Source organism: Muntiacus reevesi, chromosome 1 (genome assembly GCF_963930625.1).
Source record: "Muntiacus reevesi chromosome 1, mMunRee1.1, whole genome shotgun sequence".
In the NCBI taxonomy this organism is placed as follows: domain Eukaryota; kingdom Metazoa; phylum Chordata; class Mammalia; order Artiodactyla; family Cervidae; genus Muntiacus; species Muntiacus reevesi.
Genome location: NC_089249.1, coordinates 53406777 through 53545714, shown reverse-complemented (window position 1 = coordinate 53545714; position 138938 = coordinate 53406777). Strand labels below are relative to the sequence as shown.

At 51.7% G+C, this 138938-nt stretch overlaps 5 protein-coding genes, 1 long non-coding RNA gene and 1 other non-coding gene across 12 annotated transcripts in view; 5 read left to right on the top strand and 2 right to left on the bottom strand.

Annotated features, from left to right (window-relative positions):
• Positions 1-7834, bottom strand: part of MAFF (MAF bZIP transcription factor F) — a 9107-nt gene extending 1273 nt beyond the window's left edge. The window contains exons 1-3 of the mRNA XM_065943742.1: positions 7531-7834; positions 1173-1238; positions 1-567 (exon numbers count right to left, since the gene is read on the bottom strand). The exon at positions 1-567 is cut by the window's left edge and continues 1273 nt beyond it. Coding sequence (XP_065799814.1) covers positions 91-567; positions 1173-1208 — 513 coding nt within the window. The 5' untranslated portion in view covers positions 1209-1238; positions 7531-7834 and the 3' untranslated portion in view covers positions 1-90. The remainder of the gene's footprint in view (positions 568-1172; positions 1239-7530) is intronic.
• A 13634-nt stretch (positions 7835-21468) lies between these two features.
• Positions 21469-77549, top strand: PLA2G6 (phospholipase A2 group VI). 5 transcript variants are annotated; one of them, XM_065943733.1, is made up of 18 exons: positions 21482-21564; positions 33380-33413; positions 33514-33767; positions 45681-45896; positions 46915-47098; positions 48644-48831; positions 51476-51572; positions 52720-52902; positions 57361-57469; positions 58479-58637; positions 60385-60463; positions 63114-63277; positions 64308-64458; positions 74097-74233; positions 74599-74753; positions 75854-76021; positions 76549-76622; positions 76781-77549. In XM_065943733.1, the coding sequence occupies exons 3-18, from the start codon at positions 33559-33561 to the stop codon at positions 76923-76925; spliced, it is 2418 nt and encodes an 805-aa protein (XP_065799805.1). In that variant the 5' UTR covers positions 21482-21564; positions 33380-33413; positions 33514-33558; the 3' UTR covers positions 76926-77549. The 5 variants fall into 5 exon arrangements, with proteins under 5 accessions (XP_065799806.1, XP_065799805.1, XP_065799804.1 ...); XM_065943734.1 differs by lacking the exon at positions 33380-33413 and having other exon boundaries at positions 21469-21564; XM_065943732.1 differs by having other exon boundaries at positions 21532-21564; positions 33380-33767.
• Positions 77550-78359: 810 nt separating this feature from the next.
• Positions 78360-104534, top strand: BAIAP2L2 (BAR/IMD domain containing adaptor protein 2 like 2). The gene is made up of 14 exons (XM_065923748.1): positions 78360-78546; positions 79669-79744; positions 80628-80714; positions 81161-81222; positions 89408-89479; positions 89704-89820; positions 90646-90792; positions 99228-99380; positions 99681-99822; positions 99985-100207; positions 102693-102815; positions 103158-103365; positions 103836-103879; positions 104075-104534. The coding sequence occupies exons 1-14, from the start codon at positions 78496-78498 to the stop codon at positions 104148-104150; spliced, it is 1581 nt and encodes a 526-aa protein (XP_065779820.1). The 5' UTR covers positions 78360-78495; the 3' UTR covers positions 104151-104534.
• Positions 104535-107279: 2745 nt separating this feature from the next.
• SLC16A8 (solute carrier family 16 member 8) lies at positions 107280-111880 on the top strand. The gene is made up of 4 exons (XM_065937123.1): positions 107280-107493; positions 108193-108336; positions 108590-109393; positions 111573-111880. The coding sequence occupies exons 1-4, from the start codon at positions 107280-107282 to the stop codon at positions 111878-111880; spliced, it is 1470 nt and encodes a 489-aa protein (XP_065793195.1).
• Positions 111881-114237: 2357 nt separating this feature from the next.
• PICK1 (protein interacting with PRKCA 1) lies at positions 114238-131188 on the bottom strand. 2 transcript variants are annotated; one of them, XM_065943730.1, is made up of 13 exons: positions 130933-131188; positions 130681-130778; positions 129186-129297; positions 124823-124951; positions 122706-122772; positions 121409-121498; positions 118887-118940; positions 118442-118504; positions 117567-117700; positions 117110-117202; positions 116244-116294; positions 115471-115615; positions 114238-115050 (listed from the first exon to the last, which is right to left on the bottom strand). In XM_065943730.1, exons 2-13 carry the CDS (start codon positions 130719-130721, stop codon positions 114776-114778), a joined length of 1254 nt encoding a protein of 417 aa, XP_065799802.1. In that variant the 5' UTR covers positions 130722-130778; positions 130933-131188; the 3' UTR covers positions 114238-114775. The 2 variants fall into 2 exon arrangements, with proteins under 2 accessions (XP_065799802.1, XP_065799803.1); XM_065943731.1 differs by having other exon boundaries at positions 131031-131184.
• LOC136173913 (uncharacterized) lies at positions 120733-125990 on the top strand. Its single transcript, XR_010664374.1, has 3 exons — positions 120733-121508; positions 123858-123938; positions 125952-125990. It is a non-coding gene; the product is annotated as an uncharacterized lncRNA (long non-coding RNA).
• Positions 131189-132653: 1465 nt separating the features above from the next.
• On the top strand, positions 132654-132726 carry TRNAG-UCC (transfer RNA glycine (anticodon UCC)). The gene has a single exon. It is a non-coding gene; the product is annotated as a tRNA-Gly (tRNA).
• The last annotated feature ends 6212 nt before the right edge of the window (positions 132727-138938 follow it).

Sequence of the window (138938 nt, the reverse complement as noted above, 5' to 3'; positions counted from 1 at the left end):
GGCGCTTAGGCACTTAGGGGAGGCAGAAGGGGTCGGAGGGGCGTGGTTTGAGAAATGGGCGGGGGTGGAACGGGCGGGACTCGGCGAGCACTAGGAGCAGGCGGCGGGGGCGGGGCCGGGGGCGGGGCCGGGGGCGGGGCCCGGACCAGGGGCGGGGCCCGGGCCGGGGCTCGGGGCGGACTTGACGATGGTGATGACGCTGGCCGGCGCCACCAGCGCCGCCGGCCCGCGGGCGGCGGCCACCGAGCGCGCGAAGCCCTGCAGCGCTTCGCACTTGCCGCGCAGCGCGTCGAGCTCCAAGCGCATGGCGGCGTTCTCGCGCGCCAGCTTGTCCACCTCGCGCTCCAGCTCCGACTTCTGCTTCTGCAGCTCCTCCTTCTGGCACACGCGCTTCACGCGGCAGCTGGCCGCGTAGCCGCGGTTCTTGAGTGTGCGGCGCCGCTGCTTGAGCCGCGTCACCTCCTCGGCCGAGAGCCCTCGCAGGTGCCGGTTCAGCTCGCGCACAGACAGCCCCATCAGCGCCTCGTCTGACAGGTGCGGCGTGTTCTCGCTCAGCTCACGCTTGATCTGCGGGCGTGGGCGCGTGGGGAAACTGAGGTTCAGGGTCACACTCTACACTGCGGGCCCTGAGCTCTGGACCCGGCGCGCATGGACCCGGCGCGCAGCAGGTGCTGGGGTCGGCTTCCCCTCCACCGCTAGTGTTCCCCCTTCCCCGCCAGGGACACTGAGCTGGTGGTGGACTTGCTCCAAGACTCCGAAGGGGAGCAGGAATCCCCAAAGCGGAAACTGGGTGAGACCGGGATCTGGATACAAAAGGAGCCACCTTAGAGCTCAGTCTGGATTCTAACCCAGCGACTCGCCCTGGACTCAGCCAGAAAACCCAAGAAAGCACCTTTAAAGTCCAACTGCTCCGTGGACATTGTCCTCATGGGGAAGTAGGTCCAGAGAGGGAAGTGACCTGCCCTGGGGCACACAGCCTATGGCCAGAGCCCAGGCCTGCTGGTTCCCAGCCAGGCTGGGCCTGGAAAGGCCCTATGAATGGCTTCATGAATGCCTGATGTCTGCTGAGGCCCTCTTGGGGATTCTAGGAACTGAAGGGGAAGTTGGGATGGGAGCTCAGGCTGGGCAGAGAGGGAGGGGAGGCCTGGAGACAATAAGGGCTGCCTTCTCACCTTCAGCGCTTTGCTGGATAAGGGATCCACAGACATGTTTGCAGAAGGTACCCTCTGGGCTAAGACCTAGGGGAGAGAGGAGACCAAAGTCAGTTTTTCTCCCACTTGGAATGAAATCCAAACACTACTATCTTCGCATTCAAGGCCCCTGCTATCTTAGAATTCATCTCATACCACTTCCCTTGGCCCCAGTGGTCCACTTACAGTGGCCTCATTGAATGGTTCATTCCAGCCTCAGGGCCTTTGCACTTTCTTGGCTTTTTCTGGCCCTTGGGTTTTTCTTGGGTTTGCTGTTCTCTTCCTTTTTATCTTCCCAAAGTCTTTTCATCATTTAGATCTTTGCTCAGTGCTACCTCTTCAGAGAGGCTACTAAAACTGGCTAAAACACCCCTTGTACCATATCACATAACCCCATTTACTAACCCCCAGGCTCCTTTCACACTACTGCCCTCCTCTCTTCTGCCCTCCAGTCACAAGGAATTTCTTTCACTTCCTCTCACCCCATGCTTTCTTGCCTTTGGGTCACGCCAAACCTTGTGACACTTCTCCTCCCACTCCCACTTTATTTGGCAGACTCCTACTATTCAGCCTTCTGCCCTGAGCATGGACATCTCCTCCTCCAGGAAGGCCTCCCAGACTCCTAGGACTTATTCAGCACCGCCCACCCCAGCAGTTCCGCCCTATGTTGTAATGGTCGGTTTCCCTGACTCCCCACCAGACAGGGACCTCCACAGCCAAGAACCAGGCGCAGACAGCTCTGGGTGTGAGGCTGCCAGCACAGGGGCTGGCAGGGAGCAGGCACTGGTGAGGTGTGGACTGGTGGGTCTATGACACTGTTTGTCACCCAGCTTGTCAAGGTCTGAACCCTGTGCCAAGCCCAAACCCTGCTGAAGACCATCGAGAAAAAAACCTCCTGGCCCTGCCTCCAATTCTTGCTCCTTTCTATCTGCTTCTGCATGGCAGGGATGGCACACAGATACCAGGAGGATGGGGGGGAGAAGAAGGGATTCTGTCTTCATAACTGGCTCCCAGGGAGGGTATAGGAAACAAGGAAAGGAACAGTGGATTAAGGGTCAAGCCTGGTTTGAGTCCCATCTCTGTTTTCTCCAGGCTGTGTGACTGTGGGCAAGTCACTCCTCCCCTCTGGGTCTCCACTTTCCTATCTTTAGGTTGGGAACAATACCTGTCTCACAGGGTTTTGATGGAACCAAATAATGCAAACCGGAGAGGTCAGTGAGCACCATTAGAATTGCTGAGTCTGTCCAGGAGGGGTTGGGCCTGTAGCAATTCCTGGGACCTCGCTTTGACTTGGCGTCTCCTGGCTGGCCAAGGTCGCGCAGGAAAGGCTCTTAGAGACTGTCTGGCCCCTGCCTCCTCACTTCACCCAAGGGGAGGTAGAGACCAGAGAGAGGCCCCTCTTGCCTGAAGTCACACAGCAGGTGAATGGCTGCCTTCTCCTAAATCAGGAGAAATTCTGAACACGTGTAAAGGTCCCAGGACTGAATCCTGATTGCCTTCACACCATCAGTACCCCAGTTCTCCGAACAACCCTGTGAGGTAATGGCCAGAGAGGTCAATAGAGTAGTCCAGGGTCACACAGCTAATAGTGGATAAAGCCTGGGACTGAGGCCACATGGAACCACATGTCTCCTCGCCGTGAGATCCTCACAGGGCACCCTCTCTGGGCCCTGTTTCCCCATCCCTGTAAAGAGAAGGACTCGCCCGGCTCCAAGGCTACCCAGCTCTGATGTGCCAAGATCTATGCTGGGTCTGCAAGTGTCATACAGATATCCAGGCCTACTGGCTGGCTGTTTAGGGGGCTGGGGTATTACGTGATGCCCAGGCAGTCTGGGCTACTCAGAGAGCCTGATGGGAGAGGTGATCTAAGAGCCTGCTGGGTGCTGAGCAATATGTGGTGGGTGACTGATGCAGAGCTCTGGAGGTATGGCCCCTAGGACAAGGCATTTTTCCTCCCTGGACCTTGGTTTCCTCACTTACACAGTGGGGACAATCATCATGGTGTTCGTGTGTAAAAACAAGAGGGTTAGAAAGATCAGAAGTGGCAAACGGTTGGTTTATCTCCCCCACATTCCTCCCTCTACTCCTAACACGGACATCAATAATCAATTACCGCACTTTTTCTCACTGAGGTTGGACACAGCTCCAGAATCTTTCTCAACACAGCACTGTTTTACACTGAGCTTGGACATAACCTTAGACTCCTCCTCAACACAGCCCTCCAGAGTAGGCCGAAGAGATAACTGTTGGCCATCCCCTATACTAGATAATGACTGAAGGTCCCATCCTCTCTGCTGGCTGCGATTCTAGGTACTTTGGGACCCCAGGGAGGCTTTAAACCTGTTCTTGCCTCCTCTCCTCTTTCTCCTCCTGTCCTAGCCTCAGCCCCTCAAACACATGCTAGATGTCAGCTGAGGTGCCCACGTCTGCCCAGGAACATCCTAGCTCAGCAGAGTCAGGCAGTCACGAAGGGAAAGTCACAAGAAGGTCACACTGGCTGATAACCTCAGACTTTCAGCTCTCCAACTCAGACCGGGAGCTGCTGGACTGTCACCATGGGGCCGGGGTCCTCCTCCAGGCAGCCCTGGCCAGTGTGGTAGACCTTGGGCCTGAGACAGCAACTGAGCCAACCTCCTTGTTCAGTAACTGTTTGGTGCCAGTGGTGGACTGGAACCCTGGAGTCCCCAGCTCAGGGCTCTTTCTTCAAAGCCAGCCATTATACTCCCCTCTCTGAAGGATAAGAGTCGGACACGACTGAGCAACTGAACTGAATACTCCCCACGTCCGAACCCTGCTTCTTCCCTTCCTGAGGCCAGCCAGCAGCCCTGACCTCCAGGGTCTGCAGGTTCCTAACATTCCCTGGACGCATGGCTTGGGGGATTGACAGCCGCATTGCCCAGTCAGCAGCCACGGCCCCTGGCCCCCTAGTCCACTCAGAGGCATCCTGGAGACGGCCCACCCGCTGGCATGGGCTCCTCTGGCTGCTGAGCCATTTTTGCTTCCTCTGTGAGGACAGAGGGAAAAAATGTGTTTTCCTGGGCCTTGGCAGCCAGCACTGGTGGAGCCTCCTCCCTGTTCGAAGGGGAGCAGAGCTGGGAGAACCCAGCACCACAGGGAAGTAGGAGCCTGGGGGTCTACCACCCACTAACACTTGGGGTGTGACTTCAGGTACACCACTCCCTCTCTCTGGGCCCAACACGCCAAACCACCAAGCCGACGATAGCACTGACAATGTCAAAGTTTAGAGAGTTAGATTCTGGCCTGGAATGGAACTCTAAGACCACCAGCAGAGTAGAGGCCCTGGAGCAAGGGAAGGAAAATCAGGGAAGACTTCCTGGGGGCAGGGGCCTGAGAATACAAACTCCGAGAGACTATCAGCCTTGACTCTCCCTCTGCTCCATGCCTAGCCCTTAAGCATTTCCTCTTTCAGCTGCACTGTGACCAAAACCACCTGCTCTCTGGCATCCAGTCTTGCCTGCCTCCACCTCTGACCCCACCAGCTCTCCTCCCTGTCAGAGGGATCATTACTGACACAAACCTACAAACCTGACCATGTTCGGCCCATTTCAAAACCCTATGATGCAGCCTCCCGTCTAGCCCATGTGGTAGGCCCTTCTGGCCACCAGCACGTTCTCTCCCCACACTCTTCCAGGATCCCCATGCTGACAACAAACGAATGAGCAGACAACAAACTCTTACCATCCCCACACATTCCCAAAAGGGACACACGGGGTGCATGTGTATAAGAGGAGATGTCACTTGAGCCCTGCAGGATCTGCTTGCTTTGGAGAAACTGCTTCAAGAATCCTATAGCCCATGCCCAGGAGTTCTTGCTCACCTGGGGTTCCCAGGCCTTTTTCTCTAGGTGTTGTGGAGTTTTACCAGAACACTGATCCAGGGCTCATTCATTCATTCAATCAGCAAACACCCAAGAAGCACCTACCCTGTAGGTACCAGGCTTGGTGCTGCACCCTGAAGGCCCAAAGCTGAATCAAAGCCCCTGCCCTTGAGGTCTTCACAGATGATTACCACTTGATCTGACATTCTGCCTGACTGTCACCTCCTCAGGGAAGCCTTCCTTGATTGCCCTGGCTAAGTCAGAACTGTGTTATGTACTTTGTAATCACAGTGCCTTCCTCCTCATATCACCCATCTCAGCTGTGGTTTTGCATTTAGTTTAGTGGCTCTTTCCTCGACTTTGTCTTCCTTCCTTGACTGTAAGCTCCCAGAGGGCAGCTCTGGATCTGTTTTGTTCACTATCTTATCCCCAGCATCTAGTCCTTGGTGGGCTCCATGGCAATGCAGGCTAAAAGTATTAGGACTGAGGGAGGCACAGGGGCCAAGGGAGCCCTCATTGGGTCCTGGGCCCTACTGAAGGTCCAGGGTGATTCAGTGGGAGGTTAAACCTTTCCATCTATGACAGAGTCAATCAGCCACTTCCTCTTGTTCCCTGCTCCCCAGCCCTGCTCAGGGATGTTTCCTGCCCAGTTTTGAAGATCAGCCTGCCTGATTCCTGTGCTCCTGGTGGCTACCTCCCTTACATATTCCACATATTCCTGGACATCCCTGGCCTCCGCCTGGGGCTGTTGGCTCTGTTTTCTCTTGTATGGTTCCCCTGGAAATTAGGCTGTATGTGGAGGCTGTCACACCTCCCCCAGCCCACTGCCATCCTACCACCTTGGATGTTGCCTAGTTGCTGCTACAGATGGGGACACAGAAGTTACCAGCTGTGGTGGCAGCTCAGAGATTCAAAGTTAAAAGATTATCTGGTCCAGCTCAATGCCCTCCCCCACACACCCCATGATCCTGTAGTCCTGTGGGCGGGAGGAAGAGAGGGCAGAATAGGACCAAGGAAGCCCCAGGCCCCAGCCCAGCCCTCAACATCCCTCAGCAGGGCACTGATGGAGCAGGGGCAGGGTGAGGTGGTGGTGGGAGGGCCCAGCCCCCTCACAGTAACCCCTCCTGCCCCAGGACAAGTAGTCCCGCTGCCTGTTAACCAAGCCTGGCCCAGGTCCTCAACTAGCTCCTCAGGTCCAGTCATCGATAGCTCTGTCTGATTAGTCCCACTTGTGAACTGAAACCACCAGAAGGGCAGAAACCAGCTCCACCCCAACCTTGGGTTCTCACCCTTCCTGATCCAGCAGGTACAGCCTCTAGAACCCAGACCAGACAGAGGAGTAGCCACCAGAGAGAGGAAGCCTGGTATCCCTTCCTACCTCCAACCTTAACGGTGTTCCCCGCCCCCCCCCACCCCTCCCCCCGCGCCCTTCCTGTTTCTCCTGAGACCGAGGGGCTAGGCAACCTCGGGGATGATGAGAGTCCCGAGGGGAGGGTCTGTCTTCCCCAGGCAGCCAGAAAACCTGGGGACAAGGACCTGGACACCAGCCTACGTTGTTGCCAGACCCACCGGGGTGATGGAGCCAGGGGTGGCACCTTCACCTCGTCCCCCAGGGAAGCCCGGTGGGATCTTTGATATTTCGCCCCACCCCGTGGCTGAAGGCGCCGGCTCTGGGTGGGGGACAAACACCGCAGTCACGTGGCTGCGGTCCTGGGAAACTCCGGGGAGAGCAAGGGCCTGGCGGCCACCGGCTGGTGGGAAAGGGACAACCCGGGAGAGAATTCCCAGACCCTTGTGACTATGGACTGGGCCATTTCTCTCGCTTCTTCTTTTATTCCTGTGGTCACGCTCATTCGGAGGTACGGTCCGCTGGTTATACAGGCCCCGCCTGGGAGCGTTCGGACACACACACACACACACACACACACACACACACACACACACACACACACACACACACACTCCCCACACACACACACACACACACTCCCCACACACACACACACACACACTCCCCAAGGTACACGGCGCAAGCACGCAGCGGGCAGGATACCCAGGACGCTGGCCAGGGAACACACACGCACGCCCGCCCTCGGACGTAAACAAACCGCGCTCGCACGGCCTGCGGGCACCGGTCCAGGGACTGTTCTCACCGAGTCACGTACTTGCACACACCGCCCCCGGCCCCGCCTGGGCGGACGCTGACGCTCGCCAGCCCGCGCTGCCCCTTCCTGCCCGACTTCACCGCCTCTCGGCCCGCGCCCCCAAAAGGGGCCCATTAACTCCGCACCCCGCCAAGTTCGTTTCGGCCGCGTCTCAGTCCCACAGGACCTCCGCCCCACCCCCCACCCTCACCCCGACACCCTCCCAAGCCCGCAGTCCGGGCGAGGGATCCACGGTAGCACCGACTGAGTGGGGCCCGGCGCCCCGCCCCAGGCACGTTCCAGGACCGCGGAGACCCTGCCGCCCGCTGGCCCGGCGCGCTCGTCCCGCGACCCTTACCCGCCTCTCGGCTTGCTTCGCCTGGCGTCCCTGGCGCGCACCGGGTCCCGCTGCCGTCTGGGCTGTTCTCCTCGGCCCGCGCCTCGGTCAGCCTCCCCCTCCGGTCCTGACCGCGGGTCGCTCCCAGCCCGGATCGCCGGAGCGACGCGCCGAGTTTTGTTGTGGGGCGGGCAGCGCTGGGGGCCGCGCCGAGTTGTAAGGCGAGCTTCCCGGAATTACTCACTCACAGGATTCCTTTCATTCATAAAAACCCAGTCATACGGTGACGTCACCGCCCCGGCCGCCCCCCGGCCCCAGAGCGGCCTCCCGGCTCCCCAGCCCCGCCCCTGGCCATCTCCGCCCCAGATAGGCCCCGCCCAGGTCCAGGCCCCGCCCCCCGGGTTCTCAATCCCGGTTAGAGCGCTGACTGCGGGAGTTCACGCGACATCTCCCCGGAGCCGCCCGGGTGAAGGTGTCATTTGTCTCATTTTACAGTCCACAGTCGTGGGTCTCTTCTCCTTTCGACCTACACCCTCTGCCTCGATGATCTCATCTAGTCTCGTGGTTTTAAATGCCATCTGTAGGCTCAGGAGCTCCATATTTTGTATTTCCAGAGGGAACCGCTTTCTCTTTGAGTTCCAGACTGTATCCAACTGCCCATTCAGCGCCTCCACGTGGGTAGGAGATGGGGCCTCCATGCCCTGCACAGCCAAGATCCCACTCCTGAGCATCAACCCTAGCTCAGCAACATACACACCCAGTCTCTCCATCTCAGCTGTTCAAACCTCAGACCTCTCCCTTCTCCTCACTTCCTGAGTCACTGGCTCCACCTCAACACCACCCTGCATCTGACCACTTCTGGCCACCCCCAGTTCTGCCACCTGGTCCAAGGACCATCAACTCAGCTGGACCACGGCCACAGCCTCCTGATAACTTCCTCACTTTATCCCTAAAGGCTTTCTTCACACACCGGACAATATTCTCCTTGTAACAAAGATCAGCTTGTTTAACACTCTCCCACCCGTTGGTTTAACACTCTCAAAGATTTTCCTTCGCATTTAGAATATAAACTATACTCCTCCCTTTGGTCTACAGGGCCTTAAGCCACCTGGTCTCTGCCCAACTTCATCTCTGTGACTCTCCCCTTTCCCCGCTACTCTTCAGTCACACTGCTCTTTTTACTGCTCGTCTAACACACCAAGCTCATTCCTGCCACAAGTCCTTTGTACTTGCTATTTGGTCTTCTGTTCACTGCCTGGCTCTTTCTCATCTTTCAGGTCAGCTCAAATGTCACAGCCTTAGAGAGGTCTTTCCTGACACCCCTGGGTAAAGGAGCCACCATATCTGAAATTTGGTTTTTATATTAGCTTAATATCTCCATATTAATATTAGCTTAATATATGCTGACGAAGGTCCATCTAGTCAAAGCTATGGTTTTTCCAATAGTCATGTATGGATGTGAGAGTCGGACCATAAAGAAGGCTGAGCGCCAAAGAATTGATGCTTTTGAACTGTGGTGTTGGAAAAGACTCTTGAGAGCCCCTTGGAGAGCAAGGAGATCAAACCAGTCAGTCCTAAAGGAAATCAACCCTGTATTCATTGGGAGGACCGATGCTGAAGCTCCAGTACTTTGGTAACTTGATGCAGAGTTGACTCATTAGAAAAGACCCTGATGCTGAAGAAGTTTGAGGGCAGCAGGGGAAGGGGACGACAGAGGATGAGATGGTTGGATGGCACCATTGACTCAATGGACATGAGTCTGAGCAAACTCTGGGTGATAGTGAAGGACAGGGAAGCCTGTCGTGATGCAGTTCATGGGGTCACCAAGAGTTGGACATGACTTAGCGACTGAACAACAAATATCTCCATAGGGTATTATTTTGCTTACATATTTGTTTATTATAAACCGAATGTAAGTTTCATGAAGGTAGACACTTGTCTATCTTCCTGACTACTGCAGATCTTTTGCCTAGAGCAGTGCTCGGCACATAAGCAAGCCCTCAGCAAATATTTGTCGAGGAAATAAATGAGTGAAGGCTCAGAGAGGTCAAGTGACTTTCCAAAGTCACCCAGCCAGGAAGTATAAGAACTGGAGTTATAACCCAGACCTAATTCCTGGTCTAGACATTTGGGATTCAGCCCAACTGGGTGAGGCCCAGTATAAATGTGGGGGATGTATTCAGGGCCTGTATTATGTATTCAGCCACCTCAAAAGAAGTGGCTTTGGGGGCAAAATGGGGGAGTGTCCCAGTTCCTTCTTTTCTTTTGCTCATGGTGTTTCCATTGCCCGAAGTGCCTGCTGTTGCTCCAGGAGCCATTTGTTCTATGAAATGGACATCACAGCGCCTACATTATTTTACTGAGAAGGACCAGGACCTTCCCAACTAGGAGGTCTTTCTGTGGTCACCAGCAAGGCTCCCCCTTCCCTTGATCTCAAAGCTGTTGCTTTGCTTCCTCACCTATGAGCGATGGTCCACCGGGGATTGTGACAGCTATCCCTTACCTCGCAAAGGCCTGGGTTTCATATTCAAGTTGGCCCACTAGCTTCCCAAGTGACCCAATGTTGCAGCAGCTATGTCTGGCAAAGTATTCCCCTCAAAAATTGTCCCTTGCCTTATATCTACATAGCTAAGAGAGCCACTTATGCTACCTCTTGAAGTACCAAAGTTCTCAGTTTTAGAAACAGCACAATTGTGATTGTGCTTTTTCTCTACCCTCCATTTTCAATGAGTTTTCAAAAGCTGAGGCCATAGTAGGTGTTCAACTAATGAATGAACCCCCAGCGGATCTGCACAACACTCCTAGACACCATGAAACCTAAATTCTCCCATCTCCTGCCTGCCTGCATTAGGGGGTCAGAGCTTCAGGAGCCACCCAGCAGGGACTGCTCCCTGCAGATGGGGCTCCCTTTCTGGTCAAGGTCAAGGGACATGGTGCAATGTCATATTTAAAAGTGGGAGCTCTCTGGCTTGAAGCGGTTCCTAACGGCCAAATTTGGGACAATATGAGCATCAGAAGAAATAACAGTAAACATGGGTTATGACCTGCTGAATAAGAGAAGAATCCATGAGTCCATATAATGTGAATAAATAAAGAGAAGAGAAAGCTCCACTTTCAAGTAAAAAGAAAGATAGGGACTTCCCTGGTGGTCCAGTGGCTAAGACTTCACACTCTCAATGCTGGGGCCCATATTTGATCACTGGTCAGGGAATTAGAGCCTACGTACATGCTGCAACTACGAGTTCACATGCCACAGCTTAAAAACAATCCTATATGCTTCAACTAAAACCTGGTGTAGCCAAACAATTACATAAACAAAATATTAAAAAACAAAACACTGATGTGTTCAGAGGTAAGAGGCATCTGTCTGCAATTTACTCTCAAATGGAGTGGGAGGGTGGATTATAGATAAAATGTGATAAAATATTAACAACTGAGGAATCTGGGTGAAAAGCATATAGAAATTAGATATTGTTCCTGCAATTTTTGTTTTAATTAAAAAAGTAGTATTTTGCTTCTTTGCTTGTTCTAAGTAGGGGCTTTCAAGTTAGCCTACAAGCTCAAATCCTAGCCTCACCCCTCGCCCCCACCCCCACGACTGAGTGACTTAACCACTCTCTGCCTCCTTTTTAAACTGGGTTCACTGTTGATAATAGTGCCTGCTCTGTGGCTTATGAAACAATTTATTGGGTTCGCCCTGAGAAGCATTGGGTGCAGTGCCTAGTACGCAATAAGAGATCAGTAAATAAATACTGGGTTAGAGAGAGAGGAGTCCTCTGGAGTCCCCTAGGACACTCCCTCTGAGAAACCTGCTTCTCCCCCAGATGAGTGACGCAAAGCCAGTGGGGACCCCACCCTGCCCGGAGACCCCTCCTCCTGTCAACAGGGAGGAACCTTGTGGCCTGTGCCCAGGGAGGGAGCCGCCCTTTGCCAGCAAGGTCCAGCAGACCTTCAACCGGCCCAGCTAGTCTCTGCTCACCTGCCTGAGGGTCCAAAATACCAAATAGCACTGCACCAGGTCCCGGCGGGGCCCTGGCCCACAGTGGGTGCTCTGCCTAATAGCGGTTGCTGAATAACCAAGCTTGACCCAAGCCAGGGGCTGCAGCTCGGAACTCACCCCTGGCTGCCCCCAGAGTGGGGCATTCCTTCCTCCCAGCCTCAGTCTTTCCCACCTGCAGAGTAAGAGTGTAGAATCAGGTCAGTGGTTTTTCAGCAACCTCAAACCACAGTGAACTTTCTTCAAACGAAACTTGACTCTGCAGTGTGTCCTGCCTTGTAAACCATCAGAAGCCAGGCTGCCACGGAGGAGACCTGGGCTGGCTTTAAGTTTTCCCTCCTTGGGTGTTTTCTGGAGACCTTCTTGCCCTGAGATTTCATTTCCAGGCCCCCATGGGCTCCTGCCCCTGGACCCTCGGGCCTTCCCTGCCTTGATTTGCAGGGTGGCTCCATCAGTTGGGCCAGCTCCCACATTTCTCACGGATCCCTCTACCTGGTGGGAGTGATCATCAGAGGCATCCCTTTCAGCACCTTCAGGCACCTTATCTTGCCCCAGCTCCTCCACCCATCACATACACCATGCGTGCGTGTATGTATGCTCGGTCGCTCAGTTGCATCCAACTCTTTGTGACTCCATGGACTGTAGCCCACCAGGCTTCTCTGTCCATGGAATTATCCCGGCAAGAATACTGGAGTGGATTGCCATTTCTTCCTCCAGAGGGTATTCCTGACCTAGGGATCCAACCCAAGTCTCCTGCATCTCCCGCATTGGCAGGGGAATTCTTTACCACTGAGCCACCTGGGAAGCCCCTCAGATACCTTCTACCAGTTTCTCACTACTGCTTATCACTCCTTTTTCTTCTTCTTTTTTAAATATTTATTTGGCTATGCTGGGTCTTAGTTGTGGCATTTGGGATCTAGTTCTGAACTGGGAACTAGTTCCTGGACCAGGGGTCAAACCCTGGGCCCCCTTCAATGAGAGTGTGCAGTCTTAGCCACTGGACCCCCAAGGAAGTCCCATTGCTTATTACTTCTGACTCTACTTATGTCTATTATGTTTATGAAATGCTTCCTTTGAGCCAGACACTGCGCTAAATGCCTAAGACCTATTTATATAATATATATTTTCCCATAGAGTATCTCTTCTTCCGCTGCTAAACAAACCAATCATCAAAAAAATTACCTGTACTTTTATCACATTTTAGTGTCTTCATAACTTCAATGTCTCTTTCTTACAGTATCCTTCTCCAATGAGGTGGAATGTGATACAGAAATGATCAGCCCCATCCGGTTTATGGGTTCACCAAATGTCTTGGGAGTCCCCCCATTGCCGGGTATGGTGTGCCTGTTCCCCTTAACCCCCTCTCCCCATCTTAGAAGTTAGGTATTGTCATCGCTATGTTGCAGGTGAGGAAATTGAAACCCAGAGAGGTGAGGAAACTCGCCCACCATCACACAGCTAGTCCCTGGCAAGAGGAGGACTTGAACCCGGGCTGATCTGACTCAGGGGCCATGCTCTCTGCCGTTGCCCCGTCAGGAAAAACCCTGGGCTTTGCTGGAGAGAAATGAGCTGTTTCACCTGGGCCACTCCTCCTGTGGGAGGAATCCTCCCCCTCTTTTTCCCTCCTACTTTTAAATCGTAAGAAAACTGGGCGGCGGGGGGAGGCCTGACAGATGGTGTCCCTACACTGGGCTGCTGTCTGCAGGGGTCCTGGGTCTGGGCAACAGACTGCCTGTGTGTGCTTAGTCGCTCAGTCATGTCCGACCCTCTGCGACCCCATGGGCCCCCCGCCAGGCTGCTCTGTCCATGGGACTCTCCAGGCAAGAATACTGAAATGGGTTGCCATGCCCTCCTCCAGGGGTCTTCCCAACCCAGGGATCGAACCTAGGTCTCCCACACTGCAGGCGGATTCTTTACCCTCTGAGACACTGGGAAAGCCAACAAGGAGAAAAACGAATTAGAACAAATCCTATTTGTTGTCCTGTTTATGAGACGTTTCCTCTGTGAATCTTTTATCTCACAAAACTCTATGAGGTGTCTTTCTTGTCCCCACTGTGCAGACGAGCAAACTGAGGCTTAGAGAGGCAATGCCAGTTGCTCAGAACATGCCAGTGAATAAAGGCTCTCACCACCTCTGTGAACATGAGCGTTTCAATGCCACTTCACCAGCACAGGGTGGTCTCATTTTTTAAGTTCTGCTAGATATCCTGAAGTGTGAAGTCAGGTGGGCCTTAGGAAGCATTATTGCAAACAAAGCTAGTGGAGGTGATGGAATTCCTGTTGAGCTATTTCAAATCCCAGAAGATGATGATGTTAAAGTACTGCACTCAATATGCCAGCAAATTTGGAAAACTCCGCAGTGGCCACAAGACTGGAAAAGTTGTTTTCATTCCAATCCCAAAGAAAGGCAATGCCAAAGAATGTTCAAACTACTGCACAATGGCACTCTTCTCACACAGTAGCAACGTAATGCTCAGAATTCTTCAAGCAAAGCTGCAACAGTTTGTGAACCGAGAACTTCCATATATTCAAGCTAAATTTAGAAAAGGGAGAGGAACCAGAGATCAAATTGCCAACATCCTTGGATCATTGAAAAAGCAAGAGAATTCCAGAAAAACATCTACTTCTGCTTTATTGATTACGCCATAGCCTTTGACTGTGTGGTCACAACAACCTGTGGAAAATTCTTCAAGAGATGGGAATACCAGACCACCTGATCTGTCTCCTGAGAAATCTGTATGCAGGTCAAGAAGCAACAGTTAGAACCGGACATGGAACAACGGCCTGGTTCCAAATTGGAACAGGAGTACCTCAAGGCTGTATATTGTCACCCTGCTTATTTAACTTATATGTGAGTACATCATTCGAAATGCCAGGCTGGATGAAGCACAGGCTGGAATCAAGATTGCAGGGAGAAATATCAATAACCTCAGATATGCAGATGACACCACTCTTTTTTTTTTTTTTTTTTTGGATTGTAAGTGATCTTTATTATTATTATTTTTTTTTTTTTTTTACTTTACAATATTATATTGGTTTTGCCATACACTGACATGAATCCGACATGGGTGTACATGTGTTCCCCATCCTGAACCCCCCTCCCACCTCCGTCCCCATCCCATCCCTCCGGGTCATCCCAGTGCACCAGCCCCGAGCACCCTGTCTCATGCATCGAATCTGCACTGACGATTCGTTTCACATATGATAATATACACGTTTCAATGCCATTCTCCCAAATCATCCCACCCTCATCCTCTCCCACAGAGTCCAAAAGACTGTTCTATACATCTACATCTGTGTCTCTTTTGCTTGCTGTCTCGCATACAGGGTTATCATCACCATCTTTCTAAATTCCATATATATGCATTAGTATACTGTATTGGTGTTTTTCTTTCTGGCTTACTTCACTCTGTATAATAGCTCCAGTTTCATCCACCTCATTAGAACTGATTCAAATGTATTCTTTTTAATGGCTGACTAATATTCCATCGTGTATATGTACCACAGCTTTCTTATCCATTCGTCTGCTGATGGGCATCTAGGTTGCTTCCATGTCCTGACTGTTATAAATAATGCTGCGATGAACACTGGGGTACACGTGTCTCTTTCAATTCTGGTTTCCTCGGTGTGTATGCCTGAGTGGGATTGCTGGGTTATATGGCAGTTCTATTTCCAATTTTTTAAGGAATTTCCACACTGTTCTCCATAGTGGCTGTACTAGTTTGCATTCCCACCAACAGCACTCTTAAGGCAGAAAGTGAAGAGGAATTAAAGAGCCTGTTGATGAAAGTGAAAGAGGAGAATAAAAATGTTGGCTTAAAACTCAACATTTAAAAGCCAAAGATCATGGCATCCAGTCCCATCACTTCACGGCAAATAGATGGGGAAACAATGGAAAGAGTGACAGACTTTATTTTCTTGGGCTCCAAAATCACTGCAGATGGTGACTGCAGCCATGATATTAAAAGATGTTCGCTCCTTGGAAGAAAAGCTATGACTAACCTAGACAGCATATTAAAAAGCAGAGACATTACTTTGCCAACAAAAGTCTGTGTGGTCAAAGCTATGGTTTTTCCAGTAGTCATGTATGAATGTGAGAGTTGGACCATAAAGAAAGCTGAGCGCCAAAGAATTGGTGCTTTTGAACTGTGGTGTTGGAGAAGACTCTTGAGAGTCCCTTGGACTGCAAGGAGATCCTAAAGAAAATCAGTCCTGAATATTCATTGGAAGGACTGATGCTGAAGCTGAAGTTCCAATACTTTGGCCACCTCATGGGAAGAACTGACTCACTGCAAAAGATCCTGATGCTGGGAAAGATTGGAGGTGGGAGGAGAAGGGGAAAACAGAGGATGAGATGGTTGAATGGCATCAGTGACTTGGACATGAGTTTGAGCAAGCTCCCTGAGTTGGTGATGGACAGGGAAACCTGGTGTGCTGCAGTCCATGGGGGTCTCAAAGAGTTGGACACAACTGAGCAAGTGAACTGAACTGAATTTTCTATGCAAATGACATTGTCTTATTTAAATTTACATTTCTCTGGATATGAATAAGCTTGGTTACATTCTTTTAGTCATCAGTTGGGTTTCTTCTCTGTGAACTGTCTATTCATGTACTTTGCAAACTGATACTTTTGGGCCTTCTCCCTCCCTCCATCATATTTTCCCTCTAAAACCTTTTCCCTCAATAGCCTCAACATACTTGCAAATGTGCCACTAGCAGCCTGAGTCCCCTCCATGCCCAGAGCTTGTAAACCCATAACCCTGGGCACCTCCAGTTTGTCTTCTGCCCTTCTGCACCCCAGTTGCTCTGGGCTTCGGAGAGAAACAACCACCGTGAACACCCACAACAACAGTCTGCTTTAAGCTCATTCTCCAGACACAGCCAGGTGCTTGGGGGCCCTAATCATCCCTCTCCCTTCTCCAATCCCCCCTCATGCTTGCCCCCACTGAGGAGGGGCAGGACCACCCTCAAGGCCAGCCTCAGCTCCCTGCACTGTTTGTCCCTTCCCTCCCTGTCCTGGCACAAGCTGTCCCTCCTCCAGCCCGTAAGCCACCTCTTCTCCTTTCTGGAGGCTCATGCCCACCCTCTCGCTCCTGTCTTCTCTCTCAGCCCTGACCATGTGGCCGTTATCTCTAACCCCCCACCCCCTTCACTCGTCTGCCACCCCAGCCCCACCTTTGCCTTTTCTTCCCTTTTACGGCTAAAAGTGAAGTCGTGTCTGACTCTTTGCGACCCCATGGACTTGGGCCAGCCAGGATCCTCCATCCATGGGATCCTCCGTCCAGGCAAGAATACTGGAGTGGGTTGCCATTTCCTTCTCCAGGGGACCCTCCCAACCCAGGGATCAAACCCGGGTCTCTCGCATTGTAGGCAGATGCTTTACCATCTGAGTCACCAAGGAAGTCAAACCCTTATGGCCAAACCCTTGAGTTACCTTCAGTCATTCCCTCTGAGCCCTCCCTTCCCTGCCCCTCCCAACCTGAGTCCTGTCCCCACAGTCCTCTGAAGGGACCCTTGCTGAGGTCCCCACCACCTCTTTGTTGCTAAATCCCAGGGTCCATTTCCCCTCCTAATCTGTCTCGTCTTTTGGCAGCTCTGGACCTTGCTGCTTTCTCCTCTCCTCCTTTGGATACACGTTGCCTCCTGCATTCCCAGGTGTGGGTTTCCCTCCTCCTTTTTCAGTCTGCATCCCTGGTTCCTCTCAACCTCTCGGTGATCGGTGATGCCCGTGTCTCTTCTCCCAAGGGAATCTTATTCCTTTCCAAAAGTTCAGGTGGCATCTGATGCTGATGACTCCCAAATCTCTCAGGGGCTCACTTCTTGTTTCTCAGGGGCCAGATCTGCTCAAACATCTGCACAGTGGGTGTGGATTTCCCCCTGTCCTCCTCTCTCCCCGAACAGCCAACGGCCACAGTCACAACGCCAATCACTGTCCCCCTTCCATTCCAAGTGCACCCCCTGTATTTCTCAAACTGTCCAGTGATATCACCTTCCACTCAGTCACCCTAGAGAGGAACCAGGCCACCATGCCTGTCTCCTCCCCTTCCCTCCCTCCCATAGCTAACCCATCACCAGGTCCCCGTGACGTGCTCTCATCTCCATAGTGCCCCTCTGTCTTCACTCTCTCCCCTCATCTGTGGCCTCAGTTCAAGTCACAGCAACTTTCTTCCTGGACGTTGGCAACAGCCTTCTGCCTGGTCTCCTTGCCTCCAGCACCTTCTAAACCTGCTACCACATGGAAGATTAAAACCTAAGTTTGGTCAGGACACTCCTATGCTCAGAAGCTTCCATGGCTCCCCACTGCCTTCAGAACAAAGTTCAGACTCTTTTCACAGATCTTCTAGGTCTGGTCTCTTGCCTTCCTTACCCGCTCAGCTCTCACCACCCTCTCTGAGCTTTTCTGTAACCCCACACTTCAGTTCTTGCAGACCCCTCAACAGGAAACTCCCTCCCCAGTTTCAGTTTGTTTTTCAATACCAGTCCACAGGTGGCTTTCTTCTTCCTCGAGCTTCCAGTATAACCCCCAGGGGGACTCAGGCTCCTGCCCTCACAGGAAGGATGGCTGCCCGCACCTCCCTCTGTGACGGCACTTCTCCAAGTTGGTGTTCTGTGTGTGGTTTTTTTTTGACTGCACCTTGTGGAATGTGGGAAACTTCTGCCTCAAGGCTTTTGCTCTTCCTCTTCCCTCCATCTAGAATATTCTCTCCTGGGTTATTACAGGGCTTGCTCCCTCATCTCCTTCAGGTTTTTTGTTGTTTCTTTTTAAACATTCATTTATTGGACATTATTTACTTGTACACGAGTTTAAACAAGCTCCGGGAATTTGTGATGGACAGGGAAGCCTGGAACACTGCAGTCCATGGGGTCACAAGGAGTCGGATACAATCAAGCAACTGAACTGAACTATGTGGCTGCACTCAGGTCTTAGTTGAGGCATGCAGGATCTAGTTCCCTGACCAGGGATCAAACCCAGGTCCCTTGCATTGGGAGCACTGAGTCTTAATCACTGGACCACCACGGAAATCCCTCCCTCAGGCTTTTATTTAAATGTTTCCTTCCTCAATCAGGCCTTCCCTGGCCACTCTTTTAAAACTCTAATGCTCCGTCTCCCCTCCTTGCTCTTACCCCATAGCATTTGTCACCCTCTAACACACTGTATCTTTTCCCAACTCTTTAATTATAAAAATGTTCGAACACACAGAAAATGGAAGGAAGAGTACAAAGGCACTCATGTACAAACCCCAGATTCAACACACTAGATTTTTGGAAAGATGCTAATATCATGACACTTCACCCAAAGACTTTGGCAAAACACTCTTATGCCTGACTTCTGTAGCCTGTCTATCTTTCCCCTGCAACTGTGCACACCGTGAGGGCAGGGATTTCAGTCTACTGTTTTCACTATGATTTCCTCAGCACCAAGAACACTGCCTGACACACAGTGGGTCCTCCTATAGTTTAGGGAAAGAAAAGTCAAGACAGGTCTTGATTCCAGATCTGCTTCTCACAGACATGTGACTCTCTAAATCATCTCCCCGCACAGAATCTTCGTTTCTCTGTCTACTAGAGATATTAGAATTATTTCTCAGGATTGTTGTGAGGATCAAACAAGTTAAAAGTGTAAAACTGCACTGCGAGCACACTAGTTAATTCCAACCTGAGGGAGGGTACTTGGTCGACCCTTTGGGCTCTGGGGTGATTTTAGCTGTAGGGCCTAGACAGCCCCTCAGAGAAGCTCTTTGACTTGAACTGCTCCAATGCAAAATCCAGCAGAAACCCAAAGGGTTCCATATTACTAGCCTCTCCGTTTCCACTGCTTGCTCACTCAGTGCTACCTACTAACTCCTTATTCTTCATCTCTTGCTAAATCCACTCATTTAACAGTTTTCACCAAAAATACCTTATGGGAGGGGCACTCAATTTCATCAGGCATTGAACATATTGTATCATTTTCTTCTATTTATTACTTTCTTTTGACTCTATTTTATTAATTTCTTTAGTGGATCTTAGAGTGTTTCTGAAGATTGATCCACGTGACTGATCTCTCTCCCTTTGCCTTTTCTGCATTTCAGATTCAGCTGTGTGTGTGTGTTGCCAAACCTGCCTTGTAGACTCACCTTGAGTACAGGAGTGTATTTGCTGAAGAATGGGACCCATCCTGTTGAACCTATGAGGTTTCTCAGGTCAGATTGCTCAGCAGTAGGTGGAACACCCAACCTTTTGCAAGCTCCCTGATAACCATCATTTTAACGTCAATTGTTTGAGGTGTGGAGGGCAAGATATTTTTATTGAGAATTCTGAGTCTTCTTCCCATTCTCTCAACTCAAAGCTGACACTTCTTAACAAAATTTTAATCTTTCTTTAAAAGAAGTTTCTTCACCTGTGAAAGTAGGAATAAGAGTAACTATATTCTCCAGATGATAGATATGAAGTCACATTACTTTGTAACTGATAAAGCTCTGTACGAATAGTAGTTACTGTCCTTAGTCTTATTAACTGGACTGGATTCCCAGTCCAGGAACTAATATCTTGGGACAGCAGGCAGAAATATTTTTCTATTCACAGGAATGCCAAACAGCAATCACTTTTCCCAGGTCAACAGAAAGCAGTTTGGAGAATTTATCTAGATCTAGAATTGGGGAATCGTTAAGGGAAGAAAACTTGTCCAACTAAGCCTGGCAGACCGGAGAAGAGACATGATCTATTCAGTCAGAAGCAGAACTGTGACTAAACTCCAGCCTCCTCCCTTCTTTTTAAAGCATTCTCAGCATTACTAATCATAACAACTGTCATTTATTGAAATCCCAGTATTGTGCAGGCACCGGGTCTTATTTATTTCTAGTCATCATAATAACCCTGTGCTTACTTCTCAGATGAGGAGTTCACAGAGACCAAGTCATTTGCCCAGTTCAGTTCAGTCGCTCAGTCATGTCCAACTCTTTGCAACCCCATGGGTCCAACGTCAGGCTTCCCTGTCCATCACCGACTCACAGAGCTTGCTCAAGTTCATGTCCATTCGAGTTGCTGATGCCATCCAACCATCTCATCCTCTGTCATCCCCTTCTCCTATTTCAATCTTTCCCCACATTAGGGTCTTTTACACTGAGTCAGTTCTTCATATCAGGTGGCCAAAGTATTGGAGCTTCAGCTTCAGCATCAGTCCTTCCAATGAATATTCAGGGCTGATTTCCTTTAGGATTAACTGGTTTGATCTCCTTGCAGTCCAAGGGACTCTCAAGAGTCTTCTCCAACACCACAGTTCAAAAGCATCAATTCTTCCGCCCTCAGCTTTCTTTATGGTCCAACTCTCACATCCATTCATGACTACTGGAAAAACCATAGCTTTGACTAGACAGACCTTTGCTGGCAAAGTAATGTCTCTGCTTTCTAATATGCTGTTCGGGTTTATCATAGCTTTCATTTGCCCAAGTTTCTACTAAAAGCGCTGAGATATTTTCTGAGATTGTCTTGGGGTAGGGCTGTCGGGAACAACCAAGGAACAATTTTTAAAGCATAACTACACCTAGGATTTTTTGCTTATACTAAAAAAAAAAAAAATCATTTTTTGTTCAGCTGAAACCCAAATTTAATCCATTTGCTAAATTTGGCAACCTTAGCTTGTAGGAACACGGCAAAATCAAAGCAGTTTCCTGCTTGTTATGCCCTGCACATCTTTGCTGGTTTTATTTTTATCTTTACGAGCCGTAGTTTAAGTCTCGTTCAGCCTTCAGGCCTCTGATCGCTTCAGGTCGAGAACACTGAGACTCCCACTCGACACCAACATGTCTGCCCGGGAGCCGTCACGCGGACCTTTCTCCTCTCACAGCCGTGGCCACGCCCCGCCGCCGAGGATTGGCTCTAGCCCAAAGCCCGGCCTCCCTCGGCGATGGGAGCCCCTTCCATTGGGCAGTTATAAAACATGGCGGAGCCCAGCCCCCGCCTTACTCTCGCGAACGCAGGCTTCAGTGATTGGCGGAGAGCCGCGGCCGGGTTGTCACGTGGCCTGGACCCGTCTGTTTGCGGAAGTGGAAGGAAGCCGAAGTGCTGAGTCAGCCGAGGTGAGTGACGGCGCTGTGAAGGCGGGGCCAGGGCGGGGGGGGCCCTTTCCCGGAGGGGGGCCGTTTCCCAAACCTCCTCTACTCCCCGGACTCCTTGGGCTCCATCGGGACAGTCCTTCGGGCCCCCGGCTTGTTCACCGATCCTGAGGCCTGCCCTCCATTGACCCTGACTGCCCCCTTAGTGCCTCCAGCTTCCACCCTTTGATCCCCGACCGTCCCCACCTCCCATCCTGTGACCGCTTTCGTCTCATCTCTTAACCTGTGTGTTCCCTCAGGGACTCAGGTCCGACCCTGGGTACCCGCTCCTCAGCGCGTCTTCCCTGGGCGTCTCTCCTCTATCCCTCACTTCCTGCTTGAGTCAGCCCCTTCCCTTCATCCCCCGACTCTGCGTCTCTTAGTGCTCCCAGCTTTCAGTTTGGCTCCCATTCATTGTCCGCAGTTTCTTTCTGTGCCTTTCTAAGTGCTCTCGATTTGTCCGCCTCAGTGTGTTCCTACCCAATTCCCCACTTCACCTCTCTATCTGTCTCTCCGTGTTCTTCATCATGCATTCGCTTTTCTGACCTCCTGCTTCTCCCTGCTTATTGTCTCCCATGTGCCTACAGATTTCATCGCTGCCTGCTTTTCCTGCTTTCCTCCTTTCCACTAGCCTGTTACCCCAGAGTTCTCCCTGTCCCCCAAACCTGTGTCCACCCCCTGTGCCCACCGGCGACTTGGAAGCTGGTGACAGAAAGTGTGTGACCTTTGTGACCATGTGACTGCAACAGGCAGGCCAGTGGGTGTGGAACAGGGATCTGTGCCCCCCTTTTTTTTTTTTTAATGGACTACTCACATGACTCCCAAAACAAATACTTTCCCTTCCCCTAAACTTCTGAGTCTTTCCCTCACCTGCCCTCTTACCCACCCAACAGGATGTCAGGCAGGTTTGGTTTGGCAACACAGATGCTCCACCCTGGGGCTGAATGCAGTGTTTTTGTTATTGTCCCTGCCTTAAAAATTTCCTGGAGTTGGTAGGCTGTTTCCTGTCTGAGTCTCAGTTGCCTCATCTGTGACAGGGGGATTGTATTTCTTGCCCTCCTAAACCTGCCATGAGGTTAAAATTTTGAGAAAATGTCGAAAGCAAAGCTTTGTAAACAGCATGGCCCTGTACAAATGCATGGGTTTGCTGTTGTGTCATCAGCAGGAAAGGGGAAGGGATGAAATAAAAAATCAAGGAGGGAAAGACAAGTTTTTCATTTAGCATTTGGCAGATTTATTGACCATCTGCCATGAGTCGGGCTCTTTTACCATGTATTCATTCATTCCTCCTTATTTAGCAAATATTAGTGAACTGTTTACTGTGTTCTAGGCTACCTTCTAGCCAATGTTATTCCCATTTAACATAATAAGGAAGGCAGTTGAGCTGCCTGATTCACACTGACTGATGTGGTTGGAGCTGAAATCTGAATATAGTACTTTATATAACACCAGAGTCTGTGGGGTGATTGCTCTGCTCTGTAAGGGTCCGTACTGTTGTCTCGGTGCCCAGGGCACTTTTTCTCCCTTCTGTGGGCTACTTTCTTGTTAAATGACAGTCACCTCCAAAGGGAATTTCCTTCTCAGCAGAATGACATCACCAAGAGATAGAGGAAAGGGGAATTTAAATGTGTGTGTGTTTGCACATATATACTGGCTGTGTGTAGGGAGAAAGTGGGAGCTGTGGTGAAGGGGAAACCTTGTGTTATGAGCTTCACTCTTTTTTTTTTTTTTAATTTTTATTGGAGTATAGTTGATTTATGGGCTTCCCAGATGGCACTAGTGGTAAAGAACCCATCTGCCAATGCAGGAGACAGAAGAAACACGGGTTTGATCCCTGGGTCGAGAAGATTCCCTGGAGGAGGGCATGGCAACCCACTCCAGTATTCCTTCCTGGAGAGTCCTATGGCCAAAGGAGCCTGGTGGGCTATAGTCCATAGGGTCACAAAGAGTCCGACACGACTGAAGTGACTAGCATACATGCACACGTAGTTGATTAAAATGTGTTAGTTTCAAGTGTAAAGCAGAGTCAATCAGTTATAAGTACATATATTTATATATCTCTCCAGTCTTGTTTAAGAGTATTGAATAGAGTTCCCTCTGCTATGCAGTAGGTCCTTATTGTCTGTTTTATATATAGTAGTGTGTATATGTCAATGTCAATCTCCCAGCTTATCCCTCCCCCACCTTAACCCTGGTAACTGTAAGTTTGTTTTCTACATCTGCGATCCTACCTCTGTCTTGTAAATAAGTTTATTTGTACTGCTCTTTTAAAGAAAATTCCACATATAAATGATATCATATGATATTTGTCTTTCTCTGTCTAACTTACTTCACTGAGTATACAGTCTCTAGGTCCATCTGTGTTGCTGCAAATGACTTTATTTTGTTTTTTTTATGGTGGAGTAATAATATTCCATTGTATATATATGTACCACATCTTCTTTTTCTGTACCTTCGTTGATGGACATTTAGGTTGCTTCCATGACCTGGCTATTGTAAATAGTGCTGCAATGAACACTGGGGTGCGTGTATCTTTTTGAATTATAGTTTTCTCCAGGTATGTGTCTAGGAGTGGGATTGCTGATCATATGCTAATTCTGTTTTTAGTTTTTTAAGGAAACACCATACTGTTCTCCCTAGTGGCTGCACCAGTTTACACTCCATTCAACAACGTAGGAGGGTTCCCTTTTCTACATACATTTATTGTTTGTAGATTTTTTTGATGATAGCCATTCGGAATGGTGTGAGGTGGTACCTCCTTGTCATATTGATTTGCATTTCTCTAATAATTAGTGCTGTTGAGAAGAGCTTCACTTTGGCGAGTGTGCTTCTGAGAGCGTTGTAACTGTTCTGTGCCTTAAATGTTCTCTTCCCTGGTTTTGTTCATTCTCTTTTTTTTGCTGATCTCATTCAGTGGCATAGCTTTAAGTACTGTTTCTACTCTGACTCCAACTCCCCCAATTTATATCTCTAGCCCATTCCAGACATTTCCCCTAAATGATTGACACTTACATAGTTGCTCCATCAACGTCTCAAACTTAGGCCTTTCAGGTACTTGGTATTTAGCTTCAGCTATCCATCCCCTCCCTGGTAGGTCAGTCGGTAAAGAATCTGCCTACAGTACAGGAGACCCGGGTTCAATCCCCACCCAGGTCGGGAAGATCTCTTGAAGAAGGAAATGGCAACCCTCTCCAGTTTTCTTGCCTGGAAAATTCCATTGACAGAGGAGCCTGGCAGGCTACTGTCCATGGGGTCAAAAGAGTTGGACACGACTTAGTGACTAAACCACCACCACCATCCATCCCCTTTGGGCTTTCCTGGTGGGGCTCAGTGATAAATAATCTGCCTGCCTGCCAGTGCAGGAGACATGGGTTTGATCCCTGGGTCAGGAAGATCTGGAGAAGGAAATGGCAACTCACTCCAGTATTTTGCCTGGGAAATCCCATGGACAGAAGAGCCTGGCAGGCTACAGTTCATGAGGTTGCAAAAGAGTCTGACACAGCTGAGCGACTAAACAACAACAATCCATCCCCTTCATCCCGTCCCTCACCCTCCACCAAAATCTGTCCCTCTCACACACTTTCCCATCTTTGGGAAATGGCAGTATTCTTCTTTCAGTTGCTCTGCCTAAAACTGTAAGATTATCCTTACAGTTTTGTCTGTATTATCTATATTATCTCTGCACCCCACATCCAGCCAGAGTTAATGTCACTCCTTTGCTCCAAGCCCTGTAACAGCTTCTCCTTTCACTGTACCTGCCTGGCCATCTGTTACCTCTTTGATCTTACTGACTTCCTTGCTATTCCTGGAACTCACCAGGCATGGTCCAGCCCCAGGCCCTTTGCACATGCTCTTCCCTCTGCCTGGAATACTCTTCACCTATATATCCATATGACTTTTGCTCCCATTTCTTTTAAGTCTTTATTCAGAGTCAAGTTCTTGGTGAGGATTGGTTAACCCTATCTAAAGTTTTAACCCCTACCTGGATGCATCCTATCTCCCTTCTCTCATTTATTTTTCTTCTTGACATCTAATCAGTATTCTGAATTCAGTATGTCTATATTTTGCCTATTTATCTTCTTGTTCAGTTGCTGTGTTCGACTCTTTGCAACCCCTGCAGAAGACTGCAGCACACCAGGTTTCCCTGTCCATCACAATCTCTCGGAGTTTGCTCATACTCATGTCCATTGAGTCAGTGATGCCATCCAACCGTCTCGTCCTCTGCTGTCCCCCTCTCCTCTAAAAAGAAGTTCTCGGAGGGCAGGGATTGTGTCTGTTTTATTCACTAGTGTGTTCTCTGCAATTGTAACAATGCCTGCCACAGAATAGGTCCTCAGTAAATATAGGCAGACTGAATCATAAAAGGGGTCACCCTGTACCGCGCCACCAGCCCAGAGACCTCCTGAGGTCCTGGGGGGTTCCGGTGCCAGCAGCAGCTCTGGGCAGTTTGCTTCTAGCTGTTTGCTGTCCAGCTAAACAGATTAGATGAAAAAGATACCTTTTCCATTCTGGAAAGGCCGTTTTGCTCTGGGTCTTATGAATGGCAGCGCACTGTTCCGTGAGGACCCCCGCTTTTGGCGTACAGGGCTCTGCTCATCAAACCTCGCTCAGCCACGTTCCATTCAGGCTTTGTCCTGAAGGCAGCTCGAGGACTACGAGCTGGGGCTGTGGATTCCAAAGAATTGGGTTCAGATCCTGGAAAATTACATCACCTCCTTGCCTCAGCTTGCTGTGTGTGACCTGGGGAGAAGCATACCTTCTCTTATCAGTGTTTTGAGGAATGAAGATGCTCATTATCTTAAAATTTGGTGAGGTGTCTGATACTCAGCACTGGATGAAAGGGTGGGTGCTGGGTGCGAGGTGAGGGGAACCAGCCCTCCGCTGTTCATTGATGGCTTATGGAAGAGTCTGGAATGAGCTGGGGTCAGGGGGAGCATTTGGAGGGAGTTTTTAAAAAAATATATTTATATATTTATTTGACTGTGTCAGGTCTTAGCTGCAGCAGGTGGGATCTTTCTTTGCAGTGCCTGGGCTCTCTAGGGTGGTGCTCGGGCTTAGTTTGCTCTGAGGCATGTGGAATCTTCAGTTAGTCCCTGACCAGGGTTTGAACCCACATCCCTAATGTTGGAAGGTGGATTCTTCACACTGGACTGCCTGGGATGTCCTTGGAGGGACATTTTGTTTGGAGGCGGCCTCGGAGGTCCAGAGGCTCTGGTGGGAGGTGGAAATGACATTTGACCTGATGCCTATCTTCATCCCGCCTTTCCTCGTGCACTAATTGAGCTCCTGTGCACTGTGTGGGGGTCCTGAGTCCAAGGAAGAAGACGTGAGTCCAGCTGCCAGGCAGCACCTCCCATTTCCTTTCCCTGGGCCTTGTTACCTGGTATGGCCAAATGGGGATCCTGATGGCACTACCCCTGTCTCATGGGTGTTTGTGACCTCCGAGGCAGCTAACAGACGTGAAAAGCTCCTGCCAGGCATAAAGCAAGGTGGTCCCAAGAGAGTACGTACATGCCGTCGGCTGGCGTGCGGTGGTGCACTCGTGCTCTGGGAGGCACAGATGGTGAGCGCTGCAGGAAGGAACTCCGTGGGGGTCAGGGCAGGTGGGGTGCTCTGATCCGACCCCATGTTCCCATACCATCTAGCCAGAGCAGGGCATGGGGGTGACATCGGCCGCACAGGAGGCTGTCCTGTGCGAGTTGTTCCAATCATGGGACATCCTGTCATAAGCAGCCAGGACTCGCAAAGCCCAATTTCCAACTCAAGCAGTTCCGCATGTGCTTCCAGAAGCCCGCATGTGGCCAGTCCCGTGAGGTCAGCTTCCTGGCTGGGGTGCCTCTGGGCTCCTGGCACGTACCTCCCGGACTGCTGCCCTGCTTCTCTGGTCCAGCAGCAAGCTTGACGCATTTCCTTGCTTGGAGTATGAATGAGCTCAGCTTCAAACACCGAATTTTCCAGATGCAAGCCCAGCAGATGCCCTGTCAAGGTTCCCCTGGTGCCAGGGTGAGCTTCTGAAGGTTTCTATCGTGGTCAGAGTGGGTGAGGGGTGGGGTGTATGGTCTGTCACCACCGCGTGGGGAGAAGAGAGGATGGAGGGGTACCACAGAGGGACTGGGCCCCCCACCCCACCCCCGACCTCCAGGTGGTTCATTCATTTCTTCTCATTCATCCACCAAACATTCATGAAATGCCCACTGTGAGGCAGGAACAGTATGCTAGGTGCTTGGATAAACCAATATAAAGCGGGGGATGGCCCCCCAGCCCGCAGATTCTCTATCACCATCCCAGGAGAAGTGGTCACTGGACGTGTACTGGACGGGGTAGGGTGCAGAGGAAGGTACCTGGGGCTGGGAGGGAGGGAGGCACCAGGTATGTTTCTTAGAGGAGGTGGAAGGTGAAGTGAGTCTTGAAGGTCTGGAAGGGGTTTATTCACTTGTCTGACAGCCCTGTCTTGAAAGTAGGCTCTGGGGCAGGTGAAGATGGTGATGAGGGCAGTTCAGGCGGGGGTTGGGGATGTGGGTGGGAGGTAGAGATGAGGGGGTGCACGTGGGTCCCCCACACTCAGAGTGGCAGCTGCTCCCCAGCCCAGCGCCCGTCCCTGCAGCCGTACCAGAAAGAACCAGGCTCTGGGGTCAGAGGCAGTGGGGACGGGAAGAAGGGGACAGAAATGAGGCCGGCCGGTTACGATCGGTCCAGGATGTGGCCCAGGGTGTGCATTTCCTCCTTCCACCTCGTGATGACAGTGGCCACTGTCTGTGTGCCCACAGTGGCTGGTGTCCCACTTTCCCTCTGCTGTGTCATTTCATCCTCACGCCTGCCCTAGAAGACTGGAGAAGGGCCAAGTCTGTCCTTTGTGGGGCCAGGCTGCTGTCAGTGTGTGTAGGGGGGCACCCTTGCCACCGACCCTGGGACCCTGAGGACAGGGGCTCTCCTCGGGGGTGGGACATCTTCCCTCCATTAAGCTTGACCCCCACGGTGACTCCTCCTTAACCCAGGTGGGCCCTGGGTGCTGGGTGCTTCTGACTCCCCCACTCTCTTCGCCCCAGAAGTGAGCACTCCTGGTGCTTGGCCTGCCTTCTGGGAAGCTATGCAGCTGCTCTAAGCCAGGCCTGACCCCCACATTCCCTCCAGCTCCCCAGATGCAGGCTCCAGGGGCTCAGCCTATATTCCTACTTTCTTTAAAAAATAAGACTCATTTTCCATGCCATTTGGAAAATGAAGGTGGGGGGGATTGCCCATAAACCTAATACTCTCAGCTGCCCTTAGTATTTTGGTATGTTTTCTATCAATTTTGTTTCTTTGTTCTGCATAATTTTTACTCAGTTAAGTTATATCTTAACAAATTTTCTCTGGGCTGAGTCTTGTGTTACAGTTGAGTGTATAGAAGTGAAAAGACCCAGTCCCTGCCCTTAAGAAACTCAGTCTCCAGAGCCTGCCCAGCTGGGCTTCCCTCCTCCACCTACAAGCTGTGTGACTTTGGGCCCGTTACTTTACCTCGCTGTTTCTTGCTTGTCTCATGTGTAAAATGAGGATAACAATGGTAGCAATTTCATAGGTGCTGGTGCAGATGAAAATGATTAGTATATGCAGAGGTCCTGGAATGGGGCCAGAGGACGGAACGAGGCACACTTGTGCTTGATGTGGTTTGTGTTATGAAGTGTTCCAGCTAGAAATGAAGACAAAAGATATTCTAGATAGACTAAACAGTGCAGACAGGGGAGATGGTGTGAAACAACACTGTTTTCTGGAATCATGTACAGTCTGGAGCCAACAACGGGGACTGACAGGGAGAGGCTGCAGGGGGGAGGCAGGGGCTTCGCAGGCCGAGCTTGCAGCCCTGAAGAGCACAGTGGGGTGGACGGAGCCTGTGACAACACCACGTGCTTTTCCTGAGTTGTTATGACCTTCACAGTAGCAACTTTTACTGACCACATGGTGTCTCTAGGGTAGATGTGTCATAATTTACAATTCCCCTAGTGCTGGATACTGAAATTGCTTCCATTTCTGTGTCAAAACAAAGATTGTTATAATGCACTTTGACGTGTGTGCTGTGTATTCCGTTTTGGGGGATTCTTTTTTTGGAATCCAGTCCCCTTGGGTGACTTTAGTGTCCCGCCCCGCTCCCCTGGCTGTAGGTACCCCAGCTCCTCTGTCCTTTCAACTCCCAAGTGTGGAAGAAAGAAGGATCTTGACATAGGATAGGTCTAAGCATTCTCATGAGATGCTCATTTAATCCTTTCAACATAGGAGAGGGGAGTGTTGTCCTTGTGTTAAAGGAGAAGAAACTGACTCAGAGTCTGCTCACATATCTTAAAAGGAAAGACATTACAAAACTTTACAGTCCTTTCAAAGTTCTTTAATCATGTTCTGTAAGCCTCAGTTTCCTTATCTGTAAAAGAGGGGTGATGGAACTAAAGAGGGCTAGTGCTGATAATATTCTATTTATCTAAAACTGGGAGCTGACTGTGGCTCAGATCATGAACTCCTTATTGCCAAATTCAGACTTAAGTTGAAGAAAGTAGGGAAAACCACTAGACCATTCAGGTATGACCTAAATCAAATCCCTTACGATTATACAGTGGAAGTGACAAATAGATTCAAAGGATTAGGTCTGATAGAGTGCCTGAAGAACTATGGACGGAGGTTCATGGCATGGTACAGGAGACAGTGATCAGAACCAACCCCAAGAAAAAGAAATACAAAAACCCAAACTGGTTGTCTGAGGAGGCCTTACAAATATCTGAGAAAAGAAGAGAAGCAAAAGGCAAAGGAGAAAAGGAAAAATATATCCATCTGAATTCACAGTTCCAAACAATAACAAGGAGAAATTAGAAAGCCTTCCTAAGTGATCAGTGCAACGAGATAGAAGAAAACAATAGGATGGAAAAGACTAGAGATCTCTTCAAGAAAATTAGAGATACCAAGGGAACATTTCATGCAAAGATGGGCATAATAAAGGACTGAAATAGTAAGGACCTAACAGAAGCTGAAGATATTAAGAAGAGGTGGCAAGAATACGTAAAAGAATTATACAAAAAAGATTTTAATGACCTAGATAACCATGATGGTGTGATCACTCACCTAGAGTCAGACATCCTGGAGTGCGAAGTCAAGTGGGTCTAAGGAAGCATCACTATGAACAAAGCTAGTGAAGGGGATGGGATTCCAGCTGAGCTATTTCAAATCCTAAAAGATGATGCTGTGAAAGTGCTGCACTTAATATGCTAGCAAATTTGAAAAACTCAGCAGTGGCCACAGGACTGGAAAAGGTCAGTTTTCATTCCAATCCCAAAGAAAGTCAATGCCAAAGAATGTTCAAAGTACTGCACAATTGCACTCATCTCACATGCTAGCAAAGTAATGCTCAAAATTCTTCAAGTGAGGCTTCAATGGTACGTGAACTGAGAATTGAGATGTTCAAGCTGGAATTAGAAAGGCAGAAGAACCAGAGATCAAATTGTCAACATCTGTTGGATCATCAAAAAGCAAGAGAGTTCCAGAAAAACATCTGCTTCATTGACTATGCTAAAGCCTCTGACTGTGTGGATCACAACAAACCAGAAAATTCTCAAGGAGATAGGAATACCAGACCACCTGACCTGCATCCTGAGAAGTTTGTATACAGGTCAAGAAGAAACAGTTAAAATCTGACATGGGACAAAGGACAGGGTCCAAATTGGGAAAGGAGTACGTCAAGGCTGTATACTGTCACCCTGTTTATTTAACTTATATGCAGAGTACATCATGCAAAATGCCGGGCTGGATGAAGCACAAGCTGGAATCGAAATTACAGAGAGAAATGTCAATAACCTCAGATATGCAGATAACACCACCCTTAATGGCAGAAAGTGAAGAGGAGCTAAAGAGCCTTTTGTTGAAAGTGAAAGAGGAGAATGAAAAAGCTGGTTTAAAGCTCAACATTCAAAATATGAAGATCATGGCATCTGGTCCTACCACTTCATGGCAAATAGATGGGGAAACAATAGAAACTGTGACAGACTATTTTCTTGAGCTCCAAAATCACTGCAGATGGTGACTGCAGCCATGAAATTAAAAGACGCTTACTCCTTGGAAGAAAAGCTATGACAAACCTAGACAGCATATTAAAAAGTAGAGACATTTCTTTCCCAACAAAGGTCTGTGTAGTCAAAGCTATGGTTTTTCCAGTAGTCATGTATGGATGTGAGAGTTAGATCATAAAGAAATTTGAGTGCCGAAGAATTGATGCTTTTGAACTGTGCTATTAGAGAAGACTCTTGAGAGTCCCTTGGACTGCAAGGAGATCCAACCAGTCCATCCTAAAGGAAATCAGTCCTGAATGTTCATTGGAATGGCTGATGTTGAAGCTGAAACTCCAATACTTTGGCCACCTGATGTGAAGAACTGACTAACTGGAAAAAACCCTGATGCTGGGAAAGATTGGAGGTGGGAGGAGAAGGGGACAACAGAGGATAAGATTGTTGGATGGCATCACTGACTCAATGGACATGAGTTTGAGCAAGCTCCGGGAGTTGGTGGTGGACAGGGAAGCCTGGTATGCTGCAGTCAATGGGGTCCCGAAGAGTTGGACACAACTGAGCAACTGAACTGAGGTTCTATTATTAGGCCTGGTTGTGGTCCACGTGTTGTGGTTGAGGAAACTGACTTAGAGAGAGGTTGAGTAACTTACCCAGGGTCAGTGGTGAGGACAGGATCTGAATGCACTTTTGCTCCAGAGTTGTATTCTGTGCCTGGGCCATCTGCCTCAGGTGGTTTGTGAGAAATAAGGGAGACCGCTAAGTGCTTACTTAGCTCAGGGCCTACTGCCTTGTAAAGGCTTAGTATCTCCTGATGTGGAGATGATCACTGACCCTGCCTCCCTGTTTTGATGATTCTTTGTAGGCCTCTTACTCTTCCTTTCATGCCTGCGGTCGGTCCTCCGTCCGTACGTAGACCAGAGTGCCCACTCTCCTCCAGGACACCCACACTGTGTCCTGCACCTCACACGCCTTTTGCCAGGTGTTGTCCTAGCACAGAGGCAGAGATTTGGTGGCACTGCCTGAGGAAGGTAGGGTGTTTTCTGGGAACGTAGGAAATAACATCTAATTCTGTCATCCAAACTGGGAGCAATTTCCATGGCAGACAGTATGACCCTGTGAGCATGAAACAGAATTTCCACCCAAACCTGTGTCACTCCTTCTGAGTCTTTGTGGTCACGCTCATTTCTGAGGAGCATGCTTTTGTGTTCTCTCAGAAGGCCAAGAGAAGCCTGAGACAGCAGGCATGGAAGGTTTTATTTTTTATTTTATTTTCTGGCCGCACCTCGTGGCATGCGGGATCTTAACTGCCCTGACCAGGGATCAAACCTGTGTCCCCTGAAGTGGAAGTGCTTAGTCGGACTGCAGGGAAGTCCCCACCGAAGATTTGAGACAGATGGCCCCGATGGAGTGTGGGGTGACCCTGGTCCCCTTGCGGCATCCAGGGGAGAGGTGACACTGGTTTTGTTTGTGGACTCGAAAGGAGCCACGCCAAGCTCTTTGAGTTCCCAAAAGTCGATTCCATACTTTGCAGAGCGAGACCCGCCCCGCCCCCCGTTGCGCAGGGCAGTGTCGCTTGTCACGTGTGTTCACGCCTGCCGCCTGCTGTGACCATGGCAGCCCTGCACCGCAGATGGGGAAACTGAGTCTCTGCTGGGGAAGCTGGGTCGGGAGGCAGGACGGCACTGTTCGCTTGTGCACAGTGGCAGCTCCGGAACTTTCCACCAGCCCCGCTTCCGTCCCGCTCAGTGCTGTTTCTCTTTCTTTCCCCCTCTTCTCTCCAGGTCCCTCCAGGCCCAGGATCCGGGGACAGCACTGGTGGGGAGCCAGCGGGGCGCCCGTGCGGGGAGCTGCCACGCATGGTGAGGTGGGCATGGCAGAGCGCGCCCGGCTGACCCGAGACTCCGTTTTCTTCCAGACGGAGGGGGAAGGTGGGGGGGCCTCCCCACCGCCCCCCCAGAGGATGCAGTTCTTCGGCCGCCTGGTCAACACCCTCAGCAGTGTCACCAACTTGTTCGTGAACCCATTCCGGGTGAAGGAGGTGGCCGTTGAGGACTACCACTCACGCCGCCGGGTCCGAGAGGAAGGGCAGCTGATTCTGTTCCAGAACTCTCCCAACCGCACGTGGGACTGCATCCTGGTCAACCCCAGGAACCCCCAGAGTGGATTCCGGTGGGTAATGGTCAGTCGCCCCCTCCCCACCCCCACTTTGCTCCCTTGACTCCTCCCAGGTCTCAGCCTGGAGGTCCCCTGACCCACAGCAGCTTCTTCCAGTCGACATCTGAGGGGTCTGTGATGGATGGGGTGGCCGCTCTTAGAAAGGAGGGAGGGACTTCTGGCTTGGATAACATCCGGCCCATCAGGGTCCTGGCAGCAGGGACTGGGGCTGGATGACTGTTTCCTGCCCTGAGACTTGACCCACATGGATGGAGGGAGGGAGGAAGGATGAGGAAGTGGAGAAAGTCACATGGGGAAAGGTCCAGGGAGCACCGGTAGCCCTGGGTCGTTAAGGCATGACTGTCCTTGTAAGGGCTGGTTGGCCGAGGTTTGTTGGGGGGAGCCTGGAAGGGGTGGACACCTGTACTTCTCAGGGTGTGCTGGACCCCCTCCGTGGGCCAGGGGAAAAGGTAGGGAGCCAGGACAGGGCTGAGGGAACCGAGCAGATGCAGAACTGGTTGAGAAAAGGGGAGAGAAAGAGGCCAAGGACCCAGAAGGCAAGGAACTTGGGGGAACTTGGCAGACTGGCATTGCGTTGGGCTGATGCTGATGACCCTTCTTCATTGGTTTCACCTGGCAGGTTGTCTTGTGATCCAGGGAGTGAGCTGGGAGGCGGGAAGTGGAGGTTAGAGGGTGGAATGCTGGAGCTGGGGTCCGAAAGAGTTGCAGAAATGGTGATGCCAAGGCCTGGGAGTGACCGGGAGTGAGGGCTGTGGCGAGGACATGCTGTGCCTGACCCTAGGCTTCTCACTGGGGGTCGTCATTGCGGTGGGGGTAGGGGTGCACCCCACTGCTCCGAACACCCTGCACTTTGTTGTGGAGAGCAGGCTTGGGGTACTACACTTCCTCTTCAAGGGGTCAAGGTTCTGTCTTTTAAGTCTCCTCCTTTCCTTGCTGGAGGGCTTTGAACAATGGCCAAAGTACTTAAATGTGTGGGATGGGGCTGTCAGGGCCCTGCTTCCAGGTGGAGGTGCTCCTATTCTTTAGCTGCAGAGCTCCGGGATGGGGGAGGGGCTTGGGGGTCTTCTGAATCCTCAGGTTTTATTTCCAGAGGCCAGGGAGTCCTGTAGCATCCCTATGGATGGAGAGCTGGATGCTGGCTGGTATAGATGCAACTCTGATAGCATTGCGTTAAATTAGTGTGTGTGAGGCATTGGTCTGACTCTCAGCTCCTTTTACCCTCATGGCCGTCCCCGAGGCAGGGCTGTCACTGACCCCTTCTTACAGAGGAGGAAACACGGCCTGGAGAATTTAAGTAACTTGCTGAAGTCACAAAGCCGCCGGATAGCAGAGCCGGGCTTCAGACCCAGTCATTCTAGCTCGAGGACCCACCTCTTCCTTTTCATCCAGGCAGGCCCCTTCGCAGTAGGATGAGCTGGGGGGTGCAGGGTGCAGCTCCCCCGGGGCCCATGCTGGGCCCCCAGCCTGGCAGATGGTCCAGGCGACGCGCTCTTCTGGGGCGAGCCCTGTGGTGGTCACCTGTAGCACCACTGTGTACATTGTGATAACGTCCACACTTCTCTTCCTGGTACGAGTTAATCATTTGCTGCTGACATTGACCTGTGACATATGGCCCTTGATGAGCCCCGCCAGCCTCCCACTGGTATCTCAGCAGAAGCAGGGCTGCACTTCCCTGGAGTCCTGGGAGGAATTGATCAAAGCACATGTGACACATGACCTTCTCTTCTCAAAAGGGGACTGAGTTTTGTTTTTTTTTTTCTTTCTAATTATTTATTTGACTGCACTGTATCTTAGTTGTGGCATTTGAACTCTTGATTGCTACATATAGGATCTAGTTTCCTGACCAGGGATTGAACCCAGAATCCCTGCATTGGGAACGTGAGGTCTTAGCCACTGGACCACCAGGGGAGAGGGTTGACTTCCCCCTAGGGGTTGGCCCCTGGGGGTTGACTTTTGAGGCCCTCTGTGCTGGGGCTTTGCCTGGACACACAGCCTGGAGTTTACCCATTCACTGTTTATCCAGCCCATAGCCTGTCTCCACTGAGGGCAGGTCTGCGCCCTCTAGGAGCTCAGGCAGTAGCTAGAAAAGGTGGGTTAGGACCCACGTTCGGTGGACTGAATGTCCTAACAGGCTTGTGTGAGACTCATGTTCCCTGCACAGACCTCATCTCGCTGTAATTTCTCTTTACCCTGGTGCTCTCCCCACACTCCTTGGCCCGCAACTCTTGGGCACTTGCTCTGTGAGCCTGTGCTTACCCTTCTCTTCTCCCTTACCACTGTCTGAATTTCTGGCTCGGACCTCCCTTGCACCATCACTGCTCCTGTCTTGACTCTTGGTGACTGTTTTCATTCACAGGATGCCACTCCTCACACCCAGGTCTCTTGGTGTCTGACCTTTTCTGGTCCACATGGCCATTGCCTGAGCCCAGTCATCACCAGTAACAGCAGCTCTTTCATAGATACAAACCCCAAGCATCCCACTTTCCGACCTCTGCCTCCTGACTGTCTCGCTCCTTCCCTCTGGTACTCTGAATGCAAAGTGCCCACCCTGCAGATGGGGCAATGACCCTGCTGCCTTTTCAACATCCCCACCCCTATTGTGAATTTCACTCCAGTTCAGTTCAGTTCAGTTGCCCAGTCGTGTCCAACTCTTTGCAACCCCATGGACTGCAGCACGTCAGGCTTCCCTGTCCATTGCCAACTCCTAGAGTTTACTCAAACTCGTGTCCATTGAGTCAGTGATGCCATCCAACCTGTCATCCTCTGTCATGCCATCCTCTGTTGTCCCCTTCTCCTCCCACCCTCAATCTTTCCCAGCGTCAGGGTATTTTCAAATGAGTCAGTTCTTCACATCAGGTGGCCAAAGTATTGGAGTTTCAGCTTCAGTGTCAGTCCTGCCAATGAACACTCAGGACTGATCTCATTTAGGATGGACTGGTTGGATCTCATTACAGTCCAAGGGACCCTCAAGAGTCTTCTCCAACACCACAGTTCAAAAGTATCAATTCTTGGGCGCTCAGCTTTCTTTATAGTCCAACTCTCACATCCGTACATGACTACTGGAAAAACCATAGCTTTGACTAGACGGACCTTTGTTGGCAAAGTAATGTCTCTACTTTTTAATATGCTGTCTAGGTTGGTCATAACTTTTCTTCCAAGGAGCAAGCATCTTTTAATTTCATGGCTGCAGTCACCATCTGCAGTGATTTTGGAGCCCCCCAAAATAAAGTCTGTCACTATTTCCCCATCTATTTGCCATGATCTTAGTTTTCTGAATGTTGAGCTTTAAGTCAACTTTTTCACTCTCCTTGATCTTAGTTTTCTGAATGTTCAATTTTAAGCCAACTTTATCACTCTCCTATTTCACTTTCATCAACAGGCTCTTTAGTTCTTCTTCGCTTTCTGCTATAAGGTTTGTGTTATCTGCATATCTGAGGTTATTGATATTTCTCCTGGCAGTCTTGATTCCAGTTTGTGCTTCATCCAGCCTAGCGTTTCTCATGATGTACTCTGCATATACGTTAAATAAGCAGGGTGACAATATACAGCCTTGACATGCTCCTTTCCCAATTTGGAACCAGTCTGTTGTTCCATGATCAGTTCTAACTGTTGCTTCCTGACCTGCAAACAAATCTCTCAAGAGGCAGGTCAGGTGGTCTGGTATTCCTATCTCTTTCAGAATTTTCCAGAGTTTGTTGTGGTCCACAGAGTCCAAGGCTTTGGCATAGTCAATAAAGCAGAAGTAGATATTTTTCCAAAACTCTCTTGCTTTTTTGTTGATCCAATGGATGTTTGCAATTTGATCTCTGGTTCCTCTGCCTTTTCTAAAACTGACTTGAGCATCTGGAAGTTCACAGTTCACATACTGTTGAAGCCTGGCTTGGAGATTTTTGAGCATTACTTTACTAGTGTGTGAGATGAGTGCAATTGTGCGGTAGTTTGAGCATTCTTTGGCATTGCCTTTCTTTGGGATTGGAATGAAAACTGACCTTTTCCAGTCCTGTGGCCACTGCTGAGTTTTCCAAATTTCACTCCTTACCTAGTGTAAACTCCACAGCACATCACTGTCTTCACACACTTGCATACACTCTGCTTTCCTGTTGTCCTATCTGTTCATCATGTTTACTTGGCAAAACCCCAACACAAGTTAATTCCAATTCTCCACCATGGCTGGAGGAACACCCCTCCACACTGACCGCTCTCACTTTCAGGTCTCAGGATGGATGGGCTGGATGCGAGCCTGTGCATTTGGCAAGCCCACATGTAGGGACTTTCCTAGTGGTCCAGTGGTTAAGAATCTGCCTTGCATTGCAGAGGACACCGGTTCCATCCCTGGTCAGGATGCCATGAGATCACTAAGCCCCCATGCCACGACTAAGACCTAGTGCCTCGAAATTAATAAAGAATCTCTCCGGTTCTCTTGGAAGGCACGTCTGGTCCTCCCTCCTCCACCTCCCTCCTCCACCTCCAGTCCCTCCTGTCCGTGCTCACTCTCCACTGAGGACCTGGCTTCTGTCTCACTGAGAAAGCAGAAACCAGGGGAAGAGAAGAAGAGCTCCCTCCACCCCGTCAACCCCAACCTGTACCCACATCCAGGCCCTTCCCCGTTGTGACTCGAGACACACCAGCCGTGCGTCTGACCGAGGCCCTTCCCGCCTCCAGGTCATCGTCCCCTCTCATCCACGTCAGGACATCAGTTTACCAGTTCTTTCCTCTCTCTCCCACATAATTCCCTCCTCTTCACTAGATATTTCCTATTGCTGTACAAATAAGCTTTAAAAAAAATCTCCTTAACTCCACTTTCCCCCTCAGGCACAGCCTGCATTCAGGCAGTTTTCCTCTGTTTGACATATTTCACCATCATTTCCTCTCCTCCTGTTTGTTCTCTTTGTTTTTTTATTTTCTGGGTTTTTTTTTTTTTTAAGTCTAGTTGATTTGCAGTTTCAGGTTTATGACATAGTGGTTCAATATATTTATAGACTATAATCCATTTAAAGTTATTACAAAACAGTGACTTTATTTGCCTGTGCTGTATAATATATCCTTGTTGCCATCTGTTTTATACGTAATTATTTTTTTGATACTTATTTATTTGGCCACACTAGGTCTTAGTTGCAGCATGGGGGCTGAGTTGCCCCGTTGCATGTGGGATCTTAGTTCCCCAACCAGGGATGAAACCTGTGTCCACTCCATTGCAAGACAGATTCTTAACCACTGGACCACTGTGGAAGTCCCTAAATGTAGTTATTTGTATCCCTTAATCCCCTTCCCCTATTTTGCCCCTCCTCTCTTCATGCTCCCCATTGGTAACCCATAGTTTGTTCTCTGCATCTGTAAATCTGTTTCTGTTTTGATACATACATTCGTTTTATTTTTTAGATTCCATAGATAAGTGATAACATCTTGTATTTGTCTTTCTCTGTCTGACTTATCTCACTAAGCATAATACTTTATAGGTCCACCCTTGTTGCAGATGGCAGGATTTCATTCTTTTTTTGTGGTTGAGTAGTATTCCATTGTTCCTCTGTTGATGCACATGTAGGTTTCTTCCATATCTTGGCGGTTGTAAATAATGCTTCCGTGAGCATTGGTGCACATGTATCTCTCTGAATTAGTGCTTTCATTTTTTTTTGGATATATACCCAGGAGTGATGGTTACTGAGGTATTTGTGACAAATCACACCACCCTTGTCAAGAAGGAGAACACTCTAGCACCCTGGAAGGCCCGCTTCCCCCCCACAAGGTGATCATTAATCTGACTTTTGTAATTGCTTTTGTGTCTGGCTACTTTGACCAGCATTTGTCTGGAGGTTTGTGTTTTGCACACTGCTGTGTCAGTCATTTTCAGTGCGGTGGAATCCCATTGTATAACTACAGCCTAACTTTATGTATGACCAACCTAGATAGCATATTAAAAAGCAGAGACATTACTTTGCCAACAAAGGTCCGTCTGGTCAAGGCTATGGTTTTTCCAGTGGTCATGTGTAGATGTGAGAGTTGGACTGTGAAGAAAGCTGAGTGCCGAAAAATTGATGCTTTTGAACTGTGGTGTTGGAAAAGACTCTTGAGAGTCCCTTGGACTGCAAGGAGATCCAACCAGTCCATCTTGAAGGAGATAAGTCCTGGGTGTTCATTGGAAGGACTGATGCTGAAGCTGAAACTTCAATACTTTGACCACCTCATGTGAAGAGTTGACTCATTGGAAAAGACCCTGATTCTGGGAGGGATTGGGGGTAGGAGAAGAAGGGTATGACAGAGGATGAGATGGCTGGATGGCATCACCGACTCGATGGACATGAGTTTGAGTAAACTCCGGGAGTTTGTGATGGACAGGGAGGCCTGGTGTGCTGCGATTCATGGGGTCGCAAAGAGCCGGACACGACTGAGCGACTGAATGGAACTAACTGAACTTTATGTATTTGTTGGTGTTATCAGATATTTGGGTTGTCTCTGGTTTTGGTGCATACATGCCTGTATTTCTGCTGGGTATCTATCCAGGAATGGAATTGGTGGGTCGATGCAGTACATATTCTCAACGTCCATGAATAATGCCCATCGCATATCCTACCAGCAGTAAGTAAGATTTCCTGTTACATCACATCCTCTGATCCATTGGATCTGTACTAGTACGTAATTATGGTTTAATTTGCCTTTTATTGATGACATGTGCAGTTGAGCCCCTTCGATCGGGCAACTACCTGCTCAGTTGTCTTGAGCATTTAAAACATAAAGTTCTTTTCCTTACAGCATTTTGGCAGGGGTATTTTGTATGTCTGTATCTCAAGATTGTGTGGATTCTTTACCACTTGTGTGGATTAAGTGGTAAAGTATCTGCCTACCAATACAGGAGATGCAGGAGGTGTGAGTTCGATCCTTGGGCTGGAAAGATTCCCTGAAGAAGGAAATGGCAACCCACTCCAGTATTCTTGTCTGGGAAATCCCATGGACACAGGAGCCTGGTGGGCTACAATCCATGGGGTCATAAGATTCGGATGTGTCTTAGTGACTAAGCAAGAGGATGAGCATGATTCCACATACACACCCTAGAAAAATTACTAGAGCTAATCTATGAATTTAGTAAAGTTGCAGGATTCAAAAGTAATACCCAGATACACACCTTTGTTGGTTCCGTGTGTGGTTCTGTTGCATCGTGAATGTTCCTTTTTATTCCCAGCTTTCTGAGAGCTTTCATTTTAATCATACAGCCTGTACTCTTATGAATCTGAATTTTTTCACTTAGCATAGTGCTTTTGCAATTCATGATTGAATGTTTTCTTATTATTCCATTTTACCCATCTCTATTAGCTTGGAAATCTATACTCTATTATTATCTTTTAATGATATCTTTTGGGAGGTAGTTCTCCATGGGCCTTTTGTGTTTTTGTACATCTTACAAGCAGAGACTGACTGCCTTTGTTCCACACTATCTTTACAAGGATGTTTGTCTCGTGAATAGCCATGGAAGATAGAGGCAGGGTCTTTTTCTAGAGCAAAGAGTAGGTTTGCTTACTCTTCTGTGTAATCAAGATAATATTTTCCTCCAGAGCAAAGCTTAGACAGATGTTCTCATTGATGATTTTTAACAGATTCAAGTTCCCTGCTCTCAGGTTTTCTCTCTTCTTAGGCAACATGAGCAGGTGTCACCTGACCCTCTTAATGTCACCCTCTGGGAAATGGGTCCCAGAGAATTGGCGCAAATGGTGATCCTCTGGCACAAATGCTACTGCTGTGAGTAATAAGTTGCCCTTTGTCTTTCATCCAGGAATCTTGTGTCTTCTGCCAGCATCCATGAAACTGTGTCAGACAGACTTGTTAGTTTGCAACTAGGGTAAAATCTGAAACCCTTCACAGTTCTTGATAGAACCCTAGAGATTGTAACATACATCCTTGACCTTCAGTTCAGTTCAGTTCAGTTCAGTTCAGTTGCTCAGTCGTGTCCGACTCTTTGCGACCCCATGGATTGCAGCATGGCAATCCTCCCTGTCCATCACCAACTCCCGGAGTTTGCTCAAACTCATGTCCATTGAGTCAGTGATGCCATCCAACCATCTCATCCTCTGTCATCCCCTTCTCCTCTCACCTTCAACCTTTCCCAGCATCAGTGTCTTTTCAAAGGAGTCAGCTCTTCGCATCAGGTGACCAAAGTATTGGAGCTTCAGTTTCAACATCAGTCCTTCCAATGAACACCCAGGACTGATTTCCTTTAGGATGGACTGGTTGGATCTCCTTGCAGTCCAAGGGACTCTCAAGAGTCTTCTCCAACAGCACAGTTCAAAAGCATCAATTCTTGTGCATTCAGCTTTCTTTATAGTCCAACTCTCATATCCATACATGACCACTGAAAAAACCATAGCCTTGACTAGACGGACCTTTGTTGGCAAAGTAATGTCTCTGCTTTTTAATATGCTGTCTAGGTTAGTCATAACTTTTCTTCCAAGGAGTAAGCGTCTTTTAATTTCAAGGCTGCAGTCACTATCTGCAGTGATTCTGGAGCCCCCCAAAATATAGTCTGCCACTGTTTCCACTGTTTCTCCATCTATTTGCCATGAAGTGATGGGACTGGATGCCATGATCTTTGTTTTCTGAATGTTGAGCTTTAAGCCAACTTTTTCATTCTCCTCTTTCACTTTCATCAAGAGGCTCTTTAGTTCTTTTTCACTTTCTGCCATAAGGGTCATCTGCATATCTGAGGTTACTGATATTTCTCCCAGCCATCTTGATTCCAGCTTGTGCTTCATCCAGTCCAGTGTTTCTCATGATGTACTCTGCATATAAGTTAAATAAAAAGGGTGACAATATACAGCCTTGACATACTCCTTTTCCTATTTGGCAGTCTGTTTTTCCACGTCCAGTTCTAACTGTTGCTTCCTGACCTGCATACAAATTTCTCAAGAGGCAGGTCAAATGGTCTGATATTCCCCTCTCTTTCATAATTTTCCAGTTTATTGTAATCCACACAGTCAAAGGCTTTGCCATAGTCAATAAAGCAGAAATAGATGTTTTTCTTTTGCTTTTTTGATGATCCTTGACCTTACAGAACTATAATTGGTACTTTGACAGCTTCCAGAACAATAAAGGGGTCTTATAACCCTTTAACTCCATTTATCGCCCTCAAGACTTCTATGCCATCTATTCTTTTTATAGTATTTTAATTTAAATCCAATAAGACATTACACTGTCAGTATTTATTTAGATTCACTCCTATATTTACCATTTTTATGGTGCTTAATTTTTTTTTCCTGCCTCTTTGACCACCCACCTAGGGTCAAGATCCTTCTACCTGAAGAGAATCCATTTATATTTCCTTTTGTTTGGGTCCACTAATGAAACAATCAGCCTGTTTCCTTTTCTCTCTCTTTTTATCCTTTGTTTGATGAAATATTTTAATTTCAAATTCATACTTGAAATTTTTTTCTGGATGTGAAATTCTTAATGCCATTTATTTTCTTTTATTTCTTTAGGATGTCATCTCATTATCTCTGACTTCCATTGTTGAGCTTGTTGTTGAGCTTCATTGTTGAGTCTGATGCTTGCCTTCTGAAGACAACTTTTTTCCTCTTTTCCTTTTTTAATGTTTTCTCTTTGCATTTTGTTTTTAGCAGCTGTAATGTGGCACATGTGTCAATTATTGCCACATTACAATATGCTGACCAATATATGTTACTCTCTGTTATTGCTATGCAACAGACTCCTCCAAAACTTAGTGGCTTAATAGTATGTTATTTAGCCCACAGATCTGTGAGTTGAGCACACCTTAGTGGGAAAGACTCAGTTTGATTCTATTGGGTTGGCCAAAAAGTACGTTTGAACCCAAATGAACTTTTTGGCCAACTCAATACATGGTATTATCTGGGGTGACTTGACTTCATGATCCAGTTCTAAGATGACTGACAACTGGCAAGTTGGTGCTGGCTGTTGACTGGGTTGGGAAGATCCCCTGGAGAAGGAAATGGCAACCCACTCCAGTACTCTTGCCTGGAGAATCCCATGGACAGAGGAGCCTGGCGGGCTACAGTCCATGGGGTCGCAAAGAGTCGGACACGACTGAGCGACTTCACTGTACTGTACTGTATTGTTGACTGGGAGTTCATTCAGGGTTAAGGTTTCAGGGCCAAGAGTCATCCCCTTAGGTGCTTCAGCTTCCCTGCAGTGTGATGGTTGAGTTCCAAGAAAAAAGAGATAGAGGCTTCCAGTCTCTTAAAGCCTTGATCCAGAAACTAGGACACCATAACTTCCACCATACTGTCTTGGTAAAACAGTTACAAAGCCAGATTAAAGGGTAAAAAGTGAAAGAAAGTTGCTCAGTTGTGTCTGACTTTTTGCAGTCCCATGTACTATAGCCCACCAGCTTCCTCTGTCCATGGAATTCCCCAGGCAAGAATACTGGAGTGGGTAACCATTCCCTTCTCCAGAAGATCTTCCTGACCCAGGGATCAAAACTGGGTCTCCTGCATTGCAGGCAGATCCTTTACCATCTGAGCCACCAGGGAAGATTAAAGAATAAAGTCATATAAATTACCACTGCTCAGTGGCCCAGTGGGAGGAGTGTAAGTGTGGATTTGGTGAGGGGGGTAGATTAGTAATTTAGGATATAGGATATTTGATATCCTATATATATAGGATATTTAACATTGATGAAATAATGCCTTCCATCAGTTTTGGAAAGTTCATAGTCATTAACTCTTCAAGTATGGTTTCTGTACAGTTCTCTTTCTTTTTTAAAAAATTAATTAACTAATTTTGGTTTTGGTTGCCCTGGGTCTCGCTGTATGCAGGCTTTCTGTCATTGCAGAGGGTGGGTGCTACCCTATAGTTGTGGTGAGTGGGCTTCTCACTGTGGTGGCTTCTCTTGTTGTGAGGCGTAGGTTCTAGTCACGGGCTCCAGTAGTTGCAGCACAGAGGCTCAGTAGTTGCAGCTCATGGGCTCTAGAGCACAGGTTCAGTAATTGTGGCACATAGGCTTAGTCGCTCCGAAGCGGGTAGAATCTTCTCAGACCAGGGATTGAACCCATGTCCCCTGCACTGACAGGCAGATTCTTATCCACTGTAGCACCAGAAAAGTCCTATGTAATTCTTATTCTATTCCATTTCTGTGGCTCCACCTATATGTGTGCTAGATCTTTTCATTATATATTCTATGTGCTTTGTCACTCAGTCATGTCCGACTTTGTGGCCCCACAGACTGCAGCCTGCCAGGCTCCTCTGGTCATGGGGATTTGTGTCTTTTATCTATTTTCCTGTATTTTCCAAGATTCTATCTCTCCTTGCTTTATTGTACTTACTCTCTTCTGACCTATCTTCCTTTTCACTAATTTTCTATTCAGCATTGTCCAATCTGCTACTCTGCCTAGCCATTGAGCTCTTAATTTTGACTATTGTATTTGTCAGTTCTTCAGTTTCCACTTGGTTGGTTCTTGTTTTTAATAGTTTAAGGTGATTTGCCAAAATTGTCTATTTTGTCCTCTTGAATATTATCACAGTTATTTTAACGTCTGTGTCAGATAGCTTCAGTGTTTGCAGCCCCACCCCCACCCCTACTTAGAGATCTGTTTCTGTTGTATATTGTTTCTGTTGGTTTTCTTTCATATTTTCTTATCTCCGCCTGGTGAGTTTTGATTACATGCTGGGCCATGGATATGCAGCAGTGCTTGTGGAAATACATGTGATGTTATTTTTTAAAAAAGAAAGAAAAGACAGGAAATCTTTTCAGATAAAAAGGAAGCACCACCTCCATGTAAGGGTGTGTGTGGGAGGAAGGAGAGTCCAGCTGGATCAGGTCAGTCCACACCTGGAAGCAGGCAGGGACCTGTTTGAGGGGGTGCAAGTCTTCGGATTCTATCAAGGGCACGGGCTGAGGGCCTCTCCTGGCTGATTTTCATGTCTTCCTCCTCTGCCCTGGCTCCTCAGACTCTTCCAGCTGGAGATAGAGGCCGACGCCCTGGTGAACTTCCAGCAGTATTCTTCCCAGTTGCCACCCTTCTACGAGAGCTCCACGCACATCCTGCAAGCTGAGGTCCTGCAGCAGCTGACCGACCTCATCCGCAGCCACCCCAGCTGGTCGGTGGCCCACCTGGCGGTGGAGTTGGGCATCCGAGAGTGCTTCCATCACAGCCGCATCATCAGGTGGGCGGGGCACCTGACCACGTGGGGTGGGAGGGCAGGACCCTGGAGACACTGGGCATGGGGATGGGGAGTTCTCAGTCCTGCCTCAGCTCCCCTCCACAACATCAGAGGTGGCCCAGAACGTGTGACTTGAAAAGTGGGCAGCACTGCCTCTGGGTTGGCGTGGAGGAGTGCTGACTGAATTAAGAGAGAGAGCACTGTAATGTTTCTGGAGTGGATACCAGGTACCAGATCCCTGGTCGCTGTTTTCGACACACCGTGAACTTGAATCCTCTCGACATGCCCATGAGGTAGTGTCATGCCAGTGAGAGGTTATGTGTCTCGTAAGGTCACTCAGCTGACAAGGCTCCAGTTCCTTGGTGTCACCTTCCAAAGGCCTGGTTGCCCTTCTAAAGCTGCAGCACTTTCATTGGTACATCCGTTCGGTCAACGCATATGTCAGTGGATAGCCCTGGTGAGGGCCCTGCGCCGACCAGAGGGTTCCAGCTCACCATCCTGCCCTGAAGTGGCAGGATGTTTTCCGCCTCAGACAGCTTGCTTCTGCTCCCAGACCCAAAGTTCAAAACCCTTCACTGTCCTTGACAGCTTAGCAGCCTGTTCCCAGACATCATGGTGTTTCATCTCACAGTAGTTCTATCTGTTTCCTAGGGCAGGCCTGGCAGGTTTTATTTTTTATAGTTTTGCAGAGAAGGTGATTGAAGCCTAAAAAAAGCTTAAGTGAATTGCCCAAGGTTGGTGAGATTTTTGCCTTCTGCGATTCTTTCTACGCCACCGCACTGCCCATTTCAGGCCGAGGTGGCCTTCAGGCACGTCCCTCACACAGGTGTGCACAGTGAACTAAAAATGGAGGAGACGAATGACATCAGATACAGTAACACGGTGACTCAGCCCTGGGTTTGAACCAGACGGCTGGAGCAGAGCACGCAGGCTTGTGGACTCCTCGCCCACCTCCCTCGAGCGTGTCCTTGGCTTTCTCAGTGCCACGCCCCTCACCCCCCCAGCCCTCCCTCTCCTACAGCTGCGCAAATAACAAGGAGAATGAGGAGGGCTGCACGCCGCTGCACCTGGCCTGCCGCAAGGGCGACACCGAGATCCTGGTGGAGCTTGTGCAGTACTGCCACGCCCACATGGACGTCACCGACAACAGCGGAGAGACCGCCTTCCACTACGCGGTCCAGAGTGACAATTCCCAGGTGCTGCAGGTGAGCAGGCGTGGGGGCAGGGCAACTGGTGCTGGCCACATCTTACTGTGCCCACGGCTGTCTTTGGGGCCCTGGGCTCAGGTGTCACTGCCCCCACCTTGATTCTAGAGGCCCGAGCTCCTCCATGGTGGGTCTACCCCCCATCCCACTCTTTCCTCTGCAAGCGTGTCATGGAGACACATCCTTGACCCCTTTGGTCCAATGACCCAGGGAAAGTCCTCCAGCCCTGCAAACTGAGCTCAAAGTCCAGACCCGCCTATCAGTTTAATTCAGTTTATCCCAAACACCCGCCATAGGCCTGACCCCTGGACTGGGTGAATGCATTTCAGCTCCTGCCTCAAGGTGCCCATGGTCCAGTAGGACCTGGGGCTTAACTTTTTACAGGAACTCAAGCAAACAAAGCTCCATTGGGCTGCTGTGGCATTTGTGCCAGAGAGACTCCTTCTGTTAAAGTTTTGATTAGCTGGGCAGAAAAATAAAAAATAAAAGTTGTGGGCGAGTAGATCAAGTGACGAAAAAGCTACCTTCTATATCAGATAGAAGAGACAGAATACTGGGCTGTATTTTATTGCCTAGAATTAGAAGATTCTTCCAAAGGTTATATCCTTCTCTCTGCTCTTGGCATTAGAATGGAACCACATTATTCCAGAAAATGTGGATTCCTGTCTTATGAATAGTGCTCAGAGGGAAGGGAATTCTGCACCCACTGTTGAACTTCACCCTTACTGAGACCCCACTGTGGGCCCAGCACAGTGCCACATGGAGCCTGGCTCCAAGCAGAGGGTGGGACACACTCTTATCAATACCTGTCCTTTATCGCTGGTCTTATATCTGGCCCTGTAGTCTAATTAATTCTCTGTGGATAGGGGCTCTTGTCCTCTCCTCACCAAGGAGACTGACGTTCAGTGAAGTTAAGAAATGTGCCCAGGGAGGCTCACAGAACTGTGAGCAGCATAACTGCCCTTGAGTCAGGCCTGGATGCCAGCATCTCAGCTTCCCTGCTGGGTCCCCAACCTGTTCTCAGACCCAGCCAATCACAAGGGTCCACAGGGGTCATAATTAACCTCAGGGAGACAACTTTCAGCCACAACCAAGGAAATAAAAGCCTTGCAGTTGTCTTATGAATACTGGTATCTTGTTTTGTTTTCTTTTAGTTAAATCATACCTACACAGAGCAAAACGATATTCAGGCAGATTAGAAGGATATGCAGTGAAAAGCGAGTCTTCCTACCACCCAAACCCCCAGTACCCATCCCAGATACAACCTGCTTTTATGTTTCCTGATTGAGAAATTTTTCATGCACACCATAGGCAGGCCAGACCAATGCCCCAGCCAACACTGGCACAGCCGGCTTCTTCCTGCCCCTGGAGCCTCCTTTCTCTGTTGCTTCTCTTAAAGTTCTTGGCTGGGTTCTCACTGAGTCCAGCTTCCCTTCCCCTGAAACCCCAGAGAGGGACGGCCACGGTGGTGGGTGTTAGGGGAGGGACAGGTCGGGGGCCTCATTGTGTCTGGCTCTCCTGCCCACCCCACGATCTTGCCATCAGCTCCTGGGGAAGAACGCGTCGGGCGGCCTGAACCAAGTGAACAAGCAGGGGCTGACCCCGCTGCACCTGGCCTGCCAGCTGGGGAAGCAGGAGATGGTCCGCGTGCTGCTGCTGTGCAACGCTCGCTGCAACATCATGGGACCCGGCGGCTACCCCATCCACACGGCCATGAAGTTCTCCCAGAAGGGGTGAGACCCCGCCCTGCCCTGCACGGTCCGCTGGGCCTCTTGTCTGCAGAGCCAGTCCTTCCACTCAGGCAAACTGTGGCCCCCTCATTAGTTGCGCGTCAGATCCTAGTGCCCAGAGCTGCCCTGGCACAAAGGAAGTATGAATATCTGATAAACGGGGAGTGGTGGTGGTGTGTGAATCTCAGTCCACCAACTCCACCATGCAGGAAGGAACTGGACTTTCAAAGTTGTTCAGTGATGCACCTAAATTTCTGAACAGGAACCTCCCTCTACCAAACTGGAGAAAAACAATTTTAAACTTTTAAGAGGGTTCCCGTTTCCTGCTTCCCCAGGTGGTGCCCAGTGCAGGAGGCCCCCCTTCCCTGACCTGGATCGTCTTTTTATCCAAGCCCTTCAGTCTGATCTGCACAGCACCTTCATGGCTGTAGGGGTCTATGGCCTTTGCGCCCAGCTGGAAGCCTAGGAATGTTTGGTATAGTGGCCCCAGGTCTCATCCACCTCATGTGTCCTTCCTTCCTGGCTGGTGGCACGGTTGAGATGCAGGTGCCAGGCCCTTGTCTTGGGCAGCTCTGGACCACTCTTTTTTTTTTTTTTTAATAGAACTTAGCTGTTTTATTTATTTATGATTGTGCCATGTGGCTTGTGGAATCTTAGTTCCCCAACCAGAGATTGAACCTGCACCCCTTGCACTGAAAGCATGGAGTCTTAGCTGCCAGGGGAGTCCCTAGACTATTCATTCGTTCCCTTCTCCCCAGCCCTAGAAAGCCCTGTCTCAAGAAAATTCTCCATTATTGGGGTGTGTGAGTCTTAGCTGCCAGGGGAGTAGACTATTCATTCGTTCCCTTCTCCCCAGCCCTAGAAAGCCCTGTCTCAACAAAATTCTCCATTATTGGGGTGTGTGTGTGTGTGTGTGTGTGTGTGTGTGTGTGTGTGTGTGGTGGATGTGGGGGGCTGGGGTAAAAGAGATGACTGTTTCAAAATCTTACCCAGCAGGTACAGTATCTAGAATAAATGAACGAGTGAATGAGTCAGATGGTCCCTCAGTCCTGGGCACTGTGCTAAGCACTGGCCTTACAGAGATGGATGAGAAAAAGCCAGGGGGACACAGAAGTCACACAGTACCTTCCAGTACCTTCCATCTACTTCAGTGCTAGATAAACATTGAGAAAGAACAGGGAGAGGCCCCCCTTGGGTGGAGGGCAGGCACTCTAACCCTCCTTCAGAGTCTTCCTTCCTCTGGGGTTTGCACCCATCTTGCTGGCCTCTGAAGGGCCTTGCTGTCCCCTCGAAGGTCTGCTCCAAGCTCAGCAAACCCTCCTTTCCTTGATTCTCAACTTGCACAGCCAAGACAAACTAGAACTTTCAGAAAGACCTGACCAAATGGTTGGAGACAATCCTAACACCCTCCCCCCGCCCCTTAGTCACCAGGTTACCAAGTTGCTGATCCAAGTGGACACATGTGATGGGTGATGCTCTCGCATACCCAAGGGCTGGCACGGTAGCCCCTCTCTGGCTTGACTTTAGCCGCCCTACTGGCCCCAGGAACCCGCTTGTTCTAGGTTACTTCCAAGATACTGTCCAGGTTGCTCCCTCCTCCAACACCTGCAGCCACATCCCAGGCCTCCCGTGTGGATCGTTGCACATAAGACAACACCAGTTGTCTCATCCCTCAGTGTGCCCTGCACGCAGGCACACACCTCTCAGGACCCCCAGGGGGCACATCCCTCTGCCACCACACGGCAGCCCCAGCAGTTGCACTCTGAGAATCACAAGTGTTAGGGTTACTGGGACTGATTCCATCCCAGCCCTAATCTGGAGGCCCCTCTGCTGTTGGCGTCAGCTCAGCTGAGCTTCATAGAGAGCTGGGTCTGTGAAGCTCCAGTTTCACTTCGCCTAACGTCTTCAAGGTTCCTTAGTGTCATCGCAGGTGTCAAATGCCCCTCCTTTTTAAAGCAGAGTAGTCCTCCGTTGTATTCCTCTATCCCACATTCCGCTTAGCCATTCGTCTGTCCTTGGGGTCTTAGGCTGTTTCCACCTTTTGGCCATTGGGAATAGTGCTGCAGTCAGCAGTGGCATACAATACCTATTGAAGCCCCTGTTTTCATTTCTTCTGCTGATCAGTCTAGGAGTGGAAAGCTGTACTCTTAACCACCCTGCCTATCGCCTCCTACAGGATACAGTCCCTGTTTGAAACACCAGGGAGGCAGGGGAGGATGGAGGGCGGCCATGTGCCAGGCCCAGGACCAGGTGCTGGAATATCTTTTATCCTTTAATCCTCCTTTATTCCTCAGCATATCCTGTTAGGACAGTTCCCATGTTGCAGACAGGTTGGGCCACTTTCCAGAGGTCACCAGCAGGAAGCTGGGACTTAACCTCAAGCCTGTCTAATGCTGCAGCCAGCACCAATGAGAGAGATCATTGCTGACTGAAGTCATCAAGGAAGGCTTCCTGGAAGAGGGGGCTGGAGCTGTGCCTTGAGGGACTCAGGATACCATTGAAATGCCACGACATGCATGCTGGTTGGTTTTGTTGCAACTCTGTTTGCAGGAGCCTTCCCTCACAAGTTGATGAAATGATGACCTCTTTCAACATCAGGTCGCCCCCGCCAGCCTTCTTCATTCCCACATGCCTTCTCTCTCCCCAGGTGTGCTGAAATGATTGTTGGCATGGACAGCAGCCAGATTCATAGCAAAGACCCTCGCTATGGAGCCAGCCCCCTCCACTGGGCCAAGAATGCAGAGGTAGGTAGTGTCTAAGGATGAGCTGGGTGGGCAGGATTGAGGGTCCTAGAGCCCTTGATTCCTTAGCTGCCAACAGGAAGGAGGTTCCTGAGAGGCCTCTGAGGATGACACTCAGGGGATTGATCTCGCAGTGGGCCCGCCAGGCAGGTAAGCCTAAGGAGAGATGACAGCCTGGCCTTGCTCGGCGAGTGTCCCCTCCGTGGTTTCCTCATGTGTGAACTGGGAGTCCATGGCTTACCTTTGGAGGTATCGTGAAGTCAGCAAAGCAGTGCATGAGATTTCTTCATAAATTGTCAAGTACCTTGCAAATCGAAGATGGTGAATGGTGGTGGTGATGGTGGTGGCTCTAACTTCTTCAGAGAGCCTGGCTGAGCATCTCCTCTGAGGCCTGTCCCTGAGCCAGACTCTGACCCCCTGGGAGGATGGAGGCCTCTGATCTCTCATCTCCAGGAAGCATAGCCCAGCAGCGCACTGGGTGCCCTCAAAGGTCATGGCCTGCTTGTAAATGTGACGGGCCAGGAGGGAGGAGCCTGCCAGCCACTGTGGGCCCCTTCATGCCAGGAGCTAGACACCAAGTCAGGCCCTCCTAAAGGACTTTTGTTCACTCTGTGAGGTGGGAACTCGCATCCCCATTTTCACAGCAGAGGAAACTGAGGTGCAGAGGGGAGCAGTGGCCTTTCCCAGCTCAGACAGTGGGGACGAAGAAAGGCTGAGCTTTGGGCTCAGGTCTGTCGGGTTCCAAAGCCCAGGCCCCCCAGGACTGTTGGTGAGCAGGGGTGCGTGTTGCCAAGGCGCAGAGAGGGGGTCCTACCTCTGCAGGGTCACGGGCAGGGTCATAGGGAGTGGGGCCGTTCTGGGGCAGGGACCAGAGGAAGCGTTGCAAGGAAGGACAGGGTCCTGTGAACTCCAGGAAAGGACCCAGAAGCCCCTGGCAAGTCACCACGTCTTCAGCATTTTGTCCCCTAGTTCCTGAGGGGTGTGGAAGGCAAGGTCTGGGGCCATCTGCCGCCCGGGCTCTTCCTGCTGCTGGAGCTTTCCAGAGGCCCAAGGCCTGAGGAAGTGACTGTGCCCAGGTGCCATCAGGTGCCACAGGCCACAGCCACTCTGGCCGCCCAGCTGACTGGGGCTGGGACTCTTGTCTCCATAGATGGCCCGCCTGCTGCTGAAACGGGGTTGCGATGTGAATGGCACCAGCTCCGCGGGGAACACAGCCCTGCACGTGGCCGTCATGCGCAACCGCTTCGACTGTGTCATGGTGCTGCTGACCCACGGGGCCAACGCCGACGCCCGAGGCGAACACGGCAACACCCCGCTGCACCTGGCCATGTCGGTGAGCCCCAGGTTGGCTGCCCATGCGACAGGGGTCAGTCCCCCTCTGAGTCCAGAATAAAAACCCCTTCCTCTGCACTCCAGGACCTCTCATTCCCATGCCTCCATGTGACATCTGGACACTGTGAGAGGGGAAAATACAGCTCTGGCTCCTGACTGTGACCCTGGGCAACTCACATCACCTCTGCCAGACTTGACTTCCTCATGTGGAGGATGGAGGTGTCGGTAACCCGCTTGGCAGAGGTGTTGAGTGGATTCAGTGGTAGACACCCTGTAACTCTACGAGGGATGTCTAAGCGGCACATGTAAGCCCCAGCACAGAGTGAGCATCCCTAGGATGTTCGTTCTCATCCCAGCATCATCAGGGCAAACTTCATCTGCATGTTACTCTTATCTCCCTGGAACGCTCCAAGCTTCTGGAAGGCAGGCCTGCTTACACATCTTCGTGGCCCATGGCAGGCACTGGTCACCTTTGTTGGTTTATCATAGAGCGCAGTTTCTGCCCTTAAAGCGCCTGCAGTCTGGTTAGAAAACTACAGCATGAACATATTAAATGCCAGGGAGGGAGTGTTATTTGTTACAGATATGTGTGTGTGTGTGTGTGTGTGTAATTGTAGCCGTAATTCATAAACCATAGATACCCATAATTCTGTTCAACTTGTCTTAGAGTCATAAACTAGGAAATCTCTCTGGGACTCTAAAAGAAGTAGATTTAGGACAAATTCAAAGACATCCTGTTTTATACCAAAGGTCATAATTGTAGAGGGGATGTTGCCCAAGAGACTGAAACTGTAAATAGAACTGTGAACATTTTTAGAACTGAATGGGCCCTTTGAATTATGTAGTTGAACAGTTCTCAAACTTTTTGGTCTGTCTGATCCTTTTATACTCTTAAAAACTATTGAGAATCTCATATACTTTGTTTATTTGAATTTTATCTATCCATATTGACCATATTAAAAATGACAAGTGAGGGATTTTCAAGATACTTATGAATTCATTTAAAAATAACAGTGATTAGGACTTCCCTGGTGGTCCAGTAGCTAAGACTGTGCTCCCAAAGCAGGTTTGACCCTTGGTCAAGGAACTAGATCCCACATGCCACAACCAAAGATTCTGTATGCTGCAACAAAGATCAAAGATCCCTCATGCCACAACTAAGACCTGGTGCAGCCAAAGAAAAGAAAGAAAAATAATTTTTTTTAATTAAAAAAAACAAGAATGATTTGCCAAGCCCATGCTATTGTAAGTAACATATTTATGGAAAATCAACTTTATTTTCCAAAACAGAAAATAATAGAAACCAGTTGGCATTGTTTCATATTTTCGTGAATCGTTTTAATGCCTGGCTTCAGAGAAGGCCTGGATTTTCCTGTCTTCTGCTGCATTTATTCTGTTGTAGTATGTTGTTGTATATGTTAAAAATATGAAGAAATCTAGCCTCACATAGATGTGTATATAGTTGGAAAATACAGGTTAACTGTACCTTTTCAGATAATTGTGGATATTCTTTGTTGTTGTTCAGTCCCTAAGTCATGTCTGATTCTTTGTGACCCCATGTACTGCAACACACCAGGCTTCCCTGTCCTTCACTATCTCCCAGAGTTTGCTCAGATTCATGGTCTGCACCAAACTTGACAAGGGGTAGTTTCTGATAAGTTGAGTGCAGTGGACACTCTGAAGCCATCTCCTTGGACTTTTCACACTTTGTTACAGTCAAATCTATTGGCATCTCTTGCACTTTGCATGGATCTTTTAACCTATGTACGATTCTGTGTCATCTTTGGAAAATACTAGTTCGCTGAGTATGCCCAGCTTCCAAATGTTGACTCATTTCATTTTACAGTCTCAACACCCCCACATTTGTAAATATCACCATGATTTCATTAGAACAGTTTCTAAATTTGGGGAAACCATCGAAGCCCATCATGGTGTGTATCAGTTTTCTAGAATTCCAGTTTTTGTTTGAAAGCTTGAGTTTTATCACTGGCACAAAATACTGCCAGCTGTTTTTCTTGAAGTGACAACTCACTGCATTCATTTTTGAGAAAATGTCTCCTAGGTACCCAAAGCTGAACAATTATAGTCTGCCTAACATTCGTTTCTCAAGTGAAAACAGTGTTTCGTGAAAAACAGCTCACGACTCAGAGAGTCACGTGGGAATTTTCCTGAGACAACCATCATACTTGGTTATGCCACAGACATGCTGTGTGCACACTCTCTATTTTATGACACTGAAAACACCAGTGTGGAAATGTAGTAAGATTAACATTTCTTAGTGCTTCATCAAGAGACTGGCTTTTTTTTTTTTTTTTTTTGGCCACACCTTGCAGCACGTGGGATCTTAGTTCCCTAACCAGGGATTGAACCTGTGTCCCCTGAATTGGGAGTGCAGAGTCTTAACAATGGACCACCAGGGAAGTCTCCTGAAGCTGGCTTTTTAATGAATGAATTTACTTTTTGCTTGAGCACGTGGCAGAGAAGAAAACCATGACAACAGTTAAGTCTGTGGACACTGCTTTGCTTCATTCTTAAGGCGCCAGGAGTTTTATCTATAGTTGTTTTTACACCATGGGTACAAAAGTCAGCCATGGGACTTCCCTGGTGGTCCACTGGCTAAGACTCCTGAGTTCCCAATAGAGGGGACCTGGGGTTTGATCCCTGGTCAAGGAACTAGATCCCACATGCTGCAAATAATAGTCTGCGTGTTGTTGTTGTTTAGTTGCTAAATTGTGTCTGACTCTTTTGCGACCCCATGGACTGTAGCCCACCAGGCTCCTTTGTCCTTGGGATTTCTCAGGGGAGAACACTGGAGTGGATTGCCCTTTCCTTCTCTGGGGGATCTTCCAAGTCTAGGGATTGAACTCACGTCTCTTGCATTAGCAGGTGGATTCTTAGCTGAGCCACCTGGGAAGCCTAAGAGTTTGCTTGTCACAACTGAAAAATCTCCCTTGCCACAACTAAGCCAAAAAGAAAACAAACAATTATATAAAAATCAGCCACTGCATAAAAGCAAACAGCATCTTGATATTTTTATGAAACAATTCTAAGCTCTGGAACCCTCTAAAGGGTCTCCATATTCATGGGGTCCACAGTTCCTACTTTGAGAAGTGCTGACATAGGCCACTGCTTCCATACTTGCATCACCTGCATTCCATCTGCGCAGTTTCTGGCAGATTCACGAACCACTTTTACAATTATGTACTTAATCATTGCTTTAAGTTGGTTTGCTTTTGCTGCTGCTGCTTAGTCACTTGGAAAGAAAGTGAAGTGAAGTCCCTCAGTCGTGTCCGACTCTTTGCGACCCCATGGACTGTAGCCTACCAGGCTCCTTGGCCCATGGGATTTTCCAGACAAGAGTACTGGGGTGGGTTGCCGTTTCCTTCTCCAGGGGATCTTCCTGACCCAGGGATCGAACCTGGGTCTCCCACATTGTAGGCAGATGCTTTACCACTGAGTTACCAGAGAAGCCCTGGCTTGCTTTCAAACTTACTTAAACCGACACTTATTGGAGAAGGAAATGACAACCCACTCCAGTATTCTTGCCTGGAGAATCCCAGGGATGGAGGAGCCTGGTGGGCTGCTGTCTATGGGGTCGCACAGAGTCAGACACGACTGAAGCGACTTAGCAGCAGCAGCACCAAACCGATACTTGAAGGATCGGTGCTATTACCACCATAGGTGGTAAACCAGGGCCGCAAATAAAAGGTGACCAAAGAAGGAATACATAACTAATAGTTAAAACATACACATTTACCTGTGTCCATATACCTTCTAATGGGGTGTGAACAGCCACTTGGAAAACAGCATTCTAGACACATCTCTTCATGTTTTAGGCAAGGGAATCCACCCCAAGAGAGAGACGTAAGCCCAGTGCTCAGGTCTCCTGGCAGCCGGCCTGTTGGTGTGTCCTGGGAACTGTGCCCAGCCAGCCCCGCTGCCCCTCCTCCTGACGTTCACTGCACATGCTCTGGGGAGGGGGCTGCCATCAGGGAAGACATGTGCTCGGTTTCCTCCTGACTCAGCCAGCCCCCCTGGACTCAATGGGGGGGCCTTTCCTTGATCATGCTTTCCTGCTGCTCTTGCAAGCAATCAGCAGTGACCCTTCAGTGTTCCCGTGTCCCTGGGGACACAAGTCATAGATGCATTGCTTCCTTTGAGAAGGAGCTGGCAGGCTGGGGGAGGGGGGTGTCATTCCAGGTTCTACCTGGGTTCTTAGAACCTCACCTATGGGGATACTCATAAGCCTATTTGTCGGGGCAATGGCCTTCCAACTGTAGACTTTGCAATATGGGATTGACTGCGAGTGGAGGTCAGAAGGGTTTCAGTGTCTCTTCCCATCCTGGTGAAAGGCCCCCCAAGGTGATGGGTTGTGGGGTGAAGAGGCTAAGGTCCTTTCTCTCCACGTGTCACTGAGCTGTTGTCTACTCCCACCCCCCCTCACTCCATCCCCCAACAGAAAGACAACATAGAGATGATCAAGGCCCTCATCGTGTTTGGTGCAGAGGTGGACACCCCGAATGACTTTGGAGAAACCCCTGCGTTCATAGCCTCCAAGATCAGCAAACGTACGTGCTCTGCACTCTGGGACCAGAGTTCGAGGGGTGTGGGAGGTTGCAGGGAGGAGGGAGTCCTAGCCATTAGGTGCCCGCATCCTGTCTACCCCCACCCCCAACTGTTCCCTGCAGGGAGCACCTAGGAGCACCTGGGAGGCCCCGAGGGGAAGCTTCCGGTTCCCAAGGACAGGGGCCCTGACCACTAGATTGAGGCCCTAGGGGGCTTGCCGAGTCAGTGTCCTCTGCCCTGTGACCCCCATGCCACCTCAGGGTGCCAAGACTTGGAGTGGGAGTGGGGAAGGCAGTGAGGGCAGCCTTCCTCCCTACTCTTGGAGAATTCACTGATGGAATCGCTTGTAAGAACAGCCTCGGGCTGGTGCATTGCTGTGTGACACGTGTGCCCGCCCCCCCCCCCCCCCCCGCTTGTACACAGGCATGTGCATGACGCGTGTGCCCCCCTTGCACACTGGCATGGTGTATGCACTGCGTGCTCACTCAGTGAGCCTTGGCTTCTGGGCTGGAAAGAGCAGATCCTCCTTACCAGCCGCCTGGAGCCCTCTGGAAGGTTCCAGGGAGCTGTGGAGGTTGCTGTGGGTGATACTTCATAGTGTGTGCCAGCGAGCGTGCATACATGCGCATGTGCGTTTTCAGTGATCCCATCCGTAGGTGGGAGTAGATACCCACTGGCTGTTCATCCCTATTGAGCTCTAAAAGCCTTGAGAATTGCTCAACATGGAGGTGGGAGTCCTGCTTTCTTGACTGGCGTAGAAGGGAAAGAGGGGGTTCCTCAAACACCAACCTTCTCATCCATGTTCCAAGTTCGAGACCCCAGAAGCTGCTTTGGGTGTAACAGACTAGAGTCCACATGCTGTGTCAGGGTGGGGTGGGCTCTAGGGCACCGCCAAGGTGCCACCCCCAGGTGGCCTGGGATAGGGGACCAGGTGCAGAAAGGTGGGACCTCTCATTTGCGTCCGGTTGGTTTCTGATCCTGTGCGATCTCCCCCTCCCCACACATGACAAGTCGTCACCAGGAAGGCGCTCCTCACTCTGCTGAGAACTGTGGGGGCCGACTACCGCTTCCCACTCACGCAAGGGTTCTCGATGGAGCAGTGCTCCGCGGCAGCTCCCTCCTTCTCCGTGGAAAGATCTCATCCCCCACCGATCAGCTTAAACAACCTAGGTAGGCCTGACCCCTCCCATGCCCCCTCCTCTCCACCTGGTTCCCAGGTCCCTGGGTCAGGCAATCCCAAGAGAAAGAAACAGCGCTCAGGGAAGAGGTTGTTAAAGGAAGCAAGGGGCAATGGGCAGCGTTTGTCAGCCTCGGGGGGCAGCCAGCAACGCATAGAGTCCGGAGGCTGGTGGGGTCCCTGGCTAATGGCCTGTGGTCCTTTTCCTCTGACAGGGTTCCTTGGACACCTATAAGGTGGGCGCTTTGTTGACCTCTCTATGCCCTGGGAGCTCAGGTGGGCAGCGAGGAGTGCTCTTTGGGGCTCAGAGCTGTTGGGGGTTCTCTGGCTTCTACCAGGAGCCTTTCTGCCATGCTGCTGCGTCTCCATCAGGCCCGGGGCCAGTGTGCTCCTCTTCCAGTCCCTTCAGTGACCTACTAGCCAGGCAATTAGCATCTGCCCCTGTGCATCCTCGGTATCCATGGAGACGGCCCCCAAGGAGGCAGAGACCTTCCCTGGGCTTCCTGTGAGCCTGGCCCACCCTGAACCCTGGATTGTTTAGGAGTGGGGGTTCCCTGAACAGGGCAGCCAGGGACCAATCCTTCGTAAGCCAGCACTATTCTTAAACTCTTGGAGAATCAGACACTAGCATCTTTAGACAGGATAGCTTTGCCAACCCTGAACTCAGGACAGGGCAGAGCAGGCAGCCATAGTTAGTCCCTCTGGCTCTGCATCTCTCCACCCTGCCCCTCTCCCCCCACCCCATCATTATCTCTCAATTTTACAGGCAATCAGTCACCCAAGCCAGGCCGGATGGTGGGCCTGGGGCGCGGCATCAGATGGGTAATGCCCTGGGCCTAGAGGAGCCGCAGGGACCGCTGTGCCCTGAGTTAGATGCAGCTCTAGTCCCCTGTTCTCCTTTGTCTCAGCCACACGTCCCGCTCCCTGGCGCTCTGTCCACCACCTCTCCCGGCCAGGCTTGCGCTTATCTCGTCCACTCTGGCCCCTTGCCCTGGTGAAGGGGAGACACATTGCCTGGCAGCCTGCTGTCCTGCTTCGCTGCTTCTAAGACTCCACGCACAGCAGTGGGACAGGCCCATCAGAATCCAGATGATGAGGCCCTGCAGGGCCAGGCTGCTTGTCAGGAGAGCAGTAATGCATTCAGTGGGCGCGGGGTGGGCCTCAGACCCAGGCGTAACATGCATGCTGCAGGTGAGGGCACCGCTCTGAGGCAGCTGAGGAAGTTTCCAGACCTGGGATCAGAACAAGAGATGTCTGGGAAGCAGTCGGGCTATCTCTGTTCCTTCAAGGAGTCAAACCCCAGGGAATGTCCCGACTCAGCCCTTTAGGCTAAACGAGCCTCATCTGTAAATCGGGGATAAGGATTCTGGAGAAGGTGGTTGTCCGCAGCACCGGCTGGCATGCATGAAGAAACGCTCTGAAGTGCTCACACAGCATGCAGGGCAAGGGTGCTTGTGCTTTGGGGCTCTGGGTGGAAAACAGGAAAATCGAGAGCTGGCTGGGCTGGGTGGGGGGCCATTCCTGGAGCAGTGGGCTCCCCTCCGCATTCCAAGCTCACTGCTCCCCAAGGGGCCAGTTATATTCTGGGATGAAGAGCCCTTGCAGAGGGTGGGAGGCAGATGCTCCCGCCAGGGACAGATGGGTGAAGGCACAGCTCCAGGTTTTTCCCCAGGACCCGTGGAGGGGGTCGGGGGACCAGCACCTGCTTGGCCCCTGCCCACCCTGCCCTGTGTCCCACAGAACTGCAGGACATCACACAGATCTCCCGGGCCCGGAAGCCAGCCTTCATCCTGAGCTCCATGAGGGACGAGAAGCGGACGTGAGTGTTGGGGATGGGGCGGGGTCGGGGGAGGCCTCTGGCGGGGCCGCCCAGCGGGCTTGGGACTGTTGTTAGTCTGCATCTGGCTCTGTGAGGTGGCTCGCGCCCTCTGCGGTTCACAGCAAAGAGACTGAGTCTTCAGAGAGCCTGGGTCTACTTCCATCAATCACCCTGCAGGCTCCCGGTCACACGATGGGGCTGGCTGTGGCCCTGTCACTTCTCTCCTCGCCCCTGTCCTGGGTCGTCAGGGGAGCTGGCCCATATCCCCTCTGGAGAGAGCCCTCAGCGGCCTCAGTGCTGAGCCTGCTTCCCTTCTGATTCCACCCGCTCCCAACCCTACCTCGCTCCAATAGCCAGTAGGGCGGGCTGGCGTCCCAAGCCCCTGCTGTCCACCCAGGCCCATTCTAGGAGGCAGCCCGGGGTGATGGGTGCAAAGAGAGGCCTGGGCCCTGTCCCCGCGGACAGTCCCTGGTGACCTCGGTTGTCAGAACCCATGCCTGCCAGCTCGGCGAGTTCCCAGAACAAACATGCCTCCTTTCGGCTGTGCTCTCTCCACCCTTCCCTTTAATAATAGAGGTGGTTTATCTGTTCTCTGTTTTTGTTTTTATTTTTTTTTACTGTCCTGTGTTCCTAACAACCTTCCTCGGGAGGCACTCATTAGTAACCTTGCTTGGCAGATACAGAACGTGAGGGGAAGTCACTTGCTCGAGGTCACAGAGTTGGTGTCAGAGCAGCCCAGGGCAGCCCGCGCCCTTTCTGCTCCCCACGGACTCTCTCCTAGCCACACCCCTGTGCCTGCCCCTGCAGAGAAAGCCCTTCCCTCCTGGAAGCAGAGGCAGCCCCGGCTCTCGGGACCCGGTGGCCATATCGGTGGTTCCGCCTCTCCTCCTCTGAAGGGTCGGCTTCCCCTCAGAGGCTGTAGCCCACTCGTTTCCTCAGCTACCCTGGAACGTGCACCCTGGGAGTGTGCCTGCTCTAGCAGCCTTCTCACGCTTCCCTCCTTGCACACCTACACACACACACCAGTGCAGGGGCCGAGGGGTTCCCGAGGGAAGACCAACAGGTCCCTTCCAGTGAGAGGAGGGACGGTGCAGGTGCTCCAGCAGGGCCAGGGGAGTCTGTCCAACCCTGAGAGCCTCCCCTTCCCCAGGGGAGGAGTGAGGAGAGTCAGGACACGCCCTGGGGCCCTCCCCGCGCAGGTCTGCGAGCCGCACAGCTTAGCCCTGCTTCTCCGGGTTGATTCCGCCGTTGCCAGCCCTACATCTTCAGAAGGGTCTCTTGCCCATTTTCTCCAGCCTCCCTGGTCAGGGTCCCCACAGGCCTCCAGCAACAGCACAGCTTGCTCTGCCACGTTCTAGGCTTGCTGCAAGGCTGGGCAGCTTGTCCAGGAAAAGACGAGGGACCCCGGAGGCGGGTGTCACAGGCTCCCACATTTACCAGCTGTGGGGGTTGGGACGGTTGTGGACGCTTTACCAGACTGTGGACGGTGCCTCCCACCTGCCTGGGATATAGGATGCGCAACGCTGCACTAAGCGGAGCTAGGCCCTGCCCTCAGCGGGAGAAGAAAGGGAGCGAACAAGTGACTTCAAAGTGATTGCTTATAGAAGGGAGAGGAACTCTGCACCTAGAAAGTGGGTGGAGCTGGAGCAGGCTGAGCAGGAGGGTCCTCATGGCATCGAGCAGAGTTTTCTCAGTTGTGACCTTTAAGCTGAGATAGAGCGAAGAGGAGGACTTCCCTGGCGGTCCAGTGTTTAAAACCCTGTGCTTCCAGTGCAGGGGGCGTGGGTTCGATCCCTGGTCAGGGAACTATGATCACATGTGCTGTGTGGCCAGCTGGAAAGTAAAAATTAAAAAAGAGGAAGAGACCAGAAGGAAGGTTCTAGGTCTGAGCACAGAAGGGAGGCCTTCTTCCCCTGGGGTGGGGGCGGGGCATGGCGGGACATGGGGAGATGGGTCAGGATGTGTTGGAGAACGTATCACCCAGGAGTCATCAGACCCGGGTCCAGTTCCACCTGCGTGACATTGGGCGACCACCTGTCCTCAGAGCGTCATGCCCTCACAGATGTGCACAGGGAGTGTTTGTGTATTGGGTTGGCCAAACAGTTGGTCTGGGTTTTTGAAGGGCTCTGGGACATTTAAGTGAGTTCACGCTGGTGGAAGCTCCCCGTGGCTCCTGACACACGAATGGCCCTTCCTCCCTGCCACCCAGTTCCTCTGCTGCTCCTGCCTGGAGGCAGGGGCCCGACCTTCCTTACCACCCATTCGGGGCAGCTGCAGGAGACCAGCCCTTCCCCCAGCCTTGTGTTATCCACGCAGAGCTGGGAGACAGACCCAGGTGTCTGTTGAGGTGGTACCTGGCCAGAAGGTCTTACCCACGCCCGCTGCCCTTACCTGCCTGGATCCTCTTCTCTCTTGCACCCCTGGTCTCCTGAAGTCCCGTCTTGACTCCTGTACTGACTGTGTTGCCCACCGCCTGCCCCCACCCCCAGGCCCCAGTACCACATGAGCTCTGCAGGGCTTGGTCTCCAGGGCTCAAGCCGCTGCCAGGCAGGCACCTCAGCAGATGCTGGGCAGATGCTCAGGGACACGGCCCCGCAAAGTGCCGGCTGTAACGGGACCCTCTTCTCTCCTGCTGCTGTTTCCACCGCAGCCATGACCACCTGCTCTGCCTGGACGGAGGGGGCGTGAAAGGCCTCATCATCATCCAGCTGCTCATCGCCATTGAGAAGGCCTCGGGTGTCGCCACCAAGGACCTCTTCGACTGGGTGGCGGGGACCAGCACCGGGGGCATCCTGGCCCTGGCCATCCTGCACAGTGAGGGCCGCCCCTGGGCCATGGGGCAGGGCGGGGTGGGGCCGAGACCGGCCCTCCGGTTTGGCTGAGTTTGTTTTCAGAGCTTTGTAGAGAAGGTCATGGGGGAGGGAGGGACCCGAAAGCCCTCTCTAGGGGTTGGGGGTGTGGAGGTTGTTGGGGTCTGAGGCTGGAAGGAGAAGGGCTGAGGATGGGCCACGGTGATGCCCTCCCAGTGCAGAGGACAGAGCTGGTTCCCCTCCCTTTCACTGTTAGGAGCCACCTTGAGTCACAGACAAGGGGTAGGCCTTGTCTCAACTCACACGATATCTCCTTCGTGGAGCTGCTGTCCGGCTGCGCGATGCTGCCTATAGGGGGCCCTCTCAGAGCCAGCTACCACCCCACGGGAATTACCTCAGTCTCCCTGCCCGGGTCGGGTTCTAGGCCCTCCAACTCGTCCTCCAGACCTGAAGGCACCAGGAGAGGACCCTCCCCCTCCTTGGCATCGGCCAGGTCTGTGATCAGTGCCAGGGGGGCAGGACGGAGCACGCCCCACCTCAGGGAGCCCCCGGTCCCGTGGGGGACGCATGGGCGTTAGGTGTTCACTGTGTGAGGAGGCTGTGGCCCGGCCGTCCAGGGTGTGGGGTGGAGCGGAGTGGGCACAGGGCCTCGCTTCTCCTCCGCAGCCCCCCGCGTGCACACCCCGGCCTGACTGAGGGGTGCTTAGCGGTTTACTTGTCCCATGAGGTGCAGCCTGCCCCTGGGACCGGGCCAGTCCTTCTATTCTGTGACAGATGGGGTGGATCTAGATTTATAAGCTTTTACATGTTCAGGGCCTGTCATTAAAGGAAAAAAACACAAATTACGAATATAAAATTAAGTTCTGGGCCGTGGGGCCGCTGAAGGGGATTTCTGCCTGGGTGGGAGGCTGCAGAGGAGGGTCCCGGGGCCTCGGCTCGGTCGGTGCCTGCTCGCACCTGCTGTTCCCGTGCCCAGGCCCCCTGTCAGGGCAGCCCTCGCGGCTTCTCCCCACCTCCGCCCTCCTCGTTCCTAGGCAAGTCCATGGCCTACATGCGTGGTGTGTACTTTCGCATGAAGGATGAGGTTTTCCGGGGCTCTCGGCCCTACGAGTCGGGGCCCCTGGAGGAGTTCCTGAAGCGGGAGTTTGGAGAGCACACCAAGATGACAGACGTCAAGAAGCCCAAGTAAGCCTCCTGGGTGGGACCTGGGGGGCTTTGGTGCCAGCCATGCACCCCTTTTGGCCCTGGGGCAGAAGGCTCCCTGCCCTGGTCTGATTAAGGCTGAGCGGGGAGGGGTGGGGGCGGTGCTGGGGAACGCAGGTGCAGAACACCCTCCACCCATGTCTGATGTTTTTCCATCCATACACCACATCCCTGGGTCAGAGCGGGTTGATTCTTGTCCATCACACACATACTTGCTGAGCACAGCTCTGCGTGTGTGTGTGTGTGTGTGTGTGTGAGTGTGAGATGTGGTGATGCAACCATCAGGTGGGAAGGTTTATGATCTGATTGGGAGAGAAGTGACCTAAAAAATTGGCAACCACGAAAAGCACCATGTGCTTAAGAGCTTCCAGAAGAACCTGCAGTACCACCACTTCTTTGTAGTATTTATTTTCCATCCTGGAATTACTTGATTTTCTGCCTCATGCCTTGTTTGCCTGCCAGACTGTGAGCTCCCTGAACTAGGAATGTGACGGTCTTGTTCTGTAGCCCCAGCATCTAGCGCAGTGGCTGCCTCAGAGCAGGCCCTGAAAAGTGTTCAGCAACTGAGTCTCTGTAGGGCCAAGAGGGGGAGAAAAGATTGTCGACAAAGTGGTCAGGGAGGGCTTCCTGGAGGAAGTGAGGTGTGAGCAAGCTCTGGAGGATTAGGAGGATTTATTTTCATAATAATGCTTTTTTTTTTTCATTTAAGAATAATACATAGTCTTTTAAGAAAATTTGGAAGACACAGAAAGTAAAAAGAAGAGGAAATATATCATCCGTGATTTATTAACTGAAAGATAATGTTTTGAAAAATGTTTTTTATTTTATTCCTAGACATTTTTTTCTTTTTTATGGTGAAATAGAACATTTGGAAAAGTACATTAAACAGTTCCATGAATAAATCTAAAGCAGACACCCATGTTTGACCACCAGCCAAGTCCAAAAGCCTTTGTGCATGTGCCCTGCCCCCATCACAGCTCCCGCTCCCCACCCCCCACGAGGGTAACCGCTATCTTGACTAGTGTGAAGTGGATTTCCCAGATTTTCTATCTAACTTCGGCACCTGAATGCAGCCCCCAGCATGGTTTCTTTTCTGCCTGTCTCTGGATTTGGATGGAATCATTTTGCGTTTTATCGTTCCTTTCCTCAATGCCACGTTGGTCAGCCTGTTGCCTGCTATTGGGTGAAGCTCTGTGCTTCATTCATTCTCGTTGCTCATGTGACTACACACACCCCCACAGCTTATTTCTCCAAACACCTTTGATGGGCACTTAGGTTCTTTCCTGTTTGGACCTCTTAAGTCTTCAGTGGACATTTTGGGCCTCGTTTTCTGACCCTGTGGAGCACATCCCTAGGAGTAGAGCTGCCAAGTCTTGGAGGAGGCATGGCCTCAACCCTTTGATTCTGCTCCGTGGTTTTTCAAAGCGTTGGTTTCTGTTTCTACTCCCCTTAGGCATGTTTGAGAGTTCCTGGTGCTCTACATGGGCTTTCCAGGTGGTGCTACTGGTAAAGAAGCTGCTTGCTGATGCAGGAAGAGACTTGAAACTTGAGACCTAAGAGACTTGGGTTCGAAATTCTGGGTTGGGAAGATCCCCTGGAGGAGGACATGGCAACCCACTCCAGTATTCCTGTTTGGAGAATACCATGGACAGAGGAGCCTGGTGGGCTATAGTTCATAGGGTCGCAGAGTCAGACACGACTGAAGCGACTTAGCATGCATGCACGGTGCTCTGCATTCTTGCTAACAATGATGATTGTCAAAGCAGTTTAACTTTTTAATGTTTATATCTTTATAAACTGGGGGAGGGATATAAGATGCTGTCTCTGTTCGTTTGAATTTTCATTTTTCTGATTAACTAGTGAGGTTGAACACCTTTTCATATGTTTAAAGGCCATCTGGATTTCTTCTTTTGTAAAGTTCCTGTTCAAGTGTTTTACTCATTTTTGGCACAGTTGAGTTGAGTGATTTGGGGGTTATGAGACTTCCTAATTATCTTTTTTATATTTTGAAACCTAGGCCTTTGATTGATACATGGATTTGAAATTTCCCATTCTAGGCTTGTCTTTTCACTCTCCTTACAATGTTTTGTTGATCAACAGATGTTCTTAATGCAGTAGAATTTATAAATATTTTACTTTTTATAACTTGTGCTTTTCCTATCCATTTAATAACCCTTTCTAACTGGAAGCAGGAAATTTGTCTCCTGTGTCCAGTCGCAAAACTCCCTCATTCTAAAAAAAAAAAAAAAAAAAAAAAAAAAACCTCCCTCATTCTGCCTTTTATCAATCAAAATCTTTTATTAACTTAGGTCTTTTAGCTACCTGGAATTGATTTTTGTATCAAGAGAGATCCAATTTCTTGTTTTTTCCACATGAACAAACAGTTTCCCCAGTCTCATTGGTGAAAAGTCTGTCTTTCCCTCCATATTGCAGGCCTTGCGTCCAAGCCAAGAGTCTGGGAACCTTCCTGGGTCTGTTTTTGAAATGGAGCCCTAATTCTACAGCAAGTTTATAGCAGGGCTTCCTACCTTGTCCTTCTTCAGGGCTATTCTTGGAGGCCCTTTAGAGAAGTGGTTAAGAGCATGGACCCTGACATTTCTTTTTCTCAAAAATGGGAATAATATACTACCTGCTTCCCAGGGCTTTCATGAGAAGTAAAAATGTTATGTTTATAAGAAAAGCACCTAGCATGTAGAAGTGCTGTGTAGGATACAGGTTACTTGTTGCTATTTGCACTTCCATAGAAACTGTATCAATGGAATCAGACTGTCAAATTCTGCAGGAAAGCAAATCCTATTGGGATTTTTACTGTGATTACATTGAATCTGTTTGATTACTTTTTTTTTATTACTTTTTTATTGAAGTATATTTGGAGCTTCCCTGGTAGCTCAGATGGTAAAGAATCTGCCTGCAATGTGGGAGATCCAGGTTCAATTCCTGGGTCGGGAAGATCCCCCTGGAGATAGGAATGGCAGCCCACTCCAGTATTCTTGCCTGGAGAATCCCACGGACAGAGAAGCCTGGCACCCAGGCTACAGTCCATGGGGTTGCAAACAGTCAGGACTGAAAGGCTACACTACTATTGCTACTAAACTTGATTTACAATGTTTCATTAGTTTCTGGTATACAGCAAAGTAATTCAGTTAACACACCCACCCACACATGTTCTTTTCCATTATGCTTTATTTCAGGATATTGAATATAGTTCCCTGTGCTATACAGTTGGATCCTGTTGCTTATTTTAGATATAATAATTTGTTGTAAACTTATTTAGGGGAGAATTGACACATTAAAACACCGAGTCTTCCAATTAGAGAATATAGGAAAACATTCCATTTGTTTTTAGTTTCTTAGTACAGTTTAAAAATTTTATCTATAGCAATCTTACATGTGTTATTCTTAGGTACCTGCATATATTTTGTGCTACTGTAAATTATGCATTTTTAAGCATTTCATTTTCTAATTGTGACTGGTGTTTAGAAATACCATTTGTTTATTTTTTAAATTTTAATTGTGGCGAGATACATATAACATAAAATTAACTCTTAATCATTTTTTCCCTTTAACCACTTTTCAGTTCAGTAGTGATAAGTATATTCACCTTGTCCTGCAGCTAATCTCCTGACCTCTTTCTTCCTGTAAAACTGAGACTCTGTACCCAATAAAGAGAAGCTCCCCACCCCTCCCCTCCCCCAGCCTCGGTCAACTACCATTCTACTTTCTGTCTGCGTGAGTTGACTGCTCTAAGTACATCATGTAAGTGGGACCATATAGTGTCTGTCTTTTTAGAACTGGCTTATTTCACTTAGCATAATGTCCTCAAGGTTCATACATATTACAGCATGTGACAAAATTTCCTTTTCTTTAAAGACTGAATAATATTTTGTTGCATTTATAGACCACATTTTGTTTATCCATTCATCTTTTGATGGACGTCTGGTTTGTTTCCATCTATTAGCTACTGTGAATAATGCTGCTGTGCGCCTGGGTGTGTGTGTGTGTGTGTGTGTGTGTGTGTGTGTGTGTGTGTGAGAAAGTTGCTCAATCGTAACCACATCTATCTCTGCTTTCACTTCCTGGTGCCTTTTACAGAGAGGATTCTTATGGGCTCAAATCACTCAAATATGCTAACTTTTAAAAAGTATATATATAATATTTATTTATTTGTTTGGCTGCACTGGATCTTAGTTGTGGCACGCAGGATCTCTTTTTTTTTTAGTTACAGCATGCGAATTCTTAGTTGCGACGTGTGGGATCTAATTCCTTGACTAGGGATCAAACCTGGGCCCCCTGCATTGGGAGAGCGAACAAGCCTTAGCCACTGGGCCACCAGGGAAATGTCCCTATGCTCATATTTTGTTAAGATTTTTGTATCCATGTTCATGAGTAAGATTGACCTGTTTATTCCCATTTTTAGATTGCAAGGTTTTGATTTTGAGGGAGTATCTCTCTCTTTTTTTTTTTTCCTGTTTTCCAGAAGAGTTCATATAACAGTGAGTTATTTCTTCCTTGACTATTTGGTATAACTTACCAGTGAAGTCATCTAGTACTGGGGTTTGCTTGGTAGGAAAATTTTTAACGATGGAATCAATTTCTTTAATGTTTATAAAACTCTTCAGGGTTTCCAAATGTCTTTTTGAGTTAGTTTTGGTTAAGTTATGTTTTTCTAGGAATATGTACATTTCATATACATCTTTAAATTTGTTGGCATAGAGTTGTTCAAAAATTCTCTTATTATCTTTAATGTCTGAAGCATGTTGCTACGGCCCTCTTCATTCCTGATGATTTATACCTCCACTTTTCATGTTATCAGTCTTGCTACTACAAGCTTTTTAATTAGATTAGTATTTCAAAAAAGTAACTTTGGGCTATTTATTGGTTCTCTATTATATATACATTTTCTGTTTTATTAATTTCTGTACATATATTTATTCCTTCTTGTACTTTTTAAAGTTTATATGGCTGTTTTGGTTTTTTTTTTTAACTTCTTGAAATAAATGTCTTGCTCATTGATTTTTTTGGCCTTTTTTTCTCTTGTACTATATAAGTATGCATATTATATGTGTGTGTGTTTGTAAATCTAAACATTTTCCTCCATAGAATTCCCTGGCGATCCAGTGGTTAGGGCTATACACTTCCATTGCAGGGGGCATGGGTTCGATCCCTGGTTGGGGAACTAAGATCCCATAAGCTGTGCTGCACAGCCAAAAAACCAAAAAAAAAAAAAGAAATAAACATTTTCCTTCTTTAATTATATCCCATAAGTGCATTTAGAATATGATTATTCAGTTCAAAATATTTTCTAATTTTTACTATTATTCTTTAACCATTGTGATTATTATTAATAAATGGCATTTCTCAGCTTCTAAACTTAGAAATTAACAACTTATCTTTTTATTATTAATTTCTTTGTAGTCAGAGGACATGCTCTTTAAGATTGCTGAGACTTGATTTGTGGCCTTCTACAGTCAGCTATTATAGATGTACCATGAATAATTTAAAAGAATATGGATTCTTCATTTGTTGAATGCCAGTATCTATACATGTTGATTAAGTCATGCTGGCTAGGAACATTTATTTAAAAGTTTCAAATCTTCTGTATCTATACTAATGTTTCTATCCACTTCTTCTGTCAGCTACTGAGAAAGATAAAATCTTCCAGTCTGGGAATTTGTCTTTTGACTTCTCTGTCAATTTTTACATTAATATTTTGATACTGTGTGATTAAGTACATATAAATTTAAACTTTTAGGAATCTTTCTGGTGATTGGAAGCAGCTTTCTTTATCTCTAAGAATGTTTTTTGCCTTAAAGTTTATTTTGCCTGATATTAATATAGTTATACTAGCTTTCATGGTTATATTTGCATGGTATGTCTTTGCTCATGCTTTAATTCAACCTTCTTGATCCATATGTTTTAGATGTCTTTCTTGAAAATAGCCTATATAGTTGGATTTGTTCTTTATCTTATCTGTGCGTTGTCTATTTATAGATTTTATTGCATAGTAATATATTTAAGTTATCTAATTAGTTGTCTGATTTAGCTGTTTGGTTTGACTATCAAAACCTTCATATAGTTAATCTAACAGTTTATATGGTTGATCCATTTATATTGACATAATTACTCATATTTTGGGGATGACATATGCCATCCTATTTTGTTCTGTGTTTCTTGCCTTCTTTTGGATTTACTGAATAGTTGTAATCATTACACTGTACCCCAACCCCAATAGTTTGAAATTTATGCACTCATTTCTGTTTTTTTTTTTTAGTGTGTAGTGTAAAAGTCTAAATTTAATTGATACCATTACCCACACCCTCAGATAATCAAGGATTTTTAAATGTTTTAATTCTATTTTCTTTCCCCTATCTTATTTATAATGACTTTTCTGTATTTTAAATCTATCTTTTTTTTTAAAATTTCACAATATACTGTTTTTTGAAGTTGATGTTTATATTTATCTAGCGGTGCACTGGTAAACTTGATCTCTTAGCAGGGGAAAAACCCTGGTTTGTATTGTTTGCCAATTCCCATGGTGAAAATACTCCCACTATGGCTGAATTCAAGCTACCAACATTTTAACAACCAGCCCATGAGATTTAGCAATAGGCTCTCACAAGCCAGTATGAGCTGGCCTCAGCACACCATTGGGTATGTATGTGTGTATGTATATGAGTATGCATATATGTGTGTATATATGTGTATCACATCTTTGCTTTACAGTCTTTCCTGCAACCACCTTCCTTCTGCATAAAGTACATTCTTTTGTTTTTCCCATAGAGATGGTCTGCTGGTAGTGAATTCTCCACTAGCAGAGTTGTTTGAAAATAGGTTTTTTTCATCCTTATCATTTAAAACAAATTTTATTTCACCCTCATCAATTGAACATTCTTTCCTTTCTCTCTTATTCTTGTTGAGTATAGAATTCTAGGCTGGTGATTTTCTTGAAGAACATGAAAGATAGCTTTCTATATCTTTTAGCATCTATTGTTGCAATTTCAGTTTAACTCTCACTCCTTTGAAAGTAAGTAGTCTTTTTCCTTTGGGTGCTTTTATTTATGTGTTTATTTGTTTTTGGTGCTCTACAGTTGTACTATGCTGTATCTAGATATGAATTTCTTCTAATTTATCCTGCATTGGATTTCTTGGCCTTCTTAAATCTTTGGATTGCTGTCTTTCTTCAGTTCTGGAAGCCTGAGTCATTATCTGTTCAACCTTGCCTCTGCCTAAATTTCTCTTGCCTCTCCTTCTGGAATTCCAATTAAAAATGTTAGAGCTTTTCTGTCTTTCATGTCTTTTGACTTCTCCTATATATTCTTTCATTTTATCTGTGTTGGATTCTGGTTAATTTCTTCTTACCTATTTTCCAATTCACTAAGTCTCTCTTTAACATTATCTGATTTTCCATTTAAATCATTCAAGTATTTATTTATTTATTTAAATTTCTAGAAGTACTCTTTGGTTTATCTTCAAATCTTCTAGGTCATTACTTGTAGTTTTCTATTCTCTGAAAATATTATCAAGCTTGTCTTTGATGTCTTTCAACATTATAAGCATAGCTGATTTATAATCTTGTCTCAGGATTCAAATAACTGCTGTCTATATAAGTATGTTTTTCTGTCTGTGTTGGTTTATGCTTATTCTCATCCATGGCATTTTATTTCATGATGTTACCCCTCTTCATCATTTTTGAAACTGTGTGGTATTCCTTAATGTTGAGATATAATATGTGCAGATTCTATGGAGCTTAGAATGAGGGTATCTTCTCTCATGTTATATCTTCCAGGTACCCATGTACAGTACCATCTAAGGTCACTGTAACTAAATCCTTGGCATGAAGGTTTTGGAACTCCCCCCTCCCCCAGGTGGTGTGAATTTAGTCTACAGATCTGCAGAAGGATTAGTTTATGGTTATACATTTTCAGGGATTTTTTTTCCTCCTTCCTTTGTTCAATGCCAGGCAGCTTTACTCACAGCTTCCAGGAGTGGGAAGGAGGCAGGTTTATATTTGGTTTACCCTTATCCAAAGGTAAAGTGGGTAGTCCTTTGGGGTTACAATCTAATATGGGGAGGATCTTCCATTACATCCCTAACCTTGGTGAACTCTGGATTTTGACTTCTGTTCATCTGGCCCAGTGAGACTATCAGCAGTTCAATTGAAGTTCAGATTGACAGTTTGGTGTCTGCCTTCAGGTCAAAGCTGGGTTTGTGCTCCTTTTACCTCTCTGGGTCCTTGCTTATCCTTAGTTTACCCTGGTCTTTCCTTTCTATTTTGTCAGATCATCTATGCTTTTAAGATTTGTTTATTTTTTTATTTTTCCAACATTAGTTTTTTGTTCAGTGGGAGAAATGTTCGAATAACCTTTCCCCAAGATTCTTCAAAGTGGAAAACTAATCTTATTTTCCTATGCAGAGAGTTTTTTTGTCCCCTTTTCTTTATATTTTTCAATGTAACAAATACATTTCAGTATTAGACTAAACTCCTTGGTAGCCATTTGAAACGGCTGCAAAACATTCCATTGTTTAGACACTCCCTCCTATTGTTTCCATGTAGACCGTTCATTTTTCACTGTAATAAATTACACTGCATGAATAGCCTTAAACAAAAAGCTTTCATTGTAACTAAGATTATTCTTTTAGGCTAAATTTTCCAGAATGGAATTCCCAGATCAAAGAGCCAGGACATTTGTAAGGGTCTGAATACATCCTAGTTTCCAGGGGGATTGTGTCAGTCTACACTCCCCTCAGTATTTAAGAATGTCTGTCTCTTGAGACAGTTAGGAGTCTTCTTTAATAGATTGTAGACTCACATGGCAGAACATTGATAAAGTATCAGAGATGACACTCTGAAAATTCTCCCCTGACCCCAGTCTGGGAGTTTCAGCCCCCAGGCAGTCCCGTGCCCCAGAGGCAGCTCACTGTTACATGGGTTCTTCCAGAGTTACTGTCTGACCCTCTAGAGGTGGGAAGGGAGCAAATAGGTACATGGAGTCTTTGGGGGTTTGTTTTTAAACAAATAGTGGCATATTACACATGGGCTTCCCAGGTGGTGCTAGTGGTAAAGAACCCGCCTGCCAGTGCAGGAGATGTGGGTTCGATCCCTGGGTTGGGAAGGTCCCCTGGAGAAGGACATGGCAACCCACTCCAGTATTCTTGCCTGGAGAATCCCAGGGACAGGGGAGCCTGGCGGGCTGTAGTCCATGGGGATACAAAGGGTCGGACACAACTGAAGCCACTTAGCACACATGCACACATATACACAGGCTGTCCTAAACCTTGCTTTTTCCACTTAAACAGAAATACTTGGTGCTGACCACCCATTAGTACATGAAGCAGTACCTCACCTATTCTCCATCAGCAGAGACCCACTGAACCTCGGTGTACTGAACCCTTCTGCTGATGGACATTTAGTTGTTTCCAGTCATTTGCTTTAAGGTCATTAATAGCCTAGTGTGTGCCCATCTCCCACAAGTGTGGGAGCATCTTAGGATGGGTTCCCAGAAGTTGGAATACTGGGTTTAAGGATTAGTGCATGGGCAGTTTGGATAAGGATAGCCAAGGGTGGATTGTCAAGGATGGGTGGGTCAGTGACTTCAGCATCCTGCTTCTTGTTTCTCCAGGGTGATGCTCACAGGGACGCTGTCCGACCGGCAGCCAGCTGAACTCCATCTCTTCCGAAATTACGAGGCTCCAGAATGTGTTCGGGAGCCTCGATTCAGCCAGAACATTAATCTCAAGCCTCCAACGCATCCCTCAGGTGAAAACCATGTTTGATGCATCTGTGGGAAGTGATTGGCCTGAGAAGCTGCAGGGTGGTGGGTGGGAGTCGCAGCCTGGCTGCCAGGCGCCCCCAGCCCACCACCATCCCACCCATTGCCCTGGTTTGCCCTCCTGAGTGTATCAGCTGAGGGCAGGCAGAGCTGGGGAGCCATCAGGCTTCAGGCAGGCTGCACCCCACCTTCCACCAAGCATGGCTTGTCCATCCTGTTTCTAAAGAGTCCCCAGCCTCTCCATCTTCACACAGCATCATGTGTACACACACACACACACACACACACACACCCTGAGATCTGAAATGCAACATCTCTTGTGCCACTGAACCCCCTCCTCCCCCACCCCCAGAGCAGCTGGTGTGGCGGGCAGCCCGGAGCAGTGGGGCAGCCCCCACCTACTTCCGGCCCAACGGGCGCTTCCTGGACGGTGGGCTGCTGGCCAACAACCCCACGCTGGACGCCATGACCGAGATCCATGAGTACAACCAGGACTTGATCCGCAAGGTGAGAGCCACTGCAGGCTGGGGGAGCTGGATGTGACCGCCCTTGGCAGTTTGTTTCTGCAAATCTTACTAAGGACTGACTCCTGGGAGAGCAAGTATCTTTTATTCATGCGATCATTCATCCGTGCCCTTGATGGCAATTTTATCTCACTCTTGAACCTGCTTGGTGTCTGCCCAAAGCACTGTGCTAAGAGGGATTCTGAGGTGCAGTCCAGACCAGGTGGTGAAGGGTGTTACTGATCAGTTAACAGCATCTGCTGTTTGTGGGGAGGACAGCATGCAGACTGGTCTGTGCCAGTCACAGGCCTAGCCACACTGCCCGCCCTGGAGACACACGCTTGCCCGTGGGACACTCATATTTAGGGAAGACAGTCCCTAAACAAGCACACGTCCATCCAAGTGTTTCAGATGCTTGTGACAGAATGGTGCAGGGCCCAGGAGCATCCCCCGCCCCCAGAGGCCTGGGGGCTCAGAAAGGGCTCACAGAGGGAGAAAGCCCATCCCAAGGCCTTTGGGGAGGGGACAGTGCAGAGTCAGTGATCCGGAGGAAAAGAAGTGGCCCTGAGCCCAAGGAGCCTAGTGCAGAGGCGGGCAAGGCCCACACATGTTAGGAGAGGCAGTGTGGGGCCTGGCTCTGCCCATGCTTCACTCCAGCCTCTGCCTGGGGCTGCTGATAGAACCTGCCTGGGGGCTGTTGTATCTGCAAAGGGTCTAGGACAATGCCTGTCCGTGAGTGTCCTATATCCCTACTGGCTGTGGTTGTCACTGCCGCCAGCACCAAGCCCCCGAGGCAGCCCCAAGCTGCAGAGAGACGAGTGCCCTCTAGAGGCCAGATGAAGAAGGGCAGGGAGAGAGGGAATCGCTGAAACTGAGATGGATGGGGAAGGCTCCTCAGACGTCGCCTGTCTTAGTGAATGAGGAGAGTGGGCAGGGGGGTCACCAAGGTCGCCCAGAAGATTGGCAGCAGAACTTGCTCCGAAGCAAAGGAGAAGCTGTGCTGCTGCCATCAGAGTTCTGTCCCCCGTCCTCTGCCCCTGGGTGTCCCCATCCGTGGAGAGGTCCGCCAAGGGGAGGCCCGCTCTGACCTGCCTGCTCCCACAGGGCCAGGACAGCAAGGTGAAGAAGCTGTCCCTTGTCGTCTCCTTGGGGACAGGGAGGTCCCCGCAGGTGCCTGTGACCTGCGTGGACGTCTTCCGACCCAGCAACCCCTGGGAACTGGCCAAGACTGTGTTTGGGGCCAAGGAGCTGGGCAGGATGGTGGTGGACTGTGTGAGTACGGCCTCTCCCAGCCCACTCCCTCGGGGCCTCAGCCCCAGGGTGAGGCTTCCTGTGGGAACCCTGGGTGTCAGGGAGGTGGCAGGGCTCCATGGCCCCTCCTTAGCCCGCTCAGAGGCGGGGGGATCCCCAGTACAGTCTCAGTGCTGGCAAGACCCTCGGTGACCAGCTACAGCGGGGTGTTCAGTTACTGTTTAGCTGAGGATTCTTTCCTTCACGCATGGCCCATGTGGAAGCCCAAAATGTCAGATGGACAAAGGCTGAGGGGGCCGGGAGACGGAGGCCTGTCCACTCAGCCCCTGCATGCTCACCGCCCCAGACCCTGCTGAGCCACCTGTCCCGGCCACGGCCCGTGCCCCTCTGATTGCGGAGCTGGGACAGGCCACGCAGCACAGAGCAGGGGGATTTGTCCAAAGTCACCCTGCTGATGGGGAGCTAAGCCACCCTGGGGCCTGCGGAGCCTGGACAGGGGCTGTGGGTGCCGTGTGGGCTGAACACTCACAGGGGCCTCTTCTCACCAGTGCACGGATCCGGACGGGCGGGCCGTGGATCGGGCCCGGGCCTGGTGCGAGATGGTTGACATCCAGTACTTCAGGTGAGGGCTCGGCCGGCCCCAGCCTCCAGCCCCCAGGCTGGACTGCCCTTTCCCCGAGTGGCCGCTATGTGTCCTAAGCCCACCCCAGTCCTAGCTCTCGTCCCCTGACCCGGGCCAAGTGTCCTGGGGTCATGAGCCCTCCTCCTTGCCCCGGACAGATTGAACCCCCAGCTGGGGACGGACATCATGCTAGACGAGGTCAACGACACGGTGCTGGTCAACGCCCTCTGGGAGACTGAGGTCTACATCTACGAGCATCGGGAGCAGTTCCAGAAGCTCGTCCAGCTGCTGCTCTCGCCGTGAGGCTGCCAGGCCCCCAAATCCCCCCTCCAGCTCCACCCCCCCCACCATGCTGCCGCTGGGCAGAGCCGGGCCCAGGCTGCTCTGGGTCCACAGGCCTGGCCTGGGGGAGCCGGGCTTCCGGCCTGAGGCTGGTCCTAAGGCCTCTCTCCGCCTCGGTCCTTACCTCTTGGCATCTTGTGTCACTCCAGGCTTAGAAAGCCTCGAGCCTCACTCCGGCCACTCCCTGACCGCCAAGGACGACCCTCGGGCCCCTTGCCCTGGCGGCTCAGACACTAAGGGTGCCGGGGCTGGTGCTCAGCCCTGGCCTCCCTGAGGGCCCCAGGCTCCTCCTGGTCCCTGGGGCTGCAGTGACCCCTTCCACCCTTGGCCCTCTCGCCTGGGGTGGGGCTCGAGAAGCGGGCCGTCACCGCCCCTTCAGGAGGGAGCCCCAGAGTGGGGTGTCCCATTCGACTTTGCCCCTCTGCACACCCCAGCCATCCTCCCGCTCAGAGACACCCCACCCACGAGCTCTCCGCAGCTCTCAAAGGTCACTCCTGTGACTTCAGTTATTCCTCCCGCCAGGAAGTGGTTTATGTGTAGAGCGGGCTCCGGGGGACAGCCCCTAACTGTGAAATAAATGGTTTGATTCCCGTTGGCCTGTGTTGTGTGTGTGAGTGCCCCCCACCCACCAGCCCCCCTCAGCCTTGACCGTCATCTGCCTGGGTCCATGCCGGACGGACGGAAGCTCTGTTTCCCAGGCTCCCCAGGGCGGGGACACCTCTTCCCTTTAAGTCTCCCCCAAACCGGCCTGAAGGGTGTTCAGAGGCGGCAGCCAGGCCCCCCTGGCCCACAGTGGAGGGCACGGGAGAGCCCCACTTGCTAGAAGAGGGGATGAGACCCAGAGAGGGCAAGGGGCTCGGGCACCGTCACACAGCGAGTGAGCAGCTGTGCCCTCAGGTCGGTGTGACTCTGGGGTTTGTGCCGCCCCGTCTCCAGCATGTGGAGGAAGCGGGGTGCGGACGGCAGCAGAGGTGGGAGCCTCGGCCCTTGGGGTGCAAGTCTGAGCGGCTCGGGGAAGAGAAGGGGCTGAGAACAGTGACGAGATGTGGGTGTGTTCCCCCCGCAGGGAGGGGCTGTCAGGGAGGGTCCGGGGTGGTCACTGCACCACTTGAGCCCAGTAGGGTGAGCACTGCCCCGTGTAGGCAGGTGGGAGAGCGGGGGGCCCCCATGACCAGGGGTCCCTGCAGGCCCGCCAAGGCTCTTCCTGGAGGCGGTGACCTGGGAGAGTGACCATGCACGCGTGCCCACTGGTCCGCGGCTCGGGGGTAAATAATTGAAGGGCAGGTCACATGAACCCACCCGCGTCACAGGACGCCTTCCCCGCCGGGTCTGGTTACACCCCAGATCGCATTCTGACATCCCTGGCTGGTGAATAATTAAGCTGTCACCTCCTCCTCGGCCGGCCCTCCCTCGCTGGGTCCTGCTCTGCTGCTTCCCTCGCTGCCCGCCGAGCAGTGGCCATCGGAGGGTGCCGACCCCCAGCGCTCCCAGCCCTGTCCACACCTGCTCAGTGCCCGGGCACGCCCGCTCCATGGCCCCCGAGATGGACCAGTTCTACAGATCCACCATGGCCATCTACAAGGTGAGCGTGTGGGCCGGGCCCCCTCCCAGGGCTCGAAGTTCAGCCTGCTCTGGAAGACAGAGGGTGAGCAGGGCAGCCGCTTATTCTGGGAAAGAAGGCCCAGAACCAGGCTGGCTGAGCTGTGGGCCTGGGGGTGGGGTCCCTTGGGGGCAGTTGGCCCTCCAGCCCCAACCTGAGCCTCCAAGAGCAGAGGTTCATCCCATGAGTGACAGGCCTGCTGAGATAGCACTCAACTGGAGCCCCCAATTCCCAAACACTGGATGCAGCAGGACAGGACCCAGGGTGGCCTTGGCTGGGAGCAGGGGACCCAAAGAGCCGCCTGGACCCCCAGGGTGGAGGAGTCTCTCTGTCTCTTTCTGTCTGGGTCTCCCTATCTCTGCCTCTCTGTCTCTCTGGTTTCCGAGCCCCACACTCAAACTTCCTACCCCACTCCAGAGGGGTTGCTGCGTTCTCCATAGACATTTATTGAGCACCTCTGGTGTGTAGGACCCTTAACAACATGTAAACCTCCCAAAACACCACCTGTGGAGTAGAAAATAATCACTCCATTTGACAGATAAGAAAAATGAGGCCAGAGAGGTGAGACACCTTGCTCAAAGACATCAAGGGAGGAAGAGGGCCTGCTGGGGTTTGAATCCAGACTCAAGTCTTAAGTTCATCACCCAGGGCGCTCTCCACTGGCCATGTGGTGGCCCACGTGACCCAGCCATAGCCTGGCTCCTGAGGGGCTCTTCTCTGAGCAGGGCAAGCTCTGCGCCTGCCCCAGAGGTGGCTGTCAGCAGCCCACAGGTCCTGAACTCAGGGCAGGTTGAGCCGTGCCCAGCTGGGCGCTGTGACAGACAGTAGGCTTCAGCCCAGTGGGAGGAGAACCTTCTAGGCGCAAATGCCCACTGGCCAGGTGATGAGCAGGAGATGGCCAAGGGGACGCTGGCCTGGATCCTGGCCTCTGAGGCCCTTGCAGCCAAAAGCCAGGATTCTGGGTGACTGCAGGGCTCTAAGTCGGCTCCCCCAAGTCAGGCTTCTAACTGGGGCTGGGGGGGACACCGTGATCCTGAGGCCCATCCTTCATTCGGTCTTCCGCTCCCCTCCTCCACCCTCCCTCCCCCTGCCCTCGGACTCCAGAGCATTCTGGAGCAGTTCAACCCCGCCCTGGAGAACCTGGTCTACCTGGGGAACAACTACCTCCGGGCCTTCCACGGTGAGTGCCGGGCCCCACCCACGCAATCGCACGTTCCGCTGTAATCTTTGCACCCCATGAAGCCTTGTCCCTACACACTCCCATGTGTCACAGTCACCCTCACGCCCTGCGGCCAGAGACCCCTCACACCCCTTCATGTGCCCCTTAGATGCTCCCAGAGATGCAGCGCCCGGCCCCGCGGGCTCACAGGACCTCAACCACACACACTTCTACATGTCACCCCACAGTGCCAGCTGTTGAGCCCACTGCCATACTCCGACCACCTCAGCACCCCTAGTCTGACACCCTGGCCGGCCCCCCATCCACCCACCTACAGCCAAATCTCGCCCCCTGACTCAGTGCCTGTGCAAACAGCTCCCGTCCCCACCATTTCCCAACATCCCCGCCCCACCCCCATCGCTAATCAGCAGAGGGTTGTGAGCTCTGGATTCGATGGACAAGCCGGGGACACACCCAGGGCTGAGCGTCACCCAACCGCTCCCTGCTTTTTAGGATTTTAAAGTCCTTGCACCAGCGACCTGAGCCCATGCCACCCCCACTTTGAGCCTCTACACCTGCGCCTCCCGACATCCCTGCCCACACCCGCCTTCTGACACACATAGATGCCTGCACCCCCACCCACAGGGTCCTGCCCCCCAGGGAGGGCCCCCACCCCTGCTTCTCCTCTGGCCAACTCTACCTCTCCACACACACACACATGCGCGCGCGCGCGCACACACACACACACACACACACACACATACACGGCCCAGGCACCCCCTCCCTCTCCCACGCCCCCCAGAGCCCCCCACACTCTCCTGACCGAAGGAGAGCCCTCCAGAATGGGGGGTGGGGAGCACACAGGGGAGGAGCTGCGGCTGGACGCCTCCCCTTCTCGACGCAGCTCTGTCCGAGGCGGCCGAGGTGTACTTCAACGCCATCCAGAAGATTGGGGAGCAGGCCCTGCAGAGTTCCACCTCGCAGATTCTGGGTGAGGCACGCCCCTTCCCCTGTTGCTCTGCTGACCTCTGGGGCCTGGGGGACACGCCTCACCGCCCCACCTCCCCCCACCTCTTCGTGTGGTCCAGGCTCTGCCTCCTGGCGCCTCCCCTCAGGCCGAGGGCCTGCCTGCCCCCCATTCGCGGGTCCCAGAGAGGGTTCCTTTTACCGCCTGGCTCTTCCAGGAAGTCCTCCCCAGAGACACGGGCCTGGCAGCCCAAGGGCCCAGTGCGCAGACTCTCCTTCTGGAACCCATGCCCTCCTCACCCCTCCCTGCAGGAGCTCTCCGGGGTAGGACAGGTGCTGCCAGAGTCCCAGAGGCGTGTGGGAAACCCCTGGACTTTGGTCCCCAAACCCAGCTTGGGCAGGCCCTTCCAGTGGGAAGGGGGTGATGGGACAAGCCCCCCCAACTGAAGCCACGGCCCTCCTCGCCTCCAGGTGAGATCTTGGTGCAGATGTCCGACACCCAGCGGCACCTGAACTCTGACCTCGAGGTGGTGGTGAGTCTCCGACCCGCGGCCCGGTGGGGTCCCTCGGGAGAGCGGGCGGCGTTCTGTGGAGGACCAGGGACCAACCTCCACGCCCTTTCTCGGAGAGGACCCTGGTAACATGACAGCCGCGGCTGCCCTTAGGCACCCCTGCCAGGGCCAGGATCTGCCGGGCACGTTCACCTGCACATCAGCGACCTTGGAGGCAGGTGCATTTCCATCTCCATTTCACAGAGGAGGAAACTGAGTCAGGGCTCTAGTCACTCACCCAAGATTCCACAGTGAGTGGAGGAGCCAGGAAGAGAAAGGCCCGTCACCCAGGTGCATCAGGCCCAGGGCCCTGCCCCTACCGGCCTCCCTAACCCCTCCCTCCGCTCTCCCAGGGAGCAGCCAGTGATCTGACCTTATCACTCCCGGGAGGAAACGTTTCCACACCCCCGTGACCTGCAGAACTAAACTCAGCCACTTGTAAGGGATTCCTGGCCCTGCTGATCCAGCAGCCTCCCTGGTACCCCAGTCACAGCCCGGACCCTCCAGAGAGCTGCCTTCTTGCAGACACGGCCTGGTCTTCCCACCGCAGGCTGCTTGCTGTCACACTGTTCTCCAGCTGAGGACCCACTCACCCCGACCCTTGTCAGCCAGCACCGTCGTCCCCTCCTCCAGGAAGTCTTTCCTGATACCTGGGCAAATTCAGTCTCTCCTCCTCTGGACTCCAATAGATGCTTCTATCTGTTCTTAGGCTTCCCTGACGGCTCAAGTAGTAAAGAATCCCCCTGCAAGGCAGGAGACACAGACTCGATCCCTGAGTTGGAAAGATCCCCTGACGGAGGAAATGGCAACACACTCCAGTATTCTTGCCTGGGAAAGCCCATGGACAGAGGAGCCTGGAGGGCTACAGTCCATGGGGTTGCAAACAGTCAGATATGACAGAGCGAGAACACATACACATCCGTTCTTAACAAGTGGTGGTGAAGAAAACCAGCTCTGCGCCAGAGTACCTGGGTTCAAAGCCCAGCTTCACTAGTTGCTGGCTTTGAGACCTTGGGCAAGCTACTTAACTTCAGTGCCTCAGTTTATCTGTCTGTGAAATGGAGATAATCAAAACTGCCTTATAGCATTCTTAAGAGGATAAGTATTAACTATTGATGCTGGCACCTGTAGCCCTCTATGTACCTTAGATATGATTAGAAGCAGAATTGATGCCCTGTCTTTACCCCTGCCAAGACTGGGAGCTGTGCCAGGGCTGGGATGTGGTCTTCTCTGTAGCTCCAAGGCCTGGGATGGGGACCTGGCATTGAGCAGGGCTTCACTGCCTGGGAAGGAGAGAACAAGCTTTGAAAAGGGAGCAGGGTTGGACCAGAGAGAGAGGAGAAGTGAGGGCCTTCCAGGGGGTGCTGTGGGCTGAGCATGCGCAGAGCATGGCATCTGGCAGAAGAGAGCTGGGGATGGAGCTGGTGGAGAGGAGAGGTGGGCGCGGCTGGGTATGAAGGGCCTTGGGAAGCTCAGAAAGAAATTTCAACTAACCGTGACTGCATGGCTCCCAAATGTGTGTGTGGGAAAACACTGGACGTCCGGGTGCAATTTGGGGACACCATAAAATACTCACCAGTTTGATAGCCGTGGCAAAATGGGGAAGAGTTTCACCAGCAGAAAACAAGCATCCACCTCCACTCGATAAAACCGTATCCCTGGCCCATTTCCCAGACACTTTGAGGCTTAGTGCTAAGCCTGTGTCATCTCCCGGGGCTTGGGCGGGGACTTACAGAGCACAGGCCACCCTGGCAGCCTGTGACTTCCTCTCCTGTGTCTGATGACTGTCATGTCACTCGTGGCACGCCTGGGCTGGATGGAGATGAGCGTCCCCCAGGCCCGCTCTGAAAGGAGAGCTGCCCTCTTTGGGTACCGGTGTGTTGGCTGTGATAACAGGGCAGGGCCCTCGGCCAGAGCCACACTGGGCCCAACACACCAGAGGCCATCTCCCCCTCGGGCTCATTCATTCAACAACTATTCACCACCCTATGCCAGGCACTGCAATGGGCACTTCGGGGGATACAGCGGACAAATCCCCTGCTCTCCCCAAGGGGGAGCCAGACAAAACCCAGGACAAATAAGTGAGCATATGTGTGATGGGTTAGATGCAGAATGCACTATGGAGGACAAGAGAACAGGGAAGGGAGTAGAAAGTATTGGAGGGATGTGATTTTTAACAGATATTCGAGACAACTCTAGAGAGGTGACTTTGAGAAGGGGCCTGAAGGAGGTAGGGAGTAAGCAGGGGGACAACTGCGGGAAGTGTTCTAGGCAGAGGAGTCGGCACACAGGAAGGCTTAAAGAAGCCCGCATGGCTGGAGTGGAGGCATCGAGGGCCAGTGTGGAGATGACCCCTGGCTGACAAGGGCCAGGCCCTGTGGACATTGTCAGGACTCTGGCCACGCCTGTGAGTGTGTTGAGCAAAGGAATGGCAGGATCTGGGCTGTTTGTGTTTGTTTTTTTTTTTAAACCAAACCTTTTTTATTGTAAACTAAAACAACTCTTTGCTTCCAGTGCTGGGGGCACGGGCTTGATCCCTGGTCGGGGAACTAAGATCCCACATGGCTTGTGGCCAAAAAATAAAATAAAATACCGGCACAGAAAATGTCACAGAACAAATTCGAGCTCAGTGAATCATTATCAGGCTGACTGCCTTTGAAACCCCCACCCAGGTCAGGAACTTTGTCAGCCTCCCTGAGGCCCTTCCACAGGCCCCCATCAAATCACAGGCCCTCTCTTCCTCCAAAAATGACCACAGTTCTGACACTGCCTTGTGTTTCTGCCTTACTGATCACCCAGTCGTATGTACCCAGACACTAGAATTTGTCTTGCTCTCTCTCTCTTTTAAAATATGTTCTTGAGTCTCTTTTAATCTCGTGGTTCCTCCACCATCCCTTTCTTGTCCTTACAGTTTATCCATCGAAGGACTCGGGGCCTTCTGACTTGGTTTTCTGAACAATCCTGGCGCAGCTCAGCTTGCTCCTTTGTTCCCTGGATCCAGAGGATGGCTCAGACTCAGGTTCCATCCATTTGGCATGACTAGAGAGGATGTGTTTCACTCCTTTGCAATCATTATTTCACTGAAGTTGACAGTGTTCCCTCTTTGACCAGCAGCAGCCTCTTCAGTCTGGCACGTGAATTCTTTGGCACAACCCTCATTGGTCTGACAGCTTCCTCGCTATCTAGCCTGACAAGATTGTTCTCATCTGGTACTTCTGCTGCTCTGCAAACAGAATCAGTCATCTCTCCATGAAGCCCTTTTAAAAATTTTTTTTGCTTTTAGTGGGAAGTGATATTCAAGACCATTATCTACTCACTGGGGGTGTCCAATGCTACTGGGTTCATCACTGTTCCTAGACTTTTTCAGTGGCCAATGCTATACATAAAAACATATGTGTATATAATAGATAGGATACATATGCCTAGATACATACACAGATGCGTGCATACATAGATACATATATACATTTGTACAAACCACATATATATACACACGTATGTATATAAAGATAGAATTCTTCATAATTAATACTGATACTTCCAATGCAGATTTAGCACCAGGTTTTTAGTTAACCTCTTCTCTATTCCGCTGGTATCTCTTTTGTTCCACATCAAGAGTCCTGATACTCAGGAATTCCCTGGCAGTCCATTGGTTAGGACTCCATGCTTTCATTGCCGAGGGTGTAGATTCAATCCCTGGTCAGAGAACTAAGATCCTGCAAGCGGCACAGTGTGCCTCCCCCCACACTCCCACAAAAGTCCTGATTCCCAAGCACACAGAAAAAGAAGAATATACCACAGTTACCATTTGCTATATCACATTACATATACACAACAGCCGCTGAATAATGATACTGATTCTACCACCACCAATATGATCTCTGAAAACAGTTAAAGTCTGTTTTACATTTGCTCTCTGCAGCCTCCCACCTCACTCTCAAAGGCATGCTCTGGAGACATTGTGGGTTCTGTTCCAGACCACTGCAAAAAAGCGAATGCCACAATAAAGCGAGTCACATTTTTTGGTTTCCCAGCGCATATAAAAGTCATGTTTGCATGACACTGTAGTCTGTTAAGTGTGCAATAGTATTATGTCAAAAAACCCAATGTACATACCTTAATTTAAAAGTACTTTGTCGCTAAAAATGTTAGCCGTCATCTGAGCCTTCAGCAGGTCACAATTTTTGTGAGAGTAACATCAAAGATCACTGATCATAGATCACCTTAACAGATTATGACAATAATAAAAAAAAGTTTGAACTATTGAGAGAATTGCTAACATGTGACACAGAGACATGCAGTGAGTAGATGCTGTTTGGAAAGATGGTGCCAATAGACTTGCTTGACATAAAGTTGCCATAAATCTTCAACATGTGAAAAGGACAGTATCTGCAGCTGTGTTCTGTCTACATTGTCAGAACCCAGAGCCACTATACCGTGTCTGCTCCCCTTTCACCCTCACTGATCTTTGTTTACAAGTAGCTATGCTTTTAATATTCACCTCCAACCCCATGTCCATGTCTTGATTGTTGTTTTGGTCTTGTTCTCTGATTGTCCCCACAAGAAGAGCTCATGTGAACAATGTTCTGAGTTGTGACACCGAGATAACAGCTTGTTTTCCTTGTACTGGGGGAAGTCAGTTTTGCTGGATATAAAATCCTTGCCTCACATTCCTTCCTTCCTTCTTTCCTCTTTCACTCACTCTCTTCCTCCTCCCCTTTCTTTCTTTCTCCTTTTTCCTTTATCTTTCATCCTGAATGTTGCCACTGAAAAAAAGTCTAATAATCTATATTCTCCACTGTAAATCATTTGTTTTTTTTGCCTTTGTTGTTGTTGTTCAATCACTAAGTTGTGTCCAACTCTTTGCAAACCCATGAACTGCAGCCCGCCAGGCTTCCCTGTCCTCCACTATCTCCCAGAGTTTGCTCAGACTCATGTCCATTGAGTCATGAATCATGAGCAATGCCATCCAACCATCTTTTTTGCCTTAGATAACCCCAAGTTTTTTCTTTTTCTTAAGTCTAGTTATTTTTCCAGAATATATCTTGATATTAGTCAGTCTGGGACAATATTCTTTGTTAAATACATACTCTTTCAATATAGTTTGTTATTTTTTTCCTTAGTTACAGTTTTTTAGAAAATTTTTTGTTCTCTTTCTTTGCATTTCTTTCTCAGGGACTCTTATTGTCTGTATGTTATATTAATACCTTCGTAGCCTATCTTCAGTATTGGTCTCTTCCTTTTTCTGAATGGAGCCCAAATAATGTATGGATGAGACTGGAATTTTGGGGAAGGTCTGGGTAGGGATATATATCTGGGAGTCGGCAGCCTGTGGACTGCACGAGCTCACCATGTAGATAGAGAAGGGAAGAGGCCCGCAGCCTGAGCCCCAGGGCAACTCAACCTTCGGGGACCAGAGAGACGAGGGGGGATCAGAAAAAGATGGAGAAAAGCAGTCAGGGGGTGATGCGAGGGAAACAGGGACGGGGGGTGGGCTGCAAGCTGAGGGAGGAAGGTGTCTCAGGAAGAGGGCGTGTTCAGCCGTGTCTGATGATGATGACAGGAGAAGTTGGGTGCATCCTTAAAATTGATCATGGGACTTAGTGGTGTGGATGGAATCTTGGTGATTTTGACAACTCTCTTGTTGGTGTAGTTGGTGGGGCCGTAGCCTGAAGGAGGGTGTTCAAGAGCAAATGGGAGGAGGAGAGTTGTGGTCAGCCCACACAGACAGTTCTTTCAAAGGGGTTTTTCCTGTATTGATGGATGCAGTTACTGAACTACCTCGAAATATGGAACTTACAGTGCACGTTCGTGACAGCGGGTCTGCTCTCATCTTCTGTACGGAGGAGCTCACAGGACCTGCTAACGGAGCGTATCTCATGGGGAGGGGAGCAGGGGACCGCACTTTCTGTTCCGATTTGCTGGGAATTCTCAGCCTGCGCTGGAGTAGGCGACTTCCTTGTTTCAGAAGCACCTGCTTATTTATAGGCAGCCCTCTGGTTCCCCAAGAGCAAGAGCTCAAAGGTCTCTTCAAGTATCAAACTTCTTATTAGATCCATTTCTTTAGGAGCTTGATGACGACTCTCCTTTAACCCAGTGGTGCCGGCGCCCTGTCCGATTGAGGCATCCTGGGTCTGTGTCCTCTACACTCTCAGTGATCACAGCCAAGCCCTGGTCATGGGAAGAATTGCAATCCACCTGTCCTGCCCTAACACTCATTTCTGTGGTTTGACTCAGTTCCTACGTGGCTGGAAGCAGAAGGAGCCATATCCTATGACATGGGAGTGGCTTGTTCAGAAGTGATGTCTCCTAGTTATTGAGGAGGGGAACAGGGCAAACAGAAATAAGAAGGGGAAAGCCCCCAACTTGTCACTGCACTGACAGCAAGAGCCCTTTAAGCTGTATTTTAAGAACATTTTAAAAGAGCTCCTGCACCCAGGCCTCCCTGGGGAGAGCAAGGCTCCGAGCCTCCCAGGACTCTAAGCTGGGAGCAGGTGTCACCGCCTCCCACGCTCCCCGTGGTGACAGTCCCACCGCCACCTGTGTTGCCTCAGCATGCCAGCTTTGCAGTAATTAAGGTGTTGCCCATGTGTCCTTTCTGTTGATCTTGCGCATTTTTAATCTTTTCTGTGGCCTTTGTTGTGGTTCAAGTTCATCCCTCCAGCACCATTCACGGTCTCTATTAGTGCTCTGGTTGCCAGGGTTTCGAGGGTCGGCCCCAACCCTGCATCTTCCATAAGCCCTGTTTTTATATTGGGTAGCTTTGCCAGATGTGGGAATTTTCAGGAACAGACATCTTGTGTTTGATCAGAAATCTTGAACTGAGATGTCCTGAAGGTACAGATCGGAAGTCTCCATTCCTTATTGCCTGGATCCAGCAAAAAAGGGCTCCTCTGGGGCAGAAACAGGGACTCAGAGCGGCTTGAAACACTCCCACCCCCAGCACACACACTAGGAGCCACAACTGGGGATGTAAGGCCTGGCCAGCCCCAAGGAGGTCACACCCAAGCTCCCTTATAGACCGGTTAACAAGGTTTCAGAAACAATTGTGGAAGAAACACTGAAAAGTTTTCTAATTTGCTGGCCTTTCTGATTACCAGCATTCCTTTTCCTGAGGGACAGAGCTCCCACAGCACAGCCTGGAGACCTGTGGGGCAGGGGAAGCGGGATCCCCCAAGGGTTCCTGAGCAGGGCTTCTCCAGGGAAAGGCCGGGCAGACAGAGAAGGCTGAGCAGAGAATGGTCCCCCAAGGTGGCAGGGGGCAGCCTGAACCTGAGAGCAAAGGGGGCAGCTGGGAAGATTTAGGTGAAATGTCCCAACAACACCGAGTGACCCAGAGAGCGCTGATGGAGGACAAAGGGGAACGTGCCAGCTGATCACCACGGCCCACAGAATTAAAGTTCACTGGGTTCTAGAGCTGAACTATAGCGAGCATCTGGCCAAAGCTTTCCCGTTACAGATGGGGAAACAGAGGCCCAGAGAGGGACAGCAACTCATCCAAAGTTACAGGGCAAATTGGAGGAGGAACTAAAACTTCTAGAATGAAGCTCTTCTGAGCCTGAGCCCAATAGCCGTCCTGGTCTTCCTGGTCACCTGGGTGGTCAGCCACCTCCTTCCCACCTGCCATGGGAACCTGCCACACCTGTGAACAGTTGTGAGCACTTTCACTGGGCCAGGCCCAGCCCATGGTGCCAGGAATACAGAGACGGAACATACCTGGTTCCTGCTACTCCCACAAATGGGGCTATGACCAGGGGCCCAGCAACAAATTCCATCCTACGGCTGGAGGAATGAACAATGACCAAAGACATTGTACGCATTCTAGAAACAAAATGAAAGAATAATGGAATGTGCCTAAGGAGTCAGGAGGGCCTCCCAGCAGAGGGGGTAAGGAGGTTGGTATTTGAAGATTGGTAGGCATAATCAAGGCACGGAGAAACGGAAGGTATCGACACATTTATGGAGGGTGTGTTTCAAGCTAGGTACTGCACTAAATATTTTGTATGTTTAACTGTTTAATCCTGCGTCCAACCAGGTCTCTTGTTATACCCATTTCTCTGATGGTTGGTCAGGAGCCTGGTGTGTCAGGAGCACAGTGAGCAATGGAACGCCAGGGCTGGGGGATGATCGGGTCGCCCTGATCAACCCCACCCTGCACTCCACACAGGTGCAGACATTCCATGGAGACCTGCTGCAGCACATGGAGAAGAACACCAAGCTGGACATGCAGTTCATCAAAGTGAGTCTGGCCACCCATCCTGGCCCCCCAGCCCAACGCCAGCAGGACTGCCTCTCCCCATTTGACAGATGGGCACACTGAGGCCAGTGCTGGGCACTGACTGGGCCCAGGTCGTACATGTTCCCAGCTGAGCCCCCTGCCCCTGTCCAGCGCTCTGGCCCATAGGCCGGGTGCCTTGAGCCCTTGGACATGGGGGTCTCCCTCCTCTCTCCACCCCATCCAAGGACAGCCGCCAGCACTATGAGATGGAGTACCGCCACCGAGCCGCCAACCTAGAGAAGAGCATGTCCCAGCTGTGGCGGATGGAGCGCAAGAGGGACAAGAACGCACGGGAGATGAAGGTGCAGGGGCTAGGGATGACCCCGGGCTTCTCAGGGACCCCCGACACCCACCCGAGCTCCCCCACCCAGCACCGGCCCTACCCCAGGCGTGTGGTTTGCCCCACCCCGAGTGGTGAGCGTAGCTGGAGGGTCAGCCGGCCCCTGGAGGGCATCCCTGGTCACAGGGACACCATCAACACCACTCCTTGCCTAGTCACTGTGTGGCCCTCCTCGCATTCCCTTGGCTTCCCCGCCTTCTCCTATTTCACTGGGAAAACCTGAGGTCCTCAGTCACGCTGCCCCTAATCACGGTGCAGAGGCGTAACCCACCAGCAGCCCCGTCCCTCTCCCCGCACACACGCCTCCTGCCCCCTGGCTAAGCCCAGCCCCTCCTCCCTAGGTCAGGGCCCGTGCCTGGCCTCCATCTCCAAGACCTTATCTCCTCTCCTGCCTTCTCTCCTGGCTCCTTTACTAAGCTCATCTCTTTCCTCTTTGGAATCTTTTCTCCCAAGCAGGGGGTTATTAATCCATTAATTTGCACTTTCATTAAACCATCTTCCCTAGGCCTCACTTCTGGGCTCGGCCCTGTGCCCGGTTCTGGGGACAGAGGTGTGGCTCAGACACCAACCCGACCTGGGAGAAGTGCCCTTGGGCTGGAGAGCAGGCAGAGCCCAGACTCACAGGAGAGGGCAGGCTCTGAAGGGAGGGTGGGGGCTGGGTGCTCAGAGGAGGCCTCCAGGAGGAGGTGGCTGGTTTGGGAAGGAGAGGGAGGCCTCAGACAGCTGGCCCTCGGGGCTGGATGAGGGACCCACCCCCAGCCTCCAGCCAGCACTCCTTTTCCCCCAGGAGAGCGTGAACCGGCTGCACGCTCAGATGCAGGCCTTCGTGTCTGAGAGTCAGCGGGCGGCTGAACTGGAGGAGAAGCGGCGCTACCGCTTCCTGGCCGAGAAGCACCTGCTGCTTTCCAACACCTTCCTGCAGTTTTTTGGCCGGGTGAGCTGGGGCTGGGGAACCACTAATGGAACTTTCTAGGGGCTGTGCTCTCTGTGAGCTGGCAGTGCAATGAATTCCCCTCCCTTCCTCCCCATCCCCTTCTTTCCTTCCACTCTGTAGATATTAGATATTGACTTTATTTACTCTTTTTCTTTATTTGTATCATCAGATAGTCATTCATTTATTGTCTTGTTTGTTTGTTTGTTTGCCACACTGCATGGTATGTAGGATCTTAGTTGCCTGACCAGGGATTGAACCCACGCCCCCTGCATTGGAAGCTTGGAGTCTTAGCCACTGGGACATCAGGGAAGTCTGGATTTCTTTGTGGTCTTGTTTAGTTTCTCTTTCCATTTCCTTGCATTCTTCTTTAGTCTCCCAAATACTGCACCCTGGCTGCAAATTCACGCAAGTGATTTCAGGCCTGAGTCTTATTTTCTTATCTGGAAAAGAAGGGAGATAATTGCCCCTGCAGAAGGTTGGCACAAGGGTGGAGCTTGGCATAGGCAGGAGCCCAGTGGGATTAGGGCCTGCTGCCCCTGCTCTCTCCCCTCCAAAGATGAAAACAAAGGCTACCATTCAGGAGACCCGAGTCCTTGCAGTCAGCTGCTCCCAGCAGCCAGCAGCCAACTCCTGCCTCTCCACCTCAGCATCCTTACCTTTCCAGGCCCTCTCTGAGTCTCTGTTTCTGAACCCTGGGGCCCTCTGGCACTGAGCAGAGGTAGGAGACCTGAATGGACCCAGTGACTAATTTCCGCTGTGGCTGACATTCTTCAGTTGTCACTACCACACCCAGCCCGGGCCTCAGGGCTGGGCCTTCTCCCATATCCCTCCTCTCACCGAGTGATCCTCCAGGGATGAGCCGCTGCTTCTTCCTCTTTTAAAAATATTTATTTGTGCATTTATTTGGCTGCTCCGGGTCTTAGTTGGGGCCCGCGGAATCTTTAGTTGTGGCGTGTAAACTCTTACTTGCAGCATGTGAGATCTATTAATAGTTCCCTGATCAAGGATTGCTTCCATCACTGGTGCTTCATTCACTGGTGACTGGCGATGGAAGCAAGGTCTGATGCTGTAGAGAACAATATTGCATAGGAACCTGGAATGTTAGGCCCAAGAATCAAGGCAAATGCAGTTCAGTTCAGTTCAGTCACTCAGTCGTGTCTGACTGTTTGTGACCCCATGGACTGCAGCCTGGCAGGCCTCACTGTCCATCACCAACTCCCAGAGTTTACTCAAACTCATGTCCATTGAGTCGGTGATGCCATCCAACCATCTCATCCTCTGCCATGCCCTTCTCCTCCCGCCTTCAATATTTCACAGCATTAGGGTCTTTTCCAATGAGTCAGCTCTTCCCATCAGGTGGCCAAAGTATTGGGATTTCAGCATCAGCATCAGTCCTTCCAATGAACACCCAGGACTGATCTCCTTTAGGATGGACTGGTTAGATCTCCTTGCAGTGCAAGGGACTCTCAAGAGTCTTCTCCAACACCACAGTTCAAAAGCATCAATTCTTTGGCGCTCAGCTTGCTTTATAGTCCAACTCTCACATCCATACATGAAAACTGGAAAAACCATAGCCTTCACTAGATGGACCTTTGTTGTCAAAGTAATGTCTCTTCCTTTTAATATGCTGTCTAGGTTAGTCATAACTTTCCTTCCAAGGAGTAAACGTCTTTTCATTTCATGGCTGCAGTCACCATCTGCAGTGATTTTAGAGCCCAGAAAAATAAAGTCAGCCACTGTTTCCACTGTTTCCCCATCTATTTGCCATGAGGTGACGGGACCGGATGCCATGATCTTATGAGCTTTAAGCCAACTTTTTCACTCTCCTCTTTCACTTCATCAAGAGGCTCTTTAGTTCTTCTTCACTTTCTGCCATAAGGGTGGTGTCATCTGCATATCTGAGGTTATTGATATTTCTCCCAGTGATCTTGATTCCATCTTGTGCTTCATCCAGCCCAGTGTTTCTCATGATGCACTCTGCATGTAAGTTAAATAAGCAGGGTGACAATATACAGCCTTGACGCACTCCTTTTCCCATTTGGAACCAGTCTGTTGTTCCATGTCCAGTTCCAACTGTTGCTTCCTGACCTGCATACAGGTTTCTCAAGAGGCAGGTAATGTGGTCTGGTATTTCCATCTCTTTCAGAATTTTCAGTTGCAAAGACTGAGCGACCGAACTGAACTGATCAAGCATTGAACCTGGGCCCCTACACTGGGAGTGCAGAGTCTTAGCTGCTGAATCACCAAGAAGTCCCTTCTTCCTTTCAACAGTTTTATTGAGATAATTCACACACCATGCAAGTCACCCATTTAAAGTGTATAGTTCAATGGTGTAGTATATTGACAGAGTTGTGCATCCATGCCACAAGGGTTTTTTTTTTTTTTTACTGCGTCAGGTCTTAGTTGTGGGATGTGGTATCTTTAAGCACTGGGAGTGCAGGGTCTTAGCCACTGGACCACCAGGGAAGTTCCATCACATTCAAAATGTGATGCCCTTACTGGTCATTTCTCAATCCTCCCATTTCCCCTTGCCTTAAACAACCATCAGTCTACTTTCTGTCTCTATAGATTTACCTCTTCTGGCCATTTCATGTTTCCCTGGTAGCTCAGTTGGTAAGGGATCTGCCTGGAATGCTGGAGACCTGGGTTTGATTCCTGGGTTGGGAAGATCATATAAAAGGAATCATACAATATTTGGCCCTTTGTGACTGGCTTCTTTCACTAAGCATCATGTTTTTCAAGTTCATCGGTGTTGGTGTTGTATCCATACACCATTTCATTTTATTGCCAAATAGGATCCCATCAACTGGATATACCACATTTATTTATCCATTCATTAGTTGATGGACAGCTGGCTTGTTTCTGCAGTTTGGTTATTATGAATGATGCTGCTATGGGTATCTGTAGAAGTTTTTCTGTGGATGTATGTTTTCATTTCTCATGGGTATATAGGAGTGGAATTGCTAGGTCATATGGTAACTTTGTTTAAGGAACTCTGTTTAACTGTTTGGGAACTTCCAGACTCTTACCATTTTACATTCCTACCAGCAGTTTATGAGGTTTCTAATTTCTCTATGAACACTTGTTGGCGCTTTTTAAAAAAAGATTTATTTATTTATTTATTTTTGATTGTTCTGGGTCTTCGCTGCTGCAGGCGGGCTTTCTCTAGTAGCAGTGAGTGGGGGCTACTCCTCATTGCAGCACACGGGCTTCTCTTTGGGTGGTTTATCTTGTTGCAGAGCATGGACGCTATGGCGTGTTGGATCTTCCCAGAGCAGGGATCAAACCTGTGTCCTACTGCATTGGCAGGCAGATTCTTAACCACTGGGCCACCAGGGAAGCCCCTGGGGCTTTTTGATTATAGCCATCCTAGTGAGTATGGAGTGGTATCTCATTGTGGTTTTGATTTGCACTTCCCTGATGGCTGATGATGCAGAGTATCTTTCACATACTTGTTCAGTTCAGTTCAGTCGCTCAGTCGTGTCTGACTCTTTGTGATCCCATGGACTGCAGCATGCCAGGTTTCCCTGTCCATCACCAACTCCCGGAGCTTGTTCAAACTCATGTCCACCAAGTTGGTGATGCTATCCAACCATCTCATCCTCTGTCATCTGCTTCTCCTCCTCTTTTCACTCTTTTCCAGCATCAGGGTCTTTTCCAGGGAGTCAGTTCTTCACATCAGGTGGCCAAAGTATTGGAGTTTCAGCTTCAGCATCAGTCCTTCCAATGAATATTCAGGACTGATTTCCTTTAGGATAGATTGGTTGGATCATCTTGCAGTCCAAGGGACTCTCAAGAGTCTTCTCCAACACCACAGTTCAAAAGCATCGATTCTTCAGCACTCAGCTTTCTTTATACTCCAACTCTCATATCCATACATGACTACTGGAAAAACCATAGCTTTGACTAGATGGACCTTTGTTAGCAAAGTGATGTCTCTGCTTTTTAATATGCTGTCTAGGTTGGTCATAGCTTTTCTTCCAAGAAGCAAGCATCTTTTAATTTCATGGCTGCAGTTACCATCAGAAGTGATTTTGGAGCGCCCCCCCCCCCCAAATAAAGTCTGTCACTGTTTACACAATTTCCCCATCTATTTGCCATGAGGTGATGGGACTGGATGCCATAATCTTCATTTTTTGGATGTTGAGTTTTAACTCAGCTTTTTCACTCTTCTCTTTTACTTCATCAAGAGGCTCTTTAGTTCTTCTTTGTTTTCTGCCATAAGGGTGGTGTCATCTGCTTATCTGAGGTTATTGATATTTCTCCCGGCAATCTTGATTCCAGCTTGTGCTTCATCCAGCCCGGCATTTCTCATGATGTACTCTGCATATAAGTTAAATAAGCAGGGTGACAATATACAGCCTTGACATACTCCTTTCCCAATTTGGAACCAGTCTGTTGTTCCATGTCCAGTTCTAACTGTTGCTTCTTGACCTGCATACAGGTTTCTCAGGAGGCAGATCAGGTGGTCCGGTCTTCGCATCTCTTGAAGAATTTCCCACAGTTTGTTGTGATCTACACAGTCAAAGGCTTTGGCGTAATCAATAAAGCAGATGTTTTTCTGGAACTCTTTTCCTTTTTTGATGATCCAACCTACTTGCTGGCCATGTATAAATCTTCTTTGGAAGGAAGCTCCTCTTTCTGCCTGTATCCTGAACAGTTAACTCCAGCATTAAGAGGAGAGCTGACCTCTCCATTGGCTGATTCCTGTTGAGTGATTATCTCTCAGGAGGAAGCAGTTGATTGAATGAACCAGACTTCCCGTAGGTGTGGGGGAATATGTAGCATGTTTTCTGAGCCAGCTGGGCTTTAGGACATACAAGATCTAACTCCTAAGACAGTTAAATATAAATATGTACCTGCTAAGTATTTTTATACGCAGAATTCACAAAATTTGAAAGAACTCTAAGTGCCAAAGCTCAATAAGGTGTCTTTCTCCTCTGTCTCCAGTGATCAATCCTTGCTTAGTCCAAGTCTAATCAATAACATGCCTTTATACCCTGGGTTTATTGCAGTTGTGCAAGTAGATCTCTAGGATAAGTACCTAGAAATGGGATTGGTGTGTCCAGGGATAGAAACATTGGCTCTACCAATTTACACTTCCACCAGCAAGGGCGGAGATTCCCTGTTTCCTTGACAACAGTGATCTTCACTAATCAGAAAGGTAAAAATGGTATCTCAATATAGTTTTACATTACACTTGTCTTATAAGTGAGATTGACATCTTTTCATGTTTCCAAGCCATTTGATTTCCTTTGCTGTGACAGGTCAGTATCTTTTCCTCCATTTTTCTTATGAATTTATAGGAACTCTTGATGTGTTACTGAAACTAGCCCTTTCTTGGTGATGAGTTGCAAACATTTTCCCAGTTTGTCATTGATCATTTGATTTTGCTTATTGTGAGCTTTGCCATGTTAACAAAATTTTTTTTAGTTAGATTTACCAGTCTTTTATAGTTTAGGGGAGTTGTCTCATACTTAGAATGGCTTTCGCACTCCGTTATGATTTTTTAAATTCTCCCATGGTCTCCTCTATGTTTCTTCCCAACGACTGACTAAACTGCCTAAATGCAGGGCTGAAGGGAGCCACTCAAGTTGAGTCTTGTCCAGGGCAGGACTCTGAGAATCCCCTAGTACACTGGCAGGTGCTCTCAAATTGGACAAAAACCCTTCTTTATGGTAAGCAAACGCGTATGCTCTTGCTTTGCTCACTGAGTCCGAAACAAGCGTACAAAGGCCTTTGGCATTTTCTCTTTCTGTTGTTTTAGTAATTAATTATGCAAGGCAAAGAGGGGGTGGACACCTAGTGACCAACTGGACTAGTTGCTCCTGGGAGGTGAGCTCTGTTTTGCTGCCTGAGGTCAGATTTTCAGCACCTGGGCCAGCCTGAAGGGAGCAATCATTGAAAAGTACAGTCACAGGAAGCTTCCTCAGGACAGACAAGTACAAGCCACTCCATTGCTTACTGGATGCAAGACCCTGAGACAGTCACTAACTGCTCTGACCCTCAGCAGCTTCTTTTGTAATAATGACACCTACCTCCCAGGCCATTGGGAGAATCTAGTAAGATAATGGAGGTCAAGCCTTTAACCCTGGGCCTGGCACAGAGTTGATGCTCAACAGAGGGAAGCTTGTTTTTACTTTTTAAAATTTGGCCATTCCAGGTCTTAGTTGTGGTACATGGGATCTTTAGTTTTGCCATTTTTGCGGTGTGCATGCTAAGTCACTTCAGTCGTTTCCGACTCTTTGTGACCCTATGGACTGTACACCAACCAGGCTCCTCGGTCCATGGGATTCTCCAGACAAGAATCCTGGAGGGTGTTGCCATGCCCTCCTCCAGGGCTTTTTCCAGACCTGGGGATCAAACCCACGTCTCTTACATCTCCTGCATTGGCAGGTGGCTGTTTTACCACTAATGTCACCGGGAAAGCCCTCGGTTGCCACTGGTGGGATCTAGTTCCCTGACCAAACTTGAACTCTGACCCCCTGCATTAGAAGCACAGAGTCTTAGCCACTGGACCACCAGGGAGGTCCCCAAAGAGAAGCTTTTGTTTTTCCTAAGGCAACAGTCCTGAACTTGGCCTTGAGGGAGCGAGTGTTTGAATAGAAAGTGGAGAGACATTTATAAGTGGAGAGCAGGGTGTTCTGATTGTACCTAGGATGACCTGAGTGACCACACAGAGAGATCAATGCCACTGAAAGAAGTTGTATTACGTATCACACTTCCCAAGAGAAACGGCCATGCCGTGCCACGCAGGGCCATGTTGGGGTAGCACCAGGGTTTGGTCAAGAGGCAGAAGGAGCCAAGGGAAAGTATGACTCAGAACCTTGATTATGGTTTCTGTGAGAAGGGATGGGTGAAGCAGGGTAGGCAAGTTTAGGACTAGATGATTTAAATGATTTCAGTGAGCTCTGGGCTATAGGAGTTATCTCTAGTTGTTCAGTACCTGGGTTGCATGATTTAGGGCAGGGGAAATACTGGCTTGGTGTGTGAGTTAGAAGGAGGTAATTGAGGATACGGACTTTTTCATTTGTTTTTGTCACTGCATCACCCAGCACATGAGATTTTAGTTCCCTGGACCAGGGATCTAACCAGCGCCCCCTGAAGTGGAAGTGTGGAGTCTTAACCACTGGACCCCCAGGGAAGTCCCAGGATGTGGGGTTTTGATTGGTTGATGAAAAGTGTGCTCAAATTGTTTACTATCTCTAGGAATTATCTAGCCCTGTGAGGGGCAGTCTTTTCAGAATTAGCAAGGCCCATGATGTCAAAGCATTATCTGGCAACTCGCTTCCGTATCCTTGACTGGAAAATTCCATGGACAGAGAGCCTAGTGGGCTACAGTCCATGGGGTGGCAAAGAGTCAGACACAACTGAGTGATTGAGCACACACACACACAGAATGTCAAAGCATAAAATATAGAAAAATTAAAACATGATTAATAAACACAGCAGGTCTAACATTTAAAACCCTCCCCGGTCCTGTGTTTTTATGGACTATATGGTCAGTTGTTGAGTTTCTTGTCCTTGAAGGTATTCAAACAGAGTTAGATGCCCATGTATTGGGGATACTAAAAGAGAGATGCTTGCTGGAAAAACTATTTGAAAAGCTTCTTCTAAGCAACTACTCAAACTGGCTTACACAAAAGTGTTTATTAGTCACTGGGAAGTTCAAGGCTTTCAGGTAAAGTTGCATCCAGGAGTACACAGCTGTCATCAGAAATTTGCCACTCTGTTGCTTAGCTGAAGATCCCTCTGCCTTCACACTATCCCTTGATATCTAGCAAACTCCATGAGGTGAGAGAATAAAAATTTCCAGATTATTCCAGGGTAAGTCCTGGGACTGGTTCTTTGAGCACAGTTTTTGGGCAGGTGCCCATCCCTGACTCCATCTCTGTAGCCAGGAGGATGGAGTGAAAGTGAAAGTGAAGTCGCTCAGTCGTGTCCGACTCTTTGCGACCCCGTAGATTGTAGCCTACCAGGCTCCTCTGTCCATGGGATTTTCCAGGCAAGAATACTGGAGTGGGTTGCCACTTCCTTCTCCAGGAGATCTTTCCGACCCAGGGATGGAACCTGCGTCTCCCGCATTGTAGGCAGACACTTTACCGTCTGAACCACCAGGGAAGTCTTGGAGCAACACGAGTGGTCAAACCAGTACCCCTACCCCAGTATCAGATCGAGAATGAGCCTCACTCAAAGCACAGAGACTGAGAGAGGAGCCAGGGAGGCTGCTCCCGGAAAACTGAAGCGCCTTCGGCAAAGGACCGGGAGGCCTGGACGGTGTGTGACCCCAATGTGACCCCAATCTCTGGTTCCTTCCGGCTAGAAATTCCGGCCACCCTCAGCTTGCAGGTCGAGGATGCCACTTTTCGGTCCCCTGGGCAGTCTGGGGGCTGGCTGCTCAGACCTCGCTGACGCTTGCGTACCCTCCTGGCCAGGCCCGGGGGATGCTCCAGAACCGCGTGCTGCTGTGGAAGGAGCAGTCGGAGGCCAGCCGCAGCCCGTCGCGCGCCCACTCCCCGGGCCTGCTGGGCCCCGTACTGGGGCCGCCCTACCCTTCGGGCCGCCTGACGCCCACCCGCCTGGACATGGTGAGGCCCTGGGCGGCCCCGCCGCCGCCGTTCGCGCCCCCGCCGCCCCCGGCACCCTCCGCGGGACCCTGGGGCCTGAGGCCCGCCGCCTGGAGCCTCCACCCCCCGAGGGTGCCGGTCTACGCAGCGCCCCTCCGCCGCTCCTTCCGCCCCGGCGCGGCCTCGGCGCCCCCGTGGTGGCTCGGCCGGCGGCCCGAGAACCCCTACGCCGACGCCTGGGACTGGGGGTGGGGGCTGGACTAGGGCGCCGCGGCCCCGCCCCTCCCCGCCGCACCCTCCCCTGCCCGTCTCCCCTCGCAGCCCCAGAGGCCCCTGGGAGAGTTCGGCTCCCCCCGCAGCCGGCACGGCTCCGGCTCCTACGGCCCCGAGCCAGCCGAGGCGAGGTCCGCGTCCCAGCTGGAGCCAGACCACCGCCGGTCCCTGCCCCGGACGCCGTCCGCCTGTGAGTAGCCCCCGGAGCGCAGAGGGAGGGCCGGGGTCCCAGGCTGGGGCCCCGGGGCCGGGAAGAGGGACCGAGGTTGCGCTGCAGCGGCAGGGATCGAGGGTAGACGCCGGGGAGGACTTCCCACCCACGTGGCGCGGCGCTCTCCCGCCCCTCCGGCAGCCTCGCTCTACAGCAGCAGCACCCAGCGCTCGCGCTCCAACTCCTTCGGCGAGCGCCCGGGCGGCGGGGGCGGCGGCGGCGCCCGGAGAGTCCGCGCTTTGGTCTCGCACTCGGAGGGCGCCAACCACACGCTGCTGCGCTTCTCAGCCGGAGACGTCGTGGAGGTGCTGGTGCCCGAAGCCCAGAACGGCTGGCTCTATGGCAAGCTGGAGGGCTCATCCTCGTGAGTGGGAGCCCCGGGGCGCAGGGTGGGTCGGACGGCGGACTGGATGCCTGGGTTCCAGCTCCGTCTGAGTCTTCCAGGATAGCGGCTGTCCCTGGGGCCTCGGACAGCTCTCCCCTTTCCCATCCCTCTCCTTGTCCCACCCTATTTTCCTCATCCCTTCTGCCAGAGAAGGAAGAACCTCTTTACCAAGTTCAGGGTGGTGGCCTTTGAGAGGATGGGACAGGATGGGGAAGGGGAAGGTTCTCTCACAAATGAGAACACTACGGAACCATACTGCTTGGGCACCTACCCTGCCCCTCAAAGTGAGCCAAGCTCTGAGAAGAGACTGGACAGGGAGGTGGGCCAGGTGCAGGGGAGATGCTGGGACCTTGCAAGCTGAGTGTGCTCAGCCCCTTGCAGTCAGGCGCGGGGGAAATCCCTAGAGAACATGAATTGGGGCTGCTTTTGACACCACGCAATAGAAAAGGGGGAGGCGGGGGAGTACACCACAGTCCTGCAAGCCTGGAGGAAAGCAGGGACCACTCTCTCTGCCAGAGAAAAGGGGGAAGGTGGGAGCTTGCTGCAGCCACGCAGCGCCCCGCCCCCTCACAGGGCTTTATGGGCAAGAGACTGTGTGGTGCCCAGGCCCACTCCTGCTAAGGAGAGAGGAATGAATGAGGATAAGAAGAGGGGATGAATGAATGGAACACCCACAGAGGAGTCAGCAGGTGCATGTGAGGGTGCTCGCCACGTGGGGTAGTAGATGGTTACTGGATGAGGGTGGTGTGGGCAGGTGGATGCGTGTTCCTGTGAGCAGATGGGCAGGTGGAAGAGGGTACGGAAGGATGCACAGATGGGGGGTACACATATAGACTAATTGAAGAGGCGTGTGAGTGGATTGACAGAGAGGTGGGCAGTGGGCAAGTGCTGATGGATGGGTGAGTGGATTGGCGGTCCTGGGGTGGTTGCCCTCATGGATGAGCGATGCATGGACAGGATGATTGTGTGGATAGATGGGTGAATGGCAGATGACCGCATGGATCAGGAACAGGAGGAGGAGCCAATGGGTGGAGACATGACCAAGAACATGAGTGGTGGAAAAGACACCTGCTTTGCAGGCCCACGTCAGAGGGCAGCAGGGTGCCACCCTGAAAGTTCCCTAAACAGGTGTGTAGCAAACCTCCTGGGGACCTAATTATAAAACCACCTAGAACAGTATATTAACGCATATATATGGAATTGAGAAAGATAGTAATGATGACCCTATATGTGAAACAGCAAAAGAGACACAGATATAAAGAACACAGATATTTGAACTCTGTGGGATAGGATGATTTGAGAGAATAGCATTGAAACATGTGTATTACCATATGTGAAACAGATCACCAGTCCAAGTTCAGTGCGTGAAACAGGAGCACTCAAAGCCGGTGCACTGGGACAACCCTGAGGGATGGGGAGGGAGGAGGAGAGGGGGTTCAGGATGGGGACACATGTACACCCGTGGCTGATTCATGTCAGTATATGGCAAAAACCACTACAATACTGTAAAGTTTTTAGCTTCCAATTAAAATAAGTTAATTAAAAAAAAATAAAACCACCTAGATCAGAGGTCCCAAATCACAGTCCTGGGACATCATTATTCTTTCCGTGATTCAGGTTAGGGAAAGCAATGGCAGGTTTCATCAGTAGGCATATTATGGTGAAAACAGAAGTAAAACGTTCTGAAAATGGTTTTATTCTGTCAGTTTGAGTTGAAATAGCTTCCAGTTACCTTTAGGTGAGAATGTTGTTGATTAGGTCTGGGGTGGGGGCGTCTTCGGTGGCTCTTTGGAGAATACTTCCCCACGTGTTCTGCAAAAATCTGATGGATTCCGTGGAATCTGAAAAGGCTAGGGAACATCGATCATAGTGTCTCTCCTATGACCCTGGCTGGTCTGAACGTGCAGTAATGAGCTTCCAATCAAAGACTCCACGGGCAGGGTGCCCAGAGTCACCGGAACCAGGGGGCCCAAGGTGGAGGGTTAGTAGCCAGGCACCCCTGGCTCTGGTGCTCCTTCCTCTGGGCTCCCACAGCTGCCTGCGGTCCCCCACCCCAGCCCAGCCCACCCTCTCCCCTGGGCATCACCCTTGTAATCATCTGTTTGTGGATCTGTCTCCCTGCCGGGCTGGGAGCCCCTAGGGAGCAGGGACTGCATCTGGCTCTCCATGGGCCCTCGTAGGTGGGTGCTCAGTGAGTAGGGAATGAAACTGCCACTCCATGTCCTCAGATACAACGATTTCCTTCTCAGATCTCCAGTTCCCCCTCTCTAAGGCACCCCAGCCCCTGGTAGGACCCATGAGTCTGAACGGGTGGCTTTGAGTGACGGCAAAGACCTCCTTCAAAGGATGAAGTGAATTACTCTTGGAGCCAGGCCTGGCACACAGCAGTGCCCAGTAATCATCGACTCCTCTTAGAAGTGGTATTTTGATCACTGCTGTTGGGCCTTTTGCTTCCACCCCACAGGAGCGGCTGGTTCCCTGAGGCCTATGTGAAGCCTTTGGAAGAGCTGCCCATGAATCCCATGAACCCCTTGAACCCAGTGACCTCCATGAACCCCAGGAGCCCTGTGAATGAGCTGCCTTCTAGGTACCACTGGTCAGAGGTGGGGCAGGGGAGGGGGCTTCAGTGGCTGGGCGGGGTGGGGCGAGTGGTCCCACCCACCAGGGAGGGCATCTCTGAGCTGCAGTCCTGAGTGGGCCCAGCCTCCTTTAGCCCCTGGAGAAAGGGCGCCCCCATCTCACTACAGGTTGAAGGTCATTGTGTCCATCCCTCTGCCTCCTCTCAGGACTACCTTCAAGCCAACAGTCCCCTTTCACCCAGGGGCAGGGGAAGAGGATGTAGGATGCTCAGGGGACCCAGTAGATGGGGTTTGATGCAGCAGGTCCTGAACCCTGGCCCCCTTCTCTTCCCTCCTTTCTCTGGACTCAGGTCCTACCCACTCCGGGGTAGCCACAGCCTTGATGACCTCCTGGACCGGCCAGGCAACTCCACAGCATCTTCGGACTACTGGGATGGCCAGTCCCGCTCCCGAACCCCAAGCCGGGTCCCAAGCCGCACCCCCAGCCCCGTACCTACACCCTTGCCTGGCAGCCGCCGAAGTAGCATGGGCAGCATGGGGGTGGCCAGTGATGTCAAGGTGGGCCCCCTCCGGCAGCCTGCTCTCAACCCGGGGGTGGTCCAGTAGGCAGGGAGACCGGGTAACCCTCCCTGCCCTGCCCCTGGCTGACTTGAGGGGACCCTCCCAGCCCAGCCTCAACCTGCCCATCTGTGCAGGGAGGGAGAGAATGGGCTTCTTGAGTCTGGGGTGGAGGGTCGGGGGGAAAGATTCCTCTAGCAGAGGGGAGCCCCAGGGTCCTGATGGGAGCACTGGAAAAGCACCCTCTCTGGAGCGGTGTTAGTCTTAGGAGATAGTACTTTACCCAGAGGCTTCTCAAGTCTAACACCCACAGCATTTAGGGTTTTCAAATGCTTGACCTTGCTCGCAGGAGCTTGGCACTGCAGGGGCCTCTCTGGGCCAGTTCTCTGCCCTGCTGGAGTGGGGAGCTGGGTGGGGGGCTCACTTGCTCCTTCCCCACCAAACCCGATCCTCCCTCCCCCTCACTGCAGAAACTCACGTCCTGGGAGCAGCAACCCCCAGAGCTCTTCCCTCGGTGAGTCCCCTGAGCGAGCATCAGAGGGGGCTGGGCTTGGCAGAGGGCTGGGGAGATGGTGGGCCTGAGTGGAGGCAACCCCATGGGCACAGGAGGTAGGGGCGGATGCCTAGTTCAGATGCCCAGATGCCTCCCCTGGATCCCCAGCTAGTTGGGGACCTGGCCCCTCTCACTCCTTCCTCTCCCCACCGCCAGGGGTACGAACCCCTTTGCTACCGTCAAGCTGCGTCCCACTGTCACCAATGACCGCTCGGCACCCCTCATCCGCTGAGGCGCCTTCCTCCACCTGGAGTCTGAGGTCGTCCCCGCCACCCACTCCTGCCCAGGGGCTGCCCAGAGCTGGCGGCAGCGGAAGCAGCAGCAGTGGATCCAAGGAGCTGGGGCCCTGGTACCGGGGGGTGGCCGTCCCTCCCCAAACCACACCCATACTAGGGTCTGGGCCCTTCAAATGAAAGCAGGCGGAATTGGGGGGCAGAACCATTCTTCCCCTGCAGGGACTCCGGACTCTCCCTGGGGGCCTACTTTGTGCCCCCTCAAACTCTTCCCCCTTCTTGTCCCAGTGGGGAGAAGCCCCTTGCACACCCCCTATCCCACCCCACATTTGTAAATGGTGAGAAATCACTTTGGTAAATGGTGAGAAATAAAGCAAGTGCGACATGGCAGCCGGCCTGGCAGCGTCTGATTTAGGGGACAGGGTGGGGCAGGTTGACTATGATTAACCTGGACAGCATATCAAAAATCCAAGACATTACTTTGCCAACAAAGGTCTGTCTAGTCAAGACTATGGTTTTTCCGGTAGTCATGTATGGGTGTGAGAGTTGGACTATAAAGAAAGCTGAGCAACGAAGAATTAATGTTTTTGAACTGTGTTGTTGGAGAAGGCTGTCCAGAGTCCCTTGGACTGCAAGGAGATCCAACCAGTCCATCCTAAAGGAAATCAGTCCTGGGTGTTCATTGGAAGGACTGATGCCGAAGCTGAAACTCCAGTACTTTGACCACCTCATGCAAAGAGCTGACTCCTTGGAAAAGACCCTGATGCTAGAAAGATTGAAGGTGGGAGGAGAGGGGGACGACAGAACATGAGATGGTTGGATGCCACGATCAACTTGATGGACATGAGTTTGAGCAAGCTCTGGGAGTTGGTGATGGACAGGAAAGCCTGGCATGCTGCAGTCTGTGGGGCTGCAGAGTCGGACATGGCTGAGTGACCGAAGTGAACTGGGGCAGGTTGGGATGGAGACCTCACACTGGGAAGTCCAGAAGGTCCTAAAGGTGGTTGGTGGTTACCTGGGAGCCCTCACTCACTCCCAGCCCCTTACATCCCTCCTTTTAAGCAAGTCTTTTGTGCTCAGGCTCAGACGCTCAGTCCTGTCTCACTCTGCAATCCCATGGACTGTAGCCCACCTGGCTCCTCTGTCTATGGGATTTCTCAGGCAAGAATACTGGAGTGGGTTGCCATTTCCTCCTCCAGGGGATCTTCCTGAACCAGGGATCGAAACTATATCTTCCATTGGCAGGCAGATTCTTTACCACTGAGCCACCAGGGAAGCCCAAGCAAGTCTTTATGTCTGCCCTAACTCCTACAGGCTGTATTCCCCATCTCTACCCAGGCTCATTTCTGCTGTGGGTTCCCCAGAGAGGGAGGGTGGCAGCCGCTGAGGCCTGGGACCACCAGCAAGTCACCTTCCGGCACCCTGGGACACAGCACCCTTTGTTCTGGCCCCTCCCCACCCCCTCAAGTCCCAGGCTATCCAGCCTGGATTAGCCTTATCCAGGGGAAAGCCAAGGAGGCCCCTCCTGGAATGTGGCCTGGGGGTGGGGGGCAGGCGAGGAGTTGAGGTGATGAGGGCTGGCGGGGCCTCTCCAGGGCAGGGCTGTGCCCCTTGTACCACAAGGAGCCCACAGGGCAGGGCCCTGTGTGTCTTCCGCCCAAGGCTCCAGGAGATGGGGGGACCCACCTATCTCTAGCTCCCCCTGCACAGGCCTGGGACAGGGAGCCCCACCATGGAGGGCAGCCTGGCCCTGTGTGTTGGCTGCTGCCCTGTCCCTTCTCCCCTCCCAGCTCCCAGCAGAAAGCCTCTTAGAGGGGATGGGGGTGGGGGAGCACTAAGCCCCAAGCTTGGGGGAGTGAGCTGCCAGAGTCCAGCCAGCGCTGATCTGCAGGAGGCCTGGGAGGCAGCCCCCACCTGGCTAGGCTTTCACGGGGGACCCGCCTGGCTGGCCCCTTCCTGCAGGCCTCAGGAGATGTGAGGCTGGATACCCAAACCCACGGGACAGCTCAGGTAAGAGTGGGGGGAGGGCTGCTGGGACCACCTGTTGTCTTGGTCCTCAAGTGGCTGCATCTGTGGTGAGGGGCTGACACAGGAAAAGCCAGAACTTGGTCCTGGGCTGGGGAGCAGAGAGTCCTGGACACCTTGGCATTACCCAAGGTCAGGAGGGAGATTCCAGCACAGAGGGGTTGCAGAAGGGAGGGAAGCTTCTGCCCCCAGGTTGGGCTGGTCCATCCAGAGCCCCCTCCTGGTCCATTACAGGGGCACCTGGGGCTGCTGTGTGAACCTTGGGTGGAGCTCCGGGGGTGTGGAAGGGATGTGGGGCTGCTAAGGGTTTGGAGGAAGAGGATCTTTCTTCCAGTGCCCCCTCAAAGGTTCCCATGTGTCCAGTGGAGCCAGAGATCTGACCACCCCCCACCAAGATCCACGGCTGACCTGGGATGATCAGTCACCCATCTTACAGGTAGGAAAACTGAGGCTTAGTCAAGGGGAGGGGACTGATCCAAGTCACAGAGCAAATCCCTGGCTAAGCTGGGATGAATTGGAACTCCACTCCCTTGGCTTCTGAGACAGGCTGATGTTGTTATAGCGTGCTTTGATTTTTCCTCCATGATGTTCTAAATGACAGTAGACATTCCCAATCACTGAGAAGAATCAAGAACATGCCCCAAGGCCAAGGAGGAAAAGGAACTCCACCCATTTTGCAGCTGGCACTTCCACCGTGTTTGGTCCTTTGTCCTGAGACCCTCACGTGTGCACACTGGGGTCCCCACATGTCTCCAGTCACACACCAGTGGTTGCCCTCTCCCACTCACCTGAACCCCCTCTCCTGACATTGCTAGGTCCTGAGGGACAAGGAGTGCCCTCCGGAGGGAGTCTTCCTGAGGTCAAGACTCAGGTGGGAATGACTCTATTACCCTCCCCTCATCCTTCACGTCCCTTGAAGGAGGGGAGGTTTGGGATGAGGTTCTACCTCGGTTTCCGCTCCCGGCTTCATTCCCTGAGCAGGGCTCACGTGGTACTCTGGTGCCTCAGTTTCCCCACCCTGGGTCTCCATCCCCCTTTCTTGTCTGGGCTACAGACGCTCGCCACTCCCCCTTGTACCCTCTCTTCCACCAGAGGCGGCAGCGATGGGCGCTAGCGGTCCCCGGCGGGGCCCCGGCCCTCCAGATGGGGGCTGGGGCTGGGCCGTGCTGGGTGCCTGCTTCGTGATCACGGGTTTCGCCTATGGCTTCCCCAAGGCCGTGAGCGTCTTCTTCCGCGCGCTTATGCGCGACTTCGGCGCGGGCTACAGCGACACAGCATGGGTGTCCTCCATTATGCTGGCCATGCTGTATGGCACAGGTCGGCGCCCTCCTCGCGGACACCTCTCCTCTCCCCCAAGCCCAGGATTGAGGATCGGGATCAGGGACCAGGAGGCATCTGACCCAGGCCCCTCGGGGAGGGCATGGAAACCCCTGCCTTCCTGTGGAAGCGTTAGCACCAGAGAGGGGAATAGCGGCTACTGGTGGAGCCCGCCCCCCGGTGGCTGATCTGGCAAGCTTGGCCAGCTGGAAGGGCCCCTCCGTTTCTGTTAAAAGACCCATACCCGCCCATGTTACCGGTGGGGAAACTGAGATCTAAATAAGATCGCCAATCTCAAAGCCCTAAACACCTGAGCGGGGTGGGGGGTGGGGTGAGGGGGCGGGGGGAGATGCTGGAGTTATCCTAGCCAAGCCGCGGGGATGAAGGTGGGTGGTGAGGTGGGAAGCCTGGGGAGGAAGGCAGCTCATAAGGGAATGAAGCCCCTTCTGCTATTTCCGTTCCATGTTCTCAGGAGGGCAGGGGACCCGTACAGGCTCCACCCCCTATGTTCCCCCACAGCGCTCTCTTTGGCGTGTCCCAGCCAAGCTAAGGGACTTTGGCCAAGCCCCTGTGCTCTCTGAACCAGGGGCGAGTGACCTCATCCCTTCAAGTCACCTCTCAAGGCTGGGAGGTACAAAGCCTGGAGTGTCTGGACCTCAGAGGGGTCCAGCCCGATTGGTGACGCTGCTCTGCCCACAGGCCCGGTGTCCAGCATCCTCGTGACCCGCTTTGGATGTCGCCCGGTGATGCTGGTGGGTGGGCTGTTGGCCTCCGCCGGCATGATCCTAGCATCCTTCGCCACGCGCCTCCTGGAGCTATACCTGACAGCTGGGGTGCTCACAGGTGAGGGCGCCCACTGCTCCCCTCCTTGGGGATGGGGTTGCGGGTGGAGTCAGGACACCTTACCACCAGATCTCCTTGTCCTCAGTTTCCGCATGAGGGCCGGTCCTCGTCCCTCGGCTCAGTTCACCCCATCCCCTGGTCTGTCCACCCTGGGGCGGGAGTGTGTGTTTGGGGGTGCCCGCCCCTGCTTCCCGCTGGGGGCTGGGCTGGGGGCGCCCTCGGAGAGCCCGGCACAGCACCGCCTCGCCCGCAGGCCTGGGTCTGGCCCTCAACTTCCAGCCGTCGCTCATCATGCTGGGGCTGTACTTCGAGCGGCGGCGGCCTCTGGCCAACGGGCTGGCGGCGGCCGGCAGCCCGGTGTTCCTGTCGGCGCTGTCGCCGCTCGGCCAGCAGCTGCTCGAGCACTTCGGCTGGCGCGGCGGCTTCCTGCTGCTCGGCGGCCTGCTGCTGAATTGCTGCGCGTGCGGCGCCGTCATGCGGCCGCCCCCGGGGCCCGGCCCGCGGCCGCGCAGGGACAGCGCGGGAGACGCGCCCGGCGAGGCGGAGGAGGCGGCGCCCTCTAGCGGTCGGACCCGCCGGCGCCTGCTGGACGTGACCGTGTGCGCCGACCGCGCCTTCGCGGTGTACGCCGTCACCAAGTTCCTGATGGCGCTCGGGCTCTTCGTGCCCGCCATCCTGTTGGTGAACTACGCCAAGGACGCGGGCGTGCCCGACTCCGAGGCTGCCTTCCTGCTCTCCATCGTGGGCTTCGTCGACATCGTGGCGCGGCCGGCGTGCGGCGCCCTGGCCGGCCTGGCGCGTCTGCGGCCGCACGTCGCCTACCTCTTCAGCCTGGCCCTGATGGCCAACGGGCTCACGGACCTGAGCAGCGCGCGGGCGCGCACCTACGGCGCCCTTGTCGCCTTCTGCATCGCCTTCGGCCTCTCCTATGGCATGGTGGGCGCCCTGCAGTTCGAGGTGCTCATGGCGGCTGTGGGTGCGCCCCGATTTCCCAGTGCCCTGGGCCTGGTCCTCCTCCTCGAGGCTGTGGCTGTGCTCATCGGACCGCCCTCTGCCGGTGCGCCCCGTCGGAGGAGAGGGTGGCCTAGTGCCCCGGGGTCCCAGGGAAGCCCCCCTCCCCCCCCCATCTTATCCTGGATGGAACATCCAGGGACGAGGGAGGGGAAGGGACCCTTTGGGAGAGACAGCCCGGTTACACTCCCCTTCCCATGGCCAGTTAGCCTCCCCTCCAAGAGGTACCACCTGCTCAGGGTAGGGCCGGAAAAGCCAGGAAGTGTGCCAGGAAGAACCCAACGTGGGTTGTCTCCAGCAGATGGCACAAAGGCCTTGTGAAGTGCAGGTGCTTCTTCTTCTGCAGAGAGGCACAGAGGCCAAGTTCAAGTTGCCAGTCCCAGAATCAGAGCCCAGCCCAGCCCAGTGCTTAATGCCCACTCCTCTGAAACACTATATCTGAGTGTTTAGTCTCCCCAGCCTCCAGGGGTGACTGGAATAGGAAGTGTCCTTGGGGAACCGGGAGCAGAGTTCACAGCGGGCAGGGCGCTGGTCTTCCCCTGTGCACACTGCCTGCTTGCTCTACACGCACACAGAAGTCATCGTGATGAGGCGGTAGGGTAAGGCTTCCTGCAGGGTGGGCGTGAGCGTGGCCTTTCAGGGCAGGGCGGGACCCCACAGGAGAGGACACAGGGTGTGTCTGCGGGACACTGTCCGTATGCAAGTAAGGCAGGAGCGGGGATCAGAAAGGTGGAGGTGGCAGACACTAGGGTCTTCCTGGGTGGTCAGGTTATCCCTGAAACAGCAGGAAGCTGCCCGTGCGCAGGAGAGAGCTGAGGTCGCAGGCTCCAGGATGCGGCCATGACAGGAGCCACCTTTGCTGGGGCCCAGGCTGCAGCTGAGGTGGTCCGGGCTAGCTGAGCGCCCTCATCAAACTTTGCCAACTCACCTGACCCAGTGGGGACCACAAAGCTCCTAAAGCCATGTGAGCAGCCCCCAAGCCCACCGCCAAAAGTTATAAAACCAGCCAGAGGCTCAGAGACTCATCTTTCATTTTCTTGTGTGACCTGGGGTGGACCTAATAGGCAGAGAAGGTACTTGGGGTGAGAAGGTGAGGAAAACCACACGACTGTGTGTGGGGTGGGCCCGGCTGCTGGGCTGGGGTCAGGGAGGCAAGTTTAGGGTACTGCTCAGAGGGGCACAGGGTGGGCAGCCGGCTTGAGGACCACCAGGGAACCTCCTGAGGCCACTGAGGTGCATACTGAGAGGGTCACAGCCTGCTGTGGACTGCCACAAGGAGGCCCCTGAGAGAGCGAGGCATCTGAGGAGCCACACGTTAGGGGAAATACTTGCAATTTAAAGATTTTCTTGAGGGAATTCCTTGGCAGTCTGGTGGTTGGGACTCTGCACTTTCACTGTGGGGATCTGGGTTCAATCCCTGGTCAGGGAACTAGCATGCTGCAAGCCATGCAGTATGACTGGGGGGATAAAAAAGACTTTGCTGAGTATGAAAGTAACCTGTGCCTGTGATAGAAAGCTTGGAAAATACAGAGATTAGGAGTAATCTCTCCACAAACCCTGCCTCCAGTCCCATGCTGATGATAGCTCTGTCTGAGTTACATGGGGACCCCTGGGAGAGGGGGTGGCCTGGGAGGTTGGGAGAGAGCTGAACCCTGAAGACCAAGGCGGTTAGGTGGAAAAAGCAAGAGTTGGGGTCCCTAGGGTGAGCCCTGTACTCTCCCCACTCCCAGGTAAAATATCCCCAGCGGGGCCAGTTCCAGAGTTCATGTGGAGTTTGAATCTGGGGAACAGGAGGGCCCTTATGAAGCACTGCCTCACCTCAGGCCCCATGTGCTCAGTCACTTCGGTTGTGTCCGACTCTTTTGCGATCCCATGGACTGTAGTCCACCAGGCTCCTCTGTCCATGGAATTCCCCAGGCAACAGTAATGGAGTGGGTTGCCATTTCCTTCTCCAGGGGACCTTCCTGACCCAGGACCCACGTTTCCTGCATTGCAGGCAGATTCTTTACCCCTGAGCCACCAGGGAAATTTAGATCCAGGGAGGTGAAGTGGCAGTTTTAAGGTCTCAGATGGCGAACCCTCATGGATTTTTGCCATCTATAAAATAGGAACAAAGGCTGGGGCGCGTGTGGGACACGTGAGCCCCACCAGAGCACTGCGTGTGCGTGTGTGTGAAGGGTGGGCTCCCCTGCCTGCCCTCACCTCCCCGTCCGCCCTCCCTGCAGGCCGCCTGGTGGACGCACTCAAGAACTACGAGATCATCTTCTACCTGGCAGGCTCCGAGGTGGCCCTGGCGGGGATCTTCATGGCTGTGGCCACCAACTGTTGCCTGCGCCGCCCCAAGGACGGCCCGCCCAGTCCAGGCACCGAGGGCGGGGCCGGCGACGGGGAGGAGGCGGAGGCCGAAGTGGACTCTGACCTCCCGCCCGCCGGCACTGAGGACCCCGGTGGCCTGGAGGCCGTGGGGGTGCTGAGCCCTGGCGCTGGGCCTTTGCAACCCGAGGTGAAGGTGGAGCCAGGGCTGGACTCTTGAGCCTCTGTAGTGCCAGGTGGCAGGGACTTCGGGAATGGGACTTCCCCTCTCAGAGCCCCGATGGCCCCAACAGGGCCTGGCACACCGGAGGGGCGGTGGGGGGGGGTGCTCCTGGGGGTCACCTCCGGGGCTCCATGAGGGGAGCTGCCACCCCTCAACTGCCTGGGGGCCCTGGTCCCACTAGTGAGGCCGTTGTTGCACAGCCGGTGTGAACCTGAAATTCATAAAACTGAGCTGACAACGAGTTCTGTTTCTGCATCTCTGGCTGCTCCCTGGGGGTGGGGGTGGGGGGGCAGTGGGCCAGGAGGAAGTCCGAGAGGCTCTTCCCCAGGGCCTCTGATGGGAGCTGGCAGGCGTTGGGGATGGAGTGGCAGATGTGGAGGGTGGCAGGGGAAGGTGGCCTCGATCCCGGCTCCACTGTTTGGCACTGTGCACCGAAGCCCCGCCAGCAGCAAGCACCTGCCGCTGGCGGGTCCCAGAGCGGCGGGCTGGGGCTGGATTGATCCAGGCTCCTCACAGTGTAGGTGAGCGTATGTGACTCCAGGACTCCATCTTGTGGTGGCAGCTGGGAGAGCCGGGGCTGCGGGTCGGGGGATGGCACCTACCTTGCCCCCCTCACCTTTCTAGGGGATAAACGCGGGTTTCCTGGGGCCTTTGCTCTGGACATGTGTCCCAGTGGACACATGGCTGCTGGCCTCCCCTCCCCAGCCTCCCGGGAGTCCTAGAGAGCGCTCCTCGATGGCACCTTTTTTTTAAATTTGACTGCAGTTGGGTCTTAGTTGTCAGAGGTGGGGGGTCTTCCTTGCATTGTGCTGGATGTCTTTTCGTTGTGGCGCGCCAGCTTTCTAGTGGAGCTACAGGGGCTCAGCAGTTGCGGGCTTGGGGGTTAGATATTCCGCAGCACGGTGGGATCTTAGTTCCCTGACCAGGGATTGAACCCCAGCCGTCTGCATCAGAAGGTGGATTCTTCACCACTGAACCACTAGGGAAGTTCCCCGTCAGTGGTACGAAGTCCAGTGCGGGCAGCTCTGGGTCTCACCCTGGCTGGGAAGCTTTAGGGATGTGTTTTCTCTTACATGTTCACTCTCTTCCCATAAACGGGACACTCCTTTTCTTGCCTCCCTCCCTCCAAATCAGGTGACCAGGGCCCATGACTCCATTCATCCACACTCGCCCATCCCCCTTGTGAGGCCTCCCCACTGGTCTCATTTTCCATCCAGCCCCGGGAAAGCCCCAGCAGATACCTGGCCGGCTGACACCGTGTCTGCGGGGTCCCCCCGAGCCACTAGAGCAGTGACTACATCTTATCTAACGAATAGAGCACTGACTGCCAGGCACCATTCTAAGCGCTTCACAAAGGCTAACTCATCCAGTCCTCCTAACGACCCAAAGAGATAGGTACCCTCACTAGCCACACTCACAGATAGGGAGACTGAGGCCCGGGGGCTTAGGAGGTAGCCCACAGGCGCTGTGCCTGGAACCCAGGCTGCCAGCTCCAGTCTGTGCCCTTGGCGTCCCTGCTGGCTGCCCCTTCAGAGAGGTGATGCGGTCTGATGGTTCAAAGCGGGCACACAGCTGACCCCTCTCTCTCCAAGCTCCCAATCCTGCCTGAGGATCCCACTGGCGTCTCTGCCCAGAACCCACACATGCAAACCTAATAAGCAGGAAACCACCCCTTTCCTTGGCCACTGTGGGCCCTACCCACCTCTCACAGGCTCTTGCACCCCTCCCGTTCTCAGGACGAGCACAGATTTCATTGTCCAAACAGGGACACTCTGATGACGACAAGGGCCACTATTAATAACCCCACAGGTGTGGGGTCACCGGTGTGGACCAAAGCTGTCCAGGAGAAGCAAAGACGTGGAATGCTAGCGTGGCACTACCTGCTGGGTGCCTCCCCTTGGCCCTGGCAGAACAGGGCCTGGAATGGCCAGGCACCCTTAACACTCTCCCCATTTGGGGCCTTGGGTCTGCCTGACCCAGTATCTGTCCCGTCTTTCCCCAAATAAAGGTATAGCTCAAGCGGTGAAGGGTCACAGAGGAGGGAGGATACAAAATGCTCCACAGAGCAGAAAGCCTGGGAGGTAGCGGGGAAAGTGGAGTCTTCTGAACTTGATGGATCTGAGTCCAAATCTCACTTCTTCCCCACACACCACAGGGCCTTGAGCAAGCCTCTCCTCAGCCTCAGTTTTCCATCTGTACATGGGGACAGCAGTGCTCATCCAAAGAACTGCTGTGAGGAGTCAGTGCCGTAACGGCAATGTCGGTGAACCATGTTGCCCCCCTCCGTGATCAGGAAGGCAGGAGAGGGGGCATCGAGGGGAGAGAGGGTCTGAGGCCACTGCAAAGAGCCTGGCTCCATCTGGGTTTGTGTTTATTCAATACAGGCCCAGGGCCCAGGCCTCCCCAGGGAAGTGGCTGAGCCAGGGGAATAAAATAAATAAAGGCTGCGGAGGTGAGTGTGGACTGGGGTGGGGCCAGCCTAAGGAGAGGCGAGGGTACACATGAATGCTGGCCCCCAGCTCGGCTGGCCACCTGCGGGCCCCCCGACTCCTGGCAGGCTTGGGGTGGGGCCGGCGGAGATGCCCATGAGCAATGAGTCCTGGAATCCTGCCACCTCCGACCCCTCTTTCTTTCTGCCCTCTTTCTCCTCCCTAAGGCAGGTTGGGAGACCAAGGTCTCTGGCTGGCTGGGGGTGGGGGGTGAGGGGTGGAGGTGGAGGGGGCCACGGCCCCGGAGCCCATCCTGGGCGGGCCACCCGGGTTCGCCGTGCAGGACAGAGCAGCCGGGAGGCACGCGCCCCAAGCCAGCAGGCCTTTATGCGCCGCACACCCTGTCGTGCGGCTGCGTCCTCCCACTCACCCTGCCCCCTGGACCCGCACCCCGAGGGGGCACTCAGGAGTTACACCAGCTCCCGCCCTTGTCCAGGGGCCCGGCAGCCCCTCGAGAATCCCTGGGCGGTTCCCCAGCGGCCGTGTCCTCCTCGTCTTCGTCCTCCTCATCCTCGCCGTCCGTGAACTCGTCCTGGCTGAGGCCGTAGGCCAGCGTGGTGTGCGCCAGGTCCACCTCGATGGGGAAGACGTCGGCGTCACGCAGCACCGCGTAGCAGTCGTTGTAGTACTTGGACATGGTAGACACGAAGCGCTGCAGCTGGAACACGATGTCCTGGACTGGGGCAGGAGGGGCAGGCGGACGGCGCCGGTGGGCCAGGCTGCCTGCGCACGGGGCCTGACCGACCCTGCCACCCCTGGGCTTCCCTTTTATGCACCTCACTGCCCCCTGGCACCCTGGGAGGGGGCCAGGCCAGCCAGGGCTGCCCAGCCCTGCGCAGAACCCAGGCCTCCCCGCTCCCAGTTCAGGCAGTGGAGAGAACTGCCAGGGCCGGGATGGGTGTGGGGATGATGGGACTACACCCCATGGAGCCCAGGGGACACGGCCAGGCTCTGGGAAGCTCCCATCTCGGGTCTGACTCAGAGCCAGTCTGCCACGGGCTGTCCCTGGGAGCTCGGGTGAGTGCTGGACCTCTCGGAAACGGGGAGGAGGATGGCATCGGGCTGGCCCGAGGCCGAGCGCGGCCCGCAGCCCCTCACCGTGTTTCTGGTCGAGCAGCTCCATCTTCTCCAGCACGTCCTTGCGCATCTGGGAGAAGCGGGCGCGGGCCTCCTGACGGCAGCGCAGGATCAGGCGGTACTCGTAGTTGCCTGTGCTCACGCGGTACAAGGGTTCCCCGAGGGCCTGGGCCCGGGGGGAGCACGTCAGGGACCCTGGGCAGGCGGGGGTGGGGGGTGGGGGCAGGGAGGCTGCAGAGAACCTGCCAGCTTGCAGCCCCCCACCACATAGCACTTTTCAAAGCTGCCACTGTTCCCTGTTTCTGAGACGCCTGCAGTTGCTAGAAGTGCTTAGGGATGGCTTTGTGAAAAACAAAACAAAAAAACCCAGACTCTTGCCACATTAAATGAGTGTTGAGTCATAGAGGGACCCTGCTATCAAAAATATTAAAAACTAACGAGTAAAAAAAACCAGCTCTCAGGAGTGAGAGGAAAGGCATTCTTTTTTTCCTGCAGGAGCCTCACCAAGTCTGGAGGGCTGCTGGTCTGGGAGCAGGTGGTGGGCATGGTTTCACAGCAAAAATGGCCAGCACTTGGGCGGCCTGCAGAGGCCAGGGAAGGAAGGGAAGGACAGCCACCAGATCTCCACAAACAGGGGCCTGGCCAAGCCCCCAGGCCTCTCCTGGGCGGGCCCGTCCCACCCCGTGTCCCTGGCAGGCCCAGGATGCTCTTGGGGCCCTGTGAGGCAGGCAGGGAGAGGTGTGTGCGCCCCGAGCCACTCCAGTGCCAGGGCCGTGCTCCCCCGCCCCACTCACAATGTAGCTGTACTCCTCGTCGTCCATCTCCTTGACCTTCAGGCAGTAGGACTGTGGGACAGGTGAGGCCAGGCTGTCAGGGGGGCTGCACCGCCTGGGTGCTCACCCTGACGGCCCCAGTTCCTCCCGTGCCACCCTGGAGCCCTCGGCCACCCAGAGGCCACCCAGAGGATCAGCTGTGCCAGGCCTTGTGGGCCCTGCGCGCCCTGAGCTGGAACGAGCTGAGACGCGTCGGACAGAGGCTGGCCCCTTGCTCGGGCTGGCCCTTGCTCTGAGGCTCAAGGTGGTGAAGGCACTCATCTGGAATGATGGCAAGGGCCTGCAAGCCCAGACTTTACACTCAACTCCCAAGAGATGCTCTGGGCTAAAGGATTCCAAGATCCAAAGAACTTGAGGAAGCCCCTGAAGACCCATGTTACACACAGGTCTATCGAAGGCTCTGACAAGTCCTAAAGCAAAGGACTTGGGCCTCCTCGGTAGAGTATTTTTCCTCAACTCTTTTGACCACAGAATTATCATTTGAACATAAGACTCATGAACATCCATGTTATAACCAGTGACCTAGACTGATCCATTGTTAAAAAAGTGACCGAAAAGAATTCCCATGGGGTCAGAGTGGGTCCCAAGTGAGGGCTCTACCCACCCCAGGGCTCCTCTGAAGAGTCAAGGCAGGGCCTAGGCTGCTGCCTGATCCCCGAGCACCTCCCGAGGCCCCTGGTCCCACGTCCGCAGTCAAGTGTCACCGAGGTCCTGGCCCTGACCTGCTGGCCGTCAAGCGGCTGACTCAGGAAGAACAGACCTCCAGGTGGGCTCTGACCGCAGCAGACCAGGCCCACCCCCCACCCAAGAGGCTGGGGCCCACTCACCAGGTACTCGAACTTCACATCCAGGTACTTCTTGATGGTGAGGCGAGTGTCCGGGATGGCTTTGTTGAGGTACGTGTTCAGGTCTGTCAGCATCTGGAAGGTGAGGTGGGGTGGACGCTTAGGCCCCCGTGGGCAAGGGCGGGTGAAGGCTGGCTAGGGTGACAAGGAATGGCACTGATGTGGACTCAGGTGTCAGAGCCGAAGGGCGCTTGCAGACCGCCCTGTCCATTCCAAGAAGGCAAAGACAGCCCAGGCCAAGGGTGGAGCCAGGGCCAGAAACCAGCCTGGAGGTCAGTGCTGAGGCCGTGGAGGAGGAAGGACTCAGCCGTGGTCAGCTGTAGCAGCCCAGCCCCAAACCAGGGCCTAGATGCTGCGACTCCAGAACAGGACACTCTCCGCTGGCCACACTGCCCCTCCCCGCTCACCTACGGACCCATGCACGCTCCACGTGACCTACCGGCTTGATGGTCTTCAGGAGCCGGATGCCAAACTTCTCGATGCTGCGGTGGGCATCGGCGAATTTCACAAAAGCCTCACTCGCAGCGGGCTGGGGCTCCCGCACCCCGATCACAGAGAACACGTCCCCAAAGGCTGCGTGACAAGTTTGTCCTGAAGGCCGCCCCTACTTGACCCCTTAACGGAGAAGCCAGGGATTTGTTGGGGAGAAGCAAGGTGGGGGGCGTGGCGGGTCGGAGGTCGAGGTCCGCCGGTGGTCTACATCCCAGGGAGGTGGGTCTAAACCTCAAGAAAGGTGGATCTACACCCCTAAGAGTTGGACCTGTATCCCTAACGAAGGTGGGTCTACATCCAAGGAGCTGACCTCGTTCCCTGAAGTGACCAGACCATGGGAGGAAGACTGGGTCAAAGCGGAGGAGGTAAAACCGTCTGGGAGCAGAGTACTGGTCTGGGAATCTGGTCCTAAGGTCAACCCTCCCCCAAAGGAGCTGGGTTACTGCTGCTTCTACCTGGGCTTTGTTTTCCCAGCTGTAAAATGGGGTTAACGGAAGCTAACAAACTTGTAGGAAACATGATCAGGAACAAGCAAAGGGCTCGTACATTGTAAGCGGCAGTATAGATAGACAGGACAGGGCCTGCACGAGGACCTTCTGCGCCCCACAGGAGCCTAGCGGTCAAGAGGCTCCCCGCTGGCCCCATTCATCACACCCCCAAATCTGGCGTGAGGTCAGATGCTGCAGGGTCTGCCTGAGCCTGGGCAGCAGAAAGGCCCCGGAGAGGAGCTTGCCCTCACCCTCCCCGTGGGGGTGTCGGCAGGTGCTGAGCCCAGAGCAGGGTTTTCTCCAGGGTCATGCAGCAGGTTCAGGGCGTCCTTACCCCGGTGCGTCTGTGACAGCTCATAAAAGGCCCGGAGGAGGTTCTTAGTGTGTTCCGTCATCCCTGTGGGAGAGACCCAAAACGAGAGGGACAGAGGCACACACTGGGGACCACGCTGGCCCAGGACACGGCCTCCAAAGCCCCACCCCACCCGAGGCCCACACCATCCCTGAGGTTCACTTTTCTCACTAGGTTTATGTGTGCAGTTCTTCTTTACGGGCACGGGTCACTTTTATAATCAGAAAAAGCATGTCTTTAGATTTTCTTCCTTTAAGAATTTTTAATGACCATGGTCCTAGAATTGTGTGGGCTGGCTCCCTGCCCCCACTGCCATCACGTTTAGAGCGGGGCTCCGGAGCTCTAGCTGGGAGAGAACCAGGGCCAGGTACTTCCCCTACAGTGCCCACCCACCCAGGGCTGCTGGCCGGAGGGTGTGCCTGCCCACCTTTATACAGCTCAGCAGTCCGCTCCAGCTCCTCAAGCCTCTTGACGAGCCCATCTGTGGGGATCAGAGAGCCAGGGGTGAGGAGAGAGACCCAGGATCACTGGAGCCAGGCTTGGGAGGGGCAAGGTGGCCCCCAGAGGAGAACCAGGAACAGCATGGGGCAGGGTGCCAGGGACGGGGATTGGGCACCAGGGTAGGCTGGGCTCGCGGGTGTTTTGTGACGAGCCCAGTACATCCAGACAAGGGAGGGCAGCAGGGCGATCCTCAGGAGGCTCCTGTGATAAGCACCACCCCAGGAGGCTGGGACACACGGAAGGGGCAGAAAGGTGACAAGGATGCGGGTGCTTCCAGAAGTGAGGAGTGAAAACTGGATTGGGCCCTCCCCAAGGCCATGCCCAGGGGTAGCTGCCCACGGCCAGTGGAAGGTAAGCCCCTGCCTAGCAGTCAAGGACCTGGCCAGGACTTCCAACACACACCCTGCCGACGGCCAAGAAGCAAGGCAGTCAGAGACAAGCGGGAGAGACGGGATGCATCGACAGTGAGTCTTAAGGCAGGCTCCAGGCAGCCCGCCACCATCTGGCAGCTCAGAAGGGAGCACAATCTGGGAGGGAAGAGCGTGCACTGGGGCGGGCCTTGGTGACCATCTTCGATGGCTTCACAGGTGTTCATCCTGCACCCACTATGTGCCAGACCCTGTGTTGGACCAGGGAATGACCTTGGTGAATGAAATCTGAGTGGTGCTTTCCAGGCTCCTGGTCTAGCGGTGACAGTGGCCAGGCCACGGCTGGCAGGGGCAATAAGGGCTGTCAGGGGAGGGATGGGGGCAGCTGCCGCACCTCCAGGGCTCAAGATAGGAACAAGTGGATGGCCAGGGCCGGGGCTGCATTCCAGATCAGGGTGGGGCGGGGCTCCAGCCAGCAGTGATCACCACTCTCCTCCATGATAGGGGTGAGGCCACACCCACCTCCCTACCAGGAGCACGGGGAGCAAATGTGGGGCAGGGTCCATGTTGGTGACTTCCTGGCCCAGAGCCTCCTAGGCCAGTAAGGCCTGGCCTTACTGAAGCCCTCCACCCAGCTCAGTCCTTTCTCCACATGAGCTTTTTGGGGCAGATGACTTCCCCCATCTTATAGGGACAACCAAGGTTCAGAGAGGTAAAGCAACTTGCCTCAAGGCACACAGCGAGGGCTGTGCAGGCCAGGGTGCCTTCTGCCCACCTCCCCAGTTTCCTGTGCTGACCTGGGCCAGGGTTTTCTGAGTGGGAGGAGAGGAAGAGGGTTGTAGAAGCCGGGTCTGGATTCTTAAATCTGGGCAGAGAAGGCAGCCATGTGTCAGGCTGTCAGGGAGGAAGGTTTGGGTTCTGGGGGTTGGTGTGGTGCACCCCAGAGGTCTTTAGGAGGCTTCAGCCACTGGGCTGGCCTCCAGGCCCCAGATCCCCAGAGCCCTGGCACCCGGCCAGCCTGGCAGCGAAGGAGCCACGTAAGCGCCGTGCTGTTGTTTTTAGCTGGGTCATGGGACATCATGACAGCTTCAATTTTAGAAACCCTATTTAAGGCTGGGGAAATTGCAAGGTTTGGGGGGGAAAAAACACAACAACCAGTTCTAATTCCATCTCGACGCATGGTAACTACAGTAACAGGGATTTATAGGCACCAAGAAGCTGGAAATAGCAGCCGCCACTTTTGTACACCCTCTGGAACAAGCTCAGACCCCACCCCCGACGTCCCAGCCAATAAAGCCCAGTGCACCCAGCTGAGCCTACAATTTCTATCAGTATTTATATCTGTCCCCGCACGTACACCGCAGAGCTGCTGCTATTTATAAACTCAGGCTGGTGACGGCAGGAGTGGGACTGAGTGTTTCACTGGTCCCCCCCGCCCTGGGGAGAGCGCGTGTGCACACGCATGGGTGGGTGTGAACGTGTGGGGAGAGAGCGTGTGTGCACAGGAATGTGTGGGTGTGAATGTGCGTGTACTCGGTTTTCCCTGCTGCGGGAGGAGCGCGCGGCCACCTCCAGGTCTGAGCAGGAACTGCTGGGACGCGGCAGCAGCACCACCTCCTGGAGAGAGGCAGGGGGCCGGGTAAGCAGCCGGGCAGCAGCCGGGACAAGCCGGGCTGACGAGAGGGCACAGGGTGGAACTGCGGCAGGGGTGGGGGGAGGCCTGGCTGTGGGAGAGCAGCTGGAGGGCAGTGGCGAAGGCACCAGCTTGGGGAGCTTGGCAGGAGACACCTCCCCCCACCATGAGTGTCTCATCTGTGACTTGGGCCTGTCTGTGAAGGCTGCTGGAGGGCGGGGGACATTGGCTGTAAGAGGCCTTCACTGTGCACTGTGGGCGCTCTGTGGGAGCTTGGAGAGGCCTCCAGGGAGGCAAAGAGATGGTGAGTATCAGCCCCACCAGCAGAGGCCCGGCCCAGGCCAGCGGGACACACACAGGTCTGGTGGGCAGCCGTGGTGCCCCCTCCCCGGAGGTCTGGGCCTGAGGCCCCTGGGACCAGAGGTAGGGGGGTGGGAGGAGACTCACCATTGCACAGGATGGCCCGGCTCAGGCCCAGAGCATCTGCCGTCCCCGAGCTCATGTTCTCGACCAACCGATGCTTCACCTTCTTCAACACTGGGATCAGGTGAGAAAAGGACTTGTGATGTAGAGTCTGGGCCCCCAGGGCCAACCCCGTTCCATCACGACTCACTGGGAGCAACAGCAGGGGCGGAACTGGGGTTTGGGGTGGGGGTGACTATGAAGTAGGGAGGGTCCTGGCAGGGGGTTCTGGGCTCCCTGCCCTTTTCACTCTCTACTTGACAGAGGTATTGGGAGCCTAGAAGGGATAAATATCTAAGGCGCTTAACTGAGGGTCTAGCACTCAAAGTGGCTATCGACTCCCACTGAGATCCAGAGCTGCCTAGGCCTGACACTGGCTGACGGGCCCAGCAGGGAGAACCCCCTCCTCCGTCTCTCCTCCACACCCGGGAGCAGAAGCACCATCCATGACAACTGGCCCCAGGCTCCAGACTCAGTTACTGCATATGTGGTCAAATAGTCTTTCCAATGGGAGACTAAAACCAAAGGGTTTTAGAGGAAGAACTTCCGGGACAGACTTGACCTGCCCTTAGCCTCTTTTCTTAAAAACCAGAAGGCAACCGTGGCCCAAGGGTGGAGGAAAAGGGTGCTGGGCCCCAGAGCCAAGAGATCTGGGTGGGCCTTCACCCAGAGGCACAGCGCCTCCCTGGGTCCCGGGCTCTGATGTGCAATGAGGTGGCTGGTCCAGAGGACCTTGAAGCTACCATCCAGCTCCTGAGCCTGGAAGCTTCTACAGAACCAAGGCCCAGCCCCCTGAGCAGGAGATTATGTGTCCCAGGGCATGCTGTGGGCTGAAGGGCTGGCCTCTGCCCCAAACCTGAGGGCCAGTCCAAACCCTAAGGTTTTCTGGCAGCAGGTGGGCAGAAGAGGCCAGGGTTGAGTGGGGTGTGCAGGTGGGCAGGCGGTACCAGGCAGGGCTGGGCTGCCCTCCCCTTTCAGAGTGGTGAGGGACTGGGCCTGGTGAGCTGGAGGGCTGCCCTACAAAGGACAAGCTTACGGCAGGAAGGCACCAGAGGAGGCGGTCAGGGGAGGTAGGGGAGTGAAACATTAGGCAGGGAGAAACCAGAGACAGGTTCCAGGGACCAGCTGCAAGGGGAGCACCCCTGGGTCCTCCCAGGGGCTTTGGATCGGCTTGGTCAGAAGGGTCAGGGAGCACAGCCAGGTGACCACTGACACACTGCCACAAGGAGACAGAATGGGAGCCTGTGGAGCTCCTGGACGCCACTGCCCCGGCCCCGCTTACCAATGTCCAGGGACATGCCCTGCTTGGGGTCGGCCTGCAGCTTGTTGTAGTGGATGGTCACCTCCCCCTGGAACAGCAGGACAGCAGAGCTGTGATGGGGCCCCCGGGCTCCAGCCCCTTCCCTGAGGAGGCCTGTCTGCCCTGGTGTCTGTGGTCATCAAAGAACCCTGAGCCCTGTGAAAGGGCTCCTTCTCCTCTCTCTACACCAGGCCACGGACAATCAGCAGGGACAGGGCAGACAGGGTCCCTGGGGTCACAGAGCTCACAGCCCAGTGGTCTGTGACATTGTGTGCCCCCGCCCTCCCCCATGCCACGGCCACACCGCAGACCTCTGCTGGCTCACTTCCCCTGTCGCTCAGAGGGCCTCCTAAACCAGCCCCCTTCTCAGGAGTCCCGCCATTCACCCCACAAACACATCTGAGCACCTTCTCCGTGTCGGGTGCTGGTGGTGCTAGGGAGCAGGTACGAGGGCAGCCCCAGCTCCCCAGAGCACGAGGCCAGCAAGAGAGGCTGATGCAATTCGTGGAATTATATCAATCGCAGTCCAGTGAATGGACGAGAAGTAGCTGGCTTCCCTCGAGAAGGCTGCCCTGACCACGTGAGGCCACCACAGTCAGTCTCATGCTTGAAATCCTAAGACCCTTGAACTGGGGGCTGAATTCATCCAGATACAAAACAGGATTTCAAAACTGCATCCTGAAGGGAAACCAAAGTGAGCTGAGGCCGTGAGTCAGGGGTGGGTGCAAAAGGCTGCCTTGCAGGGTGCTCAGGGCCGCTATGGAGCGCAGCTGTGGGGGAGGAAGGAGCACCAAGGCGGGACCAGATCTGGGCTCTGCTCCAGCCGTGTGACCACAAGCAGCTCCTTCCCTCCCGCTGGGCACTGATAAGACGGGTGCCCGGATCTCTGCCAAACGTGGGGGCTGGGGAGTCCCCAGGCAATGGCAAGGCCACGCGCACCTGCCAAGAGCTCCTATTCTCACGGGTAATGTGAGAGGCTGGCGCGAGACAGGCTTGGAGGACAAGGAGGGTCCTGGTGGCTAGAGACGGGGGGAATGAGAAGAGGGATCCAGAGGCGGGGCACACGCACCCCAGCTCTGTATCAGAATGAAACATGGCCCACCACCTCCCATGTTGCGCTCCTCTGCCCAACAGGAAAAGCCCAGGACAGTAAACTCCAGACCAGGCAGAGCAGAACAAAGGGGAAAAGGTGGAAGCTGTGGATCCGGGGCTAAGGTAAGAAAGACGAACCTTCAGGGATGCTGGTACCAGGCCTTTAAGACACAGAGGGAGGGAGGGAAGTGAGGGAAGGTTTGGCTGGATGGGGTGAGGGAGCCCAAACACTCAACCAAGCTCAACAGGCAGCTGGGCGCTTGACTCTCAGAGTGTTAAATCATCCTGAGGCTTTGTGCCTTCTTCACTGTTTTGGTTTCACAAGAGCTACCAGCAGCAAAAATCTCCAAAAACATGGCAGAAGGGCTGTATGCTTTTGGGCGTGGCAAGAGTGCTGTCTGCCATTCAGGGAGACAGGGGCTCTGCAGGGAAAGGCCTTGGCCTGCAGCAGGGCGGGGGAAGCAGAAAATAGGCAGCATGCAGTCTGGTGTACTGAATAGGACACCAGCAGCTGGACACGGAGCTGCCCTGGGGCCCAGAGGGGTCCCTGGGCGGATGTGTGAGCCCAGGAGGACCCACAGGACTGAAAGCTCCTACAGGGAATGGCGGGTGGGGTGCCTTTTTCTCTCTTACACCCTCTTGGGCCTAGCACGGCTCAGAAGACATTTCCTGGGTGTCTACTGACCCAGGTAGGTTCACTGTGGACTTCTAGCTTCGGCTCCAGCCCTGACTGGGGACATGCTGGCTCGCCCCAAGGTGTGGTTCTGAGTCTGACAGCTCCCCTGGGAGCTCGAGGGCAGGACCTTTGAGTCGTGGTGCCCACTCTCTCACCAGGGCCCAGGGCACGTCCTGGAGTGTAATCAGCATCTCCCAAATGAGCCGGGGGGAAACTGAGGGAGCTGGGATGTGACAGACCCTGAGGCGCCGAGGAGGGATCTGGGTAAGAGGCCTCGGGCAAGCTGGAGGTCTCAGAAGGGCCGCTGTGCCCATTCCAGCAGCAGCCTTACCTTCACCTCCTGAATCATCTTGGCCACCTCCACCTTAGTTTTTCCTTTGATTGACCTGCCATTGACCCCCGTGATCTCATCGCCAGCTGCCACAGTGCCGTCCAGCGCAGCGGGCGTGTTGTCAAACACCTGTGGGTGTGGAAGGGGTGGGCGGGAGGAAAGGAAAGCTGGGAAGAAAGCTGGCGGCGGGCAGGCATTCCCTCCACCCCGACCAGCACCAGCCCTGTCCTGGTCTCTACTCTCTGTCCCTTACGTGGCGAGGAGAAGGGCAAGGAGAGAGAGCACCCCAACAGCCAGAAATGAATGACCCACATTCTTGGGGGAAAGGGAAGGAGGACAGGAGGTAAATGTGACTGATGAGACGTCCCTTTTCTGCTATCAACTGCACCCAACCTTACACACCCACTGGAGGCTTTGTTCCTCCAAAGTCATTTCTTTAGATTTTCCAACAACGCTGCTCAGGGCTGACTCAGAGCGCCAAAGCACCGCTGATCAATTCCTGCAACCTCACTGCAGTCCCCAAGGAGCAAGGGCCGCCCCCACATGAGCTCCTCCTCCCAAAGTTACCCCGTCCAGGGTGTCTGTGCTCACTGGCCCAATGTGGCTGAATGTGTTTGTTAAAAGGACACAGATAGGGCGAGATACTCAGGATGAGCAGGTGACAAAAGTGTGTGCTGTTGAGTCCCACAGCCCCATAGGCCCTGTGGGGCCCCAGAACGCCGGCAGGCAGGCTTACCTGGAGCCTGGAGCCTCAGGAGCCTGGAGAGGGGACCCCACCCAACAGCTCTCAGCAAAGGCCTCTCTCTGTGGGCACTGGGAGGCTGGCTGACGCCCCACAGTAGAACCTACCAGCTGACTCTGCCACCACACAGAACTGTGAAAACTGTCGTGACTGAGGGCTCGCTCTTAGGTATAAAGACGGGTGGGGAATACTGGGCCCTTGAAAAAGTATCCCATGCGAAAAACACTGAAACATTTAAACAGAAAAAAGAACCACAGGAAACAGGAACAAAGCAGGGACAATAATGTGAAATATTATGAAAATAAATGGAATAATATGAAATATGTTTATATTTATATAATATGAAATATTTATATAATATTCTTATATAATATAAATATATTTCAGATATATTCATCTTATATATATATGAAAATAAAAAGAAAACTACAATTAACACACAGAGATCTGAAAAACAAGAACAGGACGATGTAAAAGGATCATTTCGAAAATAGGAAAGATCTCATAGAAACACAAAACATAATTGAAATGGAAAATGCCAAAGGAACTTCGGAAACCAAGCAGAGGGAAGCAAAAAAGAGATGGTCAGAAAACAAGAAAGGGAATATTAAAAGATCAATGGAGGAAGCCCAGATTTTAACCAACAGGAAGCCCAGAGTTTAACCAATAGGAAGCTCAGAGTTTAACCAACAGGAGTCTGAAAGAGGGAACAGAGAGCAGGACAGCATCAGGGATATTACGTGAGATGCAGAAGAGAAAGACATGGGGTCTCCAATGAACCTGCCCCTTGAGGTTCCAGCACAATAGACAGAGAAAGGATCATGCCAAGAGCCATCATCATGATGCTTCAGAATGCCAGGGACAAAAAGAAGTGCCCAAGAGTTTTGATGGACCAAGAATAAAACACGTTACTGCAAATAAATAATCACAAATAAGATTGGCATCACCAGACAGGACAACTATGCTGATGGCAAAAGACAGTAAAACGACACCAGCCAATTTCTAAATGAAAATCATTTTCAACCTTGAGGTTCATTCTTGAATTTGAGCCACTCAAGTGTTAATTGAAAGGAATATGGGAACAACAACAACAACAACAAAAACAGAATGAGACACTTACAGAGACACAAGTTCTCAAAAAATTTACTGCCCTAGCAGCCTTTCTCAGAAACCTACAGGAAACATGTTCCACCAACATGGGGGAAGTAAGCCAAGAAAGAGGGATCCTGGAGATGAGGGAATCCAACCCACCAGAGGGGAGGGAAGGGGTGGTTCAAAGAGGAAAGACCAGGGGTGGAAGACAGAAAGCTGATGGGAAATGTTTGAGGTAAATGTACTGAAAACACAAGGAGAATGCAAATGGAAAAAAAAAGAAAAAAAAAGAAATTACTTGTTTTAAAAAAAGAAGATTGAGTTAAGAAAAGAAACACAGGCTTTCTCAAAAAATTAAACACAGAGTTAGCATATGACCCAGAAATTTCGCTCCAGATTTATATCCAAAAGAAATGGAAACATATGTCCACACAGAAACTGGACATGAATGTTTATAGCAGTGTTATTCACAACAGCCAAAAGGTACAAACAACGCCAATGTCCATGAACAGATGAATGGATAAACAAATGGTGGTCCAGCCATTACAATGGGATGCTATTCAGCCATGAAAAGAAGGAAGGACTGAAACGGGCTGCAAGGTGAATGAACTTCAGTGCGACATGATCACTCAAGGGCATGGGTGGTTGTCTGGGTGATGAGACAGCTCTGAAACCAGAGATGGTAGCTGCATTCCGTGAGCGCACTAAAATACCACTGAGTTGTTATATTTTAAAACCATTATTGTATGCTATGTGAATTTCACCACAATAAAAATATTTTTTGAAAAAGTACAAACACAGAAGACCATTAAGCTCGGTACATAAAACCTTACTATGCTCTGAGCTCTCTGAGGTGGGAGGGCCTCTGTTTTCTTGCTTTCTTAACTCTAGCGTCTGCAAAATACCCTGGCCAGGCCCTGAGAAAATATTTCCCAAACATGATACCTATTGCACTGACACAGACTGAACCAAAATTGACAAGATAACCATGCTAGGAAGATGGAGTGAGAGGAAACAGTGGTGTGGGAAGAAAGTTAAATTCTCCTTTCCTTGGCTGAGAGAAGCTGATACATGTTTACAAGGGACAGATCAAGAAGTAACAGGATAAGCATCACTGAGAAAAATGGGACCTCTGACCTGAATCTATAGCTAAAAGGGTGGGAAGCAGTGTTGCTTCTGGGATTGGGGTGGAGGCAGGCCTGCGAAGGGGGAAGGGAGGCAAGATGGGGTTGAGCAGGGAATTGCTTATTTGACATTGGCCTTTTAGTACTCTTGACTTGTTGAAAGCAAGTCAGAGAGTCTTTGATTAAAAATAAAACTGAATTTTGAAAAAAAATCAATTCTACTATTTATAATCATGGTTCATACTAAGGACAAACCTGGTCCTCAGCAGGGGGCGGGGATGGAGGGGGAGGTGGCACAGGAGGCTGAACATGCAGATTTTGAGGAGGTCAGGCCTGGGGGAGGCCTCCCTAATACCTCCTGGGTCAGAGAAGGCCAAAAGGCTTGTAAAGGCCACATCCTGAGCGAACAAAACCAGATGCAGGAATCTCCATCTTCAAGGCCTTAGAAGTGACTCTTTTGCAAGATCCTAAGAAAGACTGTTTCTCATCTGCCACCAATGGCTATTTAGCTGAGAAGGTTAGAACAGAACAGAGTCCAGGTCAAGTTGATGTCTATGGGAGCAAGCTTCCTTCCAAGACTGCAGAAAGATCACTGACTCTGACCAGCCCCACAGTAAAGAAGGCCAGTCCTCACTTGTGAGTCATGGTTGACAGAGCATCACCAGGGAAGCTCCTGTGCAACAAGGACCACAAACTTGCCCAGTACCGTTGGCAGATCATCTGGGAGAGTGAACTGTCATAAAAACAGAAACAGCTAAAAAAAAAAAAAAAAATAGAAACAGCTGCCATTGAGGGAGTGCTGCTTAAGGGCCAGGAACTATGGGATGTCATTTTTGAGTTTACTCTTCACAGCAACCCAAAGATGCTTGGACCTATGTATTTTACATCCCCAGTTTCCAGGTAACAAAACTGAAGCCCAGAAAGCTTAACAAGCTAATAAGCAGGGAAGCTTGCATTTAAACTCAGGCCATTCATAGTCTTTTAGTCTTTCTACTATGCTTCATACTTGTGTTAGTACCAAAGGTTGATGGTTTTGTTGATTCATTGACAACACTGTTATTGAAGGTTCACTCTTTGCCAGGCATTGTACGAGCTGCTGACTGCAGTGAAAAAGCAAACTGGGATCCTGCCCTCATAGTGCAGAGAGTCTGGAAAAGTGGCTAGATACAGAATTAGTGAGAAAATCCAAGGGTACAGATGGTGGTAAGTGCTGAGAAGGAAAAACAGATTGAAATGACAGAAAAACAAAGGCAGACCTTCTGAGAGGGGGTGTTCGGGGAAGCCCTTCAAAAGAATGAGAAAGAGCCAGCCTTACAGAGTGGAGGAATGAACCTTTGTCGTGTCCAAGTAGGGAGGTGGTTTTCCCCCTCCAGCACCTCCCTCCCACCTCCAAAGCACTCAATACCTGAACAATATACAGGCAGGGACAGTACTGGGCTCCTCCTCCAATGCTGATCCCGATCAGGTTCTGAGCATCCTTCTGCAGGGTCACCTTCCCAGGCACAGTAGGGATTCCACTAGAAAGAGAAGCACGTGCAATTGAGTTTCCTAGAAGAAGGATGACTGGAGGGGATGGGGATGGAGACAGGCTCTCCAAAACCCCCAAGAGCCTCCTAGCGCTGCACGTGCTACAGAGGGAAGCACTTTCTCATTTGGCCAAAAAGGCAGCATTTTGTCATTTTGTGCTAGAACACCGTAGAGCTCTTGGATCCATGATAATGGGGCTCAAACCCCAAGTTGGCCATTTATCAGCTGTGGGTCTTGGATAAGCAAGTCACCCTCTCTGCATCTCAGTTTCCTCATTCATAAAATCATATAGATTAAAAAATGGCCACTTTAAAAGTACATGGAAGCCACTTAACACCAACCCAATCAAGAGTAGGTACTCAAAAAAATAGATCCCCCTTCCCCGTTCTTCATTCTCCCTCTAAGAGTTGAGTCAGACTCTATTCTTGTCACCTTCTCAGCTACATAAATCATAGGCCATCACCTCCAGGAAGTCTTCTCCTGTTAAACTATGTATCACTGATCTCTCAATTGTTATACTCAATTACCTCTCAATTTTCACTATACATTAGCATTTATTTATGTTTTGTGGCAAATACTCTCATTTATTCTCTTATTCACTTGACAAACATTTGCTAGCAACCTACAGATGTTGAGCACCATCAGTGCTGAGGACACAGAAGGGCACTGCAGGCACTGAGTCCCTGCTCTGAGGGAGGATATATTCTAATAAAGAAACTAACTTAATTTTTGAAAATCTCTCCCACTAATCATTTATGTTGGGAAGGAAGGTATGTTTATGATATTCCTATTCATCCTTCAAAACCTAGTTCAATTGCCACCTCTTCTGTGAAAGAAAGAAAGAAAGTGAAGTTGTTCAGTCGTGTCCGACTCTTTGCGACCCCATGGACTGTAGCCTGCCAGGCTTCTCTGTCTATGGGATTCTCCAGGCAAGAATACTGGAGTGGACTGCCATTTCCTTCTCTAATTCTAACAAGAAGACTAACTTAATTTTTGAAAATCTGCCCCACTAATCATTTATGCTGCAAAGGAAGGTGTGTTTATGAAGTTCCTATTCATCCTTCACAACCTGGCTCAATTGCCACCTCTTCTGTGACGCCTTCCCTGAATACCCCAGCAGAGGCACTGCTCAGCTGGCTGGGTTCTCCTTGTAGCCATGTCATTCTCCATTAGGGCCCTTATGGCCCTAAATTGCAATTATCTATCAATATGTCCACAGCTCCCTACAGATGGTGAACTCCTAGAATGGCAGGATTCATTGCAGCTTCTAAGCTTACGCTGAGAAGCAAGGGTCTATGGAACTCGGAAGTCCAGGGATTTAGGGGGCTCTGGGGTTCCTGCACTCGTGGGGCTTGGGGTAACAACATACTCACAGTTTATCCTCTTCGATGTCATAATCCAAGTCTGCAAACATGGTTCCGAGAGTTTCAGTGGGCTGGCTAACTGCCCAGTACGGCAGGGGAATGGGGAACTGGATCCGGAAGAGAAAAGAGGGCAGGGCTTAGGAAACCAAAGTGCCGAAATGCCAACCCTAACCCCGGCTATCAGCGAGCGCCAGGCCCTCCTCCTCCCCTTCGGACGATGGGGGGCTGTCCCGGGGTGGGGGGTGGGTAGGTGATTCTTACTAGGTACAGAGGGGGACTCCAGGCCAGGGCGGGGGGCTCAGATCCCAGAGCCCGCCCCACGGGTCTCCAGGTCCTCGGGGGCTGCCTCTATCGCTCACCGGAAACGTCAGTCCCACAGACGGGTCCGGGCCAGGCTGGCACCTGAACCCACCTGCCGTTCCACCTGTCCGTGGCCGCGACTGTCGCGTCACTTCCGGCGGGACACGGAAGTCCCGCCTTCCTGCCCTGGGTATTTGCCCCGATCCCTGCAAGCAACCCTTCCCTCCCAGCCTCCCGGGGATCCCAGCACCAGGAAAGAGAATAAGTATTGACGGAAGCTCCCCCTTAGCATGAAACAGCGGAAACAGAGTAAAGGTCTGGAGAGGCCGACTGCGCTCAACCCCGCCCCTTGCCCTATGGCCGCCGCCATCTTGGTAAGGGCAGGGTTCTTCCCAGCTTCCTTAGCGGGACGCCGGGGACCAAGACGCCTGGCTGGTTGCCGTGGCAACGGAAGCATCCTCAGGCGGAGGGACCTCCAGCGAAGTTCAGTGGACTACAAACCTCAACAGGTTCCCTTTAACATTTCCAGCACCCCGTGGTAGGGTGCTGTGACTCCTACTAGATGACTGTCCTGGCCGGAAGGATGCTTCGAGATGCCAGTCTAATCTGAGTTTTGCAGGTCAGGAAACTAAGTGCCAGTAAGGGGAAGAGATTTTGTCCAGAGCCTCCCACAGTTGGAGTAAGATCTAGATCGACCTGAGACACCTGCCCCCTAGTCCAGTGTCTTTCTAACACCTGCACGCCTGGGGTCAGTGGCTCTGCTATGGACAGGTTGGATTCCCTTCCTTTCCCTTTACACACCTCCTTTCTCCAAACGCAAACTAAGAGCACCGGGGCAGATGCTTTCTATGATATTTAGTAAAAGACTCCTCACACTCCCTCTCCTCCCTTAGTCCTGGGGAGCAGCACCCTTGGGGTCCCACTGAAGGTCACAGCCCTTGTGTACCTGCGGTTCCGGAAATGCCATCAGTGCTTCCCAGCCAACAAGTCCAAATCTCCTCTCCCCACCAACCTCTGCTGCAGTACTGTGTATAGTAAGTTCCCTGGAGGGGTCGGGACTCCCAGAGCCCCAGTCGTAGCATCTGCCTCATCCAGGAAGCATAGGACCAGGCCTGTCCAGATTCCTCCAGGGGTAGTGGAGGAAGGAGAGATGCAGAAGGGTGATTATCCGCATAACCCATGGCCTGATGGGAGCCCCACCCTCTCCTTCGGGAGCTATTTGAGCATTGGCAGTTGTGCAGAGTACCACAATAGCAATGACTTTTCCATGTACCCACGGCTCCACCATTAAGATCACTTTCACAGGGTTTCAAGGTTCACCTTGATCCTATGAGAGAAGAACAAGTACTGTCAGCCACATTGTGCAGGTAAGGAAACTGAGGCTCAGAGAGGCACTTCCCCTCGTCTCCCAGGTGGTTGGTAGAGCTAGAGCTGGTATTTCCAAGTCCTATCTGCAGGCCAGAATTTCGATTCTAAAAATAGCAGTCTCCAAAGACAGATTATTTAATGTGAACTGTAGTTCTTTCACCTTACAGTAGCCCTAGCTCTTTCCCAGATGCTGCCATCTTGGAGCTAGGGGATCTTGGGTGAGTCACTACCTGACTCTGAGTTCGGTAGACTGGGGACAGTGGTTCTCCCAAAGGTACTTGTGAAGGTCAAGATAAAAAGGAGAAACGGGGACTTCCCTGGTGGTCCAGTGGCTAAGACTCTGCACTTCCAATACAGGGGACCTGGGTTCGATCCCTGGTCAGGGAACTAGATCCCACATGCCACAACTAAGACCCTGTACAACCAAATAAATAAAAATATTTTTTTTTTAAAAAAGGAGAAACAGATGTGAGTGATTTGGAAACAATTCACATGACAGATGTCACTCAAGTCTCTTGACTTCCCCCTACCCCCGGCCAACCCACTTCAGTCCCTCTTCCCAAGGGAGGACAAAATGCACAGCCTCCTCTCTCTTCTTCATTGACTTCCCTGTCTCCCAGGCCCAGCTCTAATCCACCTCTCCCAGACTGCCTTACCAGACAGTCCTGGCTCACAGATCTTGTCTCTTTTTCTGAGCCTCTGGAACTGTTGTTATTTGGATCAAACATAGTTATTTGGCAATTAACTATGTATCATCTTGTTAAATCCGGTCATGGCTTCCCTGAGTCAATTCTATGTTGATTGACTTATCACATGTTTGTATTTTGCCTGGGGAGTTTTATTCCCCTTTAAAACTGGGGCTTAGGGCTCATGTCTTGACAAACCATAAACTTCTCTCCCTATCTCTCTCCTTCCTGAGTTCCCTTTCTGTCCTGACTTTATAATCCCTGGCACATCCCCCCTTCCATAGGATGCCAGGAAGCCATCAACAGGTGTCACTGTGACAAACTTGAAAAAGAAAATCAGGGTGCTTTGTAACACGTGTTCATGTAAAAATACGATGACTCACTTTATATTTGTCAGTGGATAGTTCTCCTGGGTCTGACCACACAGCATGGGAACCTGTTCCAGCCAATTCACGGGGTCAGGTTGGGACCATGAATTCATTTGAAGGGAAAGAAAGTGTGAGTACCTTGTTCCATTGCCATAGTAAGCACTGCTTGTCTTTCCAGCTGGACAGGAAGTTCCTGGGGGCAGATCTTGTCCTTCTCTGTATCTCCCACAGAGCCTGGCACAGCACCTGGCTGCAGACGACATACTGTAATTGTAGCTGTGGTCTTTCATATGAGATGGGATGTTCTTTGGGCCCTGTAGGAGAGGGCTGGGATGGGCAGAGAGGGAGAGTGATGATGAGGGCCTGAACCTGGATGGTGGCAGTGGCCAAGCTTCCTCCACAGGGCTGGAATCACCAGACTGAGTCTAGGTCCTGAATTTGAAATGTGTGTTTTTAACAAGCAGCAGCATCCACACACACAGGCTTTACCACAGACCACAGCTCTCCCAGTCCAAGATGGTCCTAACTTAGATCCGAGCTCTCTGGTTTCAGAGCTTGGAGTTCTCAGGCACACCAACGTTTGGCTCTGAGACGATGCCTGGAGAATGGGGGTGATGACCCCCCCCCCCGAGATAGAAGCTATGAAGATGAAGATGAAAAAGCAGAAACAAGCATGAAAATGCCTGAAGAGTGATTCACTTGGCACAGACATCAGAGGTTTTTATTGTTATTCCTCATTATGATCATTTTGCCCAACTACTTCAGAGGGTTGCTCAGGCTCCTGCATCAGACTTGCCTGGGAAATATGTCATATGCAGGCTCCCAGGCTCTGTCCTCAGGGAAGGGGGGACCCTGAAGGTTGCATTTTCACAAAGTTTCGTAGGTGGCTTCAATGCCTCCTGCAGTTTGAGGACCACCATGTCACAGGCTCAGAATGGACTGTGTCTGTGTATCCTCAGGGTGGATCTATTCAGCTATACCAATGATCCCTGCCCTGGGGGCCTTGCCATCTAGAGGGGTTTCTGCCCTGGCCAAAGGTCAGTGAAGCGTTCCTGGAAGAACTGACATCTAAGCTGAGTGCTGAAGGAGGTGCTGGTGGGACCCAGGTTGAGAAAAGCGGCAGAGTGACCCAGGCAGAGGACATAGCTGTTGCAGGCTACAGGGGGTACAAGGCACAGTCCCGCATCCTCAAAGAATCACAGGACAAGTGAGGGCAGTGACAGGCGTGATGAGACCACCACCAAGTCCTGACCAGAGGACAGGAGGAACTGCCCCTCCCTCTCCTGCTATTCCAGAGACCATCCAGGTAGGCGGGTGACCTCTGGCCCAGCCTTTCCCTGAAAGGTGTATGAATCTAGGCGAGTCCTCTCTGGGTCTAGGTCTCCTCCATGATTCTGTCTTTCGAGTTCTGAGCCTCAGATTCAATCCGGGAAAAGCCTATCCCCAACAACCCCATTGGAGGAGGAGAAAGGGACAGAGAAGGAAATGGCTAGATAGTATCACCGACTCGATGGACATGAGTTTGAACAAGCTCCGGGAGTTGGTGACGGACAGGGAGGACTGGCGAGCTGCAGTCCGTGGGGTCGCAAAGATTCGGACACGATTGAACAACTGAACTGAACTGAGCAACCTCATATTCCTGGGGATGTGCTGCCGCCCAGTGGCCATTGGGAGAAAAACTTCCTGGGAAACCAGAATCCCCATTCTACCATTCCTGTCAGTGTCACTGCCCCGCCTAGCTCAGGGCTGGCTGCGGGGAGTCTTTGTAGTCTGTGGGGAATGGGTGCAGAGCTGTGCCCGACGGGCCCACTCCTCAGTGTTGCCATGGCCCCAGCTCCAAGGCCTGACTCCTCACTGACTCACTGCTGGCATAATGGGGCTGTGGAAAGGTCAAGAAACCAAGGGTGGGTGGAATTGGATTCAGTTCATCAGCAGCGTAGAGATCTAGAGGATGGGCTTTAAAAGCAAACAGATGATCGCAGTTTTACTAATAGCCAGCGTATATTGGGCATCTCCACATCAGGGACAAGAAAAGCAAGAGCTCACATGAGTGGGAGAAGCAGGCATTGGCCCCAGTGACATCACCTACTTCAGAGCGCGGAGGGGGTCCCCAAAATAAAAGGGGAGCCCAGTGGGAAGGGGCTTGACTGCAGACTCGTGGCTGGGCAGGACAGAGCATTGACTCCACGGCAGTTGTGTAACCCTGGAAATGTCCCTTGAGCTCTCTCAGCCTTAAAAAGGGTAAAATGTGTATCACAAGAGCCCAAGTGTTGATTTCAAATTTGAGTCCATGACCAGGACTCTCCCTGCCCAAACCCCTCCAAGGTCTTCCCATCGCAGAATAAACCTCTGGTCCTTACCTAGAGAGCTGGGCCTGGCTGCTTCTCCCTATTCACATTCTGTTCCAGAGCCTCTGGCGGCTTGTGTTCCTGGAACAAGCTGGAAATGTTTCCACCTCAGGGCCTTTACTCCTGTAGCTCCCTCTGCCTGGAACACTCTTCCCCCAGGTATGCTCACTCCTCATTTCATCCATGTCTCTATGTCCTTGTCAGTTTCTCCAGGAAGCCCTCCAGGGGCACCAGCTAAACCACAGCCCTTAGCTCTTCTCCTTCAGAACACCAGCTCGTCTCCCACCTGGACCCAGAGCACAGTTTGGCTTACCCGTGTGTTTGCTTGTCGACTGGCTTCTCGTCTTTTTTCTCCAAGCTGCAAGTTCCTGGAGGGCAGGAACCTGGCCTGTTTAGGTCACACCTCTCTCACCAACACGGAGCATGGTCTGGCATGTAGTACATTCAGTGAAGACCTGGTGAATGAATGAATCACTGTGTCATCCAGAGCAGGAACCCAGAGACCAGGCCGTGGTCCGAGATCTTAGAGGCCTCCGATTTCAGAATCAGGACCCCAGACTCTATCAGCCTGTCACTGGGGGGCCACGGGAACTAGCCGATGACGGACAGAGCTGTTAGATCTGTGTGCCGGAGGGCACGGGCTACCAGCTGCGGCAGATCGAGGGAGTGGAGAGGCGGCATTGCCTCCCCCTCCTTGAGTCTGAAGCACATGGGGGTGGGGATTGGGAAGCCGTCTGATGGGGGCCAGGGACGGGAAACCCTGGTTTCCCCCCCAGGGATGGGAAACCCTCTCCCATCAGGGCAGCTGTGGGTGAGGAGTGAATCAGCATTGCTCCAAGGCATTTGCATCCTTCCAGAAGCCTTTCTCTAGCTTTGATGGCACCGTGGCCTTCATTCCTTGGGTACCTCTCTCCTCTCTTCTCAGCTGCCTCCTCCAGTTGGCCGCCCCTGGCTAGAGGTAGGATGTGGGCTGCCACGGGGCCCCGAGTTCTCCCAGCCACCCCCAGAGCAGCTCTATTCCTGGCTCTTCTTGGCATGTAATGGGCTGACCTCTGACCTCCCCTCCCCCCGTCTCCCCCCCAACTAGTGCTCTGCGCCCCGGGTTAGGTCAGTGATGAAAGCTGGTGGGAGCCCCGAGGGGGCTGGGGGGGGCAGACAGTGCCTGATTGTTCTCCACCCCTGGCAGCTCGGCCACGCTGGCTGCCAAGGGACTGACTTTTGCTCTGTCTCTCTCTTTCACCAGATCAGAGGTTCTCAGACTCAACAAGTGGGAAGTTAATTCCCATGCAGATCCGAGAACACCCCTAGAGGTGATAGAGATTATCAGGCCCCTCATGGGGGTGCGGGGTTCAGACATGGGGGCTGGGAGGACAGGTAGGACCCCACTTTGGGGAGAGCTTGGGACCTTAGGCATCCCTGGCCCTTGTGGAGTTCCACAAGTGTGAAATGGCATCTCAGGATGCTAAGAGCAAAGCCAGCCCCACGGGAAGGTGTGGGGACAGCATGTGACACAGCTGTGACTGTGTCTTCTTCCTCCTTGCCCCTCTGACCTGCCCTCCCCCCACCCCGCCCTCCGTTCCCACACGTGTCAGGCTCTCTGTTCTCTCCCATCAGTCTGGCTGGCTGTCTTGCACCAATAAACACCACATTGGCCAAATTGCTAGAGCTTTTCTAATAAGCCTGGCTAGTCAGCAAGCACCCCTGCCTTATTCTTCAGGAGTATCTCAGCTATTCTTAGTGCTTTGCCCTTTCTTACTGATTTTATTTATTTATTTTTTCTTACTGCTTTTAGAATCCGCTTGACAGGCACCACCAAAACCCTGTCGGGGTTTGATCCGGACTGAATTGAATCTAGACATTAATTTGGGAAGAGCTGACAGTCTTAAGACATTGAATCTCCTTATGCAAGTTCGTGGCTGTCTCTCTGCATTTATTTCAGTTTCTCTTACTTTTTATTAAGTAAAATTTCAAATGTACAAGATTAGAGAAAAAAGAATGATGAAGCTCTTTTTCATCCAGCACCAAGCTTTATCAGTTAAATCTTACAGCTTCTGTATCTTCAGCCATAACCCTGTCCACTCCCATCCTCCCATTCATTTTTTTCCCCAGCTACTCTTTGGGGGTCTTCATGAATGTCTTCCAGTAATGATTTTTTTGATCTCTTTTCCTTTTTAAATAATTATAGATTGACTAGAAGTTGCAAAAATAGTATAGTTCCCCCCATGGTGACATCTTACATAACCATGGCACTTTATCAAAGCAGGAAATTGACACTGGTACCATCCACAGACCTTGTTAAGATTTCACTAATTTTCCTTGTATTCTTGTGTGTGTGCGTGCGTGTGTGTGTGTGTGTGTGTGTGTGTGTGTGTGTAGGTCCATGCAATTTCATCACCTTTGTGGATTCATATAATCACCACCACGATCAAGATACAGAACACTGTCCCACAAGACCCCCTCTTGTTACTCATTTATAGCAACACTTATATCCCCGCCCAACTCCTTCAGCCACTAATCTGTATTCCATCTCTACATTGTCGTCATTTTGAGAACATCACAGTAATGAAACCACAACCTTTCGAGATAGGTTCCTTTCATTCAATGTAATTCCCTTGAGCACCATCCAGATCATCACATGTATTGGCTGTTAATTCCTTTTTATTGCCAAGTAGTAGTCTATGATATGGAGGTACCAGTCTGTTTAACCATTCACTCACTGACAGGCGTTTAGGTTCCTTCCAGTTTTTAACTATTACCAATAAAGTTGCTGTGTACAATCATGTACATATGTTATTGTGCATGTGAATTTGGGGGGGGGGGTGTTGTTTTAGTTTGTTTGTTTGTTTTGACCATGCCATGTAGCATGTGAGATCTTAGTTTCCTGATCAAGGATCAAACCCATCCCCCCTGCATTGGAAGTATGGAGTCTTAACCACTGGACCACCATGGATATGAGTTTTTTTCTCTATAATAAATGCCCAGAAGTGGGTTATATGATTGATGGACATCATGTTTTTTAAAAAACTACCAAGCTATTTTCCAGGGTGGTTATACCTCAGTAACATTTTATGCTCTTCTCTGTAAATATTTTGTTATATTTAATTTTTGTTAATTATTGTTAAATGGAGGATTTTTTAAATTATATTTTCTTTGCTCTGTTGTTTACTTTTTTATTGATATGATTTACACACCAAAAA

What these genes read in the sequence shown, in the direction of transcription:
- SLC16A8 (XM_065937123.1), top strand. Translation starts at nt 107,280, where the DNA reads ATGGGCGCTAGCGGTCCCCGGCGGGGCCCCGGCCCTCCAGATGGGGGC. An exon ending in GGCCATGCTGTATGGCACAG is followed by an intron (nt 107,494 to 108,192) that starts GTCGGCGCCCTC and finishes CTCTGCCCACAG; the next exon opens with GCCCGGTGTCCAGCATCCTC. An exon ending in GACAGCTGGGGTGCTCACAG is followed by an intron (nt 108,337 to 108,589) that starts GTGAGGGCGCCC and finishes CCTCGCCCGCAG; the next exon opens with GCCTGGGTCTGGCCCTCAAC.
- PICK1 (XM_065943730.1), bottom strand. Translation starts at nt 130,721, where the DNA reads ATGTTTGCAGACTTGGATTATGACATCGAAGAGGATAAACT. An exon ending in GGGCATGTCCCTGGACATTG is followed by an intron (nt 121,499 to 122,705) that starts GTAAGCGGGGCC and finishes ACCTGATCCCAG; the next exon opens with TGTTGAAGAAGGTGAAGCAT. An exon ending in ATGTGAAGTTCGAGTACCTG is followed by an intron (nt 116,295 to 117,109) that starts GTGAGTGGGCCC and finishes CCTGTCCCACAG; the next exon opens with TCCTACTGCCTGAAGGTCAA.
- PLA2G6 (XM_065943732.1), top strand. Translation starts at nt 33,469, where the DNA reads ATGGCAGAGCGCGCCCGGCTGACCCGAGACTCCGTTTTCTTCCAGACG. An exon ending in CGCTGCACCTGGCCATGTCG is followed by an intron (nt 52,903 to 57,360) that starts GTGAGCCCCAGG and finishes ATCCCCCAACAG; the next exon opens with AAAGACAACATAGAGATGAT. An exon ending in ATGAGGGACGAGAAGCGGAC is followed by an intron (nt 60,464 to 63,113) that starts GTGAGTGTTGGG and finishes TTTCCACCGCAG; the next exon opens with CCATGACCACCTGCTCTGCC.
- BAIAP2L2 (XM_065923748.1), top strand. Translation starts at nt 78,496, where the DNA reads ATGGCCCCCGAGATGGACCAGTTCTACAGATCCACCATGGCCATCTAC. An exon ending in GCCCCGGACGCCGTCCGCCT is followed by an intron (nt 99,823 to 99,984) that starts GTGAGTAGCCCC and finishes CCCCTCCGGCAG; the next exon opens with CCTCGCTCTACAGCAGCAGC. An exon ending in GGGTGGCCAGTGATGTCAAG is followed by an intron (nt 103,366 to 103,835) that starts GTGGGCCCCCTC and finishes CCCTCACTGCAG; the next exon opens with AAACTCACGTCCTGGGAGCA.